General features: G+C 42.4%; 2 protein-coding genes and 2 pseudogenes across 3 annotated transcripts; all 4 read left to right on the top strand.

Annotated features, from left to right (window-relative positions):
• The first annotated feature begins 32,992 nt into the window (after positions 1–32,992).
• Acsl3 (acyl-CoA synthetase long chain family member 3) lies at positions 32,993–82,598 on the top strand. Of its 2 annotated transcripts, XM_034497367.2 has the most exons (16): positions 33,007–33,247; positions 38,999–39,147; positions 58,901–59,318; positions 65,695–65,872; positions 67,513–67,622; positions 69,411–69,549; positions 71,223–71,373; positions 73,305–73,428; positions 73,637–73,708; positions 74,099–74,238; positions 74,489–74,661; positions 75,207–75,281; positions 76,717–76,908; positions 79,126–79,240; positions 80,869–81,026; positions 81,873–82,598. In XM_034497367.2, exons 3-16 carry the CDS (start codon positions 58,941–58,943, stop codon positions 82,028–82,030), a joined length of 2,163 nt encoding a protein of 720 aa, XP_034353258.1. In that variant the 5' UTR covers positions 33,007–33,247; positions 38,999–39,147; positions 58,901–58,940; the 3' UTR covers positions 82,031–82,598. The 2 variants fall into 2 exon arrangements, with proteins under 2 accessions (XP_034353259.1, XP_034353258.1); XM_034497368.2 differs by lacking the exon at positions 38,999–39,147 and having other exon boundaries at positions 32,993–33,247.
• LOC117705060 (U3 small nucleolar RNA-associated protein 14 homolog B) lies at positions 40,202–42,767 on the top strand. The gene has a single exon (XM_034497366.2). It carries the CDS (start codon positions 40,334–40,336, stop codon positions 42,617–42,619), a length of 2,286 nt encoding a protein of 761 aa, XP_034353257.1. The 5' UTR covers positions 40,202–40,333; the 3' UTR covers positions 42,620–42,767.
• A 30,867-nt stretch (positions 82,599–113,465) lies between the features above and the next one.
• On the top strand, positions 113,466–113,788 carry LOC117705940 (large ribosomal subunit protein P1 pseudogene; annotated as a pseudogene).
• A 1,139-nt stretch (positions 113,789–114,927) lies between these two features.
• LOC117705939 (high mobility group protein B1 pseudogene) lies at positions 114,928–115,543 on the top strand (annotated as a pseudogene).
• Positions 115,544–137,166: the final 21,623 nt, after the last annotated feature.

The following is a 137,166-nucleotide window of genomic DNA, read 5'->3' as shown; positions in this document are numbered from 1 at the left end:
AACAAATGCCTTTCAAGCCCAGTAAACACATTCAGTTCCCAGGATTCACATGTTGGAAGGAGAGAAGTCACTCAAGCTTGACTTCCTCAGGAGTACCTCTGTACGTTCTTCTGCAAAGTAATACAAAATAAACAAGTAAAACTTATTTAAAAAAAATAAAATCTCAAAGGTTTATATTTTTAAACGTTGTTGATATGATTTGGGGTCTGGTGAGAATTCTTTCTCCGGTTTGTAGATGGTCTCCTTAGTATGTTCTCACATGGTGCTGTAAGAACAGACTTTGGTCTTTTCTAAGGGAACCCAGTCACCACTACAAGTCTAAAGTTGTTCCTACCCTCATGCCCTCAACTAACCCTGTAGAAAGTGAGTTTCTGGGACTGCACAGATGGCTCAGTGGATAAGAGTACTGCTGACTGATCTCCCAGAGGAGCTGAGTTCGATCCTAGCACCCCCCTATTCAGCTGCCCACCTTCACCTGTAGCTTTTGCCCCCGGGGATTCGATCCATGCCTCTTCTGGCCTCTGTAGAAACTTGCACACATCTGACATTTACACATACAGACACATATAGATAAATTAAACTAATTTTCTTTTCTTTTCTTTTTAAAAGTGAGTTTTTACAGGCCTGATTCAAAAATGAGGAGAAAACCAGACCAGAGATGCCATGAAAAACCACTGCAGGGGGATGGATGTCGTCAGTGCTGCTCCTTGGGGCTTTGGCTTCATTTGTTCCAGTGTGGGAGATAATTGGGTCCTGCTTTCATTCCTGCCTTATATAACAGCCTTACATTTTGAGGGCTTCGTGGGGTTCACAGTGGTTCTTAACCTCATTCCTTTCCGTAAAAAGCTGTGACTCATGCCGTATACTGCAGTGGAGCTAAGGGAACCAGGGGCGACCGAGGAGGCAGGCCTGTAAGCAGAAGTCTAAACACGAATGAAAAAGAAGGAAAGCTGGCAAGGACGCCAGGTCGGCGAAAGCTGTTTCTAGATTTCTATCTTTGTTCTTCCTTATGTGGTCTTTTGTCCCCGTCTGCATCTGAAGGTTACAAAGATAATATGTTTGTTTTGCCCACAATGGGCATTGCCAAGAAATCACATGGTGCCCCAGTTCATAGTGAAATTTCAATAAATATATCTGAGTGAGTAAATTATATCACTGTTGATGTCATAGAAACTGCAGCTCTAATTGGATTTTTTTGGCAATCAGTAAAATACCTTTTGAAAATTTGCCTCTATCACAGTTACTGGTTAGCTTAAAAATATATATACATATATCTGGGTGGTGGTGACATGAGCCTTTGACTCTAGCTAGCACTTGGGAGTTTGAGGCCAGCCTGGTCTACAGAGTGCATTCCAGGACAGCCAGGACTACACAGAGAAACCTGTCTCGAAAACCACCTCCCCCCAAAAAAACCTTGCACATAATTTTTATGTGTACACAAGTAGGGATTATGAACATGTGAATGCAGGTTCCTTTAAAAGTGGGTTTTATGGGATAGAAGGATGGCTCAATGGTTAAGGGTACTGCTGGTTATCTTTACAGAGGACCCTGGTTTCAATTCCTAGTATCCACAGAGTGGCTTACAGCCATTTGTAACTTCAGTTCTAGGGGATCTGATACCCTCTTCTGACATCTTTGGGCACTAAACATGCATGTGATATACATATATGGAAGCAAGACATTTATGCACATAAAATAATAAAATCTAAAATATAGAAAAAGAAGGGATGGACACTGGTGTTACACACCTTTTACCCCTCAGCACTCAGGAGGCAGAGGTAGGCAGATCTCTGAATTTGAAGTCAGCCTGGTCCAGGCCAGCCGGGTTACACAGTGAAATCCTGTGGATGGAGTGGGGGTATTAAGGTGAGAGAAGAGATCAGATAACTTGAAGCTAGAGCTACAGGGCTTTGTGAGCCACCCAACATGGGTGGTGGGAACTGAACTTCTGTCCTTTGTAAGAAGAGAAAGTCCTCTTAAGCACTGAGTCATCTCTCCAGTATCCCCCTTTTTTGAGATGGTGTCTCATATATAGCCCAGGGTGAGCTTGAGCTCACTCTGTAGCCAAGGACAGCCTTAAACTTCTGTTAAATCTGCCTGTTCTTCAAGAGTGCTGGAGTGACAGGCAGGCACCTCCCCCACCCCAATTCAGTTGTCCTTTCCTCTCATCCATTTGTACCTCAGGCTTGGCTTAGGTTTGCTCCCTCCATTTTGCTGAAGGATTTGGATTTTTTCACTATCTCAGTGTGGTCCCAGCCAAACATTATTCTCAATGAAACAAGAGCTTGGTAATTAAGCCCCATGGATAACTGACTATACATTTTATTTTATAATTTAGATATGAATATCACCAATATTGAATGAGTTTAATAGTACTGCTGTCACAGCAGGATGTCATAACCATAACTGCCACTTCATCTCTTAAAGAAAATAGTATCTTGACTACTATCAGTAACCATGGAGGACAAAGTCTTAAAACACTCACACACTCACACACACACACACACACACACACACACACACACACAGCCCAAATAGCATCTGTGATGGTTTGTATAGGCTTGGCCCAAGGAGTGGCACTATTCGAAGGTGTGGCCTTGTTGGAGCAGGTGTGTCATTGTGAATGTGGGCTTTAATATTCTAGTCCTAGCTGCCTGGAAGCAAGTATTCTGTTAGCAGCCTTCAGACGAAGATGTAGAACTCTCCGCTCTTCCTGTACCATGCCTGCCTGGGTGCTGCCATGTTCTTGCCTTGATGATAATGGACTGAACCTCTGAACCTGTAAGCCAGCCCCAATTAAATGTTGTTCTTTATAGGATTTGCCTTGGTCATGGTGTCTGTTAACAGCAGTAAAACCCTAACTAAGACAGCATCCCAAACAAAATTTTTCACCAGATCATTTATGAGAACCAAGTGACATATCATCTTCACAAAATGTTTAAAGTTGAAGGGAAATTGTGTGAGGAAATGTCACCTGAAATGTTGGTTAACTGTGGTCATTCAGCCGGCTGAGTATAATGGCTCACTGCTATTTCCCCAGAATTCTAGAGGCCAAGTAAGAGGATCTCCCAGAGTTCAAGGCCAGCCTGAGCTATGTATGAGTTCCAGAAGAGCCTAAATTTTTTTGATATCCTGTCTGAGAATGAAATAAAGGGGGAGAAGAGAAAGAAGAAAAGAAAGATCACCCAGAAAGACTGTTTAAAACTTTAAAAAAATATATTTTTAGCCAGTGTGGTGGTACATGCCTGCAATTCAAGTTAGAAGCTGAGACAGGAAGAGGATCTATCTCAAATTTGAGGTCTTCCTGGGCTACACAGTGAGACCCATTTATAAACAAAGGTGTAAGTAATAATATAAACACAGTATGTGCAAGTGATGTATGATGTTACATGCTTGTAATCTTAGCACTTGGGAGAGACAAAGAAGGACAAAAAGGACCATCCTGGGTTACAAACACCTTATCTGGAAAAAAATATATAATATAATATATATATATATATATATATATATAGCCATCTTTAAAATTTCATAAAGAAAAAATAGATGGTATATTAAACTGGACCAAGTCTAAGGGTAGTTAAAACGTACATGTATGTACCATAATCTGGCCAAGAATCTACAGGAGACTGTTGTATTGAAGCAAACATGCCCATCTGGCTGCTTATAGATCTAGTTTAATGACAGCTGTAGAGTATCTAGCACCTGCTGAGACCATAGTGTGATATTATTATAATTAGCATGACCTGCTCTACCATGGTCAAGGTTCAAATGAGGCCACTTTTCCCATTAATACCGAGTTAATCATTGGTACTCTACAGGCTTGTATACATTAGAGGATACATTGTATCCTTTCACTCTCCAAGGCTCTCTCCTTACTACCAAGGGCTCCCACAACCCAGCCTAGCTCAGTGCGGCTTCCAAACACTGCAAAAAGAGCCTGGAGATTCTGATTCATCCCTCCGGCCTCACATTTTCTGAGGCTGCATCTTCTCAAATGTGGCTGTGTTTTACTGCTCAGCCACAGTCCTCCAAGGCACACCTAGCATTGTTAATCTTGAAGATGATCTACCTAAATTAGCATGGCCAAACAATTAAAGCAAATTGGTTTTTGTTTTGTTTTTTCTAGTACAGAGCTAGCTCCTCTAAGGCACTGTTGGAGAGGTCAGTATTGGATGCGAGAAAGACAAGGTTTTTTAGAGCTTAAGGATGGGGGCAGGGGTTTCCAAATTGGGGGAAGTAAGTGGGGTTACAGGAGCAGAGCACAGCAGGTGGTCAAAACAAAGTCATCATAGAGAGTCATATGATTTGAAACAACGATGGGGCAGGAAGATGGTTATAAATAACTTTTTGGAACAAAGGCCTGATTATCATTCCTGGAACATGCAGTACAGAACGGTTTGTAGTTAAGGTTACAGGTGGGGCATAGCCCAACCCTTCAGACACAGATGTTTAATCATAAACAGGAATGGTGTAGTGGGAGATATTTAAATCTCCAACCCAAATATGACTGGTCAATGAAAACACAACTCAGTAATTATGGATATATCCTATAAGCCTAGATTGGGCAGATGCCCCTACACTACTCTGTTCCCCAGCTATGAGACCCTTATAACTTGATGATTTTCTAGACCTTGCATCTGTCCTTCTACCTCTTGCTTCCCAGTCATCCTCCTGTCTTCTTCTTCCTCCATTGTCTTCCTCCAGTCCTCTCCTCTGCTCTCTTCCACCAACCTTTATATGTCCACCTCCCCTTCCTCTGCCCAATCACTGGCTCCAGCCTTTATTTTACAAATTAAGATGGGCAGAAGGTTCACCTGTGTAACGACTCACACCTCCTCTGCAGCCCTTCACAGGAAAGGGGAATTAGTATCAAAATACAAGGCCTGGGCTATCCACAACAGAATGGACCTAGTTTGCTTCTACTATAAGATGTTTTTCAAGCCCAAGATTGAGGCAGGCTGGTTATTCAGAACCAGCTAGCTCTCAGAAGTCTAGATCCTGACAGCCGGCCTAGGATGGTTTGGGCCAATCGACTCTTTCCTTCCTAGCCAGATTTCCCTGAAGACCATTTTAGTGCTATAAAGAGAATTTAGACTCTCAAAGGACAGGGATTCTATTTACTTTGGGGGTGGTGGGGTGGTGGGGTGGTGGGGTGGTGGGGTGGGGGGGTGGTGGGGTGGTGGGGTGGTGGGGTGGTGGGGTGGTGGGGTGGTGGGGTGGTGGGGTGGTGGGGTGGTGGGGTGGTGGGGCAGTACTCATCTGAATCCTGACCATGATAGAACATACCAATTAAAACATCATGCCATGGGAATTACACAAACTTACATGCACATAAAACACTTGTATACATAACATAAATGAATTTTAAAAATATTTTAAAATGTGTGTAACAGCCAAGAAGTAGCCCTTCATTTTCTACTTTATGTCATTTAACTTTTCCAAAATTTAAAACATTTTCTTATTCATGTATCTGTGTAAACGTGTCTTTGGGAACACATGGCACACGTGTGTAAGTGCCTAGAGAAGTCAAATTCCTTGGAACTGTGGTCATAGATGTGAGCTGCCTAATGTGGGGCCTGGGAACTGAATTGGATCCTCTGTAAACGTCTCAAGCCTTCTTAACTACCGAGACATCTTTCCCACCCAACTTTCTATACATTTTTAATAACTATTCCATTTCATAGGCTCTCTTTTTGGAACAAAATTGTGGATAAAATCTATGTTATCTGACTATAATACAGTGGGAAGTAATAGGGTCTTGTTGTAGATGGGGTACAGTTAGATTTTTGTCCTTTCTGTTTGGCCAGTCTTGGTAGTTTGTCTGTGAGCCGATAGACTTACTATGTGAATCAAGAATAATAAAACTAGCTGGGCAGTGGTGGCGCACGCCTTTAATCCCAGCACTTGGGAGGCAGAGGCAGGCGGATTTCTGAGTTCGAGGCCAGCCTGGTCTACAGAGTGAGTTCCAGGACAGCCAGGGCTACACAGAGAAACCCTTTCTAAAAAAACAAAAAAAAAAAAAAAAAAAAAAAAGAATTATGAAGCTAGCCAGAGAACCCCTTTAGCAATCTTTCCACCAAATTTTAAGGATAGTGTTTTTAAATTCTGCATCTTCTCAGTAATGTTTTAAAAATACATGGTGATAAAGATGGGTCTGGTTTTTATTCTTCTTTTCAATTCTCATACCTGTACTCCTTAACCTCCTGGTATCTAAGTTAATTCTTTGGTGTCTTTTAACTTAAAATAAAAATATTATTCATGGAAACAGACACTTTCTGTTCCTGGACACTTACAGAATCTTCTTTCATAGTCTAAGAATTTTTTTTACAAACTCATTTTTTTTTTTTTTTTTTTTTTTTTACTTTATTTAGTTAATGTTAGTACACTGTTGCTATGTCCAGACACACCAGAAGAGAGCATGACGAATCCCAATACAGATGGTTGTGAGCCACCATGTGGTTGCTGGGAATTGAACTTAGGACCTCTGGAAGAACAGTAAGTGCTCTTAACTGCTGAGCCATCTCTCCAGCCCCATATGCTAAGAATTAAAGAGTGATGTTTGAAGTGGGCATTTTTTTTGTTTTGTTTAGTTGTTTTAGTTAAATTTTCTTAGTCATATTGGATGTCTCTAGATTTCAATGCAATGTGAAAGACAATGTTCATGGTTCTAAGTATTTTGTATACAGCATCCAGTGATTTGTTAAACAGTACTTCTTACACAAGTGTGAGACCATGAAAGATAGCTTGGTTCCCGGTTGAGCTAAGGCTAGAAACCCCAGAGACCCTGAAGGAACATCAGGCACTTCACCTGTTCCCGGGCACCAGGCCCCTGTCACTAGCCGCAGCCCCCATAGATTTGTGGCCATCAGCCATGTAAGGGCAATGCCCCAAACCCCTCCACTTGTAGAAGACGTGACCTGTGGTCATGTAGGCTCAAGACAGATCTCCATTTTAATGAGGTACCTAAAGGCCTGGAAGGCTTAGCCAATAAGCCTTCCTTCCCAGACATTCCCCCCTGAAAAAGGTATTTAATCTCGGGCCCACCCTGAGAAGTGGGGTATAGTTTTACTCATCTACTTCCTACCATGGCAATAAATGCCTTAAAACCATGGACTGTCTCTTTTCATCGGGATCCACAGTGGGGAGCCATGGAGAAGGCCTTTGCCTATAGAGCCACCATCTAATCTCCTGTAGGAGGCCTTTCTGTGCTCCTAGCCATGGCTGCCAAAGCCGAAGCCCAAACCAACAGCAGAGAAGCCAAGGACTCTCCCCTTGGGACCAGCCAGAGCTGCCCCCTTTCCTCCCCTAGCCCTGGGCTAGATCCAGCCCGGGGGGGGGTGGTGGGGTGGGGGACTCCAATTTCAGCTCTTCTGCTTCCAGCTGCACCTGGATGTCCACCAGCCCGAGAACCAGAGAAGGTTCGGCCCAGCGACAGCGTGGGGTAGCGCGGTCAACTTCACTTGTCCTGCCTCCCTGAGTGGCCAAGCCCTGTTGGCGGAGCAGACCCAGGACCCCACAACCCTTCACACAAGGAGCCATCCAAACTCAAAAATTTCTATAGGGTTCAATAGAAAACCATTCAGGGTAGACTCTGCCATGACATCTACATCTATTCCAGGTAAGTGTTTCAAAACACTGTAGAAGGCTAGCAAGATGGGTCATCAAGTAAAGGTATCTACTCTCAGCCAGACCATCTGAGTTCTGTCCTTTGGACCCAAATAGGGGAAGGAGATAATCAATCCCACAACTTGACCCACAAGGTGACCTCCACCTACATGCTGTGGTACTTGTGAGGCTCTATATACACAAATACAAAGTAAATGAATAAATAGATAATTAAGAAAATTTTCGCCAGGCAGCGGTGGCGCACGCCTTTAATCCCAGCATTTGGGAGGCAGAGGCAGGCAGATATCGGAGTTTGAGGCTAGCCTGGTCTACAAAGTGAGCTCCAGGACAGCCAGAGCTACACAGAGAAACTCTGTCTCAAAAAAACAAAACAAAAACAAAATTTTTTTTTTTTTCGAAAAATTAAGGGGCTAGAGAGATGACTCAGAGGTTTAGTGTAACTTATTGCTTCTCCAGACAAAGTTGGTTCCTGGTACCCCTGTTGGGCAATTCACACCTACCTGTACCTCAAGCTCCAGGGGATCGACACCAGCAGCCTTTACTCACATGCATATGGCCACAAACAAACCCACCTAGATACACATAATTAAAATAATACAAAGTAAATCTTGAAAACAAAAAGGTCTTTAAAAGTTTTAGAAGTTTAATTTTGCCAGGATGATGATTCATAGATAATCCCAGTACTTGTAAAGCCAAGGCAGGATTGTAGACAAGGAAGAAATAATATTTATTATTAATAATTGTTATTAATTATGGCTTTCTGTAAGTTTTGAACAGCTCTAATTTAGACAGTAAAGGGGATTTATTGGATCATATAATTAAAAGTCCAAAAATATATAAATATATAGCCTTTAGACAAGACAAGCGCTCTTGCAAAGTACCTTTTCTCTCTCTCTCTCTCTCTCTCTCTCTCTCTCTCTCTCTCTCTCTCTCTCTCTCTTTCTCTCTACTTTAGACAAGGTCTGAGTTTATCTGCCTGGCATAGATAAAGGCTGTATTTCTGGCTCTTGCTTCTGCTGGGTACCACACCATCCTCCATGCCTTTGAACAGCTTCAGGTAGCAAAATGGATGCCAGCTTCTCCAACCTCTTGTCTTCCTCTTGTATGCCATATTTCCACGTTATCTGGCTCCTTCCCAAGCCCTAGGATACATCCTCTCTCGTGAAAACTGGGTAACTTAAATTGTAAAGTATAGTGGCTCACACCTGTAATCTTAGCTTTCAGGAGGTTAAGGGAGAAAGATTGCTTTAAGACTAGCTTGGGCTATAGAGGAAGATCCTATCTCGAAAATGAAAATAAAGCAAATAAAATAAAAAGTGTAACTTTCTCATCCCTGTAAACAACCTGGCAGGAATATTTGTGGCCCTCTTTTTGGCTATAAGACTATTAAAACAATGGCTCAGGGAGTTGGGATTTGCTCAGGAATCTCATGGTGGGGAAAGCAAAGGCTGAACCTGGTATCATCCAGAAACTCTGTCTAGAGGATACGATTTCCTACAGTTCTGATGACTTTCCTGAGTACCTTACAGATTATCCTAGAGCTGAGAGTAAAGGGCAGGGCCACAACTCCACCAGGATTGCTTAGTTACACATATTTCCTGCTTTGTATTTAAACCTAATTTCATGTCAGAGTCATGAAGGTGAACTTGTGATTACTGACCCTCTTTATTAATCCTAATATGGCCACCTTCCTCTGCTTTTCAGTATTATGTGTCTGTTTAATCAGCCTACCAAGAAGAGATGCCCAAGCCTAGCTTTCTAGGACTTCCAAGGCTAAGGCTCTGACCCTAACAATTTAAGTAATATTTTCCCATTCCTGAAGCCTTCTCTGTGGAAATGTATGAACAATCTTAGATTAACCACTTCAACCCTCTTCCCAGAATGAGGGTGAGCCCTTGGTAGAACTCCAATCTCCACCTTCCCCTAGTGAAACAAAATGGAATAATGGGTGGAGAAGGAATGCATATGGTTGCTGTTCTCATCCCTGCATAGTCTTTTCTTCTCTGTCACCTTCCTCTGGAGGCTTGAGGACGTAAGGCAGGATATGGTAGACCACATTTGTGACCCAGCACTCAGAAGGCTGACACAGGAGAATTTTGGGGAGTTCAAGGCTAGCCTGGACTACAGGATGAGTCTATGTAGATATTGGAAGCATGTTTACTCTTAGATCTGCGTCTTTAGAGTAAGTAGCATGCTGTCTACTGTCTCAGACAGTTTTCATAAAGACAAGGTTGGTAACTATGTTCGTTTGATTGAGAATGGCGCCCACAGGCTCATATACTTGAATGCTTGGTCCACTCTTGGTAGATGGTTTAGGAAGGATTAGGAGGTGTGTCCTTGTTGTGTTGTTGGAGGAGGCGTGCCACTGGGGGTAAACTTGGAGGTTCCAAAAACCCAGTCATCCTCTCTGCCTCTTGCTTGTGGATCAGCTACTGATTCAGTGCCGCGCTTACCTGCCTACCACCATGATCCCCATGAGATGATGTTGATCATGAACTAACTTTCTGAAACTGCAAGCAAGCTGCCAACTAAACCTGCTGGAGTAATCTTTTTGGACACTGTGTGAAGGTTGCCTTTGTATAATTCAATTGTTAATTCTGTACCAGCAGAGAGCTGAGTGTCGGCCAGATTTTGGTACTGTTATTTTAATGGCTCATCACCTGCCTCAGTATTTTGTAAACACACACCTTCCTTACTCACTGATTGGCTTAATAAGGAGTTGATGGCCAATAGCTAGACAGGAAAGGAAAGTGGAACTTCCAGGCTGAGAGAATCTTGGTGGAAGAAGCAGAAGTACCTGAGGGACAGTGGAGGTGGCTCAGTTGTACTGGGACTGAGAGAGAGGTCAAGAAGTAGAATTGTAGACTAGGATAGTTGGGCTGATTAAGTTACATGAGCTTTCTGCGAGGTACTAAACTAAGGCCTAAGCCTACATAAATATTATTGTTTCCATATCATTATTTACACTACTGGCAGGTCCAGAAAGTCCCATTATACTTTCTTTGATAAGTTACCTTGGTCATGGTTCCTCTTCATAGCAACAGTAACCGAGACAGTCTCTTCTGTTGTTCTGAGTCACTCAACTATCATTTATTTTATTTCACAAGTACATTCGATGTCTATGTTCCAGGCATTGAGCTTCACTTCCTATCTTCCCTTAGGTCTGAGTGTGTGTGCTGCCTTTGGCTAAAGGAGCTGGACCTAGGCAGAGCCGGCATGTTCAGAGAGCGCAGAAGGGATGCTCTAGGAGGAATGTTCTGTACTAGTGGGCAGGACTGCCAAGAGCTTTTCTTTTAAAATGTAAGTACCTACACCCACTTCTACCTAGACATGCCCAAGGATTCTCAAGGCTGTTAATTAACAATTCAAGAACTCTTCTTAAGAGGCTCCTCTTTTCAAACCAGGCATCTTGTGACAATGTTTTAAAATTCTCTTCTTCACTAACAGAGGTAATCACTGCCATTTAGTGACCGCCCACCAGGCATATCATTTTTACATTGTTGTAAATTCTTCACAACAAACCTCCAAAGTAGGAATTATAATTTTACCACCATAGAGTGAAAGCATAGGGCTGCCGTATAGTTCAGTTAATAAGAATCCCATGTAGCCCAGGCTGGCCTCAAAGTCCCTATGTTGGTGAGATGACTGTATCCTTCTGATCCTTCTACCTCTGTCTCCCCAGTGCTGGGATTTGAACTCTCATACTTCATTATCTTCAGTGTTAGGGATCAAAACCATGGCTTGGTGCAGTGGGTGGTCCTGATGCTAAGGTCCTGTTCCCTAATTGGTTCTTGATCGATCAATAAAGATGCCTGGAGCCAATTGTTGGGTGGAAGAAAAGAGGTGGGACTTCCAGGTCCCCACAGGCAGGCAGAGAGATGAAAGAAGAGAAAGGGATTCTTCACCATGCTTTAGAGGGAGAAATGGTGACTATCCATGTGAGTTCTAGGGTGGAGTGGCCATTGGCCACTTACCCAGCTGGGCCTGGGACAGCAGGCAGGATATTAGAAACATAATGAAGCTGAAGGCAGATTTAGGGTGCTGAGCTGAGAGTGAAAAGAAGGGTGGGAGATTGCTGAGGAAGGCTTAGAAGAGCCCAGCAATTGAGCCAATAAGGCAAATTGAAAATAAGTGTGTGTGTGTGTGTGTGTCTGTGTGTCTGTGTGTCTGTGTGTATCTGAGGGACCCTGGGTAGCATGGTCTGCCTGAAACTTAAAGTGGGGTAGCAAAACCTACACACAACATTTGGCACCTGCTAGGCAAGTGCTCTATCAACTGAGCTCCAGCTCCAGTCCAAGCTGTACCTTGTTTGTTTGTTTGTTTTCCATACAGGGTTTCTCTAAGTATTTCTGGCTGTCCTGGAACTCTGTAGACCAGGCTGGTCCAGAAACTCACAGATCCATCTGTATCTGCCTCCTGAGTCCTGAGATTGAAGGTGTCTGGCCCAAGAAGTACCTTTCTAAAACAATGTGACTGCTGTTCCCAAACTCCACGACCTTTTATGGCTTCAGTAGAGGTCTCCATAACTGGCGTCATGCTCGTCTTCCTGTCTGATGTTGCCCCCAGCTTAGGGTGAGCTCCACATAACCCTCCTCCAGCAGACGCCAGCTCATTTCCCATCCTCTCCCAAGCTGATGTGTGGAAAGCAGCCCAGCTAGCCTGCAAGCAGCACTAAGACTGTGAGAAGCTGAGCCTTCAGGGCAGCCCTAGGGCAAGAAAGGAGTTGGAGCCCAAAGTGAGTAGGGGTAGCTGGCTCAGGGAGACATTCTGAACTCTTTACAGGAAGGCAGGTTAAAAATCAAACTTAATGCTCACTGAAATGACAAAAACATTTTAAACATTTAAACTGGTGTTTTCTTCCTTTCCTATTTCTCTCCTGGCTTCTGGCCACCCAAATGACCCTTGTTGGCTTGCTCTAACTTTCTAATTTTGTCTACACCCCTCCCCCAACTTTGTTCTTGAGATAGGGTTTCTCTGTGTAGCTATGGCTGTCCTGAAACTTCAGACTGGCCTCAAACTCAGAGATTGAATTAAAGGCATGCTCCACAATTACCCGGCTTGGTTATTCTAACTTTACTTCATTAAACAATATTACTTCCAAATTAAACTACCTGTACTCAAATCCTAGCTCTGTTCTAGGGGATATCCAAAACAAACCAATGACAATTAGGACATTATACAGTTGGAGGAGAAACAGATTCTTTCCAATTTTATCTTGCACACACATGCAAACACACACAGGGTAGGAGGAGAAAGAAGGAGAGAGAGAGGAAGAGAGAGAGAGAGAGATCTTGTAATCAGCTAAGGATAAAAATTAAGACTATCTTCCCATCAAAATAATGTTCCTTGATTCTCAGCCTTTTCTTTCAGCCTCTTGGCTATCTGCTATAGCTTTATTTTAAATGTATCTTTACCATAGTCAATCAACAGGTTCAAGTGTAAAAACAGTCACTTAGAACAGTATGAGAAAATGCCAAGCTATTGAGCTAAATGATAAATGTAGACTCAGGTCTCTTTGTGATTGAGCACGACTTGGTGTTACTCTTGTGAGGTAGGGTCACAGAAGATGAGGAGATCAATGCCAGTCTTGGCTATATAGGCAGTTTGTACTACATAACAAAGCAAGCAAGCAAATAACCATAACAGCAGAACCCCAATGTCCCGTTAGCTTACCCCAGCTTCAAGTCATTGAACAATGTTTCCTGACAGTTATAGCTACCTTTTCCCATTCTAGATTTCTATTACATTTGACCTTAAGGTTTCCCCTAGTTCATCCTTATATCTTTTGTTTGAGTTTGGGGATTGGTGAAGGATCAGGCTCTTTGGACGCCAGAGGAAATAACAGCCTTGGAAACCATGACCCATTTAGTGGCTTCCCATCATCTTTTGGTATGGCTCATTTTATCTTCATAGCTAACTGTTTCTCTTGGCATCTCTTTGTTTGAGGGTCCTAACCATAGGCTGTGTTCTCTCTGCAAGTCTACACAGAGTTCGTTCATTCATCAGTAATTCTGGATGAGACTGAGAGAACAGAAGTAGGGCTGGGCAGATGGAGGAAACTGGTAAAATTAGATGCTGTAAGAGCTTGTCTCACAGGCTGCCCAAAGTTGGTAAGGCTCTTTACAGTTGTCCTATGATGGGGCCACAAGCTCAACCTCAGTGACCCCTTTGTAGACAGCTCTAAAAGAGAGTGGCCTTAGGCCTGGGGACTTAAGCCTGCTCATTTTTATAAAGGGCCACAGAGAGTGAATAGCTGAGAGCTGTTGACTGAGTGATTCTAGCAGCCAAGGAATAAGTCCTTCAGCCTGAGGAGAGGAGGGGAATCTGAGAAGCAAGCCATCTATGAATCTCTTCTCTTCTACTCCTTTGTCTCCTACTGTGGTAGTTTGAATGAAAAAGGGCCCCCTAGGCCCATAGGGAGTTGCACTATTAGGAGGTGTGGCCTTGTTGGAGTAGGTGTGACCTTGTTGGAGGAAGTGTGTCATTATTGGGGTGGGCTTTAAGATTTCAGATGTTCACGTCAGGCCCAATGTCACTCTTTCTTCCTGTTGCCTTCAGATCTTAATGTAAAGCTCTCAGCTACTCCTCCAGCACCATGTTGGCTTGCATGCTGTCATGTTTCCTGCCATAATGACATGGACTAAACCTCTGAACTGTCACTAAATGTTTTCCTTTTAAGGTTGCCATGGTCATGTTGTCTCTTCACAGCAATAGAAACCCTAACTAAGACTACCATTCATTTTCTCACCTCTTCATCCTAGGTAAACTGTCTAGAGAGCTTTGAGATAAAGAATAAAATACCTAGCAACATAATTCAAAAGCTAAATAAATGGGAAAACATAAAAATCATGGTATAAGATGGTCCAATTTTCTTCCAATGTTTTGTTTTCCTTTAGTTTTTAAAAATACTTTTCTTTTTTTCTTTTTCTTTTTTAATCCCTTTGAGAGAACAGTGGGGCTTGGTGGGATAAATCTGTAATCTCAGCACTTAGGAATCTGAGGCAGGAGGATTGTGAATGTTGAGTCATTCATCCTGAGCAACTTAGTGAGGTCCTGTCACAAATGAACAGAAACCACTGAGATACTTTTTTTTTTTTTAAATAGGCATTTGTGTTCCCAAATACACTTTGGGAACCTAAAACATTCTTTTCTAGATGCACCAAACTTAGTAAATTTATAAGAAATGGAAATTATTTAAAAATAAACTTTGAAGCAAACTGAAAATAAATAGGACTCTCCTTCTGAACCAATACTAAGGTTAAGAGCCCTGCAGGCACTGGAATGAAAAGTCCCAAGACGTCTTAAGAATCTGAAGATTCGAATAACAGATGTCCTTGTGTGTGACAGGGTTGTTAAGCAGCTGAGGGAACACTGAACAGGCTTCTAGTTTGAAACTTTCTTTTTCTGAACTTCAAGTGTGCTCTAAGGTCCTTCAGATGGTTTGTATGACAGCAGAGCCAGCCTGCACAGAGAGACACATAATATTAAGTCACCATTTACAAGCTGAATTATGCTCCTTCCCCCAGTCCCCTCTCCATAAAAGGACAGAAAATAATAATATATTAGAGTAGAAATGACCTTTCTTGCAGAATCCATCTTTATTTGAATATAAAAATATTTTTAAAAATAGAAGGTCACATGTAGCCTAAGAGGTGGAGACACGAGATCAAAAGTTCAAAGTCAGCTTTAGCTATCTAAAATCTAGCACTTAGGCAATGGAGGCAGTTTGGAGCCATCTAGAACTACATGGTGAGAAGCTATCTCAAAAATGAGATGGCTCAGTGGTTAAGAGTACTGGTTGCTCTTCCAGAGGACGTGGGTTCAATTCTTGGCACCCACATGATAGCTCACAACTATCTGTAACCCCAGGCCTGGGGGGGGGGGGGGGCTCAATGCCTTCTTCTAGCTTGTGCAAGTAGCAGGCATACATGCAGGAGAAACGGACATAAAGTTAAAAAAAAATTAAAAACAACATATATAAATAAACTGAGTTTTTGTAAAAATTTAATGAAGTAAAATAAAAACTAAATTTGGACAGAAATACAGCTCTAGAGAGAAGACATTGTACGGGTCACTAGGAGAGTTTTATCTATAGCCCAAGAAACATGGGAGGCTACTGGACATGAGAGAGGACACTAAACACATTTTCCTTGGATTCTTCCAAAGGAGCCAAACCTGCTGTCACCTTTGCTTTGAACTTGCACATTTAGTTCAGGTTGTCAAGCCAGATGATGGTAATCTTCTACTGAGGCAGCCCAGAAGGTGAAGACCACCGCCTGCTCCGATAGCACCTCCATCAGCCTCCTCATGCAGCTGTGAAGGCAGCTGGAATATGAAATGAAGGACACAGCTATGGAGCCATCCTTGGCCAGCTTACTTTATTTCTCCAGTGTGTTTTCTCTTACGTAACATGTAAAACTTAGCAGTACCCACTAAAGAGGCCTTTCGAGTGGGAAAGGACCTAATACAATTCTTCCTTTCCAGTTATTTTGAAATTTGAAAGTATTGCCTACAGCCAATCCATCCTCCAGGTGACACGGTGCAGTAAGCCATCATTGCGAATTATTAACGTTATTGTGACTTCCTCTCAACTCTCAGTGACAAGGGCAGTTATTTGTCCTGAAACAAACCTATTAATTACCTATGTAATGAGTAGGTCAGAAGCTCTAAATCTAACCTTAGAGAAAGTAGTCAACTTATTTGTTAGGCAAGCCGTTGTGTATTCTTCTGGGGACATTGACCATTAGCTAGCCATAGGGGTCAGACTTACAGAGTCATTCCGTGGGATACCAGCGAGATATTAAGTGTCACCTTGAAAAGATTTATTTATTGTCATGTTATATGTACAAGTGTTATCTGCATGTGTGTATGTGTAACTACAAACATGGTTAGTGCCCAAAGAGGATGTCAGATACTCATATCTGGAGTTACAGATGGTAGTGAGCCACTGTGTGAGTTCTGGAAACTGAACCCAGGTCCTTGCTAAGGCAGCAAGTGAACCATTTCTCCAGCCCCATGGATACTATTATTTTAAGTGGATATTTTAGGACATTTAATCATCCTTGGTTTATATGCCGGAGATGCTTTCCAATAATGCCTAAGCATTGCAAAATTAAGTATAGGTGGGGTTTGAACTATTGGACTAATCTATCCTTCTTGGATTCATGAAGAGATCAAAAGCCAGGCGAGTCACAATGAGATATTACCTCTCTCCTAGGATGGATTAAAATTTAAAAACTGGGAAAAAAAACCAAGTGGGATGTGGAGGAAGCCAAACCCTTGAATTCGCTGGTGAAACCTGAGGTGGCACAGGGCCGAGAAACACAGTGATTCCTCAAAGGGCTTAAGAAAAGGAGTCCAGTGTGACCGGGGGTTTCCTGCGCATGCTCTGGAAAGAATCGAAAGGGGGACTAAAGCGGAGGCTGTTGCAGCCGGGTATTTAGTGCAGCTTCATTCACCATGGGTAAAAGCAGAGGCAACACAGGTGGCCTTTAGCAGATGACAATGCCACCCCACCGAGAGAGGTGAAGCCTCTGCCTGGGGCTGTAGAAAGGGAGGAGGTGCGGATGTGGGTTCTACCTTGGTGAACCTTGACAGTGTCCTGATAATGAAGTAAACCAGATGCAAAAGAACATGTCTGATTTCATTGATACAATGATATCTTGGGCTGGTACCCTAGTTGGGGGTTACTATTGCTGTGACAGAACAGCCTGGCCAAAAGCAAGCTCGGGAGGAAAAGTGCTTATTCAGCTTTCACTTCCACCGCACATCTCTCATTGAAGGAAGTCAGGGCAGGAACCTGGAGGCAGGGGCCATGCAGGGTGCTGTTTACTGACTTGCCCAGCTGGCTTTCTTACAGAACCCAGGACCATCAGCCCAGGAGTAGCACCACCCACAGTGGGTTGGTCTCTTGCCCACTGGTCGCTAACTGACAAAATGCCCCGCAGGTTTGACAGCAGACCCAACAAAGTTGGTCTCAATTTTCTCATTTTCCATTTTTAAAACTTTTTCTCATTTTCATTTTCACATTTTGCCAATTGAGATTCCCTCTTCTCCGATGACTGTAGCTTGTACCGGGCTGACATGAAACTCACCAGCACAGCTGGAAAGATGACTCAGTCCCCAAAACCAAACAAAAACGAAAAACAAACCCGCCAAAACCAACACACACACACACAACCAAGCAAACAAAAAACCTCCCCCAAACAAAAAACGAACAAAACCCAACGAAACAACACAAAAGAAATTGGATTTTCCTAGGCAGTCCATCCAAATATTAACATAAGAGTTGCTTGAAACCAATGCATATGATGACATCCGACACACGGAAGACGGCCAACAATGCAGAGATGAGCAGCCAAAAGCCTCTGGTAACAATGCATTAGGGAATAGAGACGAGTACATTACATCACTGAACCACAGCTGGTGATTCTATTGGGGCCAGAGCAGGGAGAGGAATCAGACCATGTTTCAAAAGAAAAATTCTTACCTTCCTGGTAATACGGATTTCCCCACTGCATGTATCTGGGTCTGGTACTGTCCCAACTAGTTTTATGTCAACTTGACACACTCTAGAGTCATCTGAAAGGAGGGGACCTCAACTGAGAGAATGCCTCCATAAGATCCAGCTGTAAGGCATTTTTTTAAGTTAGTGATTAATAGGGGAGGGTCCAGCCCATTGTGGGAGGTGCCATCCCGCTAAGGGTTCTGTAAGAAATGCATGATTAGTACCTGATGAGTCCCCTGGAACTGGAACTACAGGTGATTATGAATCACCGTGTGAGTGCTGGGAATTGAACCTGGTCCTCTGCAAGAGCAACAAGTGCTTTTAACCACTGAGCCATCTTTCCAGCTGTGCTGGTGGGTTTTATGTCAACTTGGCACAAGCTACTTTCATCTGAGAGGAGGGGATCTCAACTGAGAAAATGCCTCCATAAAAATTGGTCTGTTGTCAAACCTGTGGGGCATTTTCTCAGTCAGTGATCAATGAAAGAGGGCCCAGTGCATTGTGGGTGGTGCCATTCCTGAACTGGTGGCCCTAGGTGCTGTAAGAAAGCAGGGTGAGCAAGTCATAGGGAGCAAGCCAGGAAGCAGCATCCCTCCATGGTCTCTGCATCAGCCCCTGCCTCCAGGTTCCTGCCCCGTTTGAGTTTCTGCCCTGACTTCCTTCAGTGATGGACTACAAAGTAAAAAATTAAAATCCAGTAAACCCTTTTCTCCCCAACTTGCTTTTGGTCATGGTGTTTCATCACAGCAACAGAATCCCTAAGACAAGTAAGTTTCCCTCTCTTCTTCCCTGCCCAACTCCTCCCTTCTTTACACATACACCCTCTCCCTCCCTCCTTCCCTCCTTCCCTCCCTTCCTCCCTCCCTCCCTTCCTTCCTTCCTTCCTTCCTTCCTTCCTTCCTTCCTTCCTTCCTTCCTTCCTTTTTTTCTTTCTTTCCTATATGCATGTAGTTTAATTTGTTATTTTTTTGACTCAGGGTCTTACTATGTAGTCCTGGCTGGAACTCTCTTTGTAGATCAGGCTGGCCCCAAAATTACAGTGGTCCTACTACCTCTGTCTCCCAAATACTGGGGTACAAGAACTCACAACCAGGGCTGGAGAGATGGCTCAAGGGTCAAGAGCACTGTCTGCTCTTCCAGAGGTCCTGAGTTTGATTCCCAGCAACCACATGGTGGCTCACAACCATCTGTAATAGGATCTGATGCCCTGGCATCAGAATCAGAATGCCAGATTCTGGCATTCAGGTACTGTAAACATAATAAATAAATAATTTTTTTTTTTTTAAAGAACTCACATTCTTTAAACTCATCATTCTTGTTTTGTGGTTTGGTTTCTTGAGATAGTAGAGTTTTACTATGTAGCCCAGGCTAGAGTTTGACTAAGTAGGCCAGGCTGGCCTTGAACTATAAACAGTCCTACCTAAGCCTCCTAAGTTCTGGAATCACACTGTGAACTTCTATGCTTGGTTTTATGCTCTTCACTCCTCTTTATCCACTGGACTCAAAGGTTGGTGATTCATATTTTCTTGTTCTATACACTCCTACCCACTACAGAAAAGCACAGCACTGATGCCTGGTAACCTAATTCAGCAACTACCCTGTTCCCTGATGACAGTTAGGGTTCTAGCTCTGAACTCAGGCCAGGCTATTACGTGAGACATTGACTGTATTCATCATCTTCTGACACTTGAGCTTCCGTTTGATTGACAGCGACAACCCACCACCACTCATCGGATAACCTGTTAACCGTCTGTCTCCTCCCTGCTTCTCCATTTGCTTCCTCCTCACTTTCCCAGCCAGTCAGCCTCATATCTGATATACTCCTAACTCAATTCCTCTCTTCCACTTTCAGTGTGCAACGCCTAATTCCTCCTTCCGGAACCTGTGCAGAGTGCTTGTTTCCAGGTGGAGTCTCCTGCAATCTAATCGCTGATCGTGATTGTGATTAAACAAACAAACAAAACCACACCTGGTTGTGTTTTTTCTGTGTGTCTCCTACCTAAAAGCACTTCGTGGCTAATGCTTTCCTACTAGCTAAATTTCAAACATTCCAGCCAGACTGCCTGGCAAGTCCATTCATGTTCTTTCCCACATGTTCGTAGATTGTTTTCCTCCACAGCCTGAGCTATAGTTATATTGATTTACTTGACGTTTCAGGCTTGTGCCCTGGCCTCTCTGCCTTGGCCCTTACTGTGGGCTCAAACTAGAGTGTCTGCTCACTCCCTTGCCTGCCATTTTTCTGCCCAACTCCTAGATGCCCTTAGGGGCGTGGCTCAACCCTCATCTATTGGAAGTTGCCCTTAGCAATCAGAGCTGATCCTCAGCCTTCCCTGTAGCCTTCTTTTATCAGCCTATGCTGAACTCCACCCCACATCTTGTCATATTGTTTCACCACTAATTTTCTAGGTTAAATGTTCCAAAAGAGCGCTGGTTCGTGTATGTATGGTCAACCTGACACAAGCTAGAGTCATCTGGAAACGGGGAACCTCAGCTGAGAAAAGGCTTCAGGCAGGTTGGACTGTCAGCAGTTCTGTGGGGCTTTTTCTTGACTAATAGTTTATGTGCAGGGCGAGCCCTGCCTACTGTTGATGGTGCCCCCCCTCTGGAAAGAAGCTGTTGGGTTGTATAAGAAATCAAAGCAAGATCTGGAAAAGAGCCAAGAAGGAACATTCGGCCACAGCCTTTTTTTCCGTTCCTGACTTTCCGGTCCTGCTTGAGTTTATGCTCTGACTTCTTTCAAGGATGAATTGTGATGAGGACTGGTCAGCATGTCAAATAAGCCAAATGTGCCCCTCCACCATATAAGATGCTTTAAGTCATGGTATTAATCATGATGATAGACTGATAACTGGAACAAAAGGGAACTGTAGCAAACATCTGTTCAAGACAAAGAAGGATCTTGGATGGTGGTGCAACCCTGTAATCTGACACTTGGGAACTATGGTTAGGAGGTTCCTAAGTTCAAGGTTATCCTTGATTGCATATCAAATTCAAGTCTGAGCTACAGGAGACCCTCTCTCAACGAACCCTTCTATTCCCACCCTCTACAAACAACCACCACCAACAACAACCCGCCCCCCAACACAAAACCAAAACCAAAACCCAGAGCTTGTGAAATAGCACTGTGGATAAATTGTGCTTGCTGCCAAGCCTGAAGACCTGTGCTCCATCCACACATGGTTGAAAGAGAGCCCCAACTCCCACAGTTGTTCTCTGAGCCCTGTATATATAGGTGAGCCATGCATACCCAAGAAATATATACATGATAAATAATAATTAAACAAATAAACAGACAAACATAGATTTAAAATATTTTTTATTCCATGTGCTTTGGTATTTTGCCTGAATGTATGTCTGTGTTAGGGTGTTGGATCCTCTGGATCTGGAGTTTCAGGCAGTTGTGAGTTGCCACATGGGTGCTGGGAATTGAACCCTGATCCTTTGGAAGAATAGTCAACACTCAATCGCTGAGCCATCTCTTCAGCTCATAAACATAATTCTTAGTGAATGTGTGCATATGGCATATATGCGTATCATTCCTTGACAGTCTAAGTTCTAGGTCAATGGACAAACCCCCCAGTGATGACAGTGGAGCACCAGGGGCTCCCCACACCCCAAGGCTGCTGTGAGAATGAAGCCCATGGAAGAGGGAACTGCTGGCAAGCAGGAAAACACTGCTGCTGCTGCTGTCTGAGCACCCAACTCAACCCTCCACCATGTTAGCCCTGTTCTGTTGGGATTTTCCAGCAACACTGTAGCTGTAGCTACAAAGCATGTAGGACAGGCAAGGGTTCCTTGGAGGGAGTAAAGGAATGGTGGTTTGAACAATGCAGATAGCAGCAGAAAGAGAGACCCTACTTCAGTGAGGTGGAAGGAGAGAAACCCTTCTCAAACCATGTTCTTTGATTGACCTCTGCATGTAGTAGATCTGCATGTAGATCGGGCTGGCCCCAAAATTAATGGTCCTACTGCCTCTGTCTCCCAAATACTGGGGTTACCAGAACTCACAACCAGGACTAGAGAGATGGCTCAAATGTTAAGAGCACTGTCTGTTCTTCCAGAGGTCCTGAGTTTGATTCCCAACATACACATGGTGACTCACAACCATCGGTAATGGGATCTGCATGTGTATGCATGTAATGTAAGCTGTGGGGTGCATATGCCCATGCACTTACATCACACACGCACACGCACACGCACACGCACACACACATACCTTTCTTTCAACTTTTCCTTCCTGAGGTTCATCCTGTATTCAATCAGCATCCTTTATGCCATTAAATTTCAATATAGGCCCAAATAAGAATGTAGAGGCTGTTGCACAAGTGGCCCTTTTGGGAATGGTGACTGTGACTGTGTAGGTCCAGCCCACATCCACACTAAAAGAAAAGTCCCAGCCACCAAGCATGGCGGCACATGACCAGCTACTGTCAGCTCTGGCTGGGCTCAAACTTGAAGGCCAGTCTGATAATAACTTTCCAATCTTTTCTGGATATTTATAAACCCTCTCTAAAAGTCTTTCCCGGAGAGGCAAGGGTTAGTTTAGCAAACATATTTCTTTCATGTTTCTCTTGTGAATTTAAAAAATTTTGTATAAGTGATGTGAACGTGTGCTTAATGTTACAACATTTTAAAATACAGACATGCCCAGAACAAAAGGTGAAAACCTGCCCTCGTTTTACAGCTTGTTTTTCCATTCCTGTATCTCATTATATGGTGCACTGGTCTGCTTCTTCTGCCTTTTTATAGCTGTTGCAACAATCTATTTTAATACTTTTTTCATGTGGGTATTGTAAGACTAAGAGGTTAAGAGTCAAGTATGGTGGTCCACACCTGTAATCAACAGCTGTCAGGAGGCTGACTGAGCCACATAGTAAGACCTGGACTCCAAACAAACAAATAAAATTGACTGCAGAAAAAGCACAGGATCTACCTTTAGGTCACAAGATACAGGATGGGTAAATTTTGAAGGGTGGAGAAGGGCCAAGAAGGTTTTGTCTGAAAGGCTGAATAGGGAGGGGTGAGAAGGGTGGAGTGTTGAGCCTTTGCCTGGATGTAGCACCCTGAAGCACTGTCAAATGCAAACCTCTGCCAAGATTTTTAGCCCCCTTTCTTTCTTTCTTTCTTTCTTTCTTTCTTTCTTTCTTTCTTTCTTTCTTTTCTTTCTTTCTTCTTCCTTCTTTTCTTTTGTTTTTTGTTTTTTTTGTTTTGTTTTTCGAGACAGGATTTCTCTGTATAGCCCTGGCTGTCCTGGAGCTCACTCTGTAGACCAGGCTGGCCTCGAACTCAGAAATCCGCCAGCCTCTGCCTCCGAAGTGTTGGGATTAAAGGCGTGCGCCACCACTGCCCAGCAGCCCTATTTCTCAAATCCCAAGTCTAGTAAGACATTGTACAAACAGTAATGATGAGATGCTAATATTTTATTCCTAATTCCTACTTAAATTTAACACTGTAAATCATGGTGGGGTTTTTTCTGAAATAAATTTAAACTATATATATATTCCCTTTCTCATTCATAATTCTCTTCTTTCTCCGTTATGTGGATTCTAGGTATCAAACCCCAGTCATGAGGTTTAAACCATTGAATAGCAAGTGTTTTTACCTGCTCAGTCATAATTCAAGATACAAGGTCTTAGAAGAACGATTCTTGTTTTGAGTTCCTTTTACCTGACACAACTTTCTTTTTCCTCATTCTCCTCTACTTTCCTTCTGTTCATTTTTTCTCGTTTTTTTTCCTTCCTCCCTTGGTAGTCAATTATTTGGAGACTGGGAAGATAGGATTCTTCCCATGTTTAGATTTTCATTTAATTCCAGCTCAATCTGATTACTTGTTAGTGTGATACTTGACACTGAGACTTAAGGAAAACTGAATCTCTGGGCTGGAGAGATGGCTCAGTGGTTAAGAGCACTGACTGCCCTTCCAGAGGTCCCGAGTTCAAGTCCCAGCAACCACATGGTGGCTCACAACCATCTTTAATGGGATCTGATGCCCTCTTCTAGTGTGCCTGAAGACAGCAACCGTGTACTCATATATTTATAATAAAATACATAAATCTTAAAAAACAAAAAGGAAAGCTGAATCCACCGTGAAAGCTGAATCCACTGTGAAGAACTGTGAAGACGTTGAGCATGTGGGCTTTGATGTGGTGAGAGCCACTAGGATAACAAACAGTATTGCCTTGTCCTCTGGACATGCAGACAGAAACTCCAAAAAACCCTGCTGCAGAGGAAACCCTGAGTTTCAGAGAACCATGAAGGACTGGAGGCTTGTCCAGGCTCTATCACTCACTGTCTGTAGGGTCTCAAGAAGTACCTAGTAAGCTGGGGATGCCACTTGGTTGGTAGAATGCTTGCCCAGCATTCGGAGAACCCTCAGCTAGGTTCCCAACACCATAGAAAACTGGATGGACTTGAGCATGCTGGTAATTTCAGCTCTTCTGAGGGAGAGGCAGGGAGGATCAGAAGTTCAAGGTTACTCTCCCATTTGTGGAAATTCAAGGCCATTCTAATCTTCAGGAGACCCTTCCTGAGGAAAAAATTAGGAGTCTGTCAAAGGTTCAGTGTTTGGTAAACCAGGGAAATGCTTCATGAAGATAGCTATAAAAAAAAGATGGCAATCATGTGACATTGATTTAATAAATGAGTGACATTTTCCCATCCTAACACTTGGACCTGAAGTGTAATGGATGGAAACTTTGTAACTTCCTTGAGTCAACCAGGGCAGAGTGAGAGAGAAAGTGACTTAGTAAGAAGATCTGTCTACCTCCCATTTTATTCTTCTCTGCAGTATTTGCCTAGAAACCTGATCTTCCTTGTCCTAGAGAAGGAACAAAGAAACCGTTGAAATAGGATTCCTGCTTGCAGAGATGGGATGGTAGAATATAGCCCATTCAGGAACCAGGAGAGTGCCTGGCTAAATGTTTGTTTAGTAACTCTAGCTCCTATTTCACCATAGCAACAAGCCACCTTCTTAAGCTGAGATGAATTTCAATTTTAAATCTTATTTTTTTTCCATCTTCCTGTTTGTGGGTAAGGAAGCTTGAGTTTCGAAGGAGCCAAAAGCGGCCTAAGCAAACATGCATACTTTACTATATTGACTTATTTGGTGAGAGAATGGGATAGGTGTTAGCCCCGGTACTACATTTAGGGATCCTCACAATTACCTTTTTTCTAGGCTCTCATCTCTGTGTGCTGGCCCCAGTAGTTGAGTTCCTAGAGACTTTGCAATGGACTCTGAACTTCAAGCCCATATGGTTCTAAGTCTGTGTCCTTGACAAGATACGGGAGTCAACACCAGGGGTGGACTCTGGTTGGTCCTCTCTGGATGATGTCACCACCCTTTGACACAATATTCCTAGCAAAAGTTGGAAAGGATTAATCTGATTGTCATTTGGGGGGAGGGGAAGAGGTCTATATTTATTTCTATGATCTGTGTGGTCAACAAAATTGGTGGCTTAAAAATTCCTCCAGAGACAGGCAGAACGAGGCCTACAAAAGAGAAGAGATGCACACACACACACACACACACACCACACACACACCACACACACACACACACACACACACACACACACACACACACACAATTAAAAGAAAAAAAAAGCCAGTCATATTCATTAAAACTGAAATGCAGCCCCCCGCCCCCCCCCCACCCCACCACCACAAAACTTGTGTTTTGGTGCCTTTCCCTTGGCAAGTGGTGATAAATTTCTTAGTGGTCAATTGCTTAGAAAGGCTGTGTGGCAAGGAGGAGCCACTGGGGGCCTGCGGAAGGGCCGAGATGGAAGTGGGGGCATACAGGCTAGATTGGCCTGCAGCGGAAGAAAGTAGGGGGAGAAGCTCTGGCTGCATCCCTGGGGAAGGAGAGTTCTTGGTCTTGGAGGCTCGACTGGCTGGGTCATTGCTGGCTTGGCTTGCTTACTTGGGTTGGGTTGGTAGTCTCCGTGGGTGAGAATGCAGAGAGTTCTTCTGTGGAAGATTAGGCAATTGCTCTGTGGATGAAGACCTGCTCCACTGTTCCTCACGGGGGATTTTGAAGGAGAAAAACAGTCCACGGTCTTAAGATATTTGTTTTCATGGCAGAAAATGGATGAAAACTATACCCCAGTATTTTCAGGGCAGGCCTTTCATGGTCCTACAGTGACTTATCCATTTTAACATCAGTACGTGGTACTTCTCCAAGGACATGCATATATGTTGAGTATTCATAGTTGAGTTCAGTAGGTATGTACTAAGATGACTGGATGTTGACATTGTACCTATAGCACCTTGAGTAGACCATGAGGATTAGAAAAGAAAGGTACATGAATCTGCCTCTCAAAAATCTTATTGTAGAACCAGGAAGAAATGTAACAGAGCAGATTGCAAGGTGCAAAGCTCAAGGTAGGAACATCTGATATTTTGTTCTCTCTCTTTTTGCTAATAACATACTCTGAGTTTCTTGTAGCAAATTGTATCATCTCTCCAAACATATTTCTTCAGTGTCTTAGAGGTATAAACTATAGAATACCATCCTAGGAGACAAAGTGGAGTGTGTCAGCCCTGAATGGGTAGAAAGACTGGGTAAGGGAGACACATAACCCCACAAAACCAAATTACTTTTTTTTTTTTTTTTTTTTTTTTTTTTTTTTTGGTTTCTCTGTACAGCCCTGGCTGTTCTGGAACTCACTCTGTAGACCAGGCTGGCCTCGAACTCAGAAATCCACCTGCCTCGGCCTCCCAAGTTCTGGGATTAAAGGCATGCGCCACCACTGCCAGGCCCAAACTAGATTTTTGAGAAGAGACTTAGGTTCCAGTGGAATGAGACTTTTTTGTTCCTTTGTTTTTGATGAATTGCGATCAAGCTGTCCTGGAACTTGTTATACAGCAGAGGGTCCCCTGATCCTCCTACCTCCTCTGTCACAGTGCTGGAATCATATGATGTGTGTTGGAACCAGATCTATCATATGTGCCATCATACCTGGCTTTTGATATCTTTATCAAGATGACTCTGAGGGTGGATATACTCCTGGGGCCTTTAATTTTATAAGTTAATAAATTCTAGTTGCTTTAGCAAGTGCAATGTGCATTTCTCTTTCCTTTAGCCTAAAGAGGCCTAACCTATAAATCAACAGCATGAGTAGCAACATGGGAGAAGTCCTGTTTGCATGAAAGTTTCATTTAGCACGTTCAAGTTCATTTCCTTAAATGCTGAAATCTAGAGGAAACTTTAGATCACAGAACTATGGTTTTTTGTTTGTTTGTTTGTTTCTTGTTTGCTTCTTTTTTTAATTTTGTTTTGTGTTTCAAAACAGGGTCTCACTCTGTAGCCTTGAACTCACAGAGATTCACTGGTCTAAACCCCCATTGTAGTGGGATTAAACATGTGTGTTTATTGTTGCTTGTATGAATTTTGCAAATTGGTCAGGATTCCTCAAAATACCCATGTCTACAGGTGACAAGAACTAGATGCCAGCTTCCGGAAGGCTTTCTAAAGTTGCAGGAACTTTTTTTTTTTTTTCCTGCCATAAATGAGTCAGGTTCTATTAGGCTTTAATAGTACCTCTTAGAGTTGTCTTTCCTGACCTTGTATCTGAAATCGCTTCTATGCCCTCTTACTAGTTATCTTATTCACATCTCAGTGAGCACCGTCATTATGGTTAATGGTCTTGTTTTGTGACAGGGTCTCACACCTAGTTCGAGCTTTGTGGCAGTCATTTGGCCTCGCAGCTTCAAGTGCTGGGAGTACAGGTAGGTATGAGCCATTGCATCCAGGATATTTATTATCTTGATTATTATTGTTATTATTATTTTTGTGACAGGGTCTCCTGTATCCTAGGCTTTCCTGAAACTTACTTAATATCCTTGATTTTCATATTTTTTTCCCCCTGCATCTTCTGGATCCTGGAAATACAAGTGTGATATCAAACACATTTGGTTTATGAGGTACTGGGGATTGGACCCAAAATTTTGTGTATACAAGACAAGCACTCTACTGAGTTACAACTTCAGCCCTTATTTACTTACCCTTTTTTTTTGTTTTTTCGTTCTTTCTTTCCTTCTCTCATCCCTTCCCCTTCTTCCCTCTCTTCCTTTTCTTCTTCCTCTTCTTCCTTCTCTTCCTCTTCTTCCTCCTCTTCTTCTTCCTCCTCCTCCTCTTTTTCTTCTTCTCTTTCTTTTTTCTAGACAGGATTTCTCTGTGTAACCCTGGCTGTCCTGGAACTCACAGAGATCCACCTGCTTCTGCCTTGAGTTCTGGGATTAGGTTAAACATTGGGAACACCACTCCTTGGGCTGCCATCTGGACTGAATAAGATGGAGAAAGCAAGCAGAACCAATGGGATTTGTTTTTCCCTGCTTCCTGACTTTATGTGCATGAGGACCAACTGTTGCCACTTGGCCACTGATGAGTCCATGCTTTGATGGACTGTAATTATGTAATTCGAAAACTATGAAAAAGTTGTTGTCTATTGTCACAATTTCTAAGTCAAAGGAAAACACAAACGTATTGGTCTGAATGAAGAACATGAAATATTGCTAGACTAAGCATTTCAGAAGACAGCAGAGACTTAGTTGCTTGCCCAATAGATATTTTCACCTTCATGGCTAGTGGCTAGGAATGGACCTTGATTTTTATTTGAGTTGGCACTGTGTTTGTGCTTCCCAGTTTCCTTAGAATGATAATATTCTAGTCAATGAGACTTAAGGTGAAGCCGGGGGAGAAAAGCCTCTAAGTGGGCTATTAAACACTGAATCCCTATTGTATGTTTCTGTTTTCTCCCCCCCAACCCCCTGCAAATATATTGGCTGGCTCTCCAGCAGCTGTTGCATAGCTCTGAGTGTGACGTTGCACACTGAGAATGAAAAACCAGGAAGGAAGCTATGTCTTAGGTTTCTGGTGATTCTGTGGTACTGGTCAACAGTTATGAATCTAGGACTCCTTTTGTGTGTTTCCCCCCATCTCACCCCTTTTAAGCCAGTATTAATTTTAAACTTAATTACAGGTAGTCATAACGCACGCATACGTTTGCTGTATATTTATGTCTTCTCTTCTGTAATCCAATATATCAAATCCACTCTAGACAAGATTACTTTTGAAATGGGGTTTCCTGTAGATCAGGCTGGCCTCTAACTCGATGTGTAGGCGAAGCTGACCTTGAATTTCTGATCTTCCTCCTTCCATCTGCCAAGGGCTAGAGTTACAGGTGTGCACTTCGACGCCCACCTCAGAAGGTCTTAAATAAGAAACTCAACTATGTTGGAGAGTTAACTGTAACTGCCGGGAATACTGGGCTCCTTACTTATATGAGACAGATTGTAGATTAAGAAGTTACAGAGAAGATAAGAAACATCCATGTTCTTAAAGACTCACAGGAGCTCCGACAACTCCAAGGGGCAGTTCATCACTGACAATAGTCAAAGCAGGGATTTGCAGGCAGGACTGCTTGCTATAGCTCACAGCAGGACCTTCAACTAAGGAATTTACTTCACAGCCAAAAAATACAGCAGCAATTAAGAGGATGTTGTTTGCTAGCTGGCTCACATGCTGGCTCGTGCACAGCCAGCTTTCTTATACAGGTCAGGAGTACCTGCCTAGGGTTGGTGCTGCCCACAGTGGGTTGAGTCCTGCTGTATCAGTTAATAATCAAACCATCCTCTCAGATAGGTCAGAGGTAGATGCAGCTTCTCAACTGAGATTCTCCTCTTAGATGACCCTAGGTTGTATTAAGATGACAACTAAAGCCACCCAGAATGGTCTCTTATGTGGACCAAGCTGGTTTGAACTTACAGCAGGTAGATGCTCTTGCCTTGAAATCCAAAGTGGTGGAAATGTTTGCCTGTATATTTATTTGTTCTTGCACTGCCTTTTGAGACCTCCTTATGTCAGACAATAGTGGTTTTTTGTTTGTTTGTTTGTTTGTTTGTTTTGATTTTCTGAGACAGCATCTGCTGTATAGATTAGGCTGGCTTTCCACTCAGAGAGATCCACCTGTCTCTGCCTCCCAAGTGTGGGATTAAAGGCTTGGGCTGCCATGCCAGGCTGTAAGTGACATTTTAAAGTTGTTTTTTGTTGACAGTCTGCTCCTTGGAGTCAGAGCCTCCTTCATTCACACAGCATCATGTGCTATATCTACACCTACCCAAGCACCGGAAGTGAAACAAAAACATTCCTGTTAAAACACTAAATACCAACTGGTCCTGCTGTTATATCATAATGGGAAATGTAGTTTCTGTGGTATAGTTACAGTCTGGTCTGTATGACCCTTCACAGGAAATAGACCATTACATGTTTATGTCAATTATAGACAATTCCCCTTAATGTCACTGTAAATTGGAAACATATCAGAATGGCAAAAGGGACTGCCATGTTCCTGTTCAAGACTTCATGCAGTTCACCCTCAACAGTCTCTGATGTGAAGTTTTACAAAAAAGAAGGGAAGTGTAATCAAAATTCAATATCCCTCCAAGCTCTGAACACATACGGAAATTCTTTCTAAGAGAAAAGCAAATGTGCCCCCCCCCCCCCCAGTCTGTTATTCTGAGACAGAGTTTCACGCTGGAGTTTAAGCTGGCCTGCAACTCACTGTGTAGCCCAAGCTAGTGCCAATGTCACAGCAGCAGCTCTCCTGCCTCAGTATCTCTAGTGCTGGGATCACTGTGCCCAGTTGTGTTTTTGCTTTTTCTTCTTAATAAATTTATTTTGTGTATGTGTACATGTATCCCATGGTGCTTCAGGTGAGGTCAAAGGGCAGCTTTTCAGAGTCAGTTTTCTTCTTCCACAATGTGGGTTCAGGAATTGAACTCAGGTTACCAAGCTTTGCACTAAGCACTTTAACCCTCTGAGTCACCTTGCCTTTAATTAATCTATATAATATATATATATATATATATATATATATATATATATATATAGAGAGAGAGAGAGAGAGAGAGAGAGAGGGAGAGACAGACAGACAGACAGACAGACAGAGAGACAGAGAGAATTTCAAAAAAAGACCTTTTGGCTGGCCTGAACCTTACTAAGTAGACTAGGTAGGCTTATTTCTAGAGATCTATCTGCCTCTGCCTTTCAAGTACTAAGATTAAAATTGTGTGTCATCACACACTGCGGTTTTTAAAACAACAACAACAATAAATCTAGGTGAGGCAGGAAGATTGTCTGGAGTTCAAGGTTAGCCTGTGGGCATATCATAAGGGCCTGATACCAGGCATAAACAAAGCCTAAAGCGGTGTATCACATCTGTAATCCTAGAATCACTGTGCATTTTAGGCCACTCTTGTCTACACAGTAAAACCCAGGCCTGACTGAGCTGTGTGAGGAGGTCTTGACTCCTACTCTCCCACAAAGAACTGAACGACCATACAAAGAAGCCCAGTGAATAGAAACACAACAATTTCTGTTTAATAAGAATTAAATAGCAAACAATATTCCAATTCAGCATTTGAATTTCAAGAGTATTTTTTGTTAAATGTAAATACATGCCCATGAAATATTGTTTAGCCTATAAAGAGCTAAGGAAGAAAGATGTCACGTCTGTTAACTGGGGAAGAAGTTTCAGTATTAGTTTTCCTGTCTTGAAGTTGTTTGGTTTTTTTTTTTATCCCCGAGGTTTGCAGTTTCTGAATTACCACTTCTAAGGTATACGTCCCTCTGTAGACTGGAAATTCTGCATTCCATTTATTGGCAGGGTTTCATTGGGAAGATTGAGAGGCACAGAAATGTGGCATTCCTAGTAAGAACAGGGTGCCTGAGTCAAACACTGTCGGCTCTTTTAGGCAGTTAGACTGGCCAGGGGCCCAAGGTGAGTCAGTGAGCTGGCTTTGTAGGGTGCATCACGGCTCCACCTAGCTCAAGTTCTGGCAGCTTCCCGAGTGTTTTTATATTGTCTTGGGAAGTGAGCCTCTCTCTGCCGTAGCTTGAGGCTAGCTCAGCAACTCGACCTTTCACCTACTTAAAGAAAAGTTCACAGACCAACTAAATAATAGGTTGGGTTAAGAAAAAAATAACTCTGCTTCGAACAGTCTCTTTCTAATATTACACTGCAGTGGCTGATTTAGTCATTTGTGTTTTGCTGGGTATATGTTTTGTTTGAATGGGGTGAGGGGGGAGGCAGTTGTAAAATAAATGCCTACATCCTGGTGTAGTGTCCAAAAGGATATATACAATGGCAAACTAAACACACAGACACACACAGACACACAGACACACACAGACACACACACACACACTTCTCGTTCATAAGGATTATTTTTGAGTAAAGTTTCATCCTTTGGAAACATGAAACGTGGTGTATACGACGACTTAGGAGTCAACGGGACACACGCTACATTAAACGAAGCCCATGCAAGAGAAATAATACAGGGCGTGCTTTGAGCTTTTGAGCCTTTTCCCTCCACAAACACTTCCAAACGTCATTTTTTTTTTCCCTTGCAAGATTTTCTAGAAATTTGTGTTCAAACTAGGATAACAAATCCAGTCCAGAGAAGAATGAAGAAAAAAAAAATAAACAAGCAGGGAGGCTCTTTCTTGCTTTATATTGAGATTTATGCATCGCGACAGTGAAGGCGGGTTTTGCAGTTCTCGGCGCCGGCACCCGGGACGCCTCTGGTCTGTCCTCCCGCGCAACGCCCCCAGCCCGACTCCCCTCTGCAGCTGTGGTCGTCCCGCCGCTCCCCTCCCCAAGGGCTCCATCCCCGCCCTGCGCCGGCCCCAGCCGGGTCCAGCCGACGGCGGCTCCGCAGAATGACCCATAGTAACCTCGCCCCGCCCCTGCCGCCAGCGCCGCGCTCCCCAGGCCGGCATTTGATAGGCCGAGCCCCGCACGCGCCACCGCCCGCGGGCCAATGGGCGGCGGTCTCTTTGCATATGCAACGAGCGCCAGCCCGGGCTGCGCGTCCCGGACTGCGGCTCAACAGACGCTGCTCGGCCGGCGCCAGCGGAACGTCGCTGCGGTTGTGGCTGCGGCCGCGGGCTCGGACGAGGAGGCGGCGGCAGACTGGGAGGCTGAGCCGGCGGCGGGAGGTCGTCCCGGTCTCGCAGGGCAGCCCCGGCAGCTGCGTCAGGGTCCCGAGGAGGAGGCGCTGAGTGGGAGCCGCTCCGGAGAGCAGCCAGGCCTGCGTGGGTCGGAGCCCGTGGTGAGTGTGCGCAGCGCCCGTTGTGAGGCTATGAGGGTCGCGGGATGATGGCCAGGCCTCCTCCCCCCGCCCCCACCTCGGCGTGCATGCGGCTTGCCGGTGCCTGAGGGGACGCCTGCGCCGCGGGGTGCTGGGCCGTGGCGGGGGTCGGGCAAGGGGAGTTGGTGGAGGGTGTGTGTGTGGCGAGTAGGGCGACCGCGCGGATTCGGGGAAACCGCCGGCGTGGAGCTGCGGGCGCGGGTGGAAGGATGCACCGCGGCCTTCGCCGCGGGCACGTGGGTGGGGTCGTCCTGCTCCACACGGCCGTGCGGCGTCCGTGGGAGGAATCAGCACCCAGCGGGCCCCAAAAACTGCGGGCATGGGGCAGAGACTGAGGGTGCGGGGCGGTGGGACTGGCGCGGGGGAACCTCTGGTTTCCCCTTTCTCTAAGTGCGTTTTAGTCTCATGCGATGCACACACAGGCAGCCCTGGGGGTTCAGGTGTGATCGAGTGAAGGGGTTTCATAGATGAAGATCCAACTGTATGGTCCATTCTGGTTCTAAAACAGGTATTCCGATCACTTGTACATAGAGCCCCCAAATTAGAAAGGGCAGGACAATGGTTTTTTTTTTTTGTTGTTTTTTTGTTTGTTTGTTTTTTTTTTTTTTTTGGAACCCTGTAGAAATTAGAGGGCAGACTTGATGATAGTAACTGCATAGAATGGCAGAGCTGGCACTTACTGAGCTTTTTTATTAAAGGCCAAATACCAAGAACTTTGTGCATGGCTATGTTTACATTGTTAGTCCACCGGGACGGGTGCAAATTCTCAATTTTTACAGTGAGAGAACCCACATTAATTTAGCCCAGATCTGAGTTAGTAGGAGAAGCTGGAGCCCCAGGGGCCTGTCTGAATCCCTGTCTGATGGCTTTAGAAGCATGCACCTCTCTGTTTGCTGTTCCACCGTGGTGGCTTTGGGTTTCTAGGTTCTTTTGGGTCTTAGGGGCTCTTGCAGAGCTGTAGGTGGGTGGTGTTTTAGCTGTTTGTTTTAGACTGTTTTGTATGCCTACTTTGGTTCTGAAAGTTGTTGAAGGGTGTTGCTGAGTTGTCCCTAAAAGCGCATGAAAAGCTTATTGCAGAAAGAGAAGTGTTGGGACTTCGGATTGCATTTTCTGGTGACTCTCTGTGCATGCCTCACTTGTAGAGTTGAAGGCTGATTGTGTTTTCTTAACTTAGGCTCAGATTCTTCAGTCATAAAGTGCCTTGACCACAGTATGGCCACAGGAGAGGGTCACCTGGTGTCTGGAGTCCAGTTACTGGATTCGTAGGACATTTGGGCCGAGTAACAGGTACCTTGTGAGTCCCAAGATGTCCTCCTCGAAGAAGGCAAAGAAAGGACACACTGAAGGACATTGTGAGGGGGAACACCACTAGTGCCTTCCTGATTCAGTTAATTGTTCACTGAGAGCCTTCTCATTGAGTCATGTCAGGCATATTAGCAGGTGCTGGGAAACATAGCAGGGACAGGTAGCTATGTGCCTGTGTCCTCAGGCTGGAATTAGACTACATGCCAGTGATCTTGCAGATAAATGGGTAGATAAATGCAAGTTATGTTATATACAATAAAGGTGAGGTATTGACTGATTGAAGATTATAATAAGCGTTACAACTTACATGGAAATCCAGGGAGCTGCTTCTTAAAAATTGATTATGTGAGATTTTTTTTAACCTAGATGTCAAATTTGTCTTCTGAGGTTGTAATTAAATGTACATAGAACAAGAGCTTCAGAAAGAACTTTTTGAGCAACTATAGTTTAATTTTTTTTATTTCAATGTTTCCCACCAAATAGTTATTTCAGCTCAAGTTGCAAAGTATCTGAATGAGATAGAGAATATTCCCAAGCAGTCATTCTGCCTGCCTTTAGGGTACTTAAAGTTTAAATATTCCTGTAGAAATTGGATTTTTGCCTGATAAATAGTTCAGAAGCAAGAATCTTTTATATCTTTTATATGGACTGTGGATTTGAAGGTGTGATTTAGAAATCCCCACCTCACAACACCCATCCCACCCCCAGCTCAGCCCTCAGTGATAAGCTTTTCTGATTTTCAGTAGGTATCATAATTTTCTTTTCTTTTCTTTTCTTTTCTTTTCTTTTCTTTCTTTCTTTCTTTCTTTCTTTCTTTCTTTCTTTCTTTCTTTTTTTGGAGACAGGGTTTCTCTGTGTAGCCGTGGCTGTCCTGGAACTCACTCTGTAGACCAGGCTGGCCGAAAACTCACAAATCCACCTGCCTCTGCCTCCTAAGTGCTGAGATTAAAGGCATGCGCCACCACTGTCCAGCCATAATTTTCTTAAGCATTCATTGTAGTTTATATTTTACTCAGTAATTTAACATAAAAAATTCAGCTCTAAGCTGAGTTTGATGGCTCACCTTTTATCCTGGCACTTAAGAGGCAGAGGCAAGTAGGTGGGTCTTTGAGTTCAGAGGCCAGACTGGTTTACATAGTTCCAGGACAGCCAGAACCACATAATGAGACCCTGTCTCAAAAACCAAAAACTAAATAAACAACGTTCAGTTCTTAGGAAGCAAGAAAAACCATGCATGAATTGGGAAACTGCTAACTATATAAATATTTATTTAAACACTTATGAAGACAATATAACTAATTGTAATACTTTTATTGGATATCAGCTGTATGCAAATATTGTCTTTTTGTGCATACTGTATAGAATAAGTGCAAAGATGTGCTTAAGAGAGTCCCTGCTTTGAAAGTTTTGTATTAATACTGGTTTTTCTCATAGCACTATCCTGTGTTAGATTAGCTGAGCCTTTAAAGAGGTTAATATGATGAGCAGAAATTCAAGAAAGTGGAGATGTTAGATGTAAAGCAGTCATGGCATGCTGATAAATACGCTCTGAGAAGAGAAGGTACTGTTTCAGACCCTGGTGACTGCAGGGCTTGCATGTACTGTTGTCTGAGCTGAGGCTCGTTGTGAAGGAACTAGGTATTGGAGCGTCTCTAGGTTTAGAAGTGGGAGTGGCCTTCTCTTTAGGGTACTGGTTCAGTGTTCAGAAGTAGGGAATGCCATTTAGGGGCCTTTTCTTGTACAGATGACAGAATCTAAAACCATGTGCATGTCAGGCCGCCTGTGGAGGAATAAGAGCAGAGACATGTGTTAGTCCTGAGTAGAAGAGGTAGAGTTTGCAAAAGAGGGAGGAAGAGTGGCATATTAGTTACCTCAGTGTTATTGTGACAAAACTACTTGATCAATGAAGGCAAGAAAAGATTTCTTTTTGGCTCATAGTTTCCAAGATGTCATTCCGTTTTAGTGGGGGAGGGCTTGTTGAAAGAGCGTTTCATTGCAAGGTGGCCAGGCAGTACGGAAAGGGAAATATAGGCAGGTTTTAGGGTAAGATCAAACCCTAAGAATATCCCACTAGTGATTTACTTCCTCCAGAGACTCAATCTCACAGTAATGCTGTGCTGTGTATCTATCAAGGGGTTAGCACTCTGTGTTCTAATTGTCTCTGGAAATGCCTTCACAGACCGTTGCTTTACTAATCTCCTAGGCATTTATTAATCCAGGCAAGTTGACAATCGGGATTAACCATTTCTCTCCACACTGTGGAGATAGTTGGAAGTAGTCACTGCAGGGGAGGCAGTCAGTTCTGTGGAGTGGTCCTGTGAGAACTCTTTGATCCTTGTGGTATGGTAGGATGGGTCAAGCCCAGAGGTGAGGAAATGGGAGACATGTACATAGGAAGGGCTTCCCAGAGGTTTTTTTAATTGTAGTTTTGAGAGAGGATCTTTCTATGTAGTCCTGGCTGTTCTCCAGACTGGTCTTCTTCCCTTCTCAGAGATCCTCCTCCCTCTGCTTCTGGAGGGTTGGGATTAAAAGGATACACCAGCATGCCTATTGTTAACAAGGTTTTTGTTTATTTTTCAAGGCAGGGCTTCTCCATGTATCCCTGGTTGTCCTGTAACTTAACTATGTAGACCATTCTGGCCTTGAGCTGGGAGATCCACCTGAATCAGCCTCCCAAACACTATGGGATTATAGGCTTATACTACCACCCCACTGCTCAGCTCCCCTCTCTCCTAACAGAGGTTTTGATCTTAAATTTTTAATGTTGAAGGAGGCTCTGTGGAGAGGGTATTGGAATACGAATGAGCAAGGGTTACTTAAGTTGCTGGGGCATGGGAAGGATTGGTGATTTTGCCTTTATAATCAGTATAAAATTCTGGTAGATACTTTTTTTGAAGGCTTTTTTTTTTTTTTTTTTAAATTTTAGTTAGCATAGCTTCACTTTCTTTTTTTCTAGTTTTCAAATTCTTTAGGTTTTGTTTTTGTTTTTGTTTTTTTTGTTTTTTGTTTTTTGTTTTTTTTTTTTTGGTTTTTCGAGACAGGGTTTCTCTGTATAGCCCTGTCTGTCCTGGAACTCACTCTGTAGACCAGGCTGGCCTCAAACTCAGAAATCCGCCTGCCTCTGCCTCCCAAGTGCTGGGATTAAAGGCGTGTGCCACCACTGCCCGGCAATTCTTTAGTATTTTATATTTGTGTATATCTTAATTATTTCACAAAAGACTGTAGGGATAATTCACAAACACCCTTTCCCTTGAGCGGTTTCTTTTTTGTGAGTACTAGTAGTCATTTTGCCAATTCTGTGCATTAGGACTTGCTTCTTGCAAGAATTTCCCTGTAAAGTGTAGCACCCCTATTCTGCCTGTGGTGGTTTGATGGTAGAAACATTAGTCTGGAACTCAGGGTGTTTGGGTTTGAATCTCGTTGCCTGGATGACTTATTTGGCAGCCCGTTTAACTTTTCTGGGCCTCAGTTTCTTTACTGAATGGTGGTAATACTAGAACCAATTGTTCACTGAAGTGAGATTTTAAAATAAGTGTCTGCAGTATTGTCAATAAACATGCATCAAGAGCCAATTTATTTTTAGAGAATGTAGAAGGTTTTTCGTATTTTACTGCCCTCTCCCCTTTGGTTTTTCAAGGCAAAGTCTCTGTATAGCGCTGAGTATTCATTCTATAACGTGCTCTGTAGACCAGGCTGGCCTCAAACTCAACAATTGAGATCTGCCTGTCTCTGCCTCCTGAGTGCTGGGATTAAAGGTGTGCATCACCATTGCTTGGCTTTGCCTTCTCTCATGAAGTAGTATCATTAAGCTTTTGTATACAGGCCCACCTTAAGGAAGTATCTTATGATACGTAAGAGCCTTTTTAGTAGAGTTTGAGATATTGTATGTAAATAGAAAACTGTAATTTGGGAAAATTAGCTAGATTTTGTTCCATTATTTAAAAAATTACTAGTGTGTGTGTGTGTGTGTGTGTGTGTGTGTGTTTGCATGCATGTTCACTCATGCATGCCCGTGTGTGCATTGGAGCCCTTGAGAGTCCATCTGAGTTTATGCCACAATATACAGGTGAAGGTCAGAGGACAGCATTGGAGTTAGTTCTTTCTTGACTTTTTGTGGGTTCTGGGGACTGAACTCAGTTCATAGGTTTCAGTGGCCAGCCTTTACTCATTGACCCATCTTACTGACCACATCCCTTGGTTTTGTTCTGTTTTAGTTAATATTAGTTAACTTGGACCTGGGCTTTAGATTTCTTGGGAAAATTGAATTTCTGCGTTAGCACATTGCAAGTAGGCTGACAGTGTGGTGTTCTCATTCAGATAACAGGCATCTGCTTTTATTACTACTTACCAGGCTTATGTCATAAGACATGAATTCAAGGTGCATTTTTTTTTTTTTTTTTGAAACAGGGTCTTACTGTTTACTCCAAGCTGGCCTTGAACTTGCTGTGAGGCTCAGGTTGGCCTTGAACTTGAGATCCATCTCCCTTAGCCTCCTGAGTGGCATATCACCAACTTTGGGTTGCTGAGTGGATTGCCATCCGTGTATATAAAACTTGGTATGTAAATTGGGAGTCAGTCATTTATTTCTCAGTTTTTCTTAAGATGGGGTGGGGGCAGGCTTTCTTATTTTTATTTGTTTGTATTTTTTTTCTTTTTAATGTAACCCCATCCTTTTTTGCTGTTTTGTTTTGATTTTATTTTTAATGTAACCCCATGCTGTCATTGATTTTAAAATCCCCTCAGTCTCCCAGGTGCTGGGGATTCAGGCATGCAACACTGAGCCTGTTAGCTTTTTATTTCAGTTTTTGTAACATGACAGTTTAAATTCTTACCTCACAAGAGTTATGTGGGCCAAAGAAGCAAGCAGGTAGTTTAGAAGGACACAGCTGTGTGCTTCTTTCTTTGCCTCTCTGCCTTTCTTCTCTATTTTAATTGGCTTTTCCTATTTTTCTCTCTTCCCTTTTTCTTATTCTTCTATCTCTGTTTATGTATTAAACAGACAGGAACAAGCATTCTGAATTTGATAGGTTAACAAATTTACGTGAAGGTTCAGTTATTGAGGACTAAGAGGATTAGATTGTATTCTTTGGGGAGGCATAGGACAGAGCCTTGAGGCAGATCCAGTCAAGAACCTGCATGATTTCATTCAATGACTCATCAACTCAGAGAGTAATTGTTGGATGGATTAAAGTTTCCTGGGGTATAGTAAGTGGAGAAGATGGGGGTGGTCTTTTTACTTGTTACATACAGAAGTGTATAGAGAAGCTTGTCTTGAGTTGCTTGCCATGATGCTACTAGGACTTGTGGTATGGCATTGTCCACAACCATTTGGGCTTCCTGTTGCACTTAATTTTCTGTCTGATCTCTAAGTTTTTATCATGATTCTTTCTTTTCACCTCCTTTTCCTTTGCTTTGGCTTGAGGTTTTTGTTACCTGTGTCATAATTTTCAGGTGACAGACAGACAGACATGCAGACACAGAGACTGAGAATTCTGTAGCCTAGGCTGGCCTTGTATATATATCACCATCCTGGCTGGCTTGTACATTTTATGTGTTAACTTCATGGAAATTACTGGGGTATTTATCTGAGTCTTTTCTTCTTTAGACATCTCAATAAATAAGATTCTCAGAAAACATCTATGTCAGAGACAGTGGGCAGTAAATAGATGAAGCCAAAGATGAGTGAGACCAGACGCTTCTTCAAGAGCTTACAGGCCCTGTGAGAGGAAGCAGGCTCCTACCATGAACATGGCCAGGAATGTGGCAGACCTTCTGGCTTTGAGCCAGCAGGAAGAACTAGTGGATTTGCCAGACAACTACCCATTGAGTACAAGTGAAGACGAGGGGGACAGTGATGGAGAATGGAAATGTCAAAAGCTCCTGGAAGCAGTCAATTCCTTTGGTAGAAAGAATAAATGGAAGTTGGCAGAGAGATCTGAGGCTAGTCTGATGGTGTCAGAGTTCAATGTTACTTCTGAAGGATCAGGTGAAAAGCTGGCCCTTTCCGATTTGCTTGGGTCTGCTACAGCATTATCTTCGTTGGGTGCTGTGAAAAAACAACTGCATAGAGTCAAGTCAAAGACTCTGACCACACCCCTTAGCAAAGAAGAGGCTGACCGGACCGTCAGGGAAGCAGCATTTAGCAAAACCTCACAAATGCTCTCCAGGTGGGATCCCATCGTTCTGAAGAACCGGCAAGCAGAGCAGTTGGTTTTTCCCATGGAGAAGGAGCCGCCAGCTGTTGCTCCCATTGAACATGTCTTCACTGGCTGGAAAGCAAGAACCCCCCTGGAACAAGAAATTTTTAACCTTCTTCATAAGAACAAGCAGCCAGTAACAGACCCTTTATTGACTCCTGTGGAAAAAGCCTCCATCAAAGCCATGAGCCTGGAAGAAGCCAAGATACGCCGAGCAGAGCTTCAGAGGACACGAGCTCTGCAGTCCTATTATGAGGCTAGAGCTCGAAGAGAGAAGAGAATCAAGAGTAAAAAATACCACAGAGTTCTAAGGAAAGGAAAGGCCAAGAAAGCCGTAAAAGAGTTTGAGCAGCTATGGAAGGACTGCCCAAGTGCTGCATTGCAAGAACTGGAAAAAATGGAAAAAGTCAGAATGACAGAACGGATGAGCCTTAAGCACCAGGGCAGTGGGAAATGGGCAAAGTCAAAGGCAATTATGGCCAAATATGACCTGGAGGCTCGAAAAGCTATGCAAGAACAGTTGGCTAAGAACAGAGAACTGACACAGAAACTCCAGGTAGTTTCAGAGAGTGAGGAAGAGGATGGATGCACAGAAGAGGGAATAGTCCCCGTCTCTGATGGAATGGATGACCTACAAATGAATGCAGATGGTATAAATCCCTGGATGCTTAGCAGTTGCAACAGCAATGCAGAAAGAGGTGAGATCAAAACAGACCCTGAACAGATGCCTGAATTTGTGGCCCATGTGTCTTCTGAGAATGAGGGAGTTGAAAGACCAGTGACAGAAGAACCTGTGTTGAAAAAAAGATCCTTTCAAGAAAGAGTTGATTCCAGCAATGCCAAGCCAATGGTTGGCCAAGAAACAGAAGACTCTAATAGCCAGGAGGTATTATCTGAATCGAGAATATTGCTTCAGAAACTCAACAAGGAAAATCATCAATCTGAGAATCAAAAAGTGAGTTCACTGGATACTGTTCTTCATATCCAGGAAGAGGACCTTGCCTCAGAGAAGTTCTTGGTGCTTCAAAGGCTAGAGAGAGCACATGCTCTGGAACAACAAGGAGAGTTGGGCAAAGGGGGTCATCCAAAAAGGGGGATTTCTAGACCTGTTTTGAAAGGGGTGTGGAGGGAGGTGAACCCACCTACCAAACATGATACCCCTGGAGGGAAGAAAAAGAAGGAACAAATGATTGATCTACAGAACCTCCTGACTACTCCATCTCCTTCTGTGAAGTCTTTGGCAGTGCCCACAGTACAGGAGTTGGAAGATGAAGTGGAGACAGACCACAAGCAGCTAATAAAGGAAGCTTTTGCTGGGGATGATGTCATAAGAGAGTTCTTAAAAGAGAAGAGGAAAGCTATAGAGGCAAATAAGCCAAAGGACTTGGACCTGTCATTGCCTGGATGGGGTGAGTGGGTTGGTATGGGCCTGAAGCCCAGCGCCAAGAAAAGACGCCGTTTTCTTATTAAAGCTCCTGAAAGTTCTCCAAGAAAAGACAAGAATTTGCCAAATGTGATTATCAGTGAGAAGCGCAACATCCATGCAGCTGCTCATCAGGTGCGGGTGGTTCCACACCCATTCACCCACCACCAGCAATTTGAAAGGACTATCCAGAACCCTATTGGGTACACATGGAACACCCAGAGAGCTTTCCAAAAGCTGACAGTTCCCAAGGTTGGCACCAAACTAGGCCATATCATTGAACCCATAAAAGCAGAAAATGTAGGGTACCAATCTTCCTCAAGGTCTGACCTTTCTGTCCTACAGAGCAATCGGAAGTGCCTCTCCAGAAAGCAGCAAAAACAGCTGAAGAAAAGCTCTGCAGATTGAGCTGCCATTGGAGTAGCATCTTTGTTCCTGGGACTAGGAACCTCTAGTGTTTCTCTTGGTTGCATTATTGTGCATCAGGGACATTTCCTAAATGGACAGAACACTGTATACTTAAGTCACATTGTAGAAATAAGGCATTTTTAGCTAGTAAAGAGCTTACATTTTGTTTTGCGATATATGATAAATTTAGAAATGATTGATTTATGGGGAAATGTAGAGTTCCTATATAGGTCCTGGCTTAGGGAGGGATGAGTGGACAGAGGAAGCATGGGTAGCAAAAAATGCCAACTAGTTTAGATATTAAGTTAATAGATCCTGATATAGTGGCTCATATATGTAATCCAGCATTCTGAGAGGCTGAGGATCATTTAGTTGGGCCACAGAATGAGAACTTGGCTCAAAAAACCAAAACAAGTCAAAAGGATTCTAGGAAGAAAGGCAGAAAGAACAAATTTAGAGACTAGGAGAAGACAAGTTAAAGGTGCATAGAATTTAAGAATAAAGTGTTGCACGGGATACTAAGGTTATAGTCTGCTATGCTCGGATAGCTTTCTTAGTGCAAAATGGAGGACGCCCTTTTCTCAGTGTGTTTCTTCTTCTCCACCTGATATGGGGAACCTGACCCCAATCTTCTACCTGAGAAATGTCATGTAATCCTTGGAGGAAATTACAGGTTCAATTTCCTGGAATGTCTTTCCATGCAAATGAAGTGTCCTCTGAACCTTAAACCTCAGCTAATGAAACTTCACCTTAAGAAGAACCCCTTCCACCGGGCAGTGGTGGCGCACTCCTTTAATCCCAGCACTTGGGAGGCAGAGGCAGGTGGATTTGTGAGTTCAAGGCCAGCCTGGTCTACAGAGTGAGTTCCAGGACAGCCAGGGCTACACAGAGAAACCCTGTCTCACCCCACCCCCCCCCCCCAAAAAAAAAACCCCGAAGAACCCCTTTTTACTCTCCAGGATTAATACATATAGCCCTTGATTGACCCTGAATGAGGTATATGGCACAAGCTGTTTCCTTGCCTACTGTCTAAGAGAGCTGTTTTCTAAAAGTTGTAACACTGAAATCTTCAGAACCCCTTCCTCCAGCATTCACTGTCAGACCTGGATCCTGCTGACCCATCAGTTCTGGACTTCACTTCATCCTTTCCTGCCTGGTGTGTAAAGGAAGAATCAGACCGCAGAACTCGGCTTCAGTCCATCCTTCCCTGCCTGGCATTCTGTGGAATTGGGCTCCACTCTGTCCTTCCCCTCTTGGTGTCCAGCCGCCCCTGGACATCCCAAGGGAAGATGCTGAAAGACGGAAGCACAAAGTGTGACAGAGAATCAGGAGTATTGAAAAATTAGTTATAGAGGGCCTTAAATGCTTGGCAGAGAGATTTAGAATTATTCTTTTCATCTCTTTCTCTTAGGCAGTGTAGAGGAATTAAGACTTGGATAGAGGATTATTGTGGCATTCATGTTAAAGGAGTGAGTGCCAAGCTGGCAGCATGCATGCAGGATGTATTAATGGGGGTAAGAGTTAAAAATGTCAGCCATAGAGGTTAGGGTGAACATGGGCAGGAGGGCTGGATGACAGGAAGTAGAATAATCACCTGGCAACAGCTCTGGAGAATAAGGGAGGAAAGGGATTTTATTGGATACCTTGAAGTTTGAGCAGGGTTTTGGACCTGGGAGGAGTTAGTTTTCCATTTTTACTTATTCTTGGAAAGATGGAAGGATAGTGGAAGAGAACTGCTTATAGAAGTGGGATGGAAAATCCAGGGTTTAGAAAATACTTGTATATTTTTAAAATGTAAAGCTATGCATGATCAGACATCCCTGTAATCCCAGCACTTGGGAGCAGGCAGAAGCAAAGGATAGCTGAAAGTCCAGGAAAGGTCTGCATAATTCCAGTTCTAAGTACAAATCAGTTAGAGGAGGGGTCTCGTAGGTAGGTGATAGCTAGATTGTGGAGCGAGGGAGTGATAATGTTGATTCCTTGAGTATGGGGTTAGAGACTCTTCATGTTTTATAGTTGGTACTCAAGATTTTTTTTTTTTTTTTATCAAGAATGGCTGCCAGAGAATTCATCTGCTAGTCTTTGGGACCATATTACCCATGGAGTGAGGGGTCATGTCTAGAGTACAGGTCAGAGAGAGTAGATCAATAGATGAAGGACTTAGAGGTAGCCAGAGACCATTATAAACTATTCATTTTCAAAATGTTGAATTTTCTATGGATAGAAATCTTGTTCTAGGGATCCACACATCAAATTTTTTGTATTTCTGCCTATCCTTGTTTAGTTTGGTTCATTCCAGTGAGGCACTTTTGGTGAACATAGTGTTTACCATAAAGGAATACATTTTATGGCAAAATTTGAGTAGGGCAGATCTGTCAAAAGAGGCTTTAAATTTAGGGTCACAGGAGTTCCTAAGCTTATAAAATAGATGCCAAGAAAGTTATTTTATATTTTTATACACACACACACACACACACACACACACATATCATAGGAAAAGTTATCTGAATTACCAGTTTTTTTTCCTCTTCCACTACTGCTCCTTAAAACTTGGCCTCAGGAGATCCTGGCAAGTGCTCTGCTACTGAGCTACATCCTCGGCTTTCTTTTTTTGACAGGCTTCTTGCTGCACATCTTAGACTAGCCTTGACCTGGATAGGCCAGGCTGGCAGGCTGGATTGGCTTTGAACTTTCTATTCTGTTTACTCAGTAATCTCCTGTGATTAATAATTTTTTTCTATGGCACTGGGATTGAACTCACAGACCTTATGTATGCTATTCATGAGCTCTGTCAACAAGCTATATCTTCAGCTGCCTCTCCACATTTAGATCTGTGCTCCTACCAGAGAATTTTCTTCTTCTTCTTTTTTTTTTTTTGTTTGAAAGATAATGTCTTTTTAAGTTGCTCAGGCCAGGCTTGAACTCACCATTTAGTTCAGATAGTCCTTGAACTTAGAATCTTACAGCCTAAGCTTCCCGAGTAGCCAGGTTTACAGGCATGTATCACTGCTCAACAACTCATTATTTAACATTTGTGTTAAACATTCTCCTGTATGTGTGTTCTTCAATGCCTGTCAGCACATGTCCACCCACTCACCCACCCATATGATGTGTGTTTGACCAGGTTGTGTGATGATGGCCACTAGGGATTGAGTAATGAGTAAAAGACACTTTGTTCTTCATGTATAGAGAAGATGGGCAGTAAGCAATTTTGTATGCAATTATTTAATTATAAGCACAGAAGGTACTACTAAGGCAAAACACAGAATATGGTGAGAGTAGAAAACTTTTAAGTGGTGTTGGGCAAATCCAGTAGGAGAGGGATAGTAGCAGGGAGGTAGGGAATGCTAGGCCAGAGACTTAGCAGCAGTTGGGATGAGGTGGAGACCTGACATTGGGGATAGTACACAAGGCTCAGAAGGTGAGTATTCTGTGGAGACTCTTAGATAAGACTGGACCTAAAGTATAAGACATCAGATCAGAGAAAGGTAAAAGGTAAAAATCCTCTCATAAAGGCTATGAACTGGGGTGGGAAAATTAGGGAACTTGGAGATTTTGGTGTGCTAACTGACCAGCAGTGTCTCAAGTCAGTTTGTTTTGGTCCCAATCACTACAAGTTTTATTACTACAAGACATGGAAAGAGTTAACATTTATCTTATGGTTTACATTATATGATTAGGAATGTTAAATTTACCAAAGTTAATTTTGAACAAAATATAAAAACTTAACTATTATGCCCAATTATAATTTATTTTAATATAGTAATCTAATCTTTTTAGTCAGATTACATAAAATTTATAATTTTTTTGTCATAAAGTTCTTCAGGCTGTCTCCAAATTCACAATCTCAAAGTCTGCCACCATGCCTAGTTTAAGTTGTATGTCTGTTGTTTTGAGCAAGGTCCCACTGTGTAGCCCTGGCTTGCCTAAACTTGCTATGTAGACTAGACTGTATTTGAATTTGTAGCTATTCTTCTGCTTCAGCGCCCTCCCAAAACCCCTGGCCCCCTTCCCTTCCTCCTTCCCCCCTCTCCCCTTCTTTTTTCTTCCTTCCCCTCCCTTTCTCCCCTTCTTCTCCCCCCCCCCTTTTTTTTTTTTAAATGACAAGGTCTCTCTGGAACCCTGGATGTCCTAGAATTTGTTATATAGACCAGGCTGGCCAGGAACTCACAGCTTCACTTGCCTCTCTACCTCTTAAATGCTGGGATCATCATGAGCCATGTTTCAAGTTGTATGTTTGGAACAGAAATATTTCAAGTTAATGTTTGGATTCTCTACGTTCTGTTTAGTTTGTTTAAAAAAAAAGCCATACACTGTCTCATTGGTTTGTGATTTTTAGTATATAAAGTTTGTTCCTGTCTGAATGTATGGAAATAATTTGTTCCCATTTCCTTAAGAGTTTCCTTGGTTATAATAGTATATGTTTTGTATGAAAAGTAGAAAATATGTAAGAACATAAAGTTGGAAATTTAAAAATTAGTACTAAATTTGTATCCAAAATATGGCCACTGCTGATATTTTTTGTTTGTTTGCTCACAAGTGAAATTATATTGTGTATATTCAATATTTAACCTGTTTTTCTTAAGCAATTACAGTGTAAACAGATGTTTGAAATATTTGTAGTGGCTATATAATAATCTAATGAATATACATGTCGCAGTGTGTTTGATATTTCCCAGTTACTGTGTATTTGCCTATTTTCTTTTGAATGCTTGTTAAAAATGACTCATTAAAGACTACTAGACGTGAAGGATAAAGGCTGTGTGCTCTTAATAAAAATTGTAAACTTGCTTTCCAAGTGGTGCTTAGTTCTTGTGCCCTCATCACAAGGGTGGACTCAGGGATAGAAGACACTTTCATTTTAATATTTTTTTTTTGAGACAGAGTCTCTCTATTATATAACACTGGTTGCCCTGGAACTTGTTAGGTAGACCAGGCTAGTCTTGAACTCATAGAGCTCCATCTGTTATCCTTAATGTTTTGTGTATATAAAAAACCAAAATGACCCTCAAAAAAACTTAGCCTCTTGAGTGTTTTGGTTAAATTAGACTCAGTGAAGTTCTGATTTAAACAATCACCATACTTATCCATTACCTATATTCTACTGAAATATTTGAAGAACAGGGCTAGTTATATGACAGCATAACCCCTCAATAATTTACTATTCAGTAAGTTGATAGAAAATCTAACCAGATTTTATATACCGTTGGCTTTTTTTGGGGGGGGTGGGTGGTTTCCATCTTATTTTTAAGAAGCAGAGGTATAACATTCCTTATTGTATTTTCTGTGATGTTTCCTGTTTTATTCTTTTGGAAATAAATCCATAAAGCAACAAAAACAACAAAGGAAAACTACAAACAGTTATGTACATGCTATGTAATGTTTTCTGTGTTGCTTGGGCTAAATATTTCAGAGATGAGTCATGAATATGCCCACCTCTTTGAAGTATAGGTAGAAACTAGCAAAACCCATAGAGGTGTATTTAAAGCTTTGAGTTCTTAGAGAAAAAAACCCGAAGCAATTGCTAGAAGACTTCATAAAGAGGTGATATCAGAGTTGGGGTTTGGACAAGTGGAACTGTGTAAAAGCACTGTGATTAATGGGAGGGTAGAGAAAAATAGTGGGATTTGCAAGTCCCCAGAGTAGCTATGACTTACGTTGTTCATTGTGTGGGTTATCTGTCAGCAGCCCCGCCCCCATACTGGACACCACAAGGGCTGGGGTGTGCATTCTGTCACTGAGCAGCATGCCCAGTTCTCACAGATGCTTGAACATTAGCTAATAATTACTTCATGGATTTAAAATATTTTTTAGCCTAATGGCATGAGTACATACAGAAGATAATGTTTAAGAAAAGGCAGTAAGCAACAAAAAACTTCTCCATTCTCTAAAAACAAATAAATTGGCTCAAATTTATTGACAACAGTTCTGAGACATCTAAAATCTCACAACAGTGAACAATAGGTTCTGTTATCATCACAATTCAGTAAAATAAATGGAGACCCAGAAAAGTTTAACTGCCAAAGAACAGTCATCCAGTAAGAGGATTCCAACCCAAGCACCCCTGGTTCCAGACTCCTTTCTGTCCATCAAACTACACACAGTAGGCAGGATAGAGGTGCTATAGAGGAAAATTCTTACAGGAAGCAAGCACTAATGCATAGGATTGGCAAAATGTCTACTAGTACATACAGAAGAAACCACTCAAGGGAAAGGGTGTTTCTTTACGAAATTTCCCTACAGTCTTGTGAAATAATTAAGATGCACACAAATGTATATTACTAAAGAATTTGAAAACTAGAAACAAAGAAAGCTATGTTAATTAAACTAAAGATTGCTATAAAAGAGCCTTCAAGGAAAAGTATCTACCAGAATTTTTATACTGATTATAAAGTCAAAAGCACCAACTCTTCCCATGCCCCAGCAGCTCACTCAAATAAGTTTAACTATATTCATCCATGATCTAACACCCTCTCTACTAAGCCTCCCTTAAAAGTTTGAATTCAGAACCTCTGTTAATGGTGGCTGGGTGGTATTGGTGTACACCTTTAATCTCAGGCTGAGGCAGGGTGGATCTCAGGGTTCAAAGCCAGCCTGGGCTTCACAGAGAAACCTTGTCTTAAACCAAACCAAACCAAATTTTCTCATTAATTTCAAATTGAAAGTGAATGAGTAGAGAAGATAGCTCTGTGAAGGAGAGAGAACAGATAAAAGGATGAACTGGTGCTTTAAAGTGGTGGTGATGTTAAATCATGAGGTTCACCAGAATGCTTGGCAGTAGAAGTGGGTAGAAATTGTGAGGCGAGCCTTGGGTAGGAATCCACTGAAGACTGTGGTAGAAGAGGGACTATTACAGATTAGAGGGACACGGAGGTACCATGGCAATGGAGATCATGTATAGGGGAGTTGTGAATTTGAGCAGAGAACATTTAGGCTGCAGTGATTAACTAGAGGCAGGTCAGGAAAGGCCTAAGGTCTAAGGAACATGGGAGATTTATTGGGAAGAAGATTATGTAGAGGCTGCCGCTGAGTCGGGGCAGAAGGGAAAGAGCATGGGGAGGAAGCACTGGTTTTTTGTATGAGGATATAGCGCATTGGCATGGGGAGGATATGAGACTCGTCGCAAAGGTGGAAATGTGCCCTACTTGGCACCTGTCCTGCTGTTGCTAGGTCCTTGAGGGCAAGCCCATGGGAATGCCTGATTGCTAACAGAAAATGTAGGTATTGATGAAGTCAGAGAAGGGTGGAATAGAACTAGAATTGTACTACTTTAAATGATTCGGTACTATTAAAACTTTTTTTTTTTTTTTTTTTGTGCGTAGAAGGTAATACAGAAGCATTGAGGCCTTTTATTTGTGTATGTGCATGTATTGGTGCATGCTGCTGCACTCTTGAAGAAATCAGGACAACTTATGGGTGTTGGTTCTTTATTCCACCTTACAAGTCCCCAAGATGGAATCTGGGTTGATAGGTACTTGGTGGCAAGTACTTTTCGCCATCTCTGGCATAAGTGTTTTCTTTTTTATTTAATGCCTATAGGAAGTGTTTAATGACCTAAACTGGCATGAGAGTTTCCTTTTTCTGAAGATCAGGTTTTTGGTTTGGATTTGATTAGTTTGAAAGGTTGAGCAGATGCCAGCCCAGATGGGCAGGTCTGTCTACTATTCTATGCTCCTTATGTAAATCTGAACTTTGCTATTGAGATTAAAAATCAAAACATTTGCATAGCCTAAGTATTTTTTAGCTGAGAAATGTCTATACTGCCATTTGTTTTATTTATTTATTTGTTTATTTTTTTTTTGTAGATTTATTTATTTCATGTATGTGAGTACACTGTAGCTGTCTTCAGACACACCCGAAGAGGGGATCGGATTCCATTACAGATGGTTGTGGGCCACCATGTGGGTGCTGGGAATTGAACTCAGGACCTCTGGAAGAGCAGTCAGTGTTGTTAACCACCGAGTCATATCTCCAGCCCTCATTTGTTGTTTTAATTATGAGTACTAACTACACAGATACTTATTTGCCCTTTAAAAATGATCTTAGTTCTAAAACAACTTCCTGGGGCAGCTTCCATTCTTCCTCTTCCTTGTCCTCTTCCCACCCCAGTTCTGCATGTATCTGCAGATTTTAATGATCTGCATTGAGGTTTCTTTGTTAAAAAATGGTTAGTAATATTTTTTATTGGTAAATTATAAAATGTTCCTTTTAACACAGTTACTTGTTTTTTTAATCTTACTTACATATTTTTGCTTTTATTCAGACTGTATTAACATGTTGCTGGCTTTGTTACCTTAAAACTAAACATAAGACTAGAAATTCTACTCGTTCCTGTTGACTTGATCTCTGGCCTGGATTCTTGCTGTTTGAGGCAGGAGGATGTTGTTGAGTTTCTTCTAAATTGAAGCAGGAAGTTTTAGTTATCAGAAAAACCAAAACAAACCAGGATGAATAAATCTTAGCACTGCATGTAAGGCGGATTGACACAGGCTGTCACTGTGTAACCAGCTTAGTCTCCCTTGCCATAGCCTGGTGAATGGTTGCCACCATGCCTGGTTCCTGTAGTGTTTTTTATTTTTAATTTTCCTTTTTTTTTTTCTTTCTTTTTTTCTTTTTTTGTTTTTTTTCGAGACAGGGTTTCTCTGTGTAGCCCTGGCTGTCCTGGAACTCACTCTGTAGACCAGGCTTGCCTCGAACTCAGAAATCCACCTGCCTCTGCCTCCCAAGTGCTGGGATTAAAGGCGTGCGCCACCACTGCCCGGCATTTTTAATTTTTCTCTTTTTCTTTTTTGCTTTTCTTGAATATAGTCTCATACATGCAAGTAAGCACTCAGTCACTGAACTACTGTCCACCTAGTATGAAGTGTATATAATTTTAATGTAAACATGGAGTCATTCTTACCTTGTGGAGTACTTTTTTTTTTAATGTAATCACTGTTAGTATTTCCCTGTCATTTTCTTATCGTATTATATAACATTTTTTATTGCTAGGCTATTGTAGAACTCATATTCACCATTCACTCAAACTATACTTGACATGAGCACTGACGTCTTAGACTGTTAAAGATGTTTAGCTTGCATATTATTTTACAGGCATGGGAGAAAAAAAACCCGGTATGCTGGAAACCTGGGGGAGGCAGTGACTGCTGGGGTGACAAGAGGTCTGGGAGGTAGAGCAGAGTAGTATAAATACAGAGAGAATGAAGTGAGATGGATGTGGGCGAGTTTGACATCTGAGGCTGAGGCTGCAGTGCAGAACCACAGACTGGTCATTTCAGTTTTATGACAATTGTAATTCACATAGCCACTCTGCTGCTGCTGCTTTCCTATTGACTCCTCAGTACTGGAAGTGTGTGTGTGTGTGTGTCACAGGATGACCTTGAACCTCTAAGTCTAGTTTGGAAATAACATATGACCTTGTCTCAAAAACCCTCACAGAAAAACAAAAACCACCCAAATTTTGAGCTGCTACAGCTTTTGTCTACAATGAACAAGCATTTAAAATCACCTCAAAACCAGTGATTAGAAACTATATTTCCTTTATATACTCAAAGATGGAATATCCTCAGACAGCTGTCTGAACATGCCTACCTTACTTTTTCACACTATTTTGCCAATATTTTGTTGTTTGTAATGTTTATATTTTGTCTCTGGCCTTTGGATCCCCCCTCCCTTCCTCCCTTTTTCTCCACCCTCTGCTGTTCCTTCCTTCCTTTTGGAATTCCTTCCCCTCCTCTCCCACCCCCCCCTTCCTTCCATATCTTTTTTTTTTTTTCCCTTCGAGACGGGGCCTTGGCTCTCTTGGAACTCACTCTGTAGTCTAGGCTGGCCTTGAACTCAGAGAGCTGGCCTTCCTGAGTGCTGGTATTAAAGGTGAGGTGTGTGCTACCACCGCCCAGGTCTTTTTTATTTTCTAGGAAAGAAAATTAAAGTTTAAAAGTGAAGTTATTTTTCTGCTTAAAACAGCCTTCATCAAAAAGTTAGGCAGTTCACTTTAGTGGATATGGGTTCATGGGATACTGAATGTATTACTTGCCTGGCCTTACTTAGAATTATTAAGACACAAGCAGTTAGACTGTCATGTAATCTAGAAGCTGATGTTCTGGGGGATATGTATGTATTTGGCTTTCACTTGCAGAAGATGATTAGCCTACATACAAAGGAGTATACAGAATGTACATAGTTCTAGTCATTGTTGTCTTAATACACATGGCATTCAGTTATTGACTTATTGACATAAAATAATTGCAACAGTTGCTGTCAGTGAGCTCCAGTCACTCTGCTTTTACAGTTTAGTTAATACAGAGATGGTTACATGTGTCCATGCTGTTTTTCCCCATTCCCTGCCCCCTTTATTCAGACAAATTCTCATAAAATTATATCTTTGAATGGAAAACTTACGACTGCTTTTGCATATAATATGAAGTGTGGACTGTGGCTTGAAAAGGTAAATTAGAAGAATAGGAATAGATTTTCTTGGGGTGAGCAAGTTGAAACAAGGTGACTCAGGACTCAGTATGTAAGTATTTTTGTTGTTTGTTGGTGTGTGTGTGTGTGTGTGTGTGTGTGTGTGTGTGTGACAGAGAGTAGTGGGGGACAACAGAGTAGCCGTGTCTTCTGGGCTCTAAGGAAGTTTCTTAAAGGACATATGTTAGGAGATTGCCTAAGTAGAATTGGTCAAACTCTGTGTTACATTTTATCTAAATGCATTCTCTGCCTGTGGGATTTCAGTGAGGTCTAGGAGTAGCTTTCAACACGTTTTCATAGTGCTGTGTTTTAAAATCTACTGATATTTAAACGTTCAGCATGAAGCACTAGACATGAAAGATTACTAGGATGTGACTATATATTGTAACTAGGCATGGTCACTTGCATTATACAGAAACTGACGAATCTGCAGTCCATATACCTAGCAGGCAGAGGCAGGATTGCCTCGAGTTAGAGTGATTGTCTTACTGAAGCTCATGGAGAGAGCTTAAAGCAGAATAGTACTAATTTTCATCAAAGACTAGTTAAGTCTCTTTTTATTTACTTACAAATTATATTTTTGTAAAATCGAGCCAGATTGGTTGCTGAGAGTGGATTGCTGTTGGGCACCTTTGAGTATTAAGGCTCTGGGCTACCCGTGCTTTGCTGGCATGTGGGGCTTGCCTTGAAATATGTTGCTGCTGCTTCAGGAACTGTTGCTGGCTCTTACTTGAGTGAGTGACTTGTTTTCTTGTGATTACTTTATTTTTTATTTTTTTTATTTTTTAATTTTTATTTTTTGGTTTTTCTTTTTTTTTTGGTTTTTCGAGACAGGGTTTCTCTGTGTAGCCCTGGCTGTCCTGGAACTCACTCTGTAGACCAGGCTGGCCTCGAACTCAGAAATCCGCCTGCCTCTGCCTCCCAAGTGCTGGGATTAAAGGCGTGTGCCAATCTTGTGGTTACTATTATTTCATATCATAAGGGATTTCATGGATAGACACATGACTTCACTCTCATATGAACCTAAAAGAATGGCAAACAAATAGTGAAAGTGATGTAAAACTAGCTGTAATCAGGTTGTGGGCTATGTGCAGCAGACTTGAAGTATGTTAATGACTTAATCCTCCTAATGAGATCATAATACAGGAAGTCTCCAATTTCTGTAAATGACAAATAGGAACATAATTTGGGTGGCATTTAGTAAACTGTTGAGAGTCAAACCTGGAATTTGGCTTTATGGCGTAAATGCTTAAGAGTGAGGCCGAGCTAGGGTGTGGTGGCGCACACCTTTAATCCGAGTGCTTGAGAGGCAGAGGCAGGCAGATCTCTGTGAGTTTGTGGCCAGCCTGGTCTACAGAGCAAGTTCTAGTATAGCCAAAGCTACACAGAGAAACCGTGTCCTGAAAAAATCCAGAAGAGTGAAGTTGAATAGACTTGAGTGTTTTCTAATTAACAAGTGTGAGAACTGCTTAAGTGAAGGTAAGAGTATTGGTAAGTTTTATAGGCAAAAGTCAAGACCTGTTAGCAGATGCATTGCATTTTGCAGTTAACATAGGGATTGTCCCTTTTTGTTTGTTTGTTTGTTCCTAGTAGGAGTTTTGTGGGGCCATCTGTCATCTGTTTAGCCTTGCAGTTGAACCTGAAGCTTTAGGATTTTAGTCAATTACCATATTTCATGATGAGTAAATAGGAGGGAGCCAGTACTAAACCATTGTTCTAAAATGAACAAGTCTTGGGGCTGGAGAGACAGCTCAGCGGTTGCACTTCCAGAGATTCTGCCTTCAGTTCCCAGCACCCACAGTGTCTATCTATGACTCCGGTTCCAGGGGATTGGACTCCCTCACACCAATGCATTATAAAGTTAAATTTACAAAAAGGAACAAGTCTTTAGAAGTTTTGTACTCAGTATGTTATGGGACATACCTAAATAAAACAAGCCCTTATATGGTTTTAACTGTGTATGAAAGTGAACACTTTTTATAATGCTTTTGTGCTTTCCCAGAGCCCTGTTAATACCTACTGCATTTCACATTTATCCTCATTTTAATTTTGTGCATTAGATAAATGGTGACAGATGGGTGAAATCAGGTATAAAAAGTTATTTCTTGATAATCAAACTTAATTAGTGCTAGAGGTTAGGCTACTATTATTTTGCCAACTCCAGGAAATGATTAATTGGAGAGTAACCAGCCTTCTCATCGCTGCTGGCCTGAAATTTTTTTCTCATTTTCGGCAGTGAAGGTTCTACATCCTGGGAAATGCTATCATGACCAGCAAATCAGTTGTCATCCTAATTAATTTTAGCACTTTGTGTTAGATTGGGGATGGGAGTATGGTTGTCCTGTGATGTATAATGCATCTACTTCCAGAATGCAGATGACTGAGGAAAACCTCAGAGGTAGTCAAGGATCCAGCTTTTTAATTAAATAAAAGTAATGTAAAATTAAGTTTAAAAGAGAATGGCTAGATACATTAGTCATTGCTCTGTTGCTGTGAAGGAGGTGACACCATGATCAATGCAGCTTAATTTGAACCTTGCTTATAGTTTTAGAGGTTTAGTCTGTTGTCATCATGGTGGGGAGCATGATAGGAACATGGCAGCACTTATGATACAGGGGCAGCAGCTGAGAGCTGCATACATCCTGGTTTCAGGCCTGGAGAGGAAGAGGAAAGACACTGGGCCTGGTGAAACCTAAAAGCCACTTCTAGTGACACACTTCCTCTGACAAGGCCACACCCCCAATGCAACAGTTCTGGTATCTGGTGACTAAGCATTCAAATACACTAGCCTGTGGGGCATTCTTTCTGAAACTGTACTAGATAATACCATGTTATTAGGCTATGTCTGTTTTGTGCTACTCTGATAGTCTTGGACTACCAAGACCGTTTGTTTCCATACTCCCATTTATCTGTATCTGCTTTCAGTCCCCACCCACCCACAAAAATTCATGTTCTGTGGACTGGTCTTCCTAATACTTCATACTAAGACAAACTGTCAGACAGCAACAAAACAAATACCAGCCTGGGATGGTGAAGAGTCCAGGCGCAGTCTGGCTTCTCACTGGTGCTGTATAGCAGCTTTGGCTCTCGTTCTTACTGTGTAAGTTAGGCTGGTTAGCTGGCTCCTTCTTACTATAAATGGTTTGAGAATTTAATATGTAAATACTGTATTTACATCATTTCCCCCCTTAAAACGCCTACTGTCTTTTCCCCACTCAAATTCATGATCTCTTCAATTGTTATACACACACACACACACACACACACACACACACACACACACACACACACACGGGGTGGGGGGAGGGAAAGAGAAGGAGAGGGAGAGGGAGAAAGGAGGGAGGAGAGGGAGCTCGCACTCTAGCCTGCTTGAGTCCATTTAGTGTTGTTGGCATAGGTATTTGTTTAGGACTGATCACTTGGGATTGGGTAATCTATCAAGGCCCTCATCCTGGAGAAGACTTATTCTGTCCTGCTCAGCAGTCACTGATTGTCTACACATCTTCAGGTAGGGCCTTTTGAGGTTTTCACCATTCACATTGGCATGTCAGTTGCTGTTGAGATGGTACAGGTCTTGTTTAATCAGATGTGTTTTTAAGATTTCATGGTTGTGCCGGGCGGTGGTGGCGCACGCCTTTAATCCCAGCACTTGGGAGGCAGAGGCGGGTGGATTTCTGAGTTCGAGGCCAGCCTGGTCTACAGAGTGAGTTCCAGGACAGCCAGGGCTACACAGAGAAACCCTGTCTCGAAAAAACAAACAAACAACAACAACAACAAAAAAGATTTCATGGGTGCAGCATTCTTGTCATGTATAGAAGGCATCTCACAGATGATATCCGGGTGTCCAGGGGGCTCTCACAGTCTTTTTGTCCCCCTTCACATGATGCTCTCTAAGTCTCAGGTGCAGAGCCTGTGCTGTAGTTGTATCAGTTGGGCTGGGTACTGTCCTCTGCATTTTGACTAGTTGTAATGGTAACCCTCTGCACAAAAAGGAGCTTCTTTGATGGAGGGTGAGAGCTACCCTTACTGTGGGTATAAGGATGAGTATTTAGGATGTACTTAGAAACGGTACTGATCTAGGAAAGTAGCAGTCGTAGGCTCTCCTTCAGGGCTCATAACCCTTCCATCCACAGGTACTTGGGTAGGTTTATAGCCAATCATGAGTTCATTCCTGAGTAGGCCTTAAGTTCAGTTAGACAGCTGTGGTTGCCCTAGGTTTGAGTGCCACCATTTTACCCTTGAGGCTCTATCTCACGCTTGTCCGTGTGGTTTATAAGCATCGCAGCTGGGTAGGACTGCTGGTGACTTTTCTTCCTTGAAAGCCTGCATAGTACTTTCAGATGCTATGAAGAGCTGGTCCTTAGGGAGGAGGCTTCCAGGTCAGTTCCAGCTTGATTCTTCTAAGTCTTGGGTCTGAAGTGTGTGGTGTTTTAGCAATAGTGTCAATTCCTCTAACTTCTGGGAGACTACCAAAGACAGCAGTAATAGCTTATATTATTGGGAGTTAACTCTCCTGACCAACTTGAAGGTTTCCTCTGCATGGCACTGGGATTGTTAGATAGTACATGGCTCTAGGGGAGAGCATTATCACCTCAAGTGGCAAGTGGTATAACCTCATTCAGAGTATATATGATATGTATCTATGCACATACTATGTACATATATTTGCATGTCTATGAATGCATTTCTAACTTAAAATGTTTTCCTATGGCTTTCAAGCATCCTTAGTGTGTCATTTATCTATTCTTTCTTTTTCCCTTTCTATTGCCCTCCACTTCCCCTTCCAGGTAAACTACTCCCCCTCCCAGCCCCGTGATAGCGTTTCTGTCCTACCATTCCCCTTCCTCCCCTATGGAAGTGCCTCTTCCATGGTTTCTTCCTGGTTTCTGTGGTTACTCCAAGTTAGATACTCATGTCTAAAGATTCAGAGATTAATAGAATCCATAAGTAATATGTGATGTGTGTCTTTCTGAATTCAGGTCCTTCCTCAGTATGTTTTCTAGCTCCATCCATTTACCTGAGAATTTTGTGATTTTGCTTTTCTTTATGGCTGAATAGAATCCCATTGTGATATGTACCACACATTATCCGTTCACCAGTTAACGTGAGGTTGTTTTCATTTTCTAGTTACAGTGACTAGGGCAGGAGTGAACATGCTGAGCAAGTGTCTGGGGCAGGAGCTTGAGTCATTTGGGCATGTACCAAAGAGTGCTATAGCTGGGTCATATGGCAGATCTTTTAGCCTGTTGAGGATTCTCCACACTGATTTTTTTTTTTTTCCTATAATGGCTGTACCAGTGAAGATCAGGAAATTGGTGAATGCTAAGGATACAGGAGACGACCATCCATCATCCATTATTGTCTTGCTTCTTAATTTGATCTGTAAAAATTGACCAATATGTGGAACCACCAAGGAAAATAAAAATACAGTGTACATGTTTGCCGTTCAGTCCTTGCTACTGCATAGAGTACAAATGGGCTCACTGGGAAATCTGCACATGTGTTTACAGTGGCTGATTCTAGTGCAACAGAGGAATGGGAAGTGGGCACGTTTATGGTTTTCTTCTGGCTGTCCTCATTCCCTGAAGTATTGTGGATACTTAAGGTTAGGTTGGAAAGGCTACTTTTGATAGCAGTATGTAGAATAATTCTACTGTTAGTAGATACCATACAAATGCATTTCTTAAATTTAGTATATTACAGAGGGCCAGTATACTATCTCTGACCCAAAGAAATCCTAGTTGCCTAGCTAATATAAAGAGTTTTTCTTTTAATGTAATTTTCAACTGATTTATTTCTTTTTCTTCCTTCTAGGTTCTCATTGAAATCTGTTAATTCTATTTTTTGAACACTTATGAATAACCACGTATCTTCAGCACCATCTACCATGAAGCTAAAACAAACCATCAACCCCATACTTTTATATTTCATACATTTTATAATATCACTCTACACTATTTTAACGTACATCCCATTTTATTTTTTGTGTGAGTCAAAACAAGAGAAACCAAACCAAATTAAAGCAAAGCCTGTCAGTTCAAAACCGGACTCTGCATACAGGTCTATCAACAGTGTGGATGGCTTGGCTTCAGTATTGTATCCTGGCTGTGATACACTTGATAAAGTTTTTATGTATGCAAAAAACAAATTTAAGGACAAAAGACTATTGGGAACACGTGAGATTTTGAATGAGGAAGATGAAATACAACCAAATGGAAAAGTTTTTAAAAAGGTAAGATGATCCCTGCTGCTTTGGATTCTTCCCTATTTGTACCCATAATCTTCTGTCTTTGTATACTTAGCATTGTGGGAAGTGTGGTCTCCTGAGAACCGCTGGTGTTTGTAGAGAAAGTCTCTCCAGGGCTTTAGATTGCTTTCTTTCCTGTCCTTACTGACTTGACCTATTTTTCAGAAAGGCACGGAGAATGTGCTCTGGTATGGGGCTCTAGAACCTGATATATCCAGGGCTTGAGGTAGAGCATCTAGGTAGTTTGCAGTGGGGAACCCTCTTTGAGAGTGCTTGGCACCATGTGACTGGTTTTGATTTTCATGCAACTCACAGTGGTATTAATATCTTGGTATTTTGGATACGGCACTTGCATGTCTTAAAATTTTTGTTTTACCATATAGAGAATCTTGCTATTGGCTTGAAACAGAGACAGGCTGTCTTTAAAGACAAAAATACTGTGGTTAAGAGCTTGGCCTTGCCGGGCAGTGGTGGTGCATGCCTTTAATTCCAGCACATGGGAGGCGGAAGCAGGTGGATTTCTGAGTTCGAGGCCAGCCTGGTCTACAGAGTGAGTTCCAGGACAGCCAGGGCTACACAGAGAAACCCTGTCTCGAAAAAAAGAGCTTGGCCTTTAGATCTAGATCTGAAAGTTTGAATTTTGGTTTTGCCATTTACTAGTCTTGTGGCTTTTGAAAAGTTACTTTATGAGTGTGGAATTACTTTTTATGAGGTAAGCTGTATTAATTTTTTTTTAAAAAAATTGAAAGTAATCTTAAGGGTTAGATGATACCTCTGCTTCTAAGATTAGAACATTGAAGCACAGATGAGTTAGGTACTTACCTGAGGATCCTAAAGCTACTAAGTGACCAAGTGACAAAGCTGAGATTTGATTGAACTTAGGCATTTCAACTCCAAAAGCTCATACTTTGTAGCTAACTACGGATTGTAAGAGAGAAGAAAAAGTATTATTTAGTTATTTTCCTATTATTTATTTTGAAGTTAGGTTTCTCTCTGTATAGTTCTGGCTGTCTTGGAGCTCCCTATGTAGATCAGACTGTCCTCAAAAATCATGTATCTGCCAGCCTCCAAGGAATGTGCTTTTAATTCTTTATGTCAGAAATTATGATGCCTATTAGTACTTTGTGTTAAACACGTGTGGTTTATCAGTTTCTTCAGAAGGCTGTATATAGGTCGACAAAACCATTGTACTTTTCTTGTCTAGGATTAGATACTTTGGGAACCTAGAATTAATTTTTAGGTTTTGTAGATAACAAATGAAACATACTGTTGTCTGTACCTGAGTGTGCTTTGCTGTCAGTTAGCCAAGACTCATGTTTTCTGTTGGGCTATGGGAATGGGCTGCAAGCATGAGAGTTAGTTAAACAAGCTGGCCTTGCACCCACTCACAAGCTCTTGGTTCTTTTTATAGCCTTTGTATGGTGGCAGGAGCAGCATCTGTCCTGGCAGGGTATCAGGTGACATGGCTTAGGGCTTGCTTACTCACCAAACAGCCCCGGGAGGTCAGAAGACTTTAATGTTTTTAAGGTCTCATGCAGCCCATGTTGGTAATCAGTCAGACTCTTGATCCTCATGCCTCCATGGGACTTGTGTGATGGTGTATATGACACCACAGCAGATAGAAAGATATTTTTGGTGACTTGTTTTTATTGACATAGTTACCATATTTGAAGATAACCTTCAGTTTGATGAGGAAGCTTATGTGCATTAATATCAGAAACTTTCCTCCTTATTTTGAGAAGCAGCAACATAGAATATATAAGTTATTCAAACATCATTTTAGAGTAATCATTTCAGATTAATCCTTGCGAGCACGTGTGCGCGTGCACGTGCACGTGCGTGTGCCTGCCTGCCTGCCTGCCTGCCTGCCTGCCTGCCTGCCTGACTGCCTGACTGCCTGACTGCTTATCTGCCATATTAAAAATGTGGCTTTCTTGGACTGGGATCTGTGGCCTTGTTTTTCTTCACTCTCCTGTGGGGCTTCCTCCCATACTTGCTCTCTCTACTTCCTGTTTGTTAACAGCATGTCACAAAATCACACAAGCCTCAAACTCAGGATTCTGATTTACTTAACAAACCACAGAGGGAAAGTTAAAGGAAGCTAGGCATTGTTTGTTGAAGAAGACAGGAAATACGAAGTTCTGAAATAGTTCTAGATAGTAAGTGAGGAAAACAACAATCTAGTACTTAGAAGAGGTTTAATTCAGCTACTTGAAAACTTGCTTTCTCTTAGACTGTCACATCCCATCATCCCACATCAAATGTCACATCCCACATCAGACTGGAGGTCTGAATGATTAAATATTGGTGTGCTTTTATTTTAAAATAAGTTCTGTATGCTAGCACCATTGTGTTATTTTCTACTTGAAGTGTAAGATGCTGTCCTCAGAGCATTATATTTTTATGTTCCTGGAAAAGTTTTAAAGCACCATTTGTATATTTCAGGCAGTTACACTTTTTTTAGACTAATTTATTCTCTGAGTGCTAACTATGTGTGTTACTTCTCATAGTGACCCCTCCCAAGGTTACCATCGCGACTAAGGAGATCGATCTACTTACTGTCTATCTATCTATCTATCTATCTATCTATCTATCTATCTATCTATCTATCTAGAATGCTTATCTAAGGTTAAAATGAGATAGTGCTGTCAGGAATACTGAACTTGTTTCCATGTGTAACAAAAGTCTGACTGAATGGTGACGAGAGCAAGAGTTGTCAGGGCTCAAATGTTCCGCGCACTGAACAAATTGTCCCAAGTTCTTAACAGCAATAAAGACACACAGGTTAATTTTGGCATGGAGCTCACATTTTTACACAAGAGGAAAAGAGGTCACATAGTGTGAAAAGTAAAGCAGATTGGTGATTGAATGCCTGCCTGAATAGGTCTCGGTTAAGATGAGACCTGAACAAGATCTAGCAAACTTGGATAAAGAACCTTCTGGGCAGGAAGACAGAGTAGTGGGTCACCGACAAGATTGAGCTCAGTTGAGTGTCGTGCTTGGGGTGGATACTTTAAGATCCTGGAGAGAGCATCTTCTGGCCCTGTTTTAGCCTCCCTGAAGAATAGAAAGGATGGGGTTTATAGGAAGCAGGTTTGGGGTTTGCAAGGGTCACAGCTTATGGCTTCCAGCCCCCCAGGGCCCAAGTGCTACTGCAAAGGTAGAAGCCTGCAGTCTGAAGATAGGGAATGACCTTGTCTACATGGTTGTAGGGAATAAGAGTGGTACGTGTTATGGAGAAGACGCCTGCGATGACAGCAATGGAAGTGGAAGATATGGCTGGGATCAGGCTATATTTTGTAGATAGACTCTGGGTAGACTTAGAAATGAGATTAAAGATGAGTGTAAGTTAGAGTAACTTCAGTTACTGCGTTAAGCAGTTGGGCGTGCTGTCCTCTGCTTACATAAGAATAATGAAGGGACAGGTGGGGAAAAGAGGGTGAACAGAGATTTTTTTGATATACCTGTTAGAAATCTTGTTGAACACATGGTTGTATTGAGCTTTTAGAAACAGTCTTGAGAGTCTGGCTTTTGTCAGGGACATTCAGTCCTGTGGGCTGCAGAATGAGTGCAGTATACATAGGTTACTGAATTCGATAGCAGAGGGTTTGAATGTTCTGTTTAATTTGTAATGACTTAGTGATGTAATCAATGGTGATCATCTCCAGGTAGAGAGGGAAGATACTTAAAAAGATAAAAAGCTTATCAGGACGAGAAAATGAATGACTGGGAAGTACATCAGACTGTGGGTATTAAAGCATGTGGGGCTGCATTTAGCCAGGTGTGTGTGTGTCTGCAGCAATGTTTAAGAGCATAGCAGAGGGTTAAGTTAAATGAGTTTAGTTTTGGGTTAGTCATACAGATGGGATTAGAAACTGCAGTGTGAGTCAGATATGATTATGGGTAAATAGTGTCCACAAATGTAACCTTTATGAGAAAGATAATTGGCTAGAACACTCAGTGGCTTTAACAGTGAAACCCAGGTTTCCCATATATTTTGTCTTTTTCTTACCCCCACAGACAGGGTTTCCTTATGTAGCCTTGACTGTTCTGGAACTTGCAGTGTAGACCAGGCTGGTCTTGAATTCAGAGATCCACCTGTACTCTCCTGAGTGCTTGGATTACAGGTGTGTGCCACCAGACCTCGATAGTTCCCTTCTTCTTCTCCCTTTCCTCCTCCTCTTCCTCCTCCTCTTTTCCTTCCCTCCTTTCCTACCTTCCCCTCCCATCCTTTTCCCCTCCTGTCCTGCCTGCCTGCCTGCCTGCCTGCCTGCCTGCCTGCCTGCCTGCCTGCCTGCCTGCCTTCCTTCCTTCCTTCCTTCCTTCCTTCCTTCCTTCCTTCCTTCCTTCCTTCCTTCCTTCCTTCCTAGTTTTTGTTTCTGTTTTGAGACAGGGTTTAACAGGCCTAGGCTGGCCTGAATCCTCATAGCCTGGGCTAGCCTAAGACTCAAGACAATCCTTTTGTCTCAACTGAGTACTTGGATTATAGGCATGGGCTATATATATATGATGGTTAATTTTAGAATTTTATTATTTTGTCAGATGGTGCCATCATCAGAGTTTATATATTCGGGTAGGTATGTGTGTGTGTGGTGTGTGTGTGTATGTATGTATGTGTATATATATATATATATATATTTATATATATTATTATTATATATTATATATATATTTATATATATAAATATATATAATATTTTAATTTCTAAAATTTTTTAAAAATTTTTATTTTTTATTTTTTTTATTTTTTTGGTTTTTTTCGAGACAGGGTTTCTCTGTGTAGCCCTGGCTGTCCTGGAACTCACTCTGTAGACCAGGATGGCCTTGAACTCAGAAATCCGCCTGCCTCTGCCTCCCAAGTGCTGGGATTAAAGGCGTGCGCCACCACTGCCCAGCTTTATTTTTATTTTTTATTTTTTTGCCATGTAAAGCCTGCCATTTAGGTTTAGAATCTAGCAGGTGCCTCATTCTTATCTTTGGAGTTTATAGTACCTGGTAACTATAATCTGGTTCCTGCACATTCAGGCCAAACTCTCACCTGTCTTCTCAGTCATACAGAGCTCTTAGAAGTCAGTGGAGTTCCTATGTTGAACATTTCCTTAGGGTACAGAGCAAGGTGAGAGTTTGGGCCCTGCAGTTAGGGCAGTGTGATCTTGTCTGTATTGAGTGGGACACCAGAGGGCAGTGTGATTTTACGTCTGTCCTGAGTAGGACACCAGAGGGCAGCGTTGATCTCTTCTCCATCTAACTGCTTACAGAACTCTCTTGAATGTTGTTACATTTTTAGAAATAAGGTAGTCTAGATGGCTTTGTTTTTTAATTTTATGTGTATGAGTGATTTGCCTGCATGCATATCTGTGTACTACTTGTGTGCCAGGACCTGTGTAGGCCAGGAGTGTTGGTTCTTTTTGGAACTGGAGTGATGTGAGCTAGAACTGGATAATTGTGAGCTGCCACATGGGTCCTGGGAATCTTGGTCCCTGGCCATCTCTAGTCCCTGGCCAGATGATTTTTAAGATGCATGAGACATAAATGAACACGGCCATGCTCAGAAGCCAGCTGTATGTACTTGTGTTTGCTTTTTGTTCAGGTTTATTTGTAATGGAGAATTCCTGATTGAGTTTTAGTTGAAAATCCCTGAAGAAAAATATGCTAAGCTTATTTTAAAAGGAGCTTATTAATAACTAAAATTTGAGGTTATCTGTACAAATTCAAATAAAATACTGTAGGTTAGTTAAGTATTGGAGGCTTAAGTAGAGGGACGTTGAATACTATAACTTAGACTCTACCTGGTTGTAGAGAGACTTTTTACTTATCATGATACGATAATTAATTCAGGTTACATGGCCATAAGTATTTCTGTGAACTTGTTAGTAGGGTTACTTTCTGTTTATATATCACATTCTGTCTGTTTATGAAATCCACAAAGTAAACTTCTGCTCGAAATGAATAAATAGGGCTATTTATCTAAGAAATGATTGAGTTAAACATTCTCTGTGCTCCAGGACCCCTGTCTTATGTAACTTCAGACTCATGTGACCTCTTTTGGTTTCTTGAAATAGGGCCTCAGTGTGTGACTAAGCTGGTCTTGAACGGTATAGATCCTCATGTTTTAGCTCAATTTTAAATACTTTTGAAAACAAAGTAAAGCCACCCCCCCCCCCATCATAGTTAAAAGCTTACCATAGTATTTGGGTGGTCATTGACAATGTCACAAAGCTAAGTTTTAAGGTTCATCTTCACTTGAAACTAACATGTTTTATATTCACATAACTTTCTGGCTATAAAGTTTGAAATTTGTTCTGATTTCTTTTGATCACAATAAAAGATACTTGTGTTTTTTTATATTTTGCTATGTCAGGTTATTCTGGGGCACTATAATTGGCTTTCCTATGAAGATGTCTTCATTCGAGCCCTTGACTTTGGAAATGGGTTACAAATGTTGGGTCAGAAACCGAAGGCCAACATCGCCATCTTCTGTGAGACCAGGGCTGAGTGGATGATTGCTGCGCAGGCGTGTTTTATGTATAACTTCCAGCGTACGTATGGACGGCACTTTTAAAATCTTTCTCTTTTTTCTTGTTTTGTTTTTTAAGACAAGGTCTCTATATAGCCCTGGCTGTCCTAGGACTCACTATATATACTGACCTCAAACTCAGAGATCCACTTGCCTCTTCCTACTGAGTGCTGGGATTAGAGATGTTCACCACTACACTGGGATTCCTACTTCTTAGTAGGTTAGCATTCTGATACTGAGTTTTGCCTTTATGCACTTACTGGAAGAATGTTTGTTAGGGCTTAGATATTTCCTTGTTTACTGAGGAGTGACTGTGATGGGCTAACCTTAAACAGTTCTGGAGGTCACTGTAAATGACCGTGAAACAAAAATGATGGTTTCAGCAGATGTTTGTTATAAACCCCTGATTTTCTTCCCATTTCTTTTTTTTTTTTAAGAGTTATTTTATGTGATGAGTGTTTTGCCCATGTGTATGTGTGCACCAGGTACACACATTGTTCACAGAGGCCAGAAGAGATCATGGATTCACTTGGAACTGAAGTTACAGATAGTTGTTAGCCACCATGTAGGTGCTGGGAATTGAACTTGGACTTGACCAGCAAGTGCTCTTAACCACTGAGCCATTTCGCCAGCTGCCCCTTTTACTGTTGTTGAGACTGGGTGCCACTGTTTATCCCTGGCTGGCCTGGAGACCATGGTAGCTGGAACTTTGCTTGGGATCAAAGATAAGCACAACCATACCTTCTACTTCTACTTTTTAAAATAGGCACTGCCTTTCTGTCTGTAGGGATTGAGTTTGCATTACTTTTGAGAATATTTAAAAAGGATTATTGTTTGTCATTTTACTTCTGATCCATGTTGTATATATTATATGACTTCAGTGTTCCTAAATTATTTTTTCTTTTTTTCTACTTTAGAAGCTTAATCTTTTTCCTTAGTTGTTCTTTTGAGCCAGGGTTTCAGTATAGCTGGATCAAACTGGTGTGATGAAGGATGACCTCCTTTTACTGCCCAAGTGTTAGGATTATAGGCCTCATCACTACTGTTTTGTTGACATGTGATACCAGATCTGACTTTCAATGTGCTGCCTTACTGCCTTGTCCAGTGGTTCTCAACCTGTGGGTTGTGGCCCCTTTAGGGGTAGAACAGCCAGATCACAGGGCTTGCCTAAGATCATTAGAAAACAGATATTTACATTATGATTCATAACAGTAGCAGAATTACAGTTGTGAAGTAGCAACAAAAATAATTTTATGGTTGATGTCACCACACATGGAACTATATTAGAGGGTCGCAGTGTTAGGAAGATTGAGAACTACTGGGCTTGTCCCTTTTCACATTTTAGTTCCAAAGCACCCAACAAAGAAGATTTTAACGTTCTAGGGTAGATATTCCTTTATGTTATATTAGTCCTAGAATATAGTGAAGGTGAAACAAACATTTAGCATCTTCATTTAAAATCCTAGGAATCTTGGAGAAGTTAGAGGAAGGTGAGTAGATAGGATATTGATTAGAACCTTATGTCCACAGCCACAGTAGTTCTCCCGGGCTGTCCATGAGAAACAGCACGCCTTTACGTGCACATGTGCTTCCAGAGGAGCTGCTGTGTGGTAGCTGTCCGTGTCCCTTTCTTCTATATGACCTGTGTTCTTTTCCTTGTAGTTGTTACACTATATGCTACTCTGGGAGGTCCTGCCATTGTTCATGGACTGAATGAGACAGAGGTGACCAACATCATTACTAGCAAAGAACTCTTGCAAACTAAGCTGAAGGTGAGGAAGGACCACAGTTACCTTTAAGAGTCTGATGCTTTGACTTTTTCTGTGATTGAGTCATACTGACCCTCAGTTATGTTTGTGAGATTTTTTTGTTTTTTCTTTAGAACATAAAAGTGCATTTTTTTTTAGATAGACCATGGGTAAAAATTGTTAATATGCCAATGTCGAAACGATGACAACTTTTTATTGTACATTGTGTATATGAGGTATTTAATAGTTTTGCATGTCTATAATTTTTGAGTTTGTGTTTTTGTGTGCATCTGCATGCATATATATGGTTATATGTGCCACAACACACCTGTGAAAAAGTCTGCACAATCTGTGGGAGTTAACACAGTGACAAGTGAATGTACCTCCTGAGCCGTTTTGCTGGTCTCTCAAAATTTTATATTTATATCATGTGTATATGTGTTTTGCCTGCATGCATGTCTATGAACCATGTAGGTAAAATGCTTGCCTTTGTAAGCTCTAGGACCTGGGTTTGATTTCCAGAACTCATATGTAAAAAGTCAGCTATGGTCATACTTGCTCATAATCCCAGTACCAGTGCTAGCAGAACATGTGGATCTCTGGGGCTTACAGTTTGTTATGGTTCAGGCCAGAGGACCCTGTGGGGGAGGGTTTGGAGAGCAACTAAGGAACACCAAAAGTTGTCTTATGTCTTCCTATGCACACGCACATGCACACAGACAGACAGACAGACAGACAGACACACACACACACATGCGCGCACGCATGTCTCTGTGCACAGGCACTCATACATGTACACACAAAAGCAAGAGGTAGTACATGCCTATAATCTCTGTACTGGGAGATGGAAGTAGAAAGATCAGTAGTTTAAAGTCATCCTCAGCCATATAGTAAGTTTGAGGTCAACCTAAGTTGCAAGAGATCTTCCAAAAGACAGACAGACAGATGATACTCAGACAGGGAAGGAGGGAGAGAGAGAGAAAGGGAGGAAAATAGAGGGAGGGAGGGAGAGAGAGAGAGAGAGAGAGAGAGAGAGAGAGAGAGAGAGAGAGACAGAAGGAAAAAGAGGGAAGGAGAGGGATAGAGAGAGAGAGAGAGAGACAGACAGACAGACAGACAGACAGATAGGCATACATACAAGAGAAGAGAGAAAAGAAAAGTAGGGAAAGAAAGGATAGGAGGGTGGTGGTTGTTGGATTCCCTGGAACTGGAATTATAGACAAGTGTAAGCTGCCAAATAGGTGTTCTTAACCACTGAGCCACCTTTCCATACTGCTGAGTATTTTAAATATTCATTTATTTAAATCATTGAGTAATGATTTGCTTGAATATTTTAAGTACTAAAATGGGAGCGATTTTATGAAATAATAGGAAAAGGGTTCTTATAATTTCTAGGCAACTTTCCCTGAAAACATTACTATCTCAGGCATTCTTTTTCTTTTTTAGAAAGTTTCTAAGAGGATTTTCTTTCCATCCCTGATAGATTCTTATGTTTCCTCTCGAAAACATGAGGGACTTTGGGCTTCTCTATAAGTAGCTCAGGTATTCTGTGCATATATGTCCATTCTGTGGAGCAGTAACTTGGCTTGACTTTGATTTTATCAAAGAAGATTGTACACACAGTGCTTTAGAATATTGAGTCCACCCCCCACCCCCTTCCTTCCTTTCCTCCAGCCTGTCTCCCTAGCCCCACCACTTAACTTTTGTGGCAAGAACTTAGTTGGTAGCTCAGTGTGTGGTGGACTGTGCTCATGTGTTCTGAGTCACTCAGCTGTTGGCTAACAGATCATGATTGCTATTGTGTTTCTTCAGGATATAGTCTCTTTGGTCCCCCGTCTGCGGCATATCATTACTGTTGATGGGAAGCCTCCAACCTGGTCTGAGTTCCCCAAGGGCGTCATTGTACACACCATGGCTGCAGTGCAGGCTCTAGGAGTAAAGGCCGACGTGGGTATGTTGTGATCATTCCAGATGTGCACTTTCTGCTCACCTTGTTTTTTTAGAACTCACAGAGGTTAGATCCCAGGACAGGAGTTTGCTAGACTGTAACTGTGGAAATGGGTTCTTCTCCAATACTTTGACCTAGCCTTTAAAGAAAGACGTAAGGAAAATGCCAACACTTATTTATGATTCTTAAAGTACGGCTGGAAATGTAGCTCAGTATGCAGAGTGTTTGACCAGCATGCTTTAAGTCCTGGGTTTGACCCCAGCTTTGCATAACACTGGACATGATGGCACATGCCTGTCATCTCAGCACCGGGAGGTGGAGGCAGAAGGATCAGAAATTGATGATCATTGACCTGGGAGCTAGTGCAAGGCCAGAATGGGCTACATGAGACCCTATCTGCAAAACAACAATGGTAACAGTGACCAAAAGCAGTAGTGCTTACTTGAAATAAATTTAAAGTACTTACACATCATTCAATTTTTTATTCCCCTTTTCTGTAAGTTTGAGTAGTTTAAAGTTGATTTTTAAGGCAACCACTTTACATTAGAGTTAATGTTTAGCTAGACTTTCTAAGCTGGGAGTACTCTTTTTCACTTCTCTCTCTTTTTACTTGCCTTTGCAGAGTTTTTAGTCTTCCAACTCACACAAGGCACAGACACTTTCAAAGTAATAACTGTCAAATGAGCATCAGAAAATGTAGACTATTCACCCAGGTCTCTGGGATATTGCAGTAGTATTTCTTCTGTAGTTGGAAATTAGGTGATTCTGATTAGGGACGAATAATGCTGTCATTACAGGAATAACAGGGATGATAATCTTTGAGCATATTGAGTTGTAGGGATTGGTGGGTATTCAGAGAATGTTGACCAGGGCAGTCCAGTACAGAAAAAAAGAAAATATGTATTATGTGGCTCATTGTTAAACATTTTTCTGCACCGGTATGAGACAAGGGGGAACATACTTGAAGAACCTTTTCCATAAAAAGCCACCTGTGCATTAGTTTTGGGATGAGTGTAGGCAGGTGGATGGTATTGTCAAATGTTTGTTTCCTGTGCCTTTTCTGTAGTGTGTCTTCTGAGGCTGCCTGTGGTTCTGGGTGCTTCTCCACTGGGACTTAGGTTTCCTCTAGTACCACCATAGTGCTAGTGTTTATAGATGCTAAGCACATTGCTACTTAGGCCTTTGTACTGGCTTGATTCAATCAAGTCAGTCCATCCATCCACCCACCCACCCACCCACCCACCTACCTACCGATCTAATCTATGAAATGGAACATGATCTGTGTAAACTGGCCCACAGCTTACCATGCAGCCTAGGCTGGCTTTGACTCATTTTAGCTTCCTGAGTGCTGGATTTGCAGACAGCTGCTACCACGTCCACTGCTTTTTACTTCTACTTGAACTGCCGGCTTCCCAGGACTTTTGTGGCCTTTTTGCTCACTTTAGGTCTTTGAGATTACTCTACAGAGACCTTTTGCCAGATGCTGCATCTACGCAGTGTTATCTGACTCTGTCTTTATTTCCTCTGGCTCTAATTACGTTATGGAGTTAACCTGTTTGTCCCAGTATTATTGTTTATGCCTCCTTATGTGTTGACTGTTGTTTGAGTGTTAGAAGAAAATTGCTAATAGAGCTGGGTTTCTTCTTTTTTGTCTCTTTTTCTTTTCTTCAATGTAGAAAAGAAAGCTCACAGCAAACCACTGCCCTCAGATATTGCAGTAATCATGTATACAAGTGGGTCCACAGGAATTCCAAAGGGAGTCATGATCTCACACAGCAACATCATTGCATCTATAACGGGGATGGCAAGAAGGATTCCAAGATTGGGGTATGTCATGGTAAAACTCAGGGTGGCTGCATATTTGTTGCTCTTAAGAGTCAAACATTTGTGCCATTTTAGGAGATGCTAAGGTATTCCCCCGGTGTCTACGAAAACAGAAACTTTAGAGAACATTAATTTTAAAATTTTAACATTTTACAGTTTATTTTAGTGTGTGTGTGTGTGTGTGTGTGTGTGTCTATACACACAGGTGTCTGCATGTGAGTGCCAGTACCCATGAGCCTGTGGAGGCTGGAGTACCGGATGCCGTTGAAGCTACGAGTGCCTAGCTGAGAACCAGACTAGGGTAGTTTGTTTAACTACATTGTTAACTGCTGAGCCAACTCTTTAGAGTCCCCAAATAGTTACGTTCATGTGAGTTAAAATAATAGTTTAATTATTTAATATTTGAAAGATGAAAATTTTATCTGACTTTGTAGTTTTAAATCCCTTAAATTTAGATTATTTCAACCAGTATTGCTTCTTTTATGTACATAGTCATTTTTATATGTAAATATTGTCCTGGTGGACAGTTGAGGTAACCATTATCAACTGATTTGGTTTTAAGGGAATTAGGGGAGAACGTAATGGAGTAGGCAAAGAAAAAAAAATAAATAAAAATAAAAGTGACAGAAGAAAGCAGATGGGGCTAGAGGAGTCCAGACAGTGCTTCAGAGATAAAGTCAGTATCAGATGACTGAGTCGGTTTACTGCCTTGCTGTTTGTCACCCTTGTGCAGAGACATTAGATACTCACTGAGACACAAGCTGTGGGACTGAGTTTGAGAACAGAGCTAGGATGCTTGAGCTACACTTTTCCTTGGGACTCTCCTTAGTTTCTCTTCATGTCATAGATGCAGGGTCATTTCTTTAAAAATACACGAATATAACGCACATTTTCCTGTATATTTAGGTATACTTTTTGATTTCTTACTACCTCCAGATCCTAGGACAGGTGTGTGTGTTCTGTGAGAGACACCAGATACCAACTAACTCTTACCGCCCCTTGTGCCTCAGCACTTGGCTTCTGCAACAGACCACGTTCTGAAAGTGCCCGCCTCCTTGGTACTTTGGGTTGGGCTGTAGTTGTTTTTTCTGTCTGTCTTCTCTCTACTATCAGCAGGGACTCAGGTGCTCCATGTGTCTGTAAGCTTGCTGTACTCACTTTTGGCAGAGAGCTCCCATGACCTTTTGTAGGCAAAATTTTTTGCAACCTACTTTTAATAAGGGTTCAACCAGCAGAGGTAGAGGAAGAGAAAAGTTATTAGGATATGGGGAAGTGGACCTGTTCAGCAATAGTTCTTTGGGGGAGAGCTCAGTCTTCTTTCTTAGCAGTCCAGTCCCATAGCAAACACCAGATAGGACTGAGCAGCTGCAGACCAGTCCTCTAGGCAGGCAGACAGCACACAGGAACCAGCAGCTACAGACCAGTTCTTTCAGCAGGCAGACACATAGGCACGAACCAGCAGCTGTAGTTGAATCCTGGAGAAACCGCAAGGCTCACCAATCGGCCAGCCTGAGGTGAGGTTGCTGAGGTGGCAAGCTGCTGCTGCAAGAACCTCATAAGCAGTTCTCAGGCGAGCTTCTCTCAACGGCAGTCTAACCAGTTGACCTCAACAACGCTATGTAAGGTGAACCAATACATGTGTGTCATTAGGAAGAAGATCGAGGAGGAGCAAATCAAATCAAAGTTCAGTGCTCACCTCCCACTGTCTGTGGGGTCATATCTATACTCCTTCATCCTGGGTCCTTTCACGTGTTTGCTATATCAAAACATCCTTTCACCCGTGTCAGCTTCAGGAAAACATTCTTTCACGTGTTTGCTTTAGCAAGAATCCTTTCACCTGTGTGCCCCATCAAAGCATCATTTGTCAGAACTGACTTTCCTAAGATAATAGAAATTTCCACGTTAACCTCTGCTTTTATCTGCCTTTCTTTCAGAGAGGAGGATGTATATATTGGATATTTGCCCCTGGCACATGTTCTAGAATTAAGTGCTGAGCTTGTGTGTCTTTCTCATGGATGTCGAATTGGCTACTCTTCACCACAGACATTAGCAGATCAGGTAAATCACATATCTGCGACTCAGATAGTAAATGTTTTCTCTATCAGTTTACATTGTATTTTCAATTATTTTTAAATAAACGTTTACTTGCAATTTCTAGAATATAAATACACTGAAAAGGTAAATATATCATATGCTTTTGAGCTAAGAATGCCATTACCTGTTTAAGTTAAAGGTCTTTATGTAGGTTATATCTTCTGTTCTGTAGTCTTCAAAAATAAAAAAAGGAAGCAAAGGAGACACATCCATGTTGAAGCCAACACTGATGGCAGCTGTTCCGGTAAGAATTGCCCATGAAAGGTGTTATCAGCCATAGGTGATGGGGTGGGAATACCACTTTAAAACAAATTGTTAACTTACCTAAGATTTTTAGTTCTGATAAAATATATCTTTAAAATGATTTCATATCTTGGCAGTGAGGTAGCTAAATGGGTAAGGTACTTGCTATACAAGTCTGAGGACCTGAGTTCAATTCCTAGAACCCACATAAAGGTGGAAGGAGAGACCCAAGTCCATATAATTGTCTTCCAGCCTCCACATATGCAGCACTGCAGAGGCATGCATACATCGTCCTACATCGTACATACAGTAATTAGAAGTATTAATCATATGGGTATGATTTGAATGTGAAGATTGCTCATACAGTCAATGAACTCATTTATGCATCTAGGAAATCATGGATCGGATCTACAAGAATGTCATGAATAAAGTGAATGAAATGAGTGCTTTCCAACGAAACTTGTTTATTTTGGCATATAATTATAAGATGGAACAGATTTCAAAAGGATGTAGTACTCCACTGTGTGACCGGTGAGTAAAGCCAGTTCTCTAAGTCAACAACTTAGTTCACATCAACAGCCCAGTGGCAGGAGCAGGGACAGCGGCCAGTGATGGGTGGAAGCAGTGGCAGGGACGGCAGGGACGGCAGGGACAGCAGGGACAGCAGGGACATCCTTCCAGCAACTGGGAACCAAACATTGAAGCTGTGAACCTGTGCGGCCCATTCATTCAAACCACCACACTGCTTTAAAAGTCTTGAATTTTCTGTTACTACTTTCAGCTTTGTTTTCCGGAATGTCCGAAGGCTGCTGGGTGGAAATATTCGCCTTTTATTATGTGGTGGTGCTCCACTTTCTGCCACAACGCAGCGATTCATGAACATCTGTTTCTGCTGTCCCGTTGGTCAGGGGTATGGACTCACAGAATCTACTGGGGCTGGAACGATTACGGAAGGTAGGTGCTATTGTCTGAGAACCAGGCAGCCACTCACATGTATGGACCGGTATTAATGTGAGGACATGTGGTGGCAGACTCTGGGGAGTTGGAATAGGCGTGCCTGATTTCCCAGGGACTCTGAGGTACTAATGTGGACTGCACATTACTTGGAACTTTGTCCCCAGTGCCAAAAATGACTAAGAGAAGACATGCCCATCTACCTGAGTATGTCTTAAGGCTTTGGGGGTGGGGGATGTGCTCTCTTTCTCTTAACCATTTTGCCTAAAATATTTTAAAATATTTAATAAAGCCCAAACTATGCCTTGTAAACATAACAAGTACTACTTGTACAGTCGGTTTCTGTATAATTTAGGCTGTTAGACCAAGCAGTGTGCCTGTGCTAAGGCACATACCCAAGGCTCACTTCTGTTTCTAAGATGCTCTTGCAGATGGGGACCCTATCTGCGGTTTAGGAATAGTCATTTTAAATCATCTAGGAAAAGGAAGCAATTGATTGGTTTTTAACTACAGCCTTCAAATATTTTTCTTCCTTTGCCTCTTAGTGTGGGACTACAATACCGGCAGAGTGGGAGCACCATTAGTTTGCTGTGAAATCAAATTAAAGAACTGGGAGGAAGGTAACAGCCTATTAGATCAAAGTGGGAATTATGTTCTAGTTTCTTTGGTTCCATATTTTAGAATGTAAAATTCTAAGTGCTCGTTTTGTTCATTATATTATCTCTGTTTTGTCTAGAGTCAAGCAGGTGTACTTAGCTTGTATGCTTCAGAAATGATTGTAAGGAATAGGATTGTGTGTGTGTGTGTGTGTGTGTGTGTGTGTGTGTGTGTATGTGTGTGTGTGTGTTCCTTCCTGTATGTAGAGGCCAGATACAGATCTCATCATTCCTCAGGAGCCATGTCCACCTTGTTTTCTGAGTCAGAGGCTTGTGGGTTAACTAGTGTGGCTGGGTAGCGAGCCCCAGGACTCTCCCTGTCACTGCTTCCCGAGCATGGAGATAAAAAGCCTGTTCGGCATGCCTGGCTTTTGTGTGTGGTTTTTGCCAACTAAACTCATGTCTCCTTGCACAGCAAGCTCTTTACTGACTGAACAGTCTTTCCAGTCATGAATGAGTTATCATTTTCTTATATGAATTCAAGTAATAAAAATGATAGCAAAATCTTGTGTTATTAAGCTAGGAGGGACAGCGAGATAGCTCATGAGGTAAAGCACTTGTCTGTGATCCTCAAGACCTTAGCTCAGTCCTTAGAACCCACATGGTTGTCAGGTAGAATTGACCTTTACACATATGTTGTACTTTACATGCACATGAATACGCACACTCACACACATATATATGTGTACACACACACACACACACACACACACAGAGGGAGAGAGATGTGGGAGAAGAGAGAATACATGTGATAAAAGAGTAGTCATAATTTTATTTTTCAGAAGAAAAATCACATTTGCTCCATGTGTATTTTTATATTTTTTCTTTTCCTTGAGAGTTTTAAGCAGATTTTGGAAGGAAAGATTTTCACAATAATTCTATTAAAAAGTTTATTGTTTATTTGATTTTGAAATAAAAATTATTGTAAAATACTTGTTATAGTAAAACATATAGGTTATCTGTGACTTATTGGGACATAACTTTCTAAAGGTTCTAAGGTATTGATAACATTTCTCAACTGTTTTTAGCAGAAGTTAGAAATATATTCAATAAGTTTAAGTCCAGAGTTAATCTGAAATTATCTGAGAGAACAACCTTCTAACTATATAATAGTGTGATTTTATGAAGGGGTTTGTTATATTATTTACTATGTGACAGTATTTTATCATTTTGCTAGCATGATATATGGACTGAGTAGAAACTTTATAATTATTTTACGTAGTAGGGGGAGGATGCTGGGTTTTAGACTGAAATAGTAGCTTTAAAGCATGGATGTTCATTGCTTAACAACTGAGATTTTTGTCTCTAGTTTATTGATAATGTTTAGCCACTGGGTCTAGTTTGTTTCCCTTGGAGACTATTTATATAATACCTATATACTTTATTTTGTGTTTATTAGGTGGCTATTTTAATACTGACAAACCACATCCCAGAGGTGAAATTCTTATTGGTGGCCAAAATGTGACAATGGGGTACTACAAAAACGAAGCAAAAACAAAGACGGATTTCTTTGAAGATGAGAATGGACAGCGGTGGCTGTGCACTGGAGACATCGGAGAGTTTGACCCTGATGGCTGTCTGAAGATCATTGGTGAGCCTTGAGTCCTTTTTAAAAAAAGAGTGTATTCTGTATATGACTGTTTTGCCTACATGTATGTATGTGCACTGCATGTGTGCATGATGTTCATGGAGGTCAGAAGAGGGTTCCAAATCCTCTGGAACTGGAGTTACAGATGGTTGTGAGCCACCATGTGGGTGCTGGGAACCAAGCTTAGGCCCTCTGCTAGAGTACTACGTTGTCCTAAAAGCCGGGTCATCTCTTCAGCCTCTGAATTCTTTCTTTAAAGTGTTTTCCCAGATGATTTTACAAAGTGGTGCCTGTATTTACAGAGACTGTTTGACAGCTTATCTATGTAATATTGAGGAGGGCTTTTATATCATCCCTGAAATATAACATTTTAAAGAGCGACTCAAGTGTTCTTAAAGTTTGGCATGTTATGAATAAGATTGCAAAAGCTGTTGACCCACAGATTTGTAATCATTGTTAATTAACCATAGTCATTCTCTACTGTGTGTGTAGGGAATGCTTGTTTTTGTTAGTTGCCTGACATCTATAGGTTATTGTGCAGTGCTTTCTGGTCTGAACAGTACCGTGACCTCTACAAGGCAAACCACCTTTCATGCCTTCTCTTGAAGTTCGTCCACCTTAACTAGTGCCAGATCTATCCTGGAGTTATGCAAGGCTTCCTGTGGAGACATAAGCAAACATCTACTTACCTCAGATAGGGCACAGATGACAGACTAAAATGCTGGTGCCACCAAAGTCCAACTTGGTGAACTGATGAGTGTTGTTGGAGTTTCTTATGGAATACTGTAAGGGATTATGTATCAAAGCAGGAATGATTAGAGACAAAGGCGGCGGCAGCAGAAGTCCTCCCCAGCATGGGTGAGAGCTCACAAAAGCTGGTGTCCTGGAGCTTCCTGCTTGACCTTGGTGGCATCTTGACAAGTTGAAGCGGTCTCTTTCTGGCAGCCCAGTTGTTCTGAGCCTCTTCTGGGCAGCTTGGCTTATCTGAGAACGTCTCTTAGTAGTCTTTACTGCCTGTGCAAGCCTGAGGAGGGAGGAGTGCATCTGCTGAGTGTCAGGGACTTCTAGTGTACTGGTTCTCAACCTTCCTAATGCTGCTAGCCCTCTAATACAGTTAGTTCCTCATGTTATGGTGACCCCCAACCATAAAAGTATTTTATTGCTTCTTCATAACTATAATTCTGCTACCATTGTGAATCGTAATGTAAAATCTATGCTTTCTGATGGTCTTGAGTAAACCTGTGAAACGATCAGTTGGCCCCCTAAAGGGGTCCTGACCCACAAGTTGAGAACTGCTGTCTTAGGGCTTTGAGTCATTTCCTAAGTAAGCCTCCTACCTTTACAACACCTGAGTCTGGAGGGGCTTCCCTGCAGGATGGAAAGTTTCATTGAGAATTTTGTCTTGTAGGAAATTGTTGACAACATCTGGTCTTGATACCCTGAAGGCCAGAAGGACATAAGAGGCTTGCCTTCCTCAGCTCCACACCCTAGCTCACTAACAGATGTGGATGGGCCTCCAAAGCTTCTGCCTTGGTTTCTACATTTGTAGGTCAGGCCTGTGCTTTCTGTCACCCTATCATAGGGATTTCTTCTCTGCTGCTACACACCTCTCTTTTCACTTACACTGTGATGATACCACCTTACTGTTGTAAGAAACCTTTAATGGCTGCTAGAGGTTGTATTCAGGGGTCCTCTGTCACCCAGCTGCCATCACCTCCCGCCTCTTGAATTGTCTCCTTCCTCTTTATGCTTCAGAGTTAGAGTTGACGCAGCTCTTGCTGGTGCTCTTCCGCCTGGATACTTCTTAGTCTTGTCACTAAAACTCACTTCAGGCCCCACTTTTGAGGCTTCCTTCCCAGTCCACACATTGGCTGTGTTGTGTGGATGCTCTGTTGTTGTGTTACTCTTCTTCCGCTGGTGTGACTTTGCCCATTGCAGTGCAAAGCTGCTCTTCCTCTGTGTACTAGTGAGTGCCAGGAGCATATCAGCTCAGCAGAATACATTGAAGTCATAAGGATGATGTCCCTTAGGTAAAAGTTTTTCCACAAAAGAATTTATTTAACTGTAGAAGATTAAGGTCTGACTTTATTGTATAATCTCAACTTGAGGGCAACCATCAATGCTTGATTGAGAAAAGTTTTAAATAATTTGGGGAGAGTATTTTTATGTGCTGAAGGTGTTAACGGCTGTTCTCAATGTTTCTGCCTTTGCTCTATGCAGATCGTAAAAAAGACCTTGTGAAACTACAGGCAGGAGAGTATGTTTCTCTTGGCAAAGTAGAGGCAGCTTTGAAGAACCTCCCACTGATAGATAACATTTGTGCATATGCAAACAGGTAAGCTCGCGGAGTCTGTGGTAAGTGTATAGAAATTGTGGGTGTGCCATGAGCAGTTGCAGCCCATATGGGCCACTGTGAAATCATTCTTGGACCTCTTATCTGATTTATGGGGCCACTGCCTCCTCTTTGCAGCTAGTGAGCTGGTACTTCCTAGGATGCTCTCCTCTTCATCTCCTGAGTTTGTGCTGCTTTATATTCCTCTGTAAGTGTCGCGAGTGAATACCCCTCAATACCCCTGTGCAGGGAGGCTTTGCAGGCCCAGTCAGATGCAAGGGGAATAGTAGTATCTTTCTCTGGTCCTCTCTTCTGGTCCTTCTGACCTGCAGCTTGAGTATGCTTACTGCTGGCCCTGGCTTGCCACAGCCTTAGAGCCCATGATAACATAGGTAGCAGGGGATGGAAGTGTTAGAAGTGTGCATTTAGAAGCCTAGAGGTGTATTGGGAACTGATGGAATCTGAGATTAGACATGACTGCATTTCTATAATAGTAAGTGAAGTGACTTAATCGTATGAACAGTAGTCACAATCACATGTCTGTACATAAGCCTAGTAACCTGACTGTAGCAGCTGACATGGTCATGGGTGCCATAGGAAAATCAACTTAGAAGTGGACTCTGGGGTGCACCCCAGGTGGTCGAACTTCTGGTAGAATAGTTGTCTTTTGAAGTAATTAGAACCAGAAATGTTTCAGATTTTGGAGACTGGATTTTGTTGTTTTGTGAGAAGATCTTGCTATATAGCCCTGGCTGTCCTGGAACTCACTCTGGACTGGGTCACCTGCCTCCGCCTCCCAAGTGCTGCTGGAATTAAAGGCATACAGCCACCATACCTCTTCCAAGATGGTGGGATTTGTAAAATATTTGCTTAGAGTTGGACAGTTAGTACCTGTACACGGCTCATCAGTGACTCTGTGCTTTAAAAAGCCGTTTGTTTTCTTCATCATTGCTCCAGAGATGGGCTTTATTTATTTAAGAATAACTTCAAGTATCCTTTTCTTGTCATGATAGTGTCAGGGTCAGGCTGGCCCTGAATTGGCGGCAATCCTTTTGCCTTAGCCTGTCTATTGTGGGGACCACAGGCTTTCTACCCAGCAATCACGCTGTTTTGCATTTCTCAAAATAGTACCAGTCTTTATACACACCAAGTCCCTTTAATGATACAGAGTCTTATGAGCACTGTCACAGGCTACCCTTGAACTCAAGACATCCACTTGCCTTTGCCTTCTGAATGCTTGGATTAAACGTGGCTCATCACATGTTTTTAACTTGCTGCTACATTTCTGTAGAGAGATAATTTACAGGTTTTACTTTTCTTGTTTCCATGAATTTACTAATCATTTCAAAGATGAGTCAAAAAATGAAAAAAAAAAATTAAAGTGTATATTACTTACTACTTACAGTAGTTAGACACTTAGAATTTCTCAGGTTGAAGTTTGCTTTCAGTGAACTCTGCCAGAGCTCTCAGATGTACTGTGTCTAAGTGGTTGCATGAGATAAGTATGACGTGTGATTGTGGGTTTCCCAGTAATAAAGAGTTGGCTGTAGAGTGCTAAGGCGATCAGTTACTTTAGTAAGCACAGTGCGTGTTACTTTGGTCCTTGACTAAGTTATCCTTGTGTGTTTCAGTTACCATTCTTATGTAATTGGATTTGTTGTGCCAAATCAAAAGGAACTTACAGAGCTAGCTAGAACGAAAGGATTTAAAGGAACTTGGGAAGAGCTGTGTAACAGCAGCGAGATGGAGAACGAGGTCCTTAAAGTGCTCTCTGAAGCTGCTATTTCAGGTGAGGATGCTGGCAAACGATCCTTAGAACTGAGATGGGAAAATGTACCTTCTGTTGAACTGTTAGCTTATAGGCTGGAGTATATCCATTCCTGCCTGGAAACTGTTTCCACCATTCAAGCCCCTCTGTAGAACAGGCAGTATCTACTAAATGATTTTTTTAAAATAATTTTTTAAATTTGAGATTTTCTTTTAAAATGTGTACATGGCACTATTATAATAGTTATATGGAATTTATCAGTGTCTTAGTTGCTTTACTAATCTGCTAAAAGCAGTTGAACTTAAAGGAGAGAGAGTTTCTTTTGGCTCACAGTTTACAGTTCTTCATGATGTGGAGCTCACAGTGGCAGAAAGTCTGAGGAAGCTGGTCACATTTATCCATTTTCCTGCAGATATCATCATTTCATTGTCCTTGAAATAAAATTCCCCTTCCTCTGGGATCCCAGTCCCTGGAAGGCATGGTGTAGTGTAGTGTGTGACCTGTCCAGCGAGTCCATGCTCTCTTGCCTGTCTGGCTAGTGCTGCATGCTGTCCTTTTATAGCTTGATCATGGGTTAGATACCCATGTAAATGCAGTTGTTTTAATGACAGAACTGCTTTCTGTATATTTTCTACCTATTTCATTTATTTAATTTATTCTCTTATGGATAATTTGTTAAATTTTTTTTGCTATTATAGTTCTCATACTTAACATATCTTTGAATCTCAGGAGTGAGAATGATGCTGATGGGGTTGCTTGTTCTGTTGGGTATTTGGTGGGTGTGCCTCAAAGAGCACCCACTTGCTGAGAACTTGGACTTCATCTCTCATGGGTGTGGTTTTTAGTGTTGTATTTTCTTCATTTTAGCAAGTCTGGAAAAGTTCGAAATTCCCCTGAAAATTTGTTTGAGCCCTGACCCATGGACTCCTGAAACTGGTCTGGTGACGGATGCCTTCAAGTTGAAACGTAAAGAGCTTAAAACACACTACCAGGCAGACATTGAGCGGATGTATGGAAGAAAATAATTAGTCTTGGTTTGCTGCAGTGAGCTCAGATCAAATAGGAAAATACTTGAAATGTATGTCTCAGGCAGAGGCAAACTCCATTCCTCATATTAAACCCCGGCTGTTACTTCTCACTACGTCACCATTTTTCACTGACAGGATTAGTAAACTATTAAGACAGCAAACTCATTTGTGTTGTCTCTGTTTCTTCCCCTCCTCCAGTTTGCTTTGACATCTATGACTATGTTTGTCAATAGGAGACTTTTTCAGAATCATACTGGGGAAGCAGTGATTTTAAAACCTCAAGTTTTTAAACATGATTTATATGTTCTGTACAATTGTTCAGTTTGTAACTTTTTAAAGTTTGGATGTATAGAAGGATAAATAGGAAATATAAAAATTGGTTATTTGGGGTTTTTTTTACTTATTGTATTTAAAAATAAAAGGGTATCAGTGTGAAATTATGTAAATTTTAAATGCTTATGAATCAAGTCATTGTTGAACAAAAGATTTGTTGCTGTATAATTATTGTCTTGTATGCATTTGAGAAAAATAAATATACTCAGACTTACGTTTTAAGAAATTGAAACCTTGCGAATATATGCCTGACACTTGGTTTTATGTACTTACTTTTTCTACTGGGGAAAACAGTTTTGCTTGGCATTGCATGAAGTAAAACAGCAAGTAGGGATACATACAGTTCAATGACAAAGTAGTTCACCACAAAGCGGAAGTGTTGGTTGTTGCGCGCACCTCCCGTGTCCCCTCCGCCCGTGGAAGAGAAACACGAGAGGCAGAATTCGGGTACTTACCACAGCGAGGCTTTACTCTTAAGTGAAGTCCGCGGAAGGGCCAAAGACAGGAAGAGGCACAGCTTAAATACACCCTAGAGTGACGTATTCACTTCTGATTGGCTGTTCACTCATCACCCAATATTACGCCTCAGGATTGGCCAGTGACTTTGGCGGGCTTTCTGCCTTTGCAGCTGCGCAGTTAATTGTTTACTAGTGGGAGGACACGATGTCCGAGCCATCTTGGAATGGCGGATACTGACATGCTCACTGTGGCTCCCAACAGTTGGTGTGTGGTGATGGTGGTTGGTGTGCTGGTGGTTGGTGGCTGTGGTGGTTGGTGTGGTGGTAATGGCTGTGGTGGTGGTAGTTGGTGGTGGTGGTGGTGGTGGTGGTGGTTGTGGCTGTGGTGGTTGGTTTGGTGGTGGTTGGTGTGGTGGTGGTTGGTGTGGTGGTGGTTGGTGTGGTGGTGGTGGTAGTGAGAGGAACCAGGGCGTTGGAGTTTCACTCACATCACAGACTACTTACTTGGAGACATCCTAGGACAGTGTTCTTGTATGTTGTGTTTTGAACAGCTTTTTCCTTGTTGAAGTTTAACTGACCTTTGGAAAAACTTTCTAAAGGAGGGAAAGTGTGGAAAGAAAGGAAACGGAGCTTCTCTGTGTCAATACGGGGAGCTGAAAATTCACCCATGGTCGGTGGAGAGCATTTGAGTCTGATGTCTTGCCTTCAGAATAACTGGGTTAAAATATTTTTATAAAAATGATTTATTTTTAGTTACGTGTGTATGTGTTCAGGCAGTGACTACAGATGCCAGAAGGGGGCATCTGATCCTCTGAAATGAGTTAAAGGCTGAAATGTATTGAGCTGCCTGTGGACGATGAACTTTCGTAAGACCGGTTGGTCTTAAAATTCTCTTAAATATTAAGCCATCTAGCCAGCACTTGTTCAAAGGATTTTTTTTTTCTTTTTTTTAAAAGGTAGAATGTAAGTAAGCTTCAATGCTTTAGGAAAGATACTAACAATTGTGACTTGAAATGTCAGATTAAAAAAAGGTAGTATCTCTCCAGGACAGAGTAATGGCTGATTGAACAACAAATAAAGCTGGTTTAGTCTATATCAGATTCTGTTCATAGTCTTGTATAATTTATGTTTAGAATTACATTTAGTTGTAAGATATTAGAGGGCAAGCCTTAAGTGCCACAGTAGAACAGAATAATGACCCTTTCAAATAAACCATTTTCTAGCCCAACCAAGGTGACCTGAAAAATCCTTGAATGTTTTTCTGTTTCAAGAAGAAGAAAATAACCTTTCAGTTTTAAAGAGACATGAGACCCTGTGGTGGTTTGAATATGCTTGGTCCAGGGAGTGGCACTTTTAGGAGGTGTGGCCTTGTTGGAGGAAGTATGTCACTGTAGGGGTGGGCAATGAGACCCTCCTAGCTCTCTAGAAGATAGTAGTCTGCTCCTGGCTTCCTTTGGATGAAGATGTAGAACTCTCGGCTCCTCCTGCACCATGCCTGCCTGGATGCTGCCATGCTCCTACCTTGATGATGATGGACTGAACCTCTGAATCTATAAGCCAGCCCCAATTAAATGTCCCAATATAAAAGTTGCCTGGGTCATGGTGTCTTTTCACAGCAATGAAACCCTAAGACCTTATCCCCCAACCCAAATTAAACATAAAAAGACCCATGTATTATTAAACTTCTGTTTAATTAGGACAGAAACTAAAGAATTTCAAAGTAAGCTCTTTTAATATGTACAAGTGTAGAGTGTGGATTCTAAAAGAATGGTTCTTTGAAACTATTTTTTTTTTTCTAGAAACAAGCTGAGTGGGGGAATAATTAAACATCAGTGAAGAGCTGTTTCTAGCATGTCTTTGGTAGCTACCTCATGCTCACACTCATCATGCCTGAAGGTTTGTGTGTGCATGTATGTTGGTGAAAATTCAGTTTAACAGGAATTGCTGATGCACCTGTTTCTAAAACCAAGCTTGTGAGTTTCACTGATGCCTATGATGTTCCATAAAGTTTGTAATTTTTCAGCATTGCTCAAAAATAGGTGAGTCTGGAATAACAACTGCTGATAAAATATTTAGTGTTTTACCATTTTAAAACAAATAGTCTATGTTATACAAAGTTGTAAGACACTTAGGGGAAAAAAAATACTGTGTTTTACAGTTTTTAAACAAATAGTCCATGTCATACAAAGTTGTAAGACACTTAGGGAAAAAAAAATCTGATGTATGAGTTCCTGTTGTAGGAAGATTGAGTCCATTGGCGGTGCCCTAAAGAGGAAGCAGTGTTCCGTGATGCACACAAGACCACACTGTAAGGATGATGCACCCTGATCGCCTGGCTGCTTGCCTGCTGTGAGCTTATTGCCAGCGTGTTCTTGGTTATTGTCATTTTCTGCTTGGGAAAGTATGCATCCTAAACAAGTTCTTTGTACTGATGTGAAATTCGAAGAATAAAGATATGTAAGAGTTTCTGGTGAATAAAATGATGTTTTGCCTAAAGAAGGAACAGCCTTATAAAAGTCAAATTTTGACATTTGTGAAATACTGTTGAAAAAAGAGTTTGAAGGATTCTCATTCGTGGTCTGGCAAAATTGTGTTCCTAATAATTTTCTAGGACTTGAGCCCTAACACTCCCCTAGTTCCCCCTTAGTTTCCCTTTTACTCCTTTTGGTTTTGGCTGCACAGAGCTATGTTACAGTACAATAAAGGTAAATTTACCATTGGACTTTGTTGGGTTAAAAATAATGTCTATTTTTTTTCCCCCAACTTTTAATCCCATGCTTATGGTAGGAAGAATGTATTAAGCCAAAATATCTCAGAAGCTAACTCCACATTTTCAGTCTTTGTTTATTTCTGGTAAAACAGGGTACATGTAACAATAGTAACTTATGATTTTTGTTTCTTTTTAAAACTTTTTATGTGTATAGGTGCTTTTTATGCATATATGTATGTATACCATACACAAAAGTACAGCACTTACAAAGGCCAGAAGAGGATGCTGAATGCCCTGGAACTGGAGTTAGTAGACAGTTGTGAACCACTATATAGGTGTTGGGAATTGAACCCAGCTCCGCTGGAAGAGTAGCCAGTGCTCTTAACAGTGCTATCTCAGCAGTCCCAACTTACCAGGTTCTATAGAAGTATTTTTTACGTCATCCTGTAGTAGCCCCAAGGTATTTTCATGTAGTATGTGCAAGCTTCAGTCTCCTTGTTATTTGCATCAACAAAACACTGGCATCTCTATTTTGTTTTTTTTTTGTTTTTTGTTTTTTGTTTTTCCCCCCTGAGACAGGGTTTCTCTGTATAGCCCTGGCAGTCCTGGAACTCACTCTGTAGACCAGGCTGTCTTCGAACTCAGAAATCCTCCTGCCTCTGCCTCCCAAGTGCTGGGATTAAAGGCGTGCGCCACCACTGCCCGGCCTGGCGTCTCATTTTAAAACATGATTGCTACCACATCAAATTCATTTATGATTTTAGCATAAGGTAGTATTGTCATGCGATGATTCTGTTAGCTTTTCAGTGCTCTGAGAAAACACTTCTGAAAGAAAGCCAAGTTAGGGGGGAGTTTGATTTGGCTCAAGGTTTTAGGCTTTGCTATGCCTGGTCCTGTGGTGGGGCAACATGAAATTGCCCCGTGGTGGTCAGGGAGTGTCTTCGTTTGGGACACATGACCAAGGCAACTCTTAAAAAGGAAAACATTTAATTGGGTATGGCTTACTGGTTCTGAGGCTTACTGGTCCATTATCATCATGGCAGAAAGCATGGTAGTATCCAGGAAGGCATGGTGGAGGAGCTGAGATCCTACATCTTGTTCTAAGAACAAACAGGAGAAGACTGACTTCTAGGCAGCTAGAGGAGGGTCTCATTGCCCAGCCTCACAGCGACACACGTTTCTCCAACAAGACCATTATCTCCTAATAGTGCCACTCCCTGGACTAAGCATATTCAAACCATAGGAAGGAAAACATGGGAAGTTTTTTCTACACCTTCAGGTAAATGTCTCCAGTAGCCAAATATGTTCCCATAAAGCCTTAGCTCCTTAGAATTCTATCACCACCTCATAGTGCCACCAGCTGGGATCTAACCCTCCAAAACCTATGAGGGACACCTAAGGTCCAAACTGAATAGATGAAGACATACTGTATAAAATGTGCGTGCCTTCGCGTGCACACACACCCTGTGTATATGTATAATTTATATATACATTATATGGCTTGGTTTCTTAACTTCACCTAGATGCATTCCTTCCTTGCTATTTCCTTATAAGTGTAAATTAAAGGCCTGTACATTCAGATTTAGCTCAGTAAACCTAGTGCCTCAACATGACATGTGGCCTCCAGAGAATGTGTATGGAGCTGGCGAGTGAGTGTCCATATAGTGAGTATATGTCTTCAGGGCTGTGTGAGCTTCTCACCCAGCCCTTACCCATCTAGTGTTCTCATCTAATGACACCGTGGGGATGACACTTACTTTAGGACACATTCAGAGGCCACTTCTGTTTTCTTATCAGTCCTCATTCCTTTGTGAAGAAAGGAAGAATTTTTCTCCCATGTGAGTTTTGTTATCAAATAAAAACAGGATCCTAGCTTGAAGACTTCCTCGTGTATGGGCCTCATAGAAGTTTTCTCTTTAGTATATTTCTGTGGGTGTTGCAAACCTGTAAGGACAGATTTTCATCCTGAAGAGTTTGCTTAGATGGAAAGGGGGACGATCCACAGCCACGGCTTTTCCCTGTGCCTTCACGGTTTCTTCTTACTGTGACTTCTTTTATACTCAGCCCAGGGCAAGCTAAAGGGAGGACCTTTGAACACTGGCCACCTTCTCCAGTTTGGACTCTTGTTTACTAAGGATGTGATGCAGACTTCTCTACTTGTTTTCACATTTGCAGGTTTTAGGGCTTTGTTGCTTTCCTTATATTGATTCTTGTTAAATAAGGGAAGGACAGTTGAAGGAAACAATATAATGATAGGAAGACCCACAGAAGCTTCAAAGGGCAATGGGCCAAAGTCACCGTGTTATACATTCTTGGATGGAACATTTTTTTTTTTTAAGATTTATGTATAAGTATATGCTTGCTGTCTTCAGACACCAGAAGAAGGCATCAGATTCCATTATAGATGGTTGTGAGCCACCGTGTGGTTGCTGGGAATTGAACTCATGACCTCTGGAAGAGCAGTCAGTGCTCTTAACCTTTGAGTCAACTCTCCAGCCTAGATGAAACATTTTTTAAAGATGATCAGTCTGCCTACATACGAGGCTGAGTAAAATCTGAACCAAGAGTCAGGAAGGCGAAGGGGACAGACACAACATGAAGAAAGAAAGACTTTGGACCCCATTTTAATCATCCATCAGACACTTGTCAGATCTAAGGAGGAGCTCTTAGCAAAAGTAGCATGCAAGTTTCTGTGAGGTAACCTAGGCAATGGCTATCATAACTCACATCAAAGGTGTTGTCTCTAGGAAGCTCATGGGAAGCTGATCACATTGTTCAGCCAAGTGACTTCCAAATTTATTGATTTTTAAGTCAACTAAGCTAATATGGTTTTACTCTAATGCATTGGCATCCAAGTTGATTCTAGGATGAGGTATTTCCTTGGTAGGCATCCCCACTTGCTCTGCTGGTCTAGTCTCAAGGAGCCTAGATGTAACCATTGTGCACATGCAAGTGTGTGTGTGTGTGTGTGTGTGTGTGTGTGTGTGTGTGTGTGTGTGTGTGTGTGTGTGTGTGTATGTGTGTGTGTGTGTGTGTGTGTGTGTGTTTGTGGAATCAAACTCAAAGGCCTCACTTCTAGTTCTTAACCTCATTCCTTCACTCCCTGAAAGTGTGGCTTATGGCCCATCTCTCTAAGGAGGCAGAGACACTATGTAAATGGATCTAAGTTTTGAAGTTGGCTTGTCTCCATTGAGTTGGTTCTCTGCTTAAGACACTTTTTATGTGAGATGTAAAGATAATGATATATATTTTTTCATACATCTATATACATATACATCTGTATCATTATATATACATCTATGTACCCCTTGTTTCTCCTGTCAAGTCCTGGCTTTCTCCAGCATTTCCCATGGTGCATGTCTTCCTTTTGGCCATCCATCAAAACTTGGAATCTCAGTCTCATCTCCAAACTGCCCTTTCATCAAGACAAGCTTGGCTTCCTTGCTTTCTGCCCCAGTATAAGTAATGAAACCTCATACCCACCCTGTGACCGCCCAGGACCTTTGTTGGTGTCATGCTGCACCCATGCCCAAGAGCCAACCAGGCACTAAGAACCGAGTGTGACACCTTGGTCTTCCTCAGATAGTTCCCTCCTTCCACACCTCTTTGGTCCAGTCTGACCCTTAGAGAGTAGTGTCCTCGCTGGCCCTTCTGTGTTCCCACCATATATATATATATATATATATATATATATATATATATATATATATATATATAATATTGCTCAAACTTTTCCCACACTACCACTGGAATGACCTTTTCAAAACATAAATTAAATTATGCCTTATAAAAAACAATTTTACTGAGATATAATTCACCCACTTAAAGCTTAAAGTTCATGCTTAACATTAACGGATTTGCAAATAGTATACTATCTAATTTTAACGTCTGAACTCTCTAGCACTCGTTTCCTGTTCCCTTTCCTCATCCCTAGGAGACTCTGATTTACTTTCTGTTTCTATGGATTTCCCTATTCTGGACATTTTATATAAATAGATAATATGTGGTCATTTATAATTGGCTTCTTCTTAAAAAGATTTTTTCACACATTTGTTTAGAAAATATAACTTTATTTTCAAACTTTTTCAGTGGAAAGTTTTTTACCTCTTGGTTAGCATATGAAGAAATAGGTTTCATCTTCACATTTACATATATATATTATGTATACATATCTGTGAGGAGCCACATTCGCCATTAAAAGATGGCGCAGGCTTCTGCTTCCTGGTTCTTCACGGAAGCTTTACTTGAGAATGCGCCTGCGCATGGCGCGAAAACCGAGTATGACAATTGGATGAAAGATTTGAGCCAATGAGGGATCTGCACGTCTCCCAAAGCTCTATTTAAGCAGCGGGCTTTCTGAGCTCAGCATCCTTCCCTCCACCTTACCATCTTGAAGAGCTATTCAATAAATGCTGTCAGAAGAATCCTGAGTGTGGCATTCTCCTTATCGGCGAGGTAGCGCGTCGCACATATCATACATTTAAAGTATTTTATCAGCATATGTCAATTACACGTAATAACGGGTGCTATTATGGCATTTCATGCATGTGCATAATGTATTTAGGTTATGTTTCCCACCATTGTTCTCTCAGCTCATTATCATTCCCACTAAGCCCCTTATTTTCAATATGCATTGTTCTTATGCTTGGCCAAACTACCTCCAATGCTCTCTCTCTCTCTTTTTTCTAGTTGGTTATTTCCAAATAAACCCCTCTCTACATTAATGATACATACATTCCATTACTCTTCCTGGTCCCCTCATTCTTTAGGTCTCTTCCTACCCATCATTGTCCCTTTCCTTCTTATATGTCACACACACACGTGTACACACACACACACACACACACACACACACACACAAACACACACACACACACAGATCTGTTGGTGGATGTCTGTAGGAGAAAATGCAGGCATGACCTTGCAGCCAGCCTACCAGGCACACTGTGCCTCTAAATGAGAAGCACGTTCTTGAGTTATCTCCGAAGTTAGATCACCAGATTCTGAAGCAGTGTGAGTAGCTAGTCGGTGCTGGTCTGCTGAAGTCTGCACCCTCCATGTCTTCTTTTACATGCTTCTGCTACATACCCTGGTGGTATGAGCACTCACTGTCCAGTCCGAGGTGACATGCTAACCAATCACAGCTAATAGGCTTCTACTCGATAAGCAGTTGTCTACACGAAGTAAAGCAGAAGCCATTCCCTGAAACTGTCTCCAGAGTGGTTCATCTCCGTGGGTATTGCTGTCTTCTTGGGGAAACATCCCGTATTGTTGGCAAATGTCTAGGCTGGTTCCATGTCTTGGCTGTTGTTGCATATCTTGGTTGCAGTGAACATGGGTGTGGGAGTCCTTCTGAAAGATGACTTAGAATCCTTCTGGTATATACCCAGGAATGGTATAGCTGGAACAGACAGCATTTCTATTTTTAGTCTTGGAGAAATACATGCTGATTTCCATAGTGGATGATCCAGTTTATACTTTGGCAAATGTATACAAGGGTCCCTCTTCCCTGACATCCCCACCAGTGGGTTTTTGTTGTTGTTGTTGTTTTTTGCCATTGGCATTCTTAATGATAGCCATTCTGACTGGAGTGTGATCTTGCTTAGTGGGGCTTCAAAGTTCATCAGTGTTGTGGTATGTGTAAGTGTCTTATTTGCTTATTGGCTAGGTGATATACCTTTGTAAGGATATATTGTATTTTGCTTACTTGGTAGGTGTTTGAGCTATTTCCACTCTGGGGTTATTCTGAGTAATGTTGGTACAAACATTAATGTCCATGTTTCTGTGTGAGGTACGTTTTTATCTCTCTGCAAGAATGACTATCATCCCTCCCCCCCATTCCAAAGATTCACACATTCTTATATGCTATAGGCTTGGTCCTTAGTATGGTGTACAGAGGTTATGTTTTCAAGAAGTAAGTTTATCATGAGAATGCTGACCTAATCAATGGATTAATTAAGCAATGGTTTTATAATCAATTACTGGTTATGGTGGAAAGGGTGGAGGGTGGAACCTGAATGGAGGAAGTGACTCATTGGCATGTACTTTCTGAAGGATACATCCTTTTCTTCTTGAGAGGGTATTTTACTGTGTAGCTTTGGCTACACCTGCTGTGTAGACCAGACTAGCATTGGATTAATAAAAGATCCACTTGCCTTTGCCTCCCAATTGCTGGGATTAAAGGTGTAACCCTCCTGTATCCAACCTATTTTTTATTTTATTTTTGAGGTGTAAACGGTCTTTATTGGTCTCACATAAGAGTCTTTGAAGACCTCTGTGAACTTGCTTTTTAATTTTTTTCTTTCCTCCATGGTTTTTTTTTTTTTTTTCTGACTTCTGTAGCCCCATGAGTAGAGGATTCTTCTGGTAGTGTATATGTTACCCTTAGCCTCTTCCTCTCTGTGTGTCTCTGCTTCTGGGTAGTTCCATGATGTAAGTAGCCTTCTCCACCATGACAGGACTTGCCTCAGGAGAAAAGCAATGAGGCCAGAAGGACTATGAGCCCAGTATACCTTCTATCCTCTTACGTTGCTTCCCTCAAAATTTTGTCCCATTGATGAAACAATGCCTTTCAGTTATTTTAGTTAGAACATGTCACAAATAGGAATGATAAAATGGCAGAGTTTCCCCAAAGACCATACCAGCACCTCAGTGGAATTCTGCTGGTGAGAGGTGATTTTTCAACAGTAGATGGACTCATGAGATTTATGGGAAAGTAAACTCACCAGGAATAAGAATTCCGTTTCCCACTGAGCTGAGAACTCCAGGATCTACCACTTAGCTAGATTGCTCTAGGGTGCAGAGCTTTAGGAACTTCCTGCTGCATTTTGGGACACTTCTATAGACTTCCTGCCTGATCCTTGCATGTGCCTCAGAGGGCTATAACTTAATTAGATCAAACTGTAAGCTGAGCCTCTCTTTTCTCCCCTTCAATTAAAACAAGAGGGAAGAGAAAAAAAAGTATCATCCTGCCCCAAGTGTGCTTTGGGAAATTTGAAGGATATAAATGTAGCTGACTGGGAGCAATTGTCAGGCTACCCTCTGGAATTTGCAGCTCCTTCTAGCTTTGTGTGAATCTTGGGACAGGAAACCCCTTCAAGGTATGGTGGTTCTGAGCAGTTTTGCAATCTTTCAGAGAAGTCCCATAGAAGAGTGATGCAGAAGACCAGTTCCCAGACCTCCTGCCTTCTTGACATTTTAAGACCCCTGGTAACAGCATCGTATCTCAAATTTCAGTAAAAGGTGTTCATGGAGGCTTAGGTGTACCCGCATTCCTTGGAGGCTTCTGTGCCAGCAACCATGGCCTTAAGATGCTCACATCACACTTGGCCTGACCACCTCCACCCTCTCCTTCTTCATTCTTTACTCTTTCTCTTTCTTGTCTCAGGTTAGAGACCTCAAATACAGGCAGTGAGATGGAGACGTGTGTGCAAGGGATGTATGAAGGAGTGCACTCCCAGAAAAACACGGTCGGAGAAGCAGAGACACAAGAGGCAGCAGGATACACTAGGCAAAGCCGCAGAAAGCAGCTTCTGCTCAATTCTACAAAGGCCCTGGAGGGTAGACCCCACTTTAGAGATACCCCACTCGAGGCCACGAAGAGGACTGGTATAGTCATGTCCCATCTAACATGGGTAAGGAAGGACCTGTGGGATTGGAGGTCAGGGGATCTCACTTTCCTTTCCTTGCTTTTAGACACAAACCCACCTCAGGATCTGGAAGCCTTGCTTCTGAAGAAGTGCCGCAAGTGCTGCCATTAGAACCAAAGTGCAACAAACAAATGAGATAGTGTGTGCACGTGCGTGTGTGCGTGCGGGTGCATGTGTGTGCGTGCACACGCGCACATGTGTGTTAAAAATTAATTCCAGGGGAATATCATGGACAGTGTGGTTCATCAGTCATCTGGGATTGTATATTATGATTAAAGAGCAAAAATGGATGAACCATGTGTACCTAGTCCCCACTGAGATACCTTTGGGTCCACAACCACATGGGGACCTGCTTCAGAGGACCCCTTTTTTATTATTCATTATTTATTTACTTATTTCCCCCAGACTTCCCAAGCATTGTCAGCTAGCCTTCCATAACACTATTCCACTCCGCCATTGCTTTTTCACAAGCCTCCTATGGCTTCCCATTGCCTTGATGATACACCTAAAACTCCATTACATAATAGTTACTGCTTTAAAGAAAAGACTTATTTTCATTCTATGTGTGTGGGTGTCTTGCCTACCATGTCTTCTGAGGAGATTCTTCCTCTTCCTGCTCTTTCTCCTTATTTGCTTTAGTCATACTCACCCAGCCGGGCAGTGGTGGCGCACGCCTTTAATCCCAGCACTTGGGAGGCAGAGACAGGTGGATTTTGAGTTCGAGGCCAGCCTGGTCTACAGAGTGAGTTCCAGGATAGCCAGGACTACACAGAGAAACCCTGTCTTGAAAAAAAAAAACCCAACAAAACAAAACAAAACAAACAAACAAACAAACAAACACAAACCAAATCCTACTCACCCTGCCTTCTGGTTATTTGTCGAATATTCATGTATATATCTATGCACCACATGCATGCAGTGCTCACCCAGGCCAGAAGAGAATGTTAGGTTTCCTGGAACTGAAGTTACAAATGGTTGTTAGCACCATGTAGGTATTAGGAATTGAACCTGGGTTCTCTGCCAGAGTAGCAAGTACCATTAACTTCTGATTTCCGAGCCATCTCTCTAATCCTCTGTTTGAATCTCTGAACTCATGACCTCAGCTTAGTTGTCTAGTCAGAGTTCTGTTTTTTCTCATGAGGACCTTCAGTTCTAGTCAGATGAATAAGTCAAGGACATAGAGTCTGAAGCTATCATGGACATGGATTCTGCCCCAGACCAGCTGGTTGTGGGATACATTAATGATTCTCCTTCCCCTCTCTTTCCAAGTTGAGGGCCCTGGTCCATAGGTGACAATTGTGAGGTGGTGGAGAATTGAGTATAGTATGAGGGGGCTCAGACTAGTGGCTGCAGAAGCTAATGCTAGGAAACTGGTATTTACATCCAAGACTGTGCCATTTCCATGGAATAAACAATGCTGTTTCCTGGTCCAGGTCCTTGATTTGTTGCTGTGTTGTGTACCTGGATAGTATTGCCTTTTCCCGTTGGTCAGAATCTTGTGCATTCTTCAAGGCTGGGTGGAAAGATTCCCTTCTTTGTGCTGACTTCCTCATGACCTGGTGTGTCCAGACGCACCTCTGAGTTCTGACTGCCTGTATTATGTCTTTGATAACTTCATTGCCTTTCCTTTTCTAAGTTCTGCAAGTTTCCTACTGAGTCTGCAGAACAGTCTTCTAGGTCTCCTGTCTTTTCTGTCTCTTGCCCTTTTTTCCTGTCTATACCTTGGATAATTTGGATTCTATTTTAATTTAATTATTTAAATACCGTTTTTGGTAATATCTGAACATTTTTGATAGCTGTTTTACGAGAGAGGGGCTTTTGTTTGCTTTCTTGATATAACATCTTACTTTTGTTTTATGGGCACGGTTGGTTGTTAGAGGCTTTCTAAAAAGAATTTTACACTGGTTTGAGCCATTAAACATGGCTCAATCTACTCTGAAATGATTGGTTGTCCTTGCACAGGTATGCCACAGTGAGAACGTCATGTGTAGGGATGAGGTCTGTTGGCTATGTGGCCTTACCTTTGTGTGCGTGTGTGCGTGTGTGTGTGTGTGTGTGTGTGTGTGTGTGTGTGTGCAATCCTGGATGATAGAAAGTGGAGGTATTCCCAGTGGGTCTTCCTGATTTGAGGAGAACACTCAGGAGACTGGGGCATGGGGATGAGTGTTTTGTGAGAGCTTTGAAAAGGTTCAGGTGGAGAACAGGCAAAGTCTAGGGTTCCATTCCAATGTCACCACCACCCAAAGTGTTCCTGAGAGCTGAGTCTCACTGGGGTTTAGCAGAGCAGGCAGGCTTTCCTGAAATGTATCCCCTTTCCTAGAGACTCCAGACTACAATGTCCTCTGAGGAGACTCTTCCTCTTCCTCCTCCCTTTTTTTCTTCTCCTCCTTCCCACTCTTCTTCATTCCCCCCTTCCCCTATTTTCTTGCTTTAATACTTTTGTCCACCACATCTTCTGGTTGTTTACTGGATATACATGAGTGATAGTCTCCAAATCCTTATTTTCTTTTATATCTTTATTAAAATTTCTTCTTGTCATTTTATTGAAAACTCAAGTGAGTGTGGAATTAGACATGCATATCCAACCTTCTGCTTGGAGCTATACTTAATACTTTAAAAAAATGGTATCTCACTTGCAGGACATAGGTGTGTGCGCCTTTAACCTCAGCCCTTGGGAGGCAAAGACAAGTGGATCTCTGTGAGTTTGAGGCCAGCCTGGTCTACAAAGCTAGTTCCTGAATACACACACACACACACACACACACACCACACCACACACACAATGTATGTGTGTATGTATATATATATATGTATGTATGTATGTGTGTGTGTGTGTATGTATGTATGTATAAAAGATGTCTTTTTGTTTTGTTTTGTTTTGTTTTTTGAGACAGGGTTTCTCTGTGTAGCCCTGGCTGTCCTGGAACTCACTCTGTAGACCAGGCTGGCCTCGAACTCAGAAATCCGCCTGTCTCTGCCTCCCAAGTGCTGGGATTAAAGGCATGCGCCACCACCGCCTGGCGAGATGTCTCATTTTTACTGGACTAGCCTTTAACTTGCTATGTAGCCAAGGATAGCCTTAAACTTACAACTCTCCTGCCTCTATGTGTGTAGTGCTGACTTTATAGGAATGTGTTATCATGCCTGGTTTATGTGGTGCTGGGGATCCAACCCAGGGCCTCATGCATACTTGCTGAGAATTCTACCAATTCTCAGTTCTCTAGAATTCCCATTTTCTACATTATTATTGACCTAGCTATTCAACTCAGCTCCCTGTTTGGGATTACATTCCTGAAAATGCTCAACTATATTATGGTGTGCTATGAAGAAAGACTCCATTTTGTTTTCACCGAGCTTTGTGTGGAAAGCATGCTGTTACAGGCAAGGAGGGAGACGGCTTCTTCAGTGAGTATCATCTCACCGCCTTACTTAATGCTTCTTATCATCAGTTCTCACAGATGTATTTTCTCACCAAAGGGACTCACATCTGGAGAGGCGCTTGGATCACTACTGTGGCCTTTAATAGTCTCAACATGGATCACGCACATCTACAGGTCTTGAATGTGGTAAGAAAGTACAGCACAGGCTCTGAGTGCAGACATGCATGTCAACTCCTTTAAAGCTATAGCCCTCTTGACTCCCTTCCCTTCTAGAAAAGCCAGAGCTTGGGAGTCTTCTCTCTGTTATCTCCTGGATTTGTTTGTTTTGGTTTGCTAGGGCAAGTAGGTTACTTCCGCCTGGAATTTCCAGTTTAGTTCTAGTTGGAGAATTCCCCCCTTCCTTCTTCTGTGGGCAGTGCCTTCTTTCCTTTCCTTTCCTTCACTCATGCCCAGCATAGCTGGATGGTTTTTTTTTTTTTTTTTTTCCCAAAGAGAAACAAGTGGTTGATTCCAGCACATGCAAATAAAAGCTGTGAGCTGAGCACCGTGACATGGTTCTCAGCCTCCAGGTCACAGTTTTGGCAAATGGCTGTATCCTCTTAATTGTCATCCCCACGGCGCTCTGCCTTCTCTGTCATCTGATACTTGATGTTTCCTGGCTTTGGAATGGCCCCATTGATTAAAATGGGAAGAAAACCAGTCATTCTTCTACACCGAAAGTGGAGGGGGGCATATTTTAGAGTCTGTACACAGGAGAAGGAAGTTGCTATCTCTGCAGGGATTTCTCAGGAGAGGTAAACTGGTCTAGGATGGAGGTGACTCAGGAGGAAAGCTATGAGATTCCTTCTGGAGTCAACTCATTATAGCCATTTCCCCCTTTGGGCTACAACAATTGATAAAACAACCCCAACTTAGCTTACAAAGGCTGCGGAACTCAAGTTTTGGACATAGTGAATGAGCCTTCAGTTAAACATCACTGTAGATGATACAGTGCAGGCACTCGGTGTTTTGGAGAGAAGGCTGAATAACACTCTGTAATAAACATGGACTGAAAGCAACTAAGGGAGCAAAATGGTTACATTTCATCATTGAGGGACGCCAAGGTAGGAATGGAGTTTAAGGCAGAGGCTTGAAGCAGAAACCTACCTACTGCTTTGTTCCTAGGCTCATGGCCATCTGCCTTCCTTCCACATGTCTGTATGTCCACATACACAGAGATGCTGCTATCCACAGTGGGCTGTGCCCCCCTATGCTCATTAGCGACCAAGAAAATGCCTCACAGACTTGACTGCCATCCAATCTGATGGAGACAATTGAAGTTTCCTCTTCCCAAGTGTGTCAAGTGGACAAGAAAGGTTAGCCACCACAAAGGATGACTGGGTATATGTAACTTTCCATCTGTCTCTGTCTTTCCCACTCCCTCTCTCTGCCTACCTATTTGTCTATAGACTCTCTATGCATTCTCTCTCCATCTTCCGCCTGTCTGTCGTCTTCTGTTATGCTGCTGATCTCCATTTTCTCAGTTTCCCTGTTGGAGCAATACAGCACTCTGACCAAAGTAACTTAAGGACAAAATGTCTTTCCTCTTATAGGCTCATCTTACTAATTAATAACTATCTGGCTTGAAGTTTCAGACATGGTCCGTCATGATGCAGATGTCAAGGCTACAGGAGATTGAAGCAGCTGGTTGCATTATGTGCTCTGTCAGAGGGAGGAGTCATGCTCAACGGACTCTCTCCATTTTCTACAAGCAGGATTGCCAGCCCAGAGAATGGTGCCACCCACAGTTAAGATGGGCCATTCCATATCGATGAACACAAGACAACCCTCCACAGGTATGCCTATAGACCAACTTCTAGGTGAGTTTAGACACTATCAAGTTGATAATTAATACCAATCTTCATACCAGTTTATCTATTTGATCTATGGGTTTGCTTCTTATTGTGGTAACATTGCCTTTCTTTTCTTTCTTCTCTTTTTCATTCTTTGTCTTTCTCTTCTTTCTTTCTTTCTTTTTTCTTCTTTTTTTTCTTTTTGAGACAGGGTTTCTCTGTGTAGCCCTGGCTGTTCTGGAACTTGCTCTGTAGACCAGGCTAGTCTCAAAGTCAGAGATTCACCTCCTGCTTGTGCCTCCTGAGTACTAGGATTAAAAGCACACACCACCACTGCCCAGATAATCCACCACACACACCACATTTTGTATATTCAGTCCCTTGGTGATGGGCGTTGGGGTGTCTGCACCTTCATCAGTGCTTGAGTTCCTGCCTTCACATTGAGGCACGCATCCAGAAGCAGGAGCCAGGGTCACATGGGAATTATGTGTTGAGCTTTTTGAGGTGTTGCCAACTGTTATCACAGTTCACCATTACATTTCACAGGGCAGGACATAACACCCAGAGAGGCTGAGCCCAAGGTCACAGAGCTGGCTACTGAAGAGAGCTATTCAAATTAGGTCCTTGTGTTTCTGGGTTGTGTTTCTGCCAGCTGTCCATTACTATGGACTTTTCCCTCCACCCCCCAATGGTGATTCAGATATTCCAGCTTGGAGTTGAGAACTTAAGACTCTATGGTCTATTTCATTTCTTTTACAGATATCGCAAAAGCAGTTTCCAAAATCTGGGCTAACCCGATTTCTTCCCCATAAGTCAGAAATGGGGGTCGTTTAAAATGATTTGTCTCATGACAACAACTCTTCGGTCTCCAGCCTTTTCCCAGCAGCTTTTGGTGGCTGTTGTCAAGACAGGCTGAGCTGAGGTGACGCAGCTACTGCCTGGCCCACTTTCCTTCCTTGTTCTGTGTGGTCACATACAGCTAGATAGGCAGAGCAAAAGGTATTTCGTATGACTGTGAAGTTGAATTTGGGCTCCCCCACCCCACCCCAATCCCCTGCCTGTATCACAGACCTGACCCTTCATGTCCATCTGCCTCAACAACTTGCCTTCTAGGGGACCAGTAGCCATTCACCTCTGCCCTCTAAACAAGGACTTGAAGGCCAGCTGTTGGTCATGATAGCCAGAATGACTGAACCACCAACTCTCTCCTAAGAGTGTTTATACAGAACACCTGGCTTCTGACACTGGAATGAAAGACATAAGGTGGGACGCCCCAAGCTGGCGCATCAGGCTTGGATTGGGAAGGCAGCCAGCCTCCCACATTGCTCCTGGAGTTATGCCTCTTCCCCGCAGGGCTTCCGGATTTGGCGGTAGCTGAGAGGATGGAGTCCTGCTTGTTGGGCCAGGAGGAAATTAGTTTTTCATGAGAGTGAGAATTACTAACTTAAAACACTTCTAGCCAAGGGACGTTTGGAAACTGAGGCCTGGCGAGGGGATGAGGGAAGGGAAGCTCAATAAGCAGGTATTCCTCAAGCGCATGCGTGAAAGCAGGACTACTTCTTCTTCATAGTTGTAGTTCCACAGCTGTCCACTAGATGGCGGGGGAACTCCGCTCATGGCGTTTCAGCGCTGCACAACCTCTAGGCTGGAAGAAGCTGGATTGGTTTGATGAAGCCTTTACAATCTTCACAAGATAGCTGACATTTAAAGCATTCTGCATGAATTTGCAATGAAAAGTCGAGGTCTTAATAAACTAAATGAAATGTGTAGGAAAGCCCCAAGGACTCTTTCTGGCCTGCACAAGAGATCAGTGTCAGATAAGGTATTGAAAATGGGGTACGTTGGGGGTGTGTGCTAACTCCTGTTCAAAGGCAGTCTTCAGGTCTAACTGGTGGTTTAATTGTTCATCACATTGGATGTTTTCTATGATGTGCACTAAGCTGTGTGCAGTGGCAACAGTAATAAAATCATCTCCTGTCTTTGAAGAGTTTGCATCCATCCTACAGGGACTCTGATAACAGCTTAGATAAGAAAAATAGCCTGTGTGCCAGATAGTAACAAATACCATGTGGACATCAGGTGGGAGTGGAGGGGTGTACCTTTAAATCCATGGTGCCAGAAGACCTCCTGGGAAAGATGACATTTCTTTAAGACCTGAAGTTTTGATGATCAAGCCCTGAAAACCTTAGGGAAGAGACTTCCTGTCAGAGGGCACAGTAATGTAGCAGCCCCGAGAAGACAGCCAGGCTGGATGCTGGGCAGAGTGGGGCTGGAGAGCAGGGTATGAGTCAGAGAGAGGCTGGGGTGAAGAGGAGGATTTTAAAAATGATTTTTCTTAGCATATATTAATTGTTCATTATGTTGGTTTCACCATGTCAGTCTCTACATATACATAAAACCGTTTGTCCGTATTTAGTCTCTGTTACCCTTGTCTGCCCCTCCAACTCCCAATAATAATTTTCATCTTCTTAATTACTTCCTGCTTTTACTTTCACACTTATTCTGACTTAATTTCAAGTGTTTGCAGTTATTACAGTGACTGGCCTACTGAAGAATGCGTTTCTTGAGAAAAGCAGGACTTTAAAGCAGAAGGATGAAACTAAACCTTGTAGGAGAGAGGGTTATGGCCAGTGCCCTACCAAAACAACACTCAGCCATGTTAGCACCCTCCCAAAACAGCACCCAGCCAGGCCAGCACCCGGCCAGGCCAGCACCCAGCCAGGCCAGCACCCGGCCAGGTCAGCACCCAGCCAGGCTTTCTTAGCGTTTTTTTCCAGCCGGTGCTTGGGATTGTGTGCTGTCCAGGGGACAAAAGGCATACCAGCTTCCTGCCTGTCCACCTTCCATCCATTAGGAGCTGGTGGCACCTCTGAGCTGGGCTCTGAAGGTTGGTACTATATTGACGGGAAATATGGAGAGTGGGTGGACAGGTTAATCAGCCAGGGGAACAAGCTGGCATTTGACAGATGCCTCTGTGTGGAGACCAATGTCTCTTTTTGGAGTCATGGAAACTGATTTTATCATTTCCCTGATGCCCTGCCTTTGGCCTAGGTGCAGTTTCGGTGACTTTTACCTTATAGCAGATAGAGGGCTGGAGTCAGAGGCTAAGTGAGTTTTTATTTCTTAGGGAGTTTTAAGCACGACAACACATGTTATACAACTTGAAAAAAAAAACAAGATTAGAAAAGAAAAACTGCTTTCTTCCCCCCTCCCTGCTCCCCCCCATCACCTCTCCCACTTACTGGCCCCTGGCATCTTCCCAAGATGAGAAATGAGAAACTTGTATTTCTCCTGGTTTCCAGATGAGAGACCAGATTATTTTTCTAGCACTGGAATATAAAATTAATTTATTGCCTTTGTTAAATTTGATTTAAAAAAAATCTCAGGTTCTCATACACACACACACACACACACACAGCTACTCCACAGACCCAGCATTGGGTTTCACGGACTGTTCAGTGTAGTGTTTATTTTCAGTAATTGTTTTCCTGGAGACTTCCCAATTATTTCCAGAGGGCAAACTCATGCTGTGTGTATAAGGATCTCAACAAGAACAACAACAACAAGAACAACAACAAGAACAACAACAACAACAACAACAATAACAAGCTTCGTGGCTGGAAGGGATCTGATGTATTCATGTTTGGGAGGGAAGATGTTCAGAGGCTGTTTGAGAAACTGATGACCCTTTCTCAGGGGGTTGCTGTGAGGCAGGGGAACAGGGAGACCTTTGGGTCAACCGAAGGGTCTGGCTACCTACCCTTCTTTCTCTGATTGGCTCTTGATAAAGCAGCTTCCTGGTAGGTGCTGTAAGGAGAAACATCAAACAACAACAAATAGAGCTTCAGAAGCAGAACCCGTGACTCTGAGTATGGGAATGGCTTGTTTCCAGGGTCTCCAAAGCTGCTTGTCTGTCTCCATCATCAGAGATGGTTATGCAGGGAGATGACCCCCTCCTCTGGCCCTCAGCTTCTGGGTTAGTCTGTGTCTGATAAGTCTACTATACATATCACTGGTGAGAGTCCCCCCCATCCCACCCCCCAACCATGATTCTGACTAGCCCTGGATAGCACACTGATGGTCAGAAATGACTTCACATGTTTTAATAGAAATGAAGGAGTTTCCGAACTAGGATAAGGAAGAGGCTGATGTTTGAACAGGACATCCCCATTTGTGTTTCTCAGACAGGGCCTTCCTCTACAGCTGCCGTCAGACTTACTGCGGTTCTCCTGCTTTGGGCTCCTGAGGGCAGGAATTGCAGATGTGATCCACTGTGCTCAGTTGTTATGTATTTATTTGGTGTGTGTGCATGTGTGTGTACATGTGGAGGCCAGAGAACAGCTTCAGGTGTTGTTCCTCAGGTACCATCCATATCTTGAGATAAAGTCTGTCATTGGCTTGGCTCTCTCCAAGTAGACTAGGATGGCTGGGGAGCCCCAGGGACCCACCCCTCCCTCCTCTTCCTCTCTCTCTCTCCCCCACCCCTCTGAATGGAACACAGTTTTTTTCCTCCCACAAGGAAGGCACTTCACCAACTGAACTGTCTCTCTAGTGTTTGTTTACTTTAAAAGATTTTTTTATGTAAAAGAAGATGTTAAGATCCAAGAAGATACCTAAGTAAGAATATGAATCTTTTTTTTTTTTTTTTTTAACACTTTGAGACTTCTCTTGTGCACACAGTGACCTTTTTCTTATTCTTTTTAGTATTCTGCTTTGGTCTGGCAGTGGGCACTGCTATCAGACACTATTTGTGTGGTCCACAATGCCCTGGCCAATGACATTGGAGCTCAGGTCAGCGTCAATAGGTATGGTTGTATTTATGGAAGGACTTCATATATACTGATAGGTGTTTGTCTTTCACATGGGCATGACAGTGACTTCATGTTGTCCTTGATAGAGTGTTCATCTTACTTTATTTTCCTGTTATGATAAAAACACTCTGACAGAAGCAACTTAAGTGAGAAAGGCTCTATGTTGGCTCACAGTGGCAGGGGCTGGTTCAACATGACGAAGTCACAGAGGCAGATGCTCAAAGTAGCTGGTTATACTGTAGATACATCCAAGAAGCAGAGACTCATGAATGTCTGTCTGTGCTTAGCTCAATTTCTCCTTCTTATGCACCCACAGAATAGTGCTATCCATGGTGGGTAACCGTCCTACTTCAGTTCACCTCATCAAGATAATCCCACCACAGGCAAGCCCAGAGGTCTAAAATCTAGGTGATTCTAGATCTCCTTTAATTGATAACTGAGAGTAACCACCACAGTATTGCCAATAAGCAAGGCAGGGTGGCTGCTCTTCGGGCATGGGGAAAACCAACATTTTCTTAATGACTGATGGTGGCTACTCCATCCTTTCTTATTGAATTTCATGGAAACTGAGACTCCATGCGACTACAAGAGACTGACTTCCCTGTGCCAGCAGCCCTATTTTTTATGGCAACATCCCAGCACTAGTCCAAAGGAACCTTCTCCACTAGCAGTAGAGAAATCAAGACCAGTGGAGGACCTCGTCTTGGAGGTCTTGGCTAGCTTTAGAGTCTTAATCCAGCAATGAGGTGTGATATTTGGAGAATGTCTCCTCTGTGGGACCTTAATGCACCCCTGGCAGCTCATAATTAGCTTCCTCCAAAGAGTTTTAAACATGGAGATACAACCAACTCATTTATACTTTCTCTCCATGGACGGAGCAATGACTGCGAATGGTTCAAGCTATGCAAAGGAATATGGCTCAGTTATTAGACAATGTATTAGGATTCTCCAGAATAGTGGTCCTCATTAATGCTGCAACCCTATAATACAGTTCCATGTGTTGTGGTGACCCCAGCCATAAAATTATCTATTTACTTGCTGCCTCATAACCGTTATGTGTTGCAATGCAAGTATAAAATATGTAGAATATCTGCTGTGCAACTCTTGTGAAAAGGTCATTGGATCCTAAAAGGGTTGTGACCCCCAGGTTGAGAACTTCTGCTCTAGAGGTATAGACAGATACAATGAATATGTATCATAAAGGGTGTTTGTTAGCTTGACTTACCCACAGGGGTTAGGTAGTTTGTTAGTGGCTGGCTGCATGCAGGGGAGGCTTTCAGATATGAAGCTGAATGCTTCAGCATTCTCAGTCTGGCCCCAAGCTTCTGGTCTCCATCCCATATTTGGAGGCTGAACATGATCTTTGGGATGGCGGTGAAGGGTGGTGGCAGCACACCAGGAGAGCCAAATTCATCAGCAGCAGGGCAGGTGGCCTAGTCATTCAGTGTTTTGCCTTTGTGAAGGTCCCACCCACTCTGGGGGAGGAGCTTCCTCCCTCAGTTACTTCTTCCTGGAAAGTCACTGGCAGACCCCACCTGTCAGGTGACCCTAGAGCCAATCAAGATCACCTATCACAGACATCTCAGAAGATAAGAAACCAGCGGCAATCTTAGCAGATGTGTGTCAGCGCTTCTTCAGGCCTACGCAGTACATGCATGAAGCCTTCTGCATGCTCTGGTTTCTTGCTGTTCTTGACTACCATGTGAGTAATGGACCATTATTTAAAAGGGTCCAAGTGAATCTCAGAGCAGTTAGGAAGCTTGAGGGAGCTGGGAAAGAAAAGCCAGGTCTGCTTAGCCCCAATTCATGTTTGTAAATTGATTTTGTTATACTTCCTTTTGTGAAATTTGTTTTTTTATTTTTAAAATTTTGTAAATAGTTTGTACTGTGTGTGTGTATGTCTGTGTGCTCATGTACTGAGTATGTGTGCATGTACACGAACATGCATGTGGAGGACAGAGGTTAATGTTAGGGAGATGTCTTCTATTGCTGTGATAAGATATCATGACCAAGGCAATAGGGGCTTATAGTTTCAGAGGGTGAGTTCAAGACCATCATGGTGGGGAACATAGCAGCAGGAAGGCAGGGAAGGTGCTGTAGCTGTAGCTGAGAGCTTACATCTGATCCACAAACAGTAGACAGAGTTAAGTAGAAGTAGAGTAGGAAACCCCAAAGCCTTCCCTTCACCAGTGACCCACTTTCTCCAACAAGGCCACCTCTCTTAATCCTTACCCCTGGGGTCCAAGCATTCAAGCATATAAGCCTTAGCAATTCTCATTCAAACTACCAGAGTCACCAAACCCAGAGCACATTGATTGGCTAGTAGTTCTGGGGACCCTCCTGTTTTCACTTCCCAGAGTAGGGTTCAGATTTGAACCACCACACCTAGCGTTTTACATGAGCATTGGGGACCTGGACTCAGGCTCTCAGTTATTTGTGGTAGGTATTTTATCAATTGAGCCACATCTGTAGTCTCCTTTATGAGCTTTTGACATGATCATTACACAGGGAGGGTGTGAGGGTTGACTTGGGGTCTGACCAGTGTGGATTCTAGAGTGTCTAAGAAACCCATCTCTATGTAAAGCCTGATAACTTATGTGTGGTTGTTGACATGGTGTAGGCAGAAGCAGAATGCAGAGGGGCTAGAATTCTTAACCCTCCTCCTTGCTTTACGGTGTTATGTGTACCCCCACATCTAGGACTCACCAATGAACAAAGAGACCACCTTTCTGTCCATCCTCTCATCACCCCAGGAAATCAAGTTAAAGATCAAATCCTGAACCCGGCAATATTCTTAGTCATCACCACCAAGGCCTATAGACCATTAGGTTATATCAAGCCTTTGACAGGTCACTGATTTCTTAATTAGCAGCTTGTGACTCATTGCTGGAGGAGCAGGAAGCTGCTTGTGACCCTGTGCTGTCCTAATTGCCAATTGAGCTGCTCTCCCGGGCTTGCTCTGCGTAGTTTTGAAAACCTAATACTGCCACTGGCAATTTCACGATCTCGCAGGCAACTTCTAAACATCTTTAAAAATGTCACCTTCCTGTGTTATTTCATCTAATGAGACCCGAGGGCAAGGCAACCCTGTCTTCCTCCTTCAGAACTCTGTCTGGATCCTTTGCTGTCTGCCTTATTGCCACTGGGGCTGTGTTCATCTAGTCTCTGTTTCCCTGAAATATCTTCTTGAATTTTAAGCAATTTATTTTTACCTCACTCACAGACATAGAGCACCTCAGACTCCAGGCGATGCATTTTGGGACAAGAGGACTTCGTATCAAAGTCCTTCCTCACAGAGGGAGCTGATCGAGTCGTGAGCGCCAGGACACACATGCTGTATTCTGTCCTTGTGAGCACCAAGTGTGTGGGGTTTCTGGGAAAGCAGGTGTAGACAATTCGAGAAAGATCAATCTGAGAAGACCAATTTTCTGTGCTTAGGGCATTTATAATCAAATATGGAGGAAAAGAGGTATACAGACAAGTACACATACAAGGTAGGAGAGAATAGTCACCTGGAGGTGCTTACTTTTGTGGGGAGTATTGTCAGATTGACAGAATCTAGTTTCACTTGGTTGGATTAACCGCTGTGGGAAGAACTGTCTTTGCTGTGGGCAGGACCATTCCTTGGGCAGCGGGTTCTGGACTGCATAACTGAGAAAACTGAGTGCTGGGGTCCACTCATCTCTCTATGTTGCCCAACTAGATTCGATGTGACCTCCTGCTTCAGGTTCCTGCTGCCTCCTCTGCCTTGCCATGGTGGATGGCTGCTTGAAGCAAACCCGCCCTTTCTCAGGTCACTTGAGGCCCTGTGCTGTGCTAATTGTCAGTTGAGCTGCTCTCATGGGCTCGCTTAAAAACCTGACACTGGGTATTCTGTCATAGCAATGGAAAAATGAACTAACACTTTCACCAAATTTCTATATAAACTAGCGTGCGTGTACACACACACACACACACACACACACACACACATTTTCACGTATGTCATTTCTACATATGAGCATGTGTTTCCCCTCCGTCATCCTCTCCACCCTTCCTTGCCACAGCTCAGTCAGTCATGTGGCTCCACACACCTTCCTCTTTCCGTCACTTCCTCACCCACTGCATTCGTTGCTCAGTCTCCTTTGCTGTCACCTAGCTTGCCATCCTTAAAATGCTAAGGTCACCAGACCTGTCTCAGCCTGTCTACCTCTCTCTTGGAATTCACTTGTTCCTTTGAATCATTTCTCTGACTCAACTAATGTATGACTATTTTTGCATTGAGGTACCTAGCCTTTAACTCTAGATGTGACAGTTTTTACTTAGGTGTACGCTTACATGGCTGTTGTGTAAATCTCGCAGAAGAGTCCCAGCATGATCCTGTCTCTCAGCATGGGCTGAGACTCTTCATGGAATTCTTTCCTTCTGACCTCCTTCCCAATTGCTTTATTTCCAGTTTCCATGTAGATGAAATCATGTAGGGTCTATTCTTTTATGTTTACTTTCTTTCGTTGGATCTTATGTCTTTGAGATTCACCCAAGTTAGGTATATCAGTAGCTTGCCTCTTTAAGAAAAAGATTTATTTTATATGTATGTATGTATGTATGTATGTATGTATACCATATGTGTGCTTGATGTCCAAGGAGGCCAGAAGAGGGTGTTGATCCCCTAGAACTGGAGTTATACATGGTTGTTATGCCGTATGGATGCTGGGAAACACACCAGGTACTCTGCAAGAGTAGCCAGTGCTTTTAATCCTTGAGTCGTCTCTCCAGCCTCTCATTTTCTCCTTTTAATTTTTTATTATTTATTTACATTTCAAATGTTGTCTCCCTTTCTGGTCCCCCCTCCATGAGTCCCCCACCCCATCTCTCTCCCCTTTCCTCTAAGAGCGTGCTCCCTTACCCACCCACCCACTCCCACTTCATCCCTCTAGCACCCCCCTTCTCTGGGGCATCAAGCCTCCCACAGGACCAAATACATCCCCTCCCACTGAAGCCAGACAAGGCAGTCCTCTGTTATATATGTAGCAGAGGCCATGGGCCAGCCCATATATACTCTTCGGTTGGTGGCTTAATCCCTAGGAGCTCTGAAGGGCCTGGTTAGTTAATACTGTTGTTCTTCTTACAGGGTTGTAATCCCCTTCAGCTCTTTCAGCCCTTCCCCTAACTCTTCCAGAGCAGACCCTGGGCTCAGTCCAATGGTTGGCTGTAAGTATCTGTATTGCCTTAGTCAAGTGCTGGTAGAGTCTCTCAGAAGACAACCATGCCAGGCTCCTGTCTGCAAGCACATCTTGGCATTAGCAATAGTGTTGGGGGTTGATGTTTGCAGATGGGATGGATCTCAAGTTGGGGAGGTCTCTGGATAGCCTTTCCTTTCCATTTTTTGTCCCCAAATTTCCTTTGGACAGGACAAATTCTGGGTCAAAAAATTTGAGATGGGTGGGTGGCCCCATTCCTCAACTGGGGGCCATATCTATCTACTGGAGGTGGTCTCTTCAGGTTCCATCTCCTCTCTGTAGGACATTTCTTCTAATGTCATCCCCATTGGGTCTTGAGAGCCTCTCACATCCCTAGTGTCTGAGACATCCTCTAAAACACGGTCTAAGCAGGGTCTCATGACTCTAGAGGAAGAGGGAGATGACAGAGAAATATCTCTAACATCGAATCTGCTGAGCTAATGGTTTGGGGATTCCAAAGAGTCTGAAGGTTTTAAGGCTATTTTCTGGTCTGTACAGGTCAAAATACCACTAGAATTGTTTTCAACCAGGAGGAAACTTTGGAGTCAGGCAGTACTTTAAATTGGGTAATGTGGATTTTCCTGGAGAGAACAATGTCCACATTAGGTCTGGCATTGTCATGTTTCTTGACCAGTTTGAACTTGAATGAGCTAGTGCTCCTCAGACTTTTCAATCCCTGGAAAGACTTGGTGGTTTGAGGGTGCACTAGGCATTCAGATGGTATAAATGCCATACCTTCAATGCATTTAACAGCTTCTTTTATGATCTTCTAACTTGTAAATATGAATGGATTAGAAATGTCCTGCCATTGGATAGCTTCTAAAGCCAAAGGAACAGTATACCTTTTACATAGAGTTGTTTGGGAAATCTCTTGGTAAGATATCTTTTATACCAGAAAAACTTGGAAATCATCTCAGCATTTTGCACCTCAGCCTGTGCTTACAGAATCATTGCCATGTGACCCTTAAGGAGAAGAGGTTCTTTGTGATGAAGGACTTACAGTAAAGCTTCTTTGCAGCTAATGGGAAGGCAGCAGTGGAAGCCAGGTACCCTCATCCCAGGAGCTGGGTGTCTCTTCCATCAGGTCCTGTATGGACAACTTCCCCCCACCCCCACCCCCTTCCTAGACAGGTCTTTACAGTTCAGCTTTCTCTCTTAGACATGACACCTCACCTTAACTGCCGAAGACTGTAGTACTCAAACTAGAAACTTGACAAATGTCAAAGAGCAGAAATTAGAATTTAAAAGCAAAGCTTTACTGTAAACATAAGGATATGATTGCTTTTTAGAGATTCTATATGCGAATGATTGGAAAGGGCTGCTTGTTCACAGGCTGTCAGAACACAGTTCAAGAATGGAGTCCTGTGAGGAAAACGCCAAGGAAACAAGACAAGAGTCTTGTAACCTCAGTTTCTTAAAAACATGGAACATGGTCTTGTGCCCCTCCCAGGTGTAGCAGATAGGAGTTCATTTACTTTAGATTATTTGTTACATCTGGGTATAGTTATTTGTTTATATGCCTCTATGGAGAAACAAGTTTTTGCCATGTGCAGCTCGTTCTTGTGATTGCACACTTCATTCGTGTGATTCTTCTTAACTCTGAGGATATAAATTGTCTGATGCTCTGAATAAAGTCTGCTGTTGCATGGGGCTTTAGTCCGCCTCATTTGTCAACTCCATTCTCTCATGTCCACCCCCCTCTAGAGTGGTAGACAACAGGCAACTTAACCTTTGATTTCTCAGAGCCTTCTCTGTACCTAGTTCATTCATTAAAAGGAACAACCTTTGACCCATATCTCTGCACCCCACCCCCACTCCCAGCTTCTGGCAACCACCAGCTTACTCTTTGAATTTGACCTTTAAAAGATTCCATTTACAAGTGTGATCCTGCAATCTTTGTCTTTCTCTTTCTGAATTCTTTTGCTTAGCACAACGCCCTCCAGGTTTATCCCCATTCCCCCAGAAGGCAAAATTTCCTTCCCTTTCATGGCTGAATAATATTCACTGCACATGTGTGCATGCACCTATGTATCTCCCATTTTTTTTGTACATGTGTCACTGATGCCTCAATCAATTCTATATTTCTGCTGTAGTGAATAATTCTACAAAGGACAGGAGAGTGTGGCTATTTCTCTGAGGTACTGACTTTATTCCTTCTGGGGACTTATGGATGCTATGATAACAAGTTGAGATGAAAGAAGTGTTAGCTAACTTGATTGTTGTATCCCAGAATATGCATGTGTTATAACTTCATAGATGCTTTAAACAGACACCATTTTGGTGATTCAACTTCCATAAAGCTAGGGAAAAATGAGCTCGTGTAGCACTTGACTGGTTCTCTATCTGAGTTCTGTTTCAATCTAGCCCATTAAAAGTGCCCCCCAGCTCCCAAAGCATACTCCTCTTATGGAAGCCATCGGTCTTCCCTGTCCAATATGGCTGGGGGTTATGAGACACTGCTGTCCTTGGGATTCTCTGCAATGTTCAAAAGCCTTCTTAAGACAATCCCGCACCCAGCTCCAGCTGTTCTGACTGTCATGAAAAGTGTCCTGGGCTGTAGCTGTCAAGCTGGAATGAGGGGAACCCCTGTGTCCTAGGATTCCCTGCTTTTCCCTATGTGCCTAAGATTGTGGAGAAATGGCAGAGTCCCTTTCCTTTTCCCTTTGTGCCTGTGAGGTGTGGGCACGTGAGGAAGGGAACATGCTCTCAGCTTTATCTGTAGAACTGGATCACTTCCATCTTTTTTACTAAACAGATCACAAAGCAAAATTGCCTAGACAGAGCTGGAGAACCAGGGTGGGGGGAGGAAAGATAAAATACACAGCACAAGGTTAAGTCCTGAATGCAGAATTTCTGGCTCTGTGGTTCTCTTCTGGCGGTCATTTAAGAGATTAAAAAAAAACAAAAACAAAAACAAAACAAAACAAAACAAAAAAACTTGAAGGCCTTTGCTGTAAGATTAAGGGGAATTTCCCATATAAAATTAAAGCCTGGATAAAGGAGGCAATATTGTAGGCTGGTTTTTCTTCTCCCATGGATTCTATTCTGAGCATCTCTGAACTAAGGAACCAAGAGGACAACCTGCAGGAACTCTCCCCTTTCAAAGCCTATTTTTGCCTGTGACTCTAGGACAAAGGAGGAATTCAGAGGCTGCCTGCTCGGCCAGTGGAGGGCACTTCAGTGATAATCATTTTGTGACCTGAAGCAAGCCAGGCGCTCACAAAAACAACTCACATGTGCAACTGACCAACTGTGATTTTCTGTCTCTGTGATTTTCCTCTGTTCTCCATGGTAGATAGATGTGTTTGTCATTCGGGAAATTTGACCTCTGAGAGTTGCAGTCTAGGACGGGTAAGGAGTTCAGAAGCCATGGCAACATGACCTTCAAGGGGATTAGGCTGTATTTTGATCGAAAGGAATACTTGTAAGACTTGTTTACGGGTTGGGGCTCCAGTCTAAAAGATGATACTGTGAGCAGACATTTTCCGAGCTAAAGAAGCACACATTACAAGTTCTGGGTCACCCACCTTCCCACGGCATCCTGTTTTCCCAGAGTCTTTGTTGCTCTTAGCAAGCCGAAGAAAAACCACTTCCTCTGGAGGCCTTCCTGACTCCTGTCCCAGCAACAGCCCAGTAGCCCTTCTGCAGGCTCTGCCCACTTACTGGCCAGCACCCACCACCTGCCTGACCTCCGCTAGTCTCTTCCAAGGGCCAGGAGAAGAGGCAGTGACACTTGTCATCAGGTGTTTGTGACTCCATGCTCCATACAAGAAGTCAGCAGCTTAGATCTTTCCTCTGCAAAGCGCTTTAAACATGGTAGCGTCTCTTCTGAGGACTTAGCCACTCTGCCCCATCTCTTTGGAGCCACTTCTGTGTCACACTGGGGAAGACCCCGTTTCTAGCACTTACAGCCTTCTTTTCAAAGTGGGCATGTGCCTCAGACACTCTGTAAGCTTGGACTTGCATCCTTGTCTTTTGGATGGCCATCCCACAGTTACATTAACATTTTAAATTGGTAGGTAATGGCTGTGTGTAGATTTGATTGCATTTATAAAGTCTTTCGAGGGTGCAAACTCCCTGTGTGTCTGAGGGAGGCCTGCCCTCACCCTGCACCTGAACCCATGCCTGCTCTGGGAAAGAATGGTTTGGCTCAGCTCCATCATTTCTTCCTCTGCAGAGATACAGAACTGTGAATGCCTGCGACCCTTCCTTTCCCTCCAGGATCCCTGGATGGTTGGACAGATTACAGTACATTCAAGACTTCTCATGTGCTAGTAAACACAGGGATGACTTGGAAAGTTTAGAAAAGTGCAAATTATTACCAGGTGTGTCTCAGGGGTAGAACGGAGATATTCTTTCTCCCTGTCTGTCTGTCTCTTTCTTTTTTTTCTCTCAAACTCTTGATCCTTCTGTTTTAGCCTCTGAGTTCTGAGAGTATGCCACTTTTTTTATTTTTGTTATTATTTATTTATTTATTTATTTATTTATTGTATGTTTGTGTTTATGTGTGTCTGTATGCAAGTGTAATGATACATATGTGGAGGTCAAAGGACAGCTTGAGGGAGTTATTTCTCTCCCTCCAGCATACTGATTCTGGGAATCAAATTCCGGTCATCAAATACTTTTCCTCCCAAGCCACCTTGTCAGCTCCTGTTTCCACATTTATTACAAGCTCTCAAGTGATGCCACTGCTTCTGGTCTGGGGACTGCATTTTGAGTAGTCAGGGCTTAAAAGACAAGTGATCTGGTCGAGAGAAAGAACCCCAGGAGCCCAGCTGTGAAGGCTTGTAAAGGGGTTTCAGACATACTTCTGTTTGGCCCTTGACCAGAAATGTAGCAAGATATTTTGTTGAAGCTCCTGAAAACCACAGAAACCCAGTGGTTTTGAGTCTTGCTTTTAATTAAAAGAAAAAAAAAAAAAAAAGCTTTTCTTCGGCTGCCGCCAAGGTGCTCGGTTCTTCCGAGGAAGCTATGGTGGAGTTGGGGGTGAGGCCCTCACCTCATCCTGCCTCTAGCACCATGTGGGCAGTCCACAACATCATGGCCTCTGTCTCTGAGCTTGGCTGCATCTACTCTACCCTCATCCTGAACAACTCAACGAGGTGACAGTCACTGAGGATAAGATCAATGCTCTCATTAAAGCAGCTGGTGTCAATGTTGAACCTTTCTGGCCTGGCTTGTTTGCAAAGGCCCTGGCCAATATTAACATTGAAAGCCACATCTGCAGTGAAGGGGCTTGTGGGCCTGCAGCTGGAACCGTGCCTGCTGGCTGTCCTGCCTCAGCAGAGGAGAAGAAAGTGGAAGCACAGAAGAAAGAATCTGAGGAGATGGATGATGACATGGGCTTTGGTCTTTTTGACTAAACTGCTTTAGTTAACATGTCCAATAAAGAGTTGAACCTATAAAAAAAAAATAAATGATTGAATCTCCCCCTTAAGGGAGTAAGACTCTAAAAGGGGAGTCAGGGAGTCAAGTGTGCACATTGGAAGCATAGGCAATCATAAGTAAATTTAGGTGAAATGTGTCTAAGAAATGATGATGTCATCTGACTTGGATGTAAAGCATCTCATTTGTGACCAAGGGCAGCCTCAATCAGTAATTCTACCTAACCTACCTACCTACCTACCTACCTACCTACCTACCTACCTACCTACCTTCCTGTCTGCCTATGTTTGAGAATGTGTGGCATGCTGTGCATATGAACACCAGAGGTCAACACTAGGTATCTTCCTTAAGTGTTCTCCATCCAATTTTTTTTTTTTTTTTGAGAAAGGACCTCTCACTAAACCTAGAATTCACTCTTCAGCTAAACCAACTGGATAGTAACTGTCAGGTTGTCTCTGCCTCTAGCACTGCTATTACTCTGTAGATCTGAGTCTCGAGGTCCTCACGTCTGTGAACCCAGCACTTTACCTACTGAGCCACCTTTCCAGACACAACAATGACATTTTGATGGTGTGTGTCTGTGAGGGAAGTGGGGAGGCGGGTATCTGGGAGGAGATGGGGAAAGGGGTAAATATGATGAAAACGTAATGTACAAAATTCCCAATGAACTAATAAAGTTTAGAAAAGAAACCCCGGAAAAAGTATAGAAAGCATCTTGTTTGCTAAACAAAAAGAAGAGGCTTAGGAAGGCTGTGTGGCCCTTCCACCCCACACTTCAGAGGGATTAGGCAATCAGGGCTCTCACTAATGAACAGATCAATCCCTTGATAGAGTTGAGATTTTTGGGAAGAGACTATTGGGAAATGGCTGTGTATGGAAAGTGGGCCTGGTCTGGTTAGAGGAAGTGGGTCATGAGGGGTGTTCTTGGAGACTAGATCTTGCCTTGGGCTCTTACTGTGACTGTCCTGTCTGCTCCCCATCAGTCAGTCATGATGTGGAAACTTTCTGTCATACATTCTTGATCCTTTGATGTTATGATCAAAGGTAGGAGGTGAGGTTACAGAGCGGAGAGAGTGAGGAGCCTGTGTCTGGTTCCCACTCTCACAGCCATTGCAGTACATTGAGCTCCATAGAGAAAGCACGGGGGCAAGCGAGAGCCGGACGGGCACTGGGCGACTCTGTGCCTCGCGGAGGAAAACCAACTAAACATGGGCAAAGGAGATCCTAAGAAGCCGAGAGGCAAAATGTCCTCATATGCATTCTTTGTGCAAACCTCCCGGGAGGAGCACAAGAAGAAGCACCCAGATGTTTCTGTCAACTTCTCAGAGTTCTCCAAGAAGTGCTCAGAGAGGTGGAAGACTATGTTTGCTAAAGGAAAGGGGAAATTTGAAGATATGGCAAAGGCTGACAAGGCTCGTTATGAAAGAGAAATGAAAACCTACACCCCTCCCAAAGGGGAGACCAAAAAGAAGTTCAAGGACCCCAATGCACTCAAGAGGCCTCCTTCGGCCTTCTTCCTGTTCTGTTCTGAGTACCGCCCAAAAATCAAAGGTGAGCATCCTGGCTTATCCATCGGTGATGTTGCAAAGAAATTAGGAGAGATGTGGAACAACACTGCCGAGGTTGATGAGCAGCCGTATGAGAAGAAGGCTGCCAAACTGAAGGAGAAGTGTGAGAAGGATATTGCTGCCTACAGAGCTAAAGGAAAACCTGATGCAAGGAAAAGGGGGTAGTCAAGGCTGAAAAGAGCAAGAAAAAGAAGGAAGAGGAAGATGAGGAGGAGGATGAAGAGGATGAGGAAGAGGAGGAAGGAGAGGAAGACAAAGATGAAGAAGAAGATGATGATGAATAAGTTGGTTCTAGCACAGTTTTTTTTCTTGTCTATAAAGCATTTAACCCCCCTGTACACAACTCACTCCTTTTAAAGAAAAATGGAAATGTAAGGTTGTGTAAGATTTGTTTTTAAACTGTACAGTGTCTTTTTTTGTATAGTTAACACACTACCGAATGTGTCTTTAGATAGCCCTGCCCTGGTGGTATTTTCAATAACCACTAACCTTGCCTGGTACAGTCTGGGGGGTTGTAAATTGGCATGGAAATTTAAAGCAGGTTCTTGTTGGTGCACAGCACAAATTAGTTATATATGGGGACAGTAGTTTGGTTTTTGTTTTTCTTTTCTTTTGGTTATATTTTTGGGTTTTTTTTTTTTTTCCATCTTCAGTTGTCTCTGATGCAGCTTATACGAAGATAATTGTTGTTCTGAATTAACTGAATACCACTCTGTAATTGCAAAAAAACATTGCGGCTGTTTTGTTGACATTCTGAATGCTTCTAAGTAAATGCAATTTTTTTTATTAAACAAACAAACAAACAAACAAACAAAAAAGTGGGAGGTGAAAGCCATGATGGGCTGAAGACTCTGTCAGCACAAACAAGTCGTCCCTTCTTGTCATGGCTTGACTATAAAATGTTTCCTACACACTTACATGGTTGAACACTTGGTTCCTGTCACTGTAAACCCCCCTGGACCTGTGAGCTAAGACAGATCCTTATTCAACTCTTTTAGGTTGCTAAGATCAGGAGATTTTATCATAGTGATGAGAAAACAATTCAGACAACCTTTTAAGATGTTCTGTGAGGTATTTTGTTACTAATAGAGAAAGATTTATTTCTGACAATACAACCTCAAGTCTTCTGAAGGAATAATTGGTATTCAGCCTTGTCTTAGTTTGGGGCTATTATAATTTTTTATATTATTATATAATATAATACATAATATATTATATTATACCATAGATAGGAAAATTTACAAATAATGGAAAAGTACTGCTTGCTGTTCTCAAGACTAGGGAGTCAGCGCTGTCTGTCATTGAATTTGGTGCCTGCTTGAGATCTGTTAGAGGTGGTACTTTTAATATATTCTCTGCAAATGGCAGGGCACTCACCTTTCTCAAGCTCTTTTCTCCTCCTCCTCCTCCTCCTCCTTTGTCTTCTTCTTCTTCTTCTTCTTCTTCTTCTTCTTCTTCTTCTTCTTCTTCTTCTTCTTCTTCCTCTTCCTCTTCCTCTTCCTCTTCCTCTTCCTCTTCCTCTTCTTCTTCACATTTTCTTATTTAGTCTGTGAGAATTTTGTACAAAGTATTTTGATCATAATCACCCCTCTTCAAACTCCTCCCAGATCCCCCCTTGTCACTTCCCTACCCACCCAATTTTGTGCCTTTTTTTTTTTTTTTTTAATGTCAAGTACGGTTGGCACTGCCGATATACTTCTGGGTGTTTGGTCTTCCACTGGAGCAAGATTTTTACCACGTGCTACACTCTTAAATAAAACAGGCTCTTCAATTTATAAACAGTTACCAGTTGCCAATAGCTCCTTAGCTGGGGGTGGGACTTCTGTCTAGCTCTGCCCTTCCATGCTGAGATTTTGTCTGGATTGAGCTTGCACCGGTCTGTGTGGTCCATGACGTCACAACTGCTATGAATCCTTGAGTACAGCTATCCTGTTGTGTCCAGAGGTCAATGGTTCCCTGCAGGTTGCTACTTGAATAACATTACAGATCCCATTCAGAAGGCTGAGCCCTCGGGATTTAGCCACTTCCCCAAATCTCCACCTTCTAACTCCATCACCGTAAGGGAGGGGCATGGAGAAGAGAGCAAATTCAGAAAAGAGAAAATATCCATGGACGTTCAGAGTCAACTCTCACATTCTAAGAAAGTGGTTATGTCCTCCTCATCAACATGAACCCTGCCACATCGTGCCACCACTCACTCTGTGTCTGAATTAATTTACTATGCAAGAATAAGCCAGGGAAACATGCGCGCAGTCCTTGCCTTGGCACACAAGTGTTGTTTTCTTGTTTGAGTCTGTGAGGCAATACTGGGAGGTGGAAGTGTTGCTTTGGAAACAGAGTGGTTAGAACACGAGGCTGTCCTTTCCAAACCCATGCTGCATGTGTTTCTGACCCACCATCTCCTGTTCCAGCACTGCAGGAGCCTCCTCTCTAGTTTACTTGCTTGTTGTGGGCTTACCCTAGCTTCGCATCCTGACCTGGTAGCCGGAGCCATCTTCTTACTATGAAAGTGTGACCATGGTAGTTTTTAACTTAAGTCACTTACATGTCTCTAGTTTTTGTGTGACAATGCCCAGACCACTAAACATAGAGAGCACAGAGCTCCTGAGGTACTTTGTTTCTGGGCAAGTATATCATCTAATTTTTTTTTTTTTTAGACAGGGCTTCTCTTTGTAACTATGGCTGGCCTGGAATTAGCTTTGTAGAGCAGGCTGGCCTTAAACTCATAGAGATCTGCCTGCCTCTGCCTTCCAAGTGCTGGGATTGAAGACGTCTACTATTATGCTTGTTCATCTTCTCAGTTTTTAAAAAAAGGTATAGTGTTACTTATGTGTGTGTGTTTATCTGTGTGTATGTGCCACATGTCTGCATGTGCCCGAGGAGGTTCGAACAGGATGTCTTAGCTTCTGGGTCTGGAGTTACAGGTGGGTGTGAGCTGCTCATTATGGGTACTGGAGACAAAACTCAGGAACTCTGGAAGAGCAGGAAGAGCTCTTAACTGTGGAACCTTCTCTCCAGCTCCTCCCCATCCCACATGTTTGAGTCAGGATCTTTGTAGTTCTGGTTGGCCTTGAATTTGCTGTGTAACTGAGTATGACCGGAACTCCTGATCTCCTCCCGCTACCCCTCAAATGCTTGCATTACAGATATGTGTACTCCCCCATACTTATTTTCTTAATGCAGTGCAGAGGATTGAACCCGGGGCTTCCAGAATGCTAGGTAAGCCCTCCACCAACTGAGCTGTATCTCCAGCCCTCATTGCTTCACATTTTAAGGTGATTTTCCTTTAGTTTTTTAAAGTTTTTGTTGTTGTTGTTGTTTTATTTATTTGTGACTCAGGGTTTCCCAAGTAGCCTAGGCTAGCATAGAACTTGCCTTGTATCCTGAGAGTTTTGTCTTATTCTTAAGGTCCTTTTTATTTTTTATATTTGTCTAAAATCAAACCAAACCAACAACAATAACAACAACAATACTACTTATCCTTCAAGAACCCACATAAACAGCACCACTGTAAGACACCTTTATTGAGGATTTTACAAAGAATTAAAAGCCTTTTCACTGTGTTCCCACAATACCTTTCTCTAGTCTGTCTGAAAACCGTGAGACACCCAAATCATTATAACACCAAAAGTTGAGCAGAGACACCATCTGTATGGGCTGGCATACAGTTGGTGCCCGGGAGTGACTGAAGGTGAGAACACTTGCATACCATCTAAGACAATCTGTAAGCACAAACACTGGCTTACTCCTTCGACAAGGAGGGTGCTCTCGTTCTTCCCCTCCTGAGCATGCTTTTCCCATCTGCTTTGGTGAGGATGGACAGAAGGCTAAGAACAGGCAAGGACCGATGAGTTTCGGGAAATCAGAAGATTAGGGCGCAGAGTGGGAAGAAGGAGGTAAAAGAAAACAGATACAAGGTATCAGTCTCTGTACTAGTCCCTCAGGCTCGGGACCAGAGAGAAAAATCCCTCTGGGTTTTCAAGAGCAAGCTGGGGTTCCACTCTGGCCACGTGGCCAGGCAACTTCTGTCTATCACTGCTTCCAAGGGAGAGACCATGCGAGGTCTCCGTGTACAAAGTTCAGAAGGAACTCAGGGCTTCCGCTCCGACTGTGTCTGCATTCTGCTTATTTCCCTTTTCTGTCTCCCTCCAGCACTTCTGAATCTTCCCTTCCAGCCCAAGGGTCCTCCAGGGCCCAATCAGCCTTCTACTGGTCCCAATTCAAACACTAGGCTATCTTCCACTGAAAGCTGGGTAACTATATGGGATGGTATTGGCTTCCTCCAGGCATCACAGTGTCTATTTGTGTGGCCAAATGGGCCACAGTGTTGTTTACCTTTTTAAACGAGTTTTAGCTCAGGGATAAGTGTTAGTGCTGTGTTCTCCCACCCTTCAGGCACACTGGGTCATGCTCTAGCCCAGAGAAGAAAAGGTCATGGTGGAGGCAGGAACTGACGGAGCCTGCCTGTTCCCATCATCAACATTTACCTCCCCAGGAAACTGTGCTTCAATATTCAGCTCTAAAAGCAGATGCTGCCCCACTCCCAAGGAGATTCTATCTGTAGAGGAGCTAAGGGCTTAGAGTCACACCTCTTCCCTCTTCTAGAATATTTAGAACAACTGGCCTGCCTGGCAGGTAATCCCGAAGGATCAGAGATGAGAGAGAGCTCTCATCTTCCCCTTTGGTGGATGTGAGAACTGGTCCCCAAGGTAGTCTGAACTAGGTTTGGACAGAGGAGCGAGAGAATTAATTGGAAAAAGTGTGGCTTGTGGGGTAAAGCATTTCTAAGACGAGGAGCTGGTGGGAAGTAACAGTGATCCAACGGCGTTCGAGGAGACAGTGGGAGAGGTGTGCACAGGACGTGTTTAACTGTGTTCATCTGTGCGTAGGCAGTGATCTGTCTTACGCTTGCCCTCTCACTGGTGCCACAGGCTTCTACTTCATTCTGGTGTTGATCTTAGCGGGATTGTCCTGATTTACCTTTCTTAGAAATGGCTCCAGTTCCTTCTTACTAAAGGAGGATATGGTTTGTATATTAAAATAGTCAAATGCATAGTTTATCACAGATGTTTCTTAGCAGTCGGATATTCTGAGAAGATAACAGTCTACCTTTCTCAACTAGATAGCTAAAGGTAGAAAAAACACGAATCATAGTTTCTTGAGTATCAGTGCTTCAGAAACTAGGATTCAGTGAATGCACACACAAGCAAACACATACTAACACATGCATGCAAACATGATTCCACACACATCCCAAAACTCACACACATATACACTTTAACACATACACATAGACAAATATACAGACACACTAGCACAACACACACCAACACAGACACACACCAACACAGACACACACCAACACACGCACACCTATACACACACACTGTGGCATATACTCATGAGCTTTTACTCATGATCACAGTGACCCTGAAAGGAAAACTAGGCCATGTCTCACTCATTCATTGGCTGTTTTGAGCATCCCAGCTTCCCCACAGGGGGCTGAAATACAGTAAGGAGTCAGAAGGTCTCTGCCTCTATAGGCTATGACAAATACAACTAAGATACAAGCAAAATGTGGGAATCTTTAATATCCCTGCTACACATTAAAAAAAAAAAACTTTTTAATTGATTCTTTGTGAGTTTCACATCATGCATCCCAGCCCCTCTTATCTCCCCATCTTCTCATATCCACCCTTCCTCCTTGTAACCTTCCTCCCCAAATAAAACTCAAACAACAACAACAAAAACTTAGAAAACATCTCATTATGAAAGCTATAGTATGTCACAGTGTGTCCCACAATATATCCCTGTGACCACAGATCTTCACTTGCAGATGTTCATTGCAATGAGTCCTTGGTCTGGTTCAAGGTCTCTGACTTCTGTGTCACCATCATTATTGGATCCTCATTGGGACTCCTTCCAGTTATCCTGCTGTTGCCCTATGCTATGGAGATCCAGCAGCTTTGGGACAGCAAGACTGGCTCTTTCATGTGTCCCAACTGTTTGCAGATGATATAGATTTTGGGGTGGGCCAATTCAGAGCCCTGGATCTAGACCTGGGTGGTAGCTGAACTGGTCGGCCTTATCACCTGGGCAAGCCTTCTAGCATTGCTCTGGCCCAGCTACCCAATACAGCTCTTATTCCCTTGAGGCTGGCTCACCACCCATGCCTCCAGAGTCAACTCCACTATACTACCCAGTCAAGGTGCAAGGTCCACTCTAGCAAGTTTGGCAGCCTGTGACAGGCTGGGCCAGCTCTTCTGTTATCATACCCTTTGGGCCCGGCTCCCCAGTGCCTTTGCTATCAGGGCTAGCTCTCCTGTGCTGCTCAGATGAGATGTAGGGCCTGCTTTCCTGAGTGCCCTGAAACATATTACAATAGCTTTCTGATTTCCCTTCATCTTTTTGTTTTGCTACGGTGTAGGTTTTGAGAACACAGCTGTCCCAGAGCAGATGTAAGGAAGCTACAGTCAAGGATGAGCTCCAGTGTTGACTCATCTCTTCCAGACACCTATGTAAGCTAACAGGCTACTGAGCGCTTCTGTTTCCACAGTCACAGCACTAAGAAGCTGGTGTCTCCCCTCATCAGCAAGGCCATTCTGTGTATCCTATCTGTGGCGCTGCCAGGAAGCTTTTGCAGGCCTTTTGCCCAGGAACATTCCAGGCTGTCTGTCTGAAGTTCATGGGTGTGAGGTGGTAAGACCACCTGGTCAGAGGCAGCCTGCTGGGCCTCAGGGTGGAATCCTGGCTTCCCTCTATCATGTTTACAGAGCTGTGTCTGCTCAGCCTCCTATGAGATGAGAATACCAGGCAGTCCTTAGTCACTCAGCAGTGAGTTCTGGTAATTTTCCTCTGGGAAAAAGAGGGCTGGTTGCCAGCCTTAGATTGTGTTCCCTGGGCTATCCTCTCTGCTGTCAGATGATGAAATAGGGCTTTTGATTTCCTTTTCTATATATTCTCTGACACGGATGCACTGGGGAAAGCAGGCTAGAAACTGCCACTGTATTAGGCTGCTGAGAAATATTCACACACACAAAAAAAAGTTAGACTCAGTAAATACCGAGAGCACAGTCTCACGAATATACTAATGCTTATGAAGATGTTTTGCATATGTGTATTTACGCATTCCTTTCCCCAAAGGATTACAGTGGTTAGGAAAGAAAGAATAACAGCACCCCCACCCCCACTATGTTATCTTTATTTTTCTGTATCAAAAGCAAAAACATCATTAAGATCTTGGGGGGAAAAAGGATTGTGGTCCCAAGTGTTTTTGTCTATACATTTGTCGGGCCAGGTTTTTGTAAGTAACCTGAAACTTCCATCTTTTAAAACAAACAATCAAATAAACAAATTTAATCAATCTTTTGTTTATGGGTGGGTGGTTTTTCTGCACATAAACTTGTGCATCATGTGCATGCCTGGTGCCCACAGAGGCCAGAAGAGGGTGACGAATCCCCTGGGACTGGAGTTACAGATGGTTGTGCTCTGCCAAGAGTTGAACTCTTGTCCTCCGGAGGAGCAGTCAATGCTCTTAGCTGCTGAGGCATCTCTCCAGCCTCAGCCATTTTATTTATTTATTTTTTTAATTTTTATTTCAGAACACTGTGAGTGTCAATTGTCTTGGAAGATGTGATGGATGTTTAGGATGGCAAGCACACACACCTTGGCTGGGATGTTGATCTCCCCAACTCTAGGCTTATGATTCTGATGGGACCATTGTCACAGCATCTTGCCCTACCTCTTACCCCTCTTTCAGGCCACACAGTGCTGATTTAGTTACACAAGTCCCCATTGTCCTGAGCACTATGGCGGCACATGGGAGAGGCTACAACCTCAGCTGCATCAAGTGTTTATTGACAGTTGGGGTTCTAAGACAAAATTCTTGCATTTTAGGTCTTAGAACGAGAAGTGATCTACTCCTCTGCCATATGGACACAGCCTTTGTCAGACACAAAGAGAAGAACAGAGCTTCAAGAGAACAGAGGAGCAGATTTCCATCCTCTGTGATTTTGGAGGCAGCCAACAAATCAACTAAAAGTTCCCTATGTCACTGAGAAGGTGAAGCCAAATCTTCACCGTAACAGCCTCCCATTTTAATATAACATCATAAACTAGAGAGGAAAGGGCAAAAGGGGCTCCCATAGAGAGTTTTAAATCAGCCTTACTAAAGTATGTTTTTGAGTATTTTAAAGTATATTTGTCCTAGCTGTAAATTTTGGTACACATTTGCTCATGAAACCACCACACAAAATATAATACAGTACATCTCATCATCCCAACAAACTCCCTCAGGTTCCTTTGCATGCCACAGTTTTCTGGAGTTCAATTCCATGCAGCTATTAATTTTTTTTTTTTGTTACCATGGATTACATTTCCTAGCACTATTAATTGGTATAAATGGTATGGTGGTTTGAATAAAAATGGCTAATATATCTGAATGCTTAGTCATGGGGGAGAGTGGGTCTATGTGAAAGGATTAGAAGGATTATGAGGTGTGACCGTGTTAGAGGGACTGCATCACTGGGGGGTGGGCTCTAGGGTTTCAAAAACCCACACTAGGCTCAGTTGCTCCCTTTCTGCCTATGGATCAGAATGTAGAACTCTCAGCTCCTTCTCCAGCACAATGTCTGCCTGAGTGCTGCCATGCTCCCACCATGACTATAATGGCCCTATATAATGATAAGCAAGCCCCAGTAAATGCTTTCTTTTATAAAAGTTGCTTTGGTCACTGTGTCTCCTCATAGCAATAAAACAGGGGCTAAGATAAGTGGGATGATTCAATTTGTGCCTTTCCCCCTTACACAATGTTTCTGAGATTTACTGAGGCTATTCTGTAGGTGATTATATTATAATTAACATGCACATTCTCTTAGTGATAGACTTTGGATTGTCCCAAATGAAGTTGCTATGAACATTTCTGTCCTTTTTGGATTGTTATTCTCATTTTTTCTTAGCTCTTGTTTTAAAACCTCAAATTTATGGTTTTCTTCTTAGGGCTAGAATTGCTGAGTAGGTATTTGTTCAATTGAAAATGTTGAACATTTCCCTGATGACCAAGGTTGATGAACATTTCTTTAGGTGCTTCTCAGCCATTCAGTATTCCTCAGTTGAGAATTCTTTGTTTAGTTTTGTACCCCATTTTTAAATAAGGTTATTTGGTTCTCTGGAGTCTAACTTCTTGAGTTCTTTGTATATATTGGATATTAGCCCTCTATCAGATGTAGGGTTGGTAAAGATCTTTTCCCAGTCTATTGGTTGCCATTTTGTCCTATTGACAGTGTCCTTTGTCTTACAAAAGCTTTTCAATTTTATGAGGTCTCATTTGTCAATTCTTGATCTTAGAGCATAAGCCATTGGTGTTCTGTTCAGGAAATTTTTGCCTGTGCCCATGTGCTTGAGGGTCTTCCCCACTTTCTCTTCTATTAGTTTCAGTGATTCTGGTTTTATGTGGAGATCCTTGATCCACTTGGACTTGAGCTTTGTACAAAAAGATAAGAATGGATAAATTTGCATTCTTCTACATGCTGACATCCAGTTGAACCAGCACCATTTGTTGTTGAAAATGCTGTGTTTTTTCCACTGTATGGCTTTAGCTCCTTTGTCAAAGATCAAGTGATTATAAGTGTATGGGCTCATTTCTGGGTCTTCAATTCTGTTCCATTGATCTACCTGCCTGTCTCTGTACCAATACCATGCAGTTTTTATCAGTATTATTCTGTAATACAGCTTGAGGTAAGGGATGGTGATTCCCCGAGATGTTCTTTTATTGTTGAGAATAGTTTTCATTATCCTGGGTTTTTTGTTATTCTAGATGAATTTGTAAATAGCTCTTTCTAACTCTTTGATGAATTGAGTTGGAATTTTGATGGGGATTGCATTGAATCTGTAGATTGCTTTCAGCAAGATGGCCATTTTTACTATATTAATCCTGCCAACTTATAAGCATGTGAGATCTTTCCATCTTCTGAGATCTTTGATTTCTTTCTTCAGAGACTTGAAGTTCTTGTTATACAGATCTTTCACTTGCTTGGTTAGAGTCACACCAAAGTATTTTATATTATTTGTGACTATTGTGAAAGGTGTCATTTCCCTAATTTCTTTCTCAGCCTGTTTATCCTCACAGGGTTCCAATGGAGGAGCTAAAGAAAGGACTGAAGGAGGACTGAAGGGGTTTGCAGCCCCATAGGAGGAATAACAATATGAACCAACCAGATGCCCCCCTCCCACCTCACCCCAGAGCTCCCAGGGACCAAACCACCAACTAAAGAGTACACATGGAGTGATCCATGGCTCCAGCCGCATATGTAGCAGAGGATGGTCTTGTCGGACATCAATGAGAGGAGAGGCCCTTGGTCCTGTGAAGGCTTGATGCCCCAGTGTAGGGAATTGCCAGGATGGGGAAGCAGAAGTGGGTAGATGGGTGGGGAAACACCCTCATAGAAGCAGGGGGAGGGTGATGGGATGGGGTTTTCAGAGGAGAAACTAGCAAAGAGTATAACAGTTGAAATGTAAATAAAGAAAACATCTAATAATAAAAAAAGAAAATGTTGAACAATTTTTTTTTAGGTGATGGTTCCATCATGGTTGGGAATGGTGGTTTATCTTTCTACTAGCAATGTGGGAAATATTCACCACCAACCCTTCTAATTCTAGCTACATTATAGAGTGTGCAGTTTTATCTTCTTATGTTCTTAATTTGTATATTCTTTATCTCAGGTGTTGCTAGACTATATTGTCCCCGACTGGTAATCTACATAGCATCTTTGTTTGTATCTGTCTGTAGGTGTGTGTGTGCATGTGGGTGTACACGTGTGTGTTTGTATACTTGCCTTTGCCTCCTTTTTGTGAGACAGAGTTTCTCACTGGCCTAGAGTTTTCCAAGTAGGTTAATCGGGCCAGCCAGTGAACTCCAGGGACCTTTCTGGCTCCACGTTCCCAGAATTGTGATGATGAATGCATATCACCATTTTTATTTATTTATTTTTAGATTTTTGAGACAAGATATTACTATGTAGATTTTTTAAATTCAGAACTTGGTATGTAAACCACACAGACCTTGAATTCATAGGGATCTACATGCTCCTGCCTCCAGAACCTTGGGATTAAAGTGTGTGCCTCCACGCCTGGTACAACTCAGGTTTTTAAATGTAATCTTTGGGGTAAAACACAGGTCCTCATGTTTGTCTAGCAAGCGCTTCACTAATTGTGCTGTCTCCCCAGCTACTATAGAAGTTCTTTTGCAAGGCATCCATTCAAATCTTGTGGTCATTTAGAAAATCAGATTATGTTGTTATAATTACTCTATTTAAAAAAAACATTTATTTTTATTTTGTGTGCATTGAAGTTATGCCTGCATGTATGTCTCTATGAGGGTGTTGGATCCCCTGGAACTGGCGTCACTGACAGTTGTTAACTGCCATGTGGGTGCTGGGAATTGAACCTGGGTGTTCTGGAAGAGCAGCTAGTGTTCTTACCCATCGAGGCATCTCTCCAGCCTAACTAGTCTATTTTTAAAAGTGTATTTTCTGTGTATGAGTTTTTTAAATGATATATGTACTGAAATGTTTTACCCCCTAAAACAGATTGAACAATGATACCTCTTAAGGAACATAAATTAAAAACTGGAAGGAAATACAATTTATAACATTCATATATAAGTTAGTGACTTTGTGTTTTGTTCAGGAAAGTTTGTCTATCCTCAACTTTCAAAATTTCTCCAGGGCTGATTGTATGTCTCAGTGGTAGAATAGTTTGTTGTCAGGTGTATGAAGCTCTGCAGTTGGTATATATATATATATATATATATATATATATATATATATATATATTCATATATATATATTCTTATATTTAAATATCTATTGTTGTGATCTATTTGATGACTTCTTTCTTCACAATTCACTTAAAATTATAAAATTTTCATTTTCTGGGAGATGTAAAAGACTACTGAAATGTATGTCCTTTTACTCTTCTCTCTGTACAGTCTTGCCGTATGTATTATAATCACATATGTTTAAATACGTATTATAACTGTGTCTGGTAGTACACACCTGTAATTCCAGAACAGAGAATCACAGAATATGTATCACTGGAGTCCTCAGCTCTATTCAATCTTTCCCTCTAGACATTTACAAAAGACAGGAGGATAGTAAGTTTAAGACCATCCTTGGCTACTTAGAAAAACCATGTCTCAAAAACGAATCTCAACCCCAAATTCTCAAAACTCACATTGTATACTTATGCATTAGTTTCTTTTAAAAAAAACTGCTGTAATAAAATAGCCCAACAAAAATCAACTTAAGGGAGAAAGAGTTTATTTAGCTCACAGTTCCAGAGAGATAGTCTTTTGCAGCCAGGATGGCATGTAGGAGGGACTGTGGAACAGCCTGGAAGTCAGGAAACAGAGCAGGAACAGGAAATGGAGCCAGTCTATAAAACCCGAAAGCCCTTCCTCCAGGACAGCTTCATAATCTTCCCAACAATGACACCATTTAGGACCAAGTGTTCAAACATATGAGGCTAGGGTGACAGTCTACATCCAAACTACAACTTTCATTGTATTTCCTTTCAACTTTCACACACATTTTAAGGAAGTTACCAACTATTTTCTGGACTGCTTCCCAATCCTGTTGCTCTCCTTTTCTTCCTGAAAGTCTCTGGGAACATTTTTTTTTCCCCATTTGAAGTTTTATTCTTTAAGAATCCTTTTGGTTTCCAGTTTCTGGCTATTATGAATAAAGTTGCTATGAACATAGTAGAGCAAGTGTCTTTGTGGTATGGTGGAGCATCTTTTAGGTATATGTCAAAGTGGTATAGCTGGGTCTTGAGGTAGAGCTATTCCAAGTTTTCTGAGGAACAGCCAAATTGATTTCCAAAGTGGTTGTATAAGTTTGGACTCCTTCCAGCAATGAAGAAGTGTTCCCCTTGCTCCACATTCTCTCCAGCATGTGCTATCTCTTGAATTCTTGATCTTAGCCATTATAATGGGTACAAGATGGAATCTTAGAGTTGTTTAGATTTGCATTTCCCTGATGACTAAGGAGTTTGAACATTTCTTTAAGTGCTTCTTGCCATTAGAGATTCCTCTGTTGAGAATTCTGTTTAGCTCTGTACCTCACTTTTTAATTGGGTTATTTCAGTTGTTGGTGTTTACATTCTTGAGTTCTTTGTAAATTTTGGATAGCCTGGGAAAGACTTGAAGTGGCAGGGTTGGGGGATACATGGGGAGCACCCACTCAGAGGACAAGGGAAGTAGGGGATGGGGGAAGGATTGTAGGAGGGGGTGACTGGGAGGGGACACTAAGTGGGATGCAAAGTGAATAAATAAAAATAAAATAAAATAAAATAAAATAAAATAAAATAAGTCTTTTGGCCAGATCTACCTGATAAGTTTTTCTGGCCCATCATCTATTAACGTCTTCCACAAAGGACTTTGATGAAGTGTACATCTGTGTTGACCAGTTCTCTCTCTCTCTCTCTCTCTCTCTCTCTCTCTCTCTCTCTCTCTCTCTCCCTCCCTCCCTCCAGCATTTAAAAATGTTTCACTGCCCCTAGATGTTGAGGAGCCTGCAATAATTTGAACTTTTCTGTCTTCTGTATTTAATGTATAGACTCTCTTGAGCCCTGGCTGTTCAGATTTTCTTTGCTGTTGGTGTTTATGAGATAAATACATTTCATGTGAATTGATATTTCTATTGTAGTAGACTTATTTCCTCCAGGCTTGACATGACCATTGGCCATCATGAAACAGGGTGGCTGAGATGAACCACAGAAGACCTTAGCCCTCAGTAAAGACAATAAAGGGAACAGGTCAGTGTACTGAGAGCTAGGTCTGTGCTAGGCATGCTACTGCAGAGAATATTTCATGATAGAGATGGGACAGTCCCTAGAACCTCTCTAGATATTACAACTAGCACTCCCTCTTGTGCCCCACCTGTACATACATGGTCTTGGGATGTGCTAGAATATATAAGAGATGGAAGATTGACTACGGGTGGGAACTCCAGTGGTACATCTTTTGTGAGTAATCATGTATGCTGGGGGGACTTTTCAGTGATGTACCTGCCTTTGAGTCACCCACTGTGGGGAGCCAAGAGAAGGCGGCTATCATCCTTGCAACCATCTTGAGCCATATACCCTGACAAGAGACTTCATTACAATAGCCTACAACAGCTGAGCACACTCTGATAACATCTTGCTTTAGATACTCCGGATCTTCTCTTGGGTGTGTGAGACTTAAAGATGTGTGACTTAAGGGCGTGACTTAGAGATCAGATTTAGAGGCAAGACCTAAGGACTTGACTTAAAGGTGTGACTTAGAGGCGTGGCTTAGAAGTGAGACATAAAAGGTGAGAGGCAGACAAAAGAGATTATTATTATTATTAGGTAGTAGGCACTTGGAGTAGGCACTTGAGACTCGAGACAGGCAATTATTATTAGACATTAGGCACTTAGCACTTGGAAGAAGTAACTTGGAACTTGGAGGCACTAGGGACTAGGAACTAGGGACTAGGAACTCAAGACTTGGGACTTGGACTAGAAAGAGAGACTGAAGAATAAACGGGATTGAATCACACTCTGTCTGGTGTCCATTCCTTGTGTTCATCCTCACTCTCTCTCTTGCTGAACCCCGACCCGAGGACTGTATGGCGTGGATACCACGTGCACCACACACCTTGCAGGCGTGGATACCATGTGTGCCTTGCAGCTGTGGGCACTAAACAGCAAAACAAGATATGTGGGATAAACAAGATATTTTTCAGAGTGCGTTCAGCTGTTGTAAGCTGTTGAAAACCAAGTCTCATGTCAGGGTATATGGCTCAAGATGGTTGCAAAGCTGATAGCCACTTTCTGCTACAAGTCAGCTCCCAACACACTTTGGATCTATTTATCTTTTTATTTCTATTTGTCAAATTGCTTAGGTTGGTTGGACCTGACAGCACCTTGTATCACTGTTTGGAGACTTTTTGTTTCATACACTTCCTTTTTTGCTGTGTATTCTGAGGATCTGACCTAGAGCTACACCCTTGCTAGGCAGACAGTCTCCTATGTGCTAGCCTCCTCCATGACTTTAAGATAAGACTTCCTTGAACCTCCATTATCCATAATTTCTGCTACCGAGGACCCTTTCTCCTCTTGGGCACACACTCAAGAGCTGGGGTTTGTTTCCCTTTTCACTCACTTTGCTATATTGCAAATGGTTGAAGAACAGAGTGAAAAAGAGCAATTGGGTTACACTCTTCTTTTACCCTGGGGACCATTTTCTCTGGTCAGTGAGAGGAGTCCCCTTCCTACAGAGTGCTAGGAGCTGCATGGTGCTCAGAGTGCTTATGAATGCCCTGGGTGTGCACAGATAGGCTTTAGACTACCGAGTTCAGGCTTGGAGAAACTTGAGGGAAAAGGTGGTGGTTACCACTACTCTGGTGACACTTTGAAATCTCTGTCTCTTCTATTTTTCAACATCTTCAGAAAAGTGCTCCATGGATTCTTTCCATTCCACTTATATTCATGAGAGCAGGGGGGAGGGGAAGACATTTTACTCCATCTTAACTGCAGTAAGGATCTCTTATTATTTATTTTGATCAGAAAAAACTGGGTTCCTAAGATTAATTATTTGTTCCAGTTGACGACTAATAGAAAAATCGAAAATTAAAAAGTTCTGCTCCAGTTGCTTTGAAGCCTTTAGCTCTTGTACTTTTAATTACTAAAAGTGAAAATCAACCAACATTTATTTATTTATTTATTTATTTATTTATTTATTCATTTATCTATTGGTCATCTATGCATATGGCTATGCTGTACATACTGAAGACAAAATATGAGATTATTGTCTTGATTGTTTATGTAAAGTAAAATTTGGTAGTGAATTTAAGAACTCACATGAGGTTGAGGAGGAAGAAAGAGAAATATACTTATTTTAAAAAAAATTAATCTGGTCAGTCAGATAGCTCAGTGTGTAAAGGCATTTGACACCAAGCCTGATGACCTGGCACTCACATGGTAGAATCGTACTGGATCCTGGAAGTTGTGACCTCTATATGCATATTATACCATAAGGTACGTACACACACACACACACACACACACACACACACTCAACCAACCAACCAACTAACTAACCAATCAATCAATATAGTTAAAAAATATCGTTTTGCTTGATTCCTGAAAGGCAAAGACCAATTTATCCTCACATGGTATCAGACCATACTGGAATAACAGCCTTCATTGTTTTAAGCAATGAAGAATACGAATGGTACAAAAGGCAACTAGAAGAAACAGTCTAGGTGATGGGAGAATGAGGTAAATTGAGATAACCAGATGTGGCAAATAATAAAGGGCACCTAAGCACTAATGATGGCAATGGTGTTGGGAGAGGAAACAAAGACTCATGAAAAGAGAAAGCAAGTCTTTCTTCCGGAAATTCAAAATTTAACCACTTAACTTTTCCCAATCGCTTTTTCTTCCCACATGCTTTTGTATAATGAGAGAGAAATGCGAGAAAAGTCTACTGAGAAAACAGAAATGCTGAGACGTCCATTTTGTACTTTTTTGTAATGGTTTGCTTGTAGCTGAGATTTAGCATGGGGTTTTCTTTTTCCTTTTGTCTTTCTAGGTAGGTGTAACCAAGGCTAGTTTCAGACTCTCCTTGCTGTTCAGTTCACGATACAGCAAAGCAGGCACCAGGAGAGTGGGTTGTGCTCTGTCTCACACTGGGGAGAGGAAGATGCTATGTTGTAGCTGCATCCATCATTCATCTCTGGGTAGTGGGTACAGCTGTTTCCACCAGAGTCCTGCTCATTCCCAGGAAAATTCCCCTTACCTTGTCTGACAAATGGAATATACTCTGAAAACTGGTAGACACTTAAGACACAGTGATTGAGAGGATTATATTTCTTTTACCATTAAGACTTCTCTCGTCAAGGACATCACAAGAAAATGGCCCACAGAATCAACTAATCAGGGATTACAGAGGGCTCACGGAGATTGAATTGACAACCAGGGAGTGTTGATAGGTATGACTTAGGTCCTCTGGATACATGTTATGGTTGTAACATAACTTTGGTGTTCTTGTGGGTCTCCTACCAGTGGGAACCAGGACTATCTCTGACTTTTTTGCCTGCCTTGAGATACCTTTCCTCCTACTGATTTGCCTAGTCCAAACTTAATATGAGGGGATGTGCCCAGTCTTATCATAACTTGATATGCCATATTTGGTTGATCTGTAGAATGTCTGCCTTTTTCTGAAGGAAAGGGGGAGGAGTGGATCAAGGGGCGAAGGAAGATGAGGGTGAGGGGCTAGGAGGAGAGGAGGGAGGGGAAACTGTGGTTGGGATGTAACATAAGATAGAAGAATGAAGAGATGCTACCAATTCTACTAAGACATTTAACCTCTCTAATTACTGACTAATACATAATGTTATCATTGTTTTTGTAAGAGAACGATTATTCTCCATTCCTTTTCAAGAACCTTCAACAAACTGCAAATGGCTGACAAAGCAAGCTGAGCCAACTTTATGCAGATTATTCCTTCTTTGATAGATGAGGACACAGGCTCAGTCAATGCAGTCAAGAATCTTTAAATTTGGACACTCCAGCATATTGGACATAAACAGGTTTAGCAGGTTGATGAGCCGATTCCTTTAGGATAGTAAAAGTATACTGTACTAGTAAACCTAATGCTTAGATTTATTCCCTCCATAGATATTTTGGAGTAAAACTGGCCATGTAAGGGAGAAGGGCAATGAAACTGGTTGCTCTTACAGATACATGAGCTCTCACATGTTAGCCATGCCATTTCTTTCCTGGTGGCCGCAGCAGATGCTGTGGTGTCTAAAGTAATCCAATAGGCCAGTTATTGGGATATTCTGTTCCCAAACCTTGAAACAGTGAAGGTTGAAAACTTGCTTTTTTAGAGTTATTATGGGATTGTTTTTCTTTCCCCAAGTCCATTAGAATCTAAGAAAGGGAACACAGAGAAACCCTTAGCTCCTTGACCGTTTCTCTATTAGCTTGGCCCGAAGGAGTATCACATCCCTCGCTAATATTCAGCTTCCGTGGCAGGTGGGATCATTTACTAAGCAATATGCAGTCATTCTGTCTGTGACACTTTAATTTTGGCAGCTACAGTCCCTGTCATTCCTTATGGGTAACTATAGCAACGGACACTGCTGACAGGCCCGAGTCTACCATTATTAGAGATGCAGCAGTCTTGTCAACTACATATAAATGGGACTTGTGGGGGAGAAGATTTGTAAAGCATATGACATCAGCATTTCCAGGGGTGAAAATAAAGATATTTTGGGTGTGGAAAAAACCGGGACTTCATCTTAACTTTGTTGTATTTCCTCAATGGGGACAGCTAGGGCCAGAGAAATGCAAATGAGGACACATTAGTCCAGCTGGCCTTTCTCTTAGAGACAGCAAGCTGGTCCCTGTTTCTATGAGTGAAATACGCATAGTGGCTCATTTGTTTCTTGCAGAGAATGCATCCCATAGGAAAGGTTAAGCAGTCACACTGCCTACACAGTCCTCAGGGTGGCTTTGTCTTAGCCTTCCTGATGAGATATGTGCAGTTTCGTTTCTTCAGAGTCTGATTATTTTGATTCCGTCTGATATCCTTAGGCAGGGAATGGGGCTTTGAGAGAGTAGTGCATTCTGGGTATATTTAGTATTGTGTTTGGTTTAAGAGAACAGTTTTATGAAGCTTCCTGTTGTTAAAAAAACAAAAAAAACAAACAAACAAACAAACAAAAAACTGTTAAGAGATATCCAGGAAGAAAATTGAACAAATTCAGGTTGGAAAGCAGTTGCTGAATGCCCATATGTGTGTCTCATAGCATTGGGCATATTCACATTTATTTCCCACTTAAATAATTGAATGTCTTTAATTAAAAACATACATTTAAAACATTTAAAAATTATTTTTATTTACTCGTATAGGTGTTTTCCCTGAACGTATGTCTGTGTAACAAAGCATGCTTAGTGCCCTCAGAGGCCAGAAGAGGGCATCAGCTCCTTCTGGAACTGGAGTTTCAGGTGGTTGTCAGCCACCGTGTAGGTGCTGGGACACACAGGCCCTATGGAAGAGCAGCCAGGGCTCTTAACTGCTGAACCCTTTCTCCAGCCTGCCAACTATCTACACCAGAAGAACTCTTGTGATTAGATTTATATGTGTATGAATACAAAATATAGTACATATTTTTTGATCCGTGGCGGTACTAACAGGAAATAAACATGACTCCATTTCATTGAAAATGAGCAGAACTTGATAATGAAGAAGACAAATGAGTCCAGCCAATGTGTTTGGATAACTCTGCAGAGATAATGCTGACTATTCTTCCCATGAATTAATTTTCTTTTCAGGAATGACTTCCTCTCTGCAAAAAGGACAGAGAGCATCATAGTCAGCCCTGATAAAGTTTCTTCTGGGAAGAAGAAATTGTGTCAAGTGATGCTAGTTTCCTGGCAACTGAGCTTTCCTCCCATGAGCCGCTGTCCAGGGACTCTCTGATACCAGTGGCCTAATCTCCTGGACTCCAGGCTGTGCTCATTTTACTATAAGACCCAAGGCTACCTGATTTACGTGGGGCTCAGACCCCAATCAGAAAAAACAAGGCATTGAGAAGTGTCTGTCATTCCTTCTGGCCTTCCTGGAGAAACTTCCAGCAAGTTCCCTGAAGATGAAGAGTGTTAGGCTTGCAATTGGAAGAGTTAGATTTGGAATTCTAGTTCCCACACTCTCTGCGTGGCCTTGGAAGATCCTGTCTCTTCTTCTTCCTCTTCTGACCTCTTACTGGACATTGAGATCCATTTAAACATAAAATGAAATAGGGTAAGTATAAGGTTTCTGTAAACATTAAAACATGTTTGCTCAACTCACTATTGGGAAAAACTAGACTACAGGATGCTGGAGATGGGAAAGAAAAAAAGGGAGCCAAAGGGTGGGGTTTGTAGAAAAGAGTTTTGGGGAGAAGAAATGCATTTTTGGACAACATACAATATAACTCAGGCCTGTTTCCACTTGTGTCATATGTGACGTTGGGTGAAGACTTCTGAAGAAAATATCTGATATTGTTTGATGTTGTGGGCACAGTGACATCTTGGGTAGGGTGATATTACTCAAAGCTCTGATATGTTGAGAACATTACTATTTTTTTTTTTTTTGAAAATTTCATGTTTGTAAAATGTATCTTGGATGTGTTCATCCCCCATTCCCTCCTTCCAGATTTCCCCATCCCCCAACATGGCTCCCACATCAGCATCCCTCACCCCCCAACCAATTTTATATCTTGTTAAGAATAACCCACTAATCCATTTAGATCCACCCACATGTGTGTAAATGCATATTGCTTAATGGACACAGCACAAAATGTTTTTGTAAAGTTCTTTCGTTACTCCCAACAAACGTATGCAGAGCAGCTCCTCCCGTTCAGCTGCACGGGAGGACATCCAGTAGATGCATGTTAACTGAATGGGAGATTGACAGTAACCTCAGTGCAAATCAAATCAAGCATATTTACTTACTATTGCTTAATATTAGAATCAGTCTTTCAAATGGTTCTAAATAATTCGACTTTATTGGTAGTCATGTTGCAGGTTGTTAAAAAAAAAAAGATTTAGAACTTTTATCCAAGTTGTAGCATCTGGCCCAAAGATGACACCTACCAACAGAACAATATTTTGGAAAAGTGATTTTATAATGAATGCTGTCAAGTTATATTTTCCATATTTGAACAGATTATACCTACGGCATCATTGAGAAGCAACCAGGATCATGAGAAGGGTGACACCCTAGCCTTAGTCTGGGCACAATGCAAGTTCATAAAGCATTTAGTTGTCTCCATCTGCACATTTCTGTTACAGTGATTGAAATATTTTCATTTTTTCTCCAACCGTCTTTATTTCTCTCCTTTGGCTTTATCTTCACATCCTTCTTAGCCTGCATCAATTCTTCTGCTAGCTTTGTCCTTTCCTCCATACTTAGAACACTTCAGTGTTTGCTTCTCAAGAGTACTAATTAAACTGTCCTCCTGTGTTCTTGTGAATCCTAGGGAGAGTAGCATTTTTTTTTTTTTGCTCCCCAAGGGAAATTGAAAACATGACAGAAGTCTTAAGTAGCCATTATGTAAACAAGATAGGACTCACAGAACAGTTTGCAATGGCCTTTGGAGGAGATGAAAGCAGGAAGAAGCAACCTAGCTTGTCCAGACCCTGGCCATGTGCACTTCTTTTTGATCAACCACAGCAGGGCATGAGAAAAAGGAGGGCTTCCTTGGAAAGGAAGTTCTCTGATGGGACACCAGGGCAAGCACTTGCTCCTACTGGCTTCAGAGAAATATGGGGAAAGCCCTGAAAAGACTTGTGTTTAAAATGGAGAAATCTGAAAATGATTCTTAACAACATATTATCTCATTGGCTTGTAATAAGTATGTCCCCGGGTAGATAGTACTATTAGCATTAGCACGGGGCAAGAAGATCTGCCCTTCTGACCACAGGCAATCTCTATACAAGCAGTATATTCTTTGATGCTTTGGAAGTCATCTATCATGTATTGCAGATTTGTCTCTTTTCCCCATTGTTGATCTAATGTGCATTCTTATCATCTCCTGGCATGATTTCCTACTGGTCTTCTTTCTTACGCTGTTTCTGCTGCTGCTGTCCCTATCCCTCCCTCTCTTTCTCTCGCTCCCAGAATAAGTGAGACCTGGTCATGCAATCACTTGCTTGAAAACTTTTGATGGTTTGCCTTAGACTCCAGGATGAACTTGGGCTCTATTCTGTGGTAA

This window comes from Arvicanthis niloticus, chromosome 3 (genome assembly GCF_011762505.2).
Source record: "Arvicanthis niloticus isolate mArvNil1 chromosome 3, mArvNil1.pat.X, whole genome shotgun sequence".
NCBI classification, from domain to species: Eukaryota; Metazoa; Chordata; class Mammalia; order Rodentia; family Muridae; genus Arvicanthis; species Arvicanthis niloticus.
Note: the sequence above shows the minus strand (reverse complement) of the source record. Positions and strands in the feature narration are given on the sequence as shown.

Excerpts from the sequence above, each read along its gene's own strand:
- LOC117705060 (XM_034497366.2), top strand. The coding sequence starts at position 40,334 with ATGAACATGGCCAGGAATGTGGCAGACCTTCTGGCTTTGAGCCAGCAG.
- Acsl3 (XM_034497368.2), top strand. The coding sequence starts at position 58,941 with ATGAATAACCACGTATCTTCAGCACCATCTACCATGAAGCTAAAACAA. Across the intron at positions 76,909-79,125 it reads TGGCTGTCTGAAGATCATTG|ATCGTAAAAAAGACCTTGTG; the intron begins GTGAGCCTTGAG and ends TGCTCTATGCAG. Across the intron at positions 81,027-81,872 it reads CTCTGAAGCTGCTATTTCAG|CAAGTCTGGAAAAGTTCGAA; the intron begins GTGAGGATGCTG and ends TCTTCATTTTAG.